This window comes from Heptranchias perlo, chromosome 6 (genome assembly GCF_035084215.1).
Source record: "Heptranchias perlo isolate sHepPer1 chromosome 6, sHepPer1.hap1, whole genome shotgun sequence".
NCBI lineage: Eukaryota > Metazoa > Chordata > Chondrichthyes > Hexanchiformes > Hexanchidae > Heptranchias > Heptranchias perlo.
In genome coordinates, this window is record NC_090330.1 from 84,292,858 (window position 1) to 84,414,625 (window position 121,768).

A 121,768-nucleotide genomic window follows, 5' to 3' on the forward strand; every position below is an offset into this window, starting at 1 on the left:
ACTCACCTCCTGACTCCCCAAAGCCTTTCCACCATCCACAAGGCACAAGTCAGGAGTGTGATGGAAGACTCTCCACTTGCCTGGATGAGTGCAGCTCCAACAACACTCAAGAAGCTCGACACCATCCAAGATAAAGCAGCCCGCTTGATTGGCACCCCATCCACCACCCTAAACATTCACTCCCTTCACCACCGGCGCACTGTGGCTGCAGTGTGCACCATCCACAGGATGCACTGCAGCAACTCGCCAAGGCTTCGTCGATAGCACCTCCCAAACCCGCGACCTCTACCACCAAGAAGGACAAGGGCAGCAGGCGCATGGGAACAACACCACCTGCACGTTCCCCTCCAAGTCACACACCATCCCGACTTGGAAATATATCGCCGTTCCTTCATTGTCGCTGGGTCAAAATCCTGGAACTCCCTTCCTAACAGCACTGTGGGAGAACCGTCACCACACGGACTGCAGCGGTTCAAGAAGGCGGCTCACCACCACCTTCTCGAGGGCAATTAGGGATGAGCAATAAATGCCAGCCTTGCCAGCGACGCCCACATCCCGTGAACGAATAAAAAAAAAATATATTAGCATGGATAGAGGATTGGTTAACGGACAAAAAACAGAGAGTAGGAATAAATGGGTCATTTTCAGGTTGGCAGGCTGAAATTAGTGGGGTGCAGCAAGGATTGGTGCTTGGGCCTCAGCTATTTATAATCTATATTAATGATTTAGATGAAGCGACTGAGTGTAATGTATCCAAGTTTGCTGACAATACAAAGCTGGGTGGGAAAGTAAGCTATGAGGAGGACGCTAGGAGGCTACAAAGGGATATAGACAGATTAAGTGAGTGGACAAGAAGGTGGCAGATGGAGTATAATGTGGAAAATTGCGAGATTATTCACTTTGGTAGGAAAAATAGAAAAGCAGAATATTTTTTAAATGGTGAGAAACTATTAAATGTTGGTGTTCAGAGGGATTTAGGTGTCCTTGTACACGAAACACAGACAGTTAACATGCAAGTACAGTAAGCAATTAGGAAGACAAATGGTATGTTGGCCTTTATTGCAAGGGGGTTGGAGTACAAGAGTAAGGAAGTCTTGCTGCAATTGTACAGGGCTTTGGTGGGATGATACCTGGAGTACTGTGTCCAGTTTTGGTCTCCTTACTTAAGGAAGGATATACTCGCCTTAGAGGCGGTGCAACAAAGGTTCACTAGATTGATTCCTAGGATGAGAGGGTTGTCCTATGAGGAAAGATTGACTAGATTGGGCCTATACTCTCTGGAGTTTAGAAGAATGAGAGGTGACCTCATTGAAACATATGATTCTACAAGGGAATGACAGGGTAGATGCTGAGAGGACATTTCTCCTGGCTGGAGAGTCTAGAACTAGGGGACAAAGCCTCAGGTTAAAGGGTCGGACATTTAGGACTGAGATGGGGAGAAATTTCTTCACTCAGAGGGTCGTGAACATTTCAAATTTTCTAACCTAGATGGCTGTGGATGCTCAGTCGTTGAGTATATTCAAGACTGAGATCGATAGATTTTTGGACTCTGAGGGAATCAAGGGATATGGGGATCGGGCAGGAAAGCGGAGTTGAGGTCGAAGATCATCCATGATCTTATTGAATGGTGGAGCAGGCTCAAGGGGCCACACGGCCTACTCCTGCTCCTATCTCTTACGTTCTTATCTTATGTTAATGTATTGGCTAGATACGGTAGTCAAAAGGCAGTCTGTTTTATAAAAGTGACACAAATGATTCTCGCATTTGATCATTGATTGTTCTCCGCATTCTCTGCAGCCTTCTCCTTTTGCTAATCCCTTTGCTGACTGTGGTGGCCTTCCTCCTTTTGGACTTCCAAGATGAGGCCTCTTTGTAAGGCAACGTAGTGCAGCATGCAGCACACAACCATAATCCTTGCAATCCTAATACAGCAATATTGCGGGACATCCCCAGATCAATCCAGGCACCAGAAGAATACCATTAACATGCTAATTATTACTCTGGTACATGAATGGACCTCTTTATACCGATGCTCAGTTCTTGTCCTGGGAAAAGAGTGCTTTGATCAGACTACACCTTGAGTACTATATCCAGTTCTGGTCATAAAGAAATAAGGGAGATATTCAAATGCTGGAGATAGTGCACTGAAGAGCTACAAGACTCATCCTTAGTGTCAGGGGTCTGAGTAATGAGGAAAGACTGTGGAAACTTGGGCTTTTCAGTCTGGAAAGGAATCATCTGAGAGATGAATATTATAGAGGTGTATAAGAACGTAAATGATATGGAAAAAGTTGATCTGGAATACTACTTTAAAATGAATAGTGAGAGTAGGACAAGGGGATATAGATTCAAACTAGCAAAAGGAAATTTAGGACTGATATCTGGAAGTTCTTCTTCATACGGAGCACGATCAACACCTCGAATGGACTTTCCAGCAGAGTGGTGGAGATGAAACCTTGCAATCATTTAAAAAACAATTAGATGCAGCAGTGGGAGGAGAAAAGCGGCCTGGACACCCAAAGACTGGAATAATCTGGATCAGCCCCTTACACAGGAGGGTGAGAGGGCAATCAATGGGTGTGTTGGGAGTCCCTGATAACGGGGATTTTCTGGATGCATGAAACAGCCGGATACTGGAGATGCACCCATTATGGGTGTGGGTGCATATTGATTCCATGTAAATCAGATGCCCTCCCGCTAACCCTGCAAATTCTGCCAGGGTCATCACTGGAGGCTAGGTATGATCCCAGCATAATTGGCAGGATTGTAGCCTATGGATTATTGGGTCAAAGAAAGATGCTTCTAGAGGGAGAGTCCCTGGAGCGAGGAAAGACATTAGGATGTGGAGAAGAAACAAATGTTAAGGGCTTGTGAGGTTGTCACAGCAGGGAAATACAAAAATTCAGAGACTCAGAAAAGATCAGATGGGAAGCAGAAGAGAGCTGCCAGGGAATGGAACAAGTAGTTGGAACATGAAAAGTTGTCTTGCAAATGTGTAAGACGCTGCGGAATGAAGCTAGAATATAATGCAGTCTTTTTTCTGCACCCTTCAGCTTGAAAAAATGTTGTGCTGTAAATTGTTGGAAGTGCAAGCTGATAATGGCTCAGTCAGGGCAACGGGGCGTCTAGGACCTCAGTGAAAGGCAGGACCAACAGTGTATCTACTTAACCAATGAGATTTAAGGATTGAGAAATAAGCAGAGGAACGGTGCAGGAGGGTGAATTAGAGTGGGTGAATTAGGGTCAAATCAGGTACAGAAAGAGAAATAAAGAGAGGGAAAGACAGAATGGATTAAGAGAGAAAAAAGGGCTAGAAAGAAAAAGTATTAAAAAATGTAAATTTTAAATTTGACATTTTTAAAATCTCTGTCAACAATTGACTACATGCAGGAATGAGAGTGAACACTTTAAATTGTTCCCTATGTGGGACACAGAGGTTGATTGGCATTGCATTAACAATTATCATGTTGTTAAAAGGGTACTTATGTTTTTAATTACCAGATTTAACTTTCTGAGGTGAGTTTAATGGGCAATTTCTTAAAACTAACGAGGAAGCTAAGGGCAAGATGCCATTATCCTTCTCAGCTTGTCTGCAGCCTTTGACACGGTGGACCACACCATCCTCCTCCAACGTCCCTCCTCCAGCTGGGTGGGACTGCACTCGTGTGGTTCCATTCTTAACTATCCAGTCGCAGCCAGAGAATCACCTGCAATGGCTTCTCTTCCTGCTCCCACACTGTTACCTCTGGAGTCCCCCCAAGGATCTATCCTTGGCCCCCTCCTATTTCTCATCTACATGCTGCCCCTCGGTGACATCATCCGAAAACACAACATCAGGTTCCCCAGTAGCGTAATAGCTCCTCTATTGTTCCTTAATTCTAACCAAATAGATTCTGTCTTTGAACCTTCAACTGCATCATCCCTTTCCAGTGCTCTAATAGTTTCTTTGATCAATACTGCCACCCCCCACCTTTCTTTCCTTCCCTGTATTTCCTGAATATCTTGTATCCCGGAATATTAAGTACCCAATCCTCCACTCCTTTGAGCCAAGTCTCTGTTATTGCTATTATATCATCGTCCCATGTGGCGACTTGAGCCTGCAGCTCACCAACTTTATTTACCACGCTACGTGCATTTACGCACATGCACTCTAAACTCATCTTAGATTGCCTTGCATTTTCCCCGTCTGATCCCTCCTATTTCTGAAATATTCTTTATTCTAGTGCTATTTGTCCCTCCCAGTCCTCTGTGCGCCTTATTTCTCCTCTCTAATATTTAATCCTGGTGCCCATCCCCCTGCCAAATATATGACACATTACTAATTCATCAAGGAGGAAAAAAACAGAAATATGAATGTGCTTTGTTTGCAATTATTTGTTCTGGTCTGGTACTAATTTCAAGTACTATTATGTAGCAGCCAAAAAAACCATTTTGATTGCACTTTGAATTTTGATATATTTCTTTTAATTAGGTTTAATATGTGGAATTAAATTTTTTATTAATAACATGTGTGACCAGGATGGGAACTTCTACTATTAATTTTACTTTATAATTGATTAAATATTTAATTGACCTTCATGTAATTAATATTATGTATGCCAGAAGATAGTTAAACAATGCATGATAAATCCATGTCCAAATAGAGTTATCACCGACATCTCTGTACCACAATAGGATAGGATCCAATGTAATCCAATGACTGATCCTCCGCAGCCCTCTGGGGTAGAGAATTCCAGCCAGGGGAAATATCCTCCTATTTCTTATGTTCTTATGTAATATGAAAAGCTAAAGGCAGATCATGTGAACTGGTCAGAGATTCAGTTGAAGTATTTGTGTGACTGTTTGATTGTTCATCACTTCAGACCAAATGGGTTTCTGTCGTCATGTAATGCTTACAGGAAGAGAAAGTGGTATTTAAACTGAGAGTTCATTGGTAATCTGTGACTAAATGGGAGAACAAATGCTAACTGGAGGCAGACGAGAATTCATTGGATAATATCCCCCTGGGAATAAGACCTTGTAAATTATTACATCTTGTGTTGAGTTCTGTGTCTAATGGGAAACACCTGCAAGGTTGCTGTGAACTCTTGTAAAGAAGCTTCAACTTTCACTTCATCCCAATCTGTGGAAAAGTGGTAACACTAAATAATAAATTACAGAGCAATATTCTCTAGTTGATAGTTCTTGTGTACCACATGAATCTTAAAATTTGCTGTTTATAAACTATTAAAATAAGCATTGTGGTTAGAGTGAAATTTAAGTCCAGTAGTGGAATTTTCTTCTCTTTCATAGTCAATAGTGGACGAGACCACTACCCATCAGATTTAAATAAAGGAGTATCTGACTGATCAGCAATGTTTGGAAAAGATTGCCAAATTTTAGTCATTGAACTTCAATTTTTTTGTGCAGGATAATAAATGTACAGGTTAAACTTACTGCACAACAATATAAATAGGCATATAAATAGTAAACAGGTAGTAAGGGGAGGGGTGGGGCTGATTAGGCACCAAAAAGGAGACCTACGCATAGAGGCAGAGGGCATGGCTGAGGTACTAAATGAATACTTTGAATCTGTCTTTACTAAGGAAGAAGATGCTGCCAAAGTCACAGTAAAGGAGGAGGTAGCTGAAATAGTGGATGGGGTAAAAATTGATAAAGAGGTGGTACTAGAAAGGCAGGCTATACTTAAAGTAAATAAGTCATCCGGTCCGGATGGGATGCATCCTAGGTTGCTGAGGGAAATAAGGGTGGAAATTGCGGAGGTACTGGCCATAATCTTCCAATCATCCTTAGATATGGGGGTGGTGCCAGAGGACTGGAGCATTGCAAATGTTACACCTTTGTTCAAAAAAAGGGTGTAAGGATAAACCCAGCAACTACAGGCCAGTCAGTTTAACATTGGTGGTGGGGAAACTTTTAGAAACGATAATCCGGGACAAAATTAACAGTCACTTAGACAAGTGTGGATTAATAAAGGAAAGCCAACACGGATTTGTTAAAGGCAAATCGTATTTAACTAACTTGATTGAGTCTTTTGATGAGGTAACAGAGAGAGTTGATGAGGGCAATGCGGCTGATGTGGTGTATATGGACTTCCAAAAGGCGTTTGATAAAGTGCCACATAATAGGCTTGTCAGCAAAGTTGAAGCCCCTGGAATAAAAGGGGCAGTGGCAGCATGGATATGAAATTGGCTAAGTGACAGGAAACAGAGAGTAGTGGTGAACGGTTGTTTTTCGGACTGGAGGGAGGGTATACAGTGGTGTTCCCCAGGGGTCGATACTAGGACCACCGCTTTTCTTGATATATATTAATGACTTAGACTTGGGTGTACAGGGCACTATTTCAAAATTTGCAGATGACACAAAACTTGGAGGTGTAGTGAACAGTGAGGAGGATAGTAATAGACTTCAAGAGGACATGGACAGGCTGGTGGAATGGGCGGACACGTGGCAGATGAAATTTAATGCAGAGAAGTGCGAAGTGATACATTTTGGTAGGAAGAACGAGGAAAGGCAATATAAACTAAGGGTACAATTCTAAAGGGGGTGTAGGAACAGAGAGACCTGCTGGTATATGTGCACAAATCGCTGAAGGTAGCAGGGCTGGTTGAGAAAGCGTTTAAAAAAGCATACGGGATCCTGGGCTTTATAAATAGAGGCATAGAGTACAAAAACAAAAGAGTTATGATGAACCTTTATAAAACATTGTTTTGGCCACAACTGGAGTATTTTGTCCAATTCTGGGCTCTGCACTTTAGGAAGGATGTGAAGGCCTTAGAGATGGTGCAGAAAAGATTTACTAGAATGGTTCCAGGGATGAGGGACTTCAGTTACATGGACAGACTGGAGAAGCTGGTGTTGTTCTCTTTAGAGCAGAGATGGTTAAGAGGAGATTTGATGTATGTGTTCAAAATCAAGAGAGGTCTAGACTGAGTAGATAGAGAGAAACTCTTCAAATTGGCAGAAGGGTTAAGAGGACACAGATTTAAGGTAATTGGCAAAAGAACCAAAGGCAACATGAGGAAAAGCTTTTTTAAGCAGTCACTGGTTATGAGCTGGAATGCACTGCCTGAAGGGGTGGTGGAGGCAAGTCAATCGTGGCTTTCAAAAGGGAATTGGATAAGTACTTGAAGGAAAAAAATTTGCAGGGCTACGTGGATGGGGCAGGAGAGTGGGACTAGCTAGATTGCTCTTGCAGAGAGCCGACACGGGCTCGAAGGGCCAAAACCTTTCTATGATTCTATGATTCTAACAATGCAAAGGTTTATGAAATGACACAAATAGAATCAGCATTACATAATGCTTAGATTGCTACTATTCAAATGAAAAGGTGCAATACAATTAATATATTGTTAACATGCAGTCAGAATGTGAATAAAACTAATTAGGGCACTATTAAAACTATGGTGATTTAGATCTACTGTATTGTTGGAAAATTGCAGGTAAAATATTGCCAAGTTTATAGAGTTTATTCTTTGATTTATGAACATTATTGATGATAAGCAATCTTTTGCCAGTTACGTATTAGCATATTATTCATGTATAAAATGTATGTATGAAACTTTTAGTTTTACAATAGCTTCAAAGATACCTGTTGTTCTGGCATTCTGTGTTGTCATATTGAAGTACAGTTACACAAGTAAACAAAAGAAGATTGGAAAGGCTCAGAGGTATGATGAAAGACTGGCAGGTAACATAAAGGGAAATGGTTAAAAAGAAATGTAATACTTATATTAAGTTAAAGAAAGGGCAGGGCTGATTAGAGATTTGATTAGAGATGAAAAAGGAAATCCTATGGAAGATGAAGGAATGGATGAGATCCTAAATGATGAGATACTTTGCTTTAGTCTTCACAGAAGAGTGTGGTAGTGTGAATGAAATGTTACAAGAGGAGGAGTTGAGCAATTGGGTAGGATAACTATAGATATGGACACAGTACTGAAAATTTGGTGGAACTCAAAGTAGAAAAGCTCAAAAATCTCAAAGCTCAGATGGGATGGATTCTAGAATACTGAGCAAAGTCGGAGAAGAAATGGCAGAGGCTTTGAGCACAATCTTTCAAACATCCTTCAATATGGAAGTTGTGCCAGAGGAGTGAAGGCTTGCCAATGTTCAGAAAGGGAGAAAGAGAAAGAGATAAACCAGGTGACTACAGACCCGTCTGCCTAACATAGGCAGTAAGTTTCTAGAGGCCATAATATGGAATAAAATTAATACTTAACTAGAAAGACATGGGTTAATTAAGGACAGCCAGCATGGATTTGTAAAAGGCGAGTCATGTCTGACAAAGTTAATAGAGTTCTTTGAGGAAATAATGGAGTGTATTAATAAAGGAAATGGAACAATTCCATTGGTATTAGTGCCAGGGATTGTCTGCTACTGACCTTTGCTTAGATTCCTGTTGAAGTTTCTGGATTCAAGGGGACATCTCCTCGTATAAGCATCATTGCAGGCACCCGGACCACTATGGGTGCTGGAGGGGGCATGCAGGAATGAAGCCCTGACCAGGCGCTAGAGCAGATTCTGGTGCCACCAGCTCAGCCAGTCTTCTTAGCAAGACCAATCCAAATCAAACAGAAATCCTAGCAAAATGATTTGGTGGTCCAGACCACCAGGTTCATCCCAGTGTATTGGGCACTCAGTGAAAAGGAGGCTAGGAAGAAAGAAATTCCTGCTGTCATTCCCCTCTGACATCATGGACCATGTTTGAGGTGGACCAGGATACCCCAGCGTATGTGGGTCCTGGCTAATACATAAACAGGAATAGGCACAGAAACAGGCCATTCATCCCAATAAGTCCATGTCAGTGTTTACCCTTCATTTGAGCAAATAGTCCTAATCACATTTACCGTCTCTGTTCCCATATCCCTTTACTCCCATTTCCTTCAAATACTTATCCAATCTAATCTTTATTATTGATATAGTTTCTGCCTCAACCACTAACCCTGGAAGTGAATTCTACAGCTTCACAACTTTCTGTACAAAGAAGTTTCTCTAGCTCTCTGTTCTAAATCTCTTCGCTCCCGATTTTAAGTCTGGATGGGTTTTGGGTGGATGGGTAAACGGTGTGAGTTATAAACTCATTTGCTCCTCCAGAAATGACCTTGTTTGGGGTGGACAGAGGTTCTGCCCCAACCATGGCATCACAGAGACTGGCAGGGAAGATCAGGAATCAATGTATCTCACCAGCCTTACTGTTAAAGTGTGCTGGATGGGACATGGATTCTTGCCTCCCAGATGTCTATTGGTCATACAGGTTGCCAAGTAGTTATGGGAAAACATCTGTATCGAGACAGGGAAACAAATATTACATGATTGTTAGAATCATAGAATTTTACAGCACAGAAGGAGGCTGTTTGGCCCACTTAAATACCTCCATACTTATTTAATTTTATTTAATGTATATAGCTATGCTCTAGCCCTTTCTTTCTCTATGAATAAACTACTTCAATCCCCATCATCTCACTTTCTTGAAAAAAGACTTGGAAGACTCGCATTTAAATAGCGCCTTTCACGACCTCAAGAACGTCCCGAAGAGCTTTACAACCAATGAAGTACTTTTGAAGTGTAGTCACTGTTGTAATGTAGGAAACGTGGCAGCCAATTTGCGCACAGCAAGGTCCCACAAACAGCAATTAAATAAACCAGATCATCCCTTTTAGCTGTTGGTTCATGGATAAATGTTGGCCAGGAACCAGGAGAACTCCTCTGCTCTTCTTCGAAATAGTGCCATTGAATCTTTTGCGTCCACCTGAAGGACGGCGCCTCCGACAATGCAGCACTCCATCAGTACTGCATTAAAGTGTCATCGTGGATTAAGTGCTCAAGTCTCAGGAGTGGGACTTGAACCCATAACCTTCTGATTCAGAGGTGAGAATGCTACCACTGAGCCTCAGCTGACACTTGTTTGTTTCTGCAGAAGTTCCCTGAAGGAAGTGGCTAAAATATAATTTATCATATTTCTTTTTCAGTATATGCTTTGAAACTACATAATTATATTTGCAACCATTTTATTGAAATAAAAATACCCTATTTTTTTATCACTACCAGAAACTATTATTGTGCAAATTTGTGTAAATTGTGAAAACAACCTGTGGTCAAATAAATTAAAATTGCCTCCTCTTCTATGATAGCTTTTGTGATAGGTTTTATGACTAGTGCTTGCTAGTACGAAAGTAATCTAGGAACAATTCTGCATTTTTTGGGTTCACATCTAGGCTTGAGGTTTGGGGGTTTTATGTTCATTAGGGGTAGCACGTTGATGAAGTATTTATAGTGAAGTTGAAAATAGTAAAACACAGGTTGATTTTAACTGTTTTCCAATGGCGGGAAATGGAAGGGAGTGGATCAGAAGTCAATGGAAAGCAAAGTATGGTGAGATATTTCCCATGCAGCAGGAACAATTAAAATTGACCCCACAGTTTATGTGGAAGAGCTGCCAATGTTCCAACTTACAACTATATAACAGCATGAAATAATACCTGAATTGATGCTCATAGCTCTGTAACTGAGTATTACCCTTCCACCATTTATTGCAAAAGGAAGTACTTTTGAAATGTAGTCACTATTGTAATGTTGGAAAAGTGGGAGCAATGGCTTGATGAAAGATCTTCACCTTTTGGTGCCGAGCCTTGCAAACAACAACAACAACAACAACAACAACAACATGCATTTAAAAAGCACCTTTAATGTAGTAAAAACATCCCAAGGTGCTCCACAGGAGCATTATCAGACAAAATTTGACACTTAACCACATAAAGAGATATTAGGATAGGTGAACAAAAGAGCTTGGTCAAAGAAGTAAGTTTTAAGGAGCAATTTAAAGGAGGAGAAAGGTAGAAAGGCGAAGAAGTTTCCCTAAAATTTAGGGAATTTTAGAGCTTAGGGCCTAGGCAGATGAAGGCACAGCCGCCAATGGTCTTTTGATGGAAATCAGAGGAGAGGCGTTGGAGGAGGATTGTGTGATCAACCGTGTCAAAGGCTGCAGACAGGTTGAGAAGGATGAGGAGGGATAGTTCACCACGGTCACAGTCACATAGGATGTCATTTGTGACTTTGATAAGAGCCATTTCAGTGCTGTGGTAGTGGCGGAAACCTGATTGGAGGGATTCAAACCTGGTTCGCTAATGTCCTTTAGGGAAGGAAACCTGCCGTCCTTACCCATTCTGGCCTAGATGTGATTCCAGACCCACAGCAATGTGGTTGATTCTTAATTGCCCTCTGAAATGGGCTAGCAAGCCACTCAGTTGTAAAATCTCGCTAAAAAAAGTCATAATAAGAATAAAACCGGATGGACCACCCGGCATCGGACCACTAGGCACCGGACATGAAAAAGGCAAACCAAGCCCAGTCGACCCTGCGAAGTACTCCTCACTAACATCTGGGGACTTGTGCCAAAATTGGGAGAGCTGTCCCACAGACCAGGCGAGCAACAGCCTGACATAGCCATACCCACAGAATCATAACTTTCAGTCAATGTCCCAGACTATTCCATCACCATCCCTGGGTATGTCCTGTCCCACCGGCAGGACAGACCAACCAGAGGTGGCAGTACAATGATATACAGTCAGGAGCAAGAGGCCCTGGGAGTCCTCAAAATTGACTCCGAACCCCATGAAATCTCATGCCATCAGGTCAAACTTGGGCAAGGAAACTTCCTGCTGATTACCACCTACCGCCCTCCCTCAGCTGATGAATCAGTCCTCCTCCATGTTGAACACCACTTGGAGGATGCACTGAGGGTAGCAAGGGCAGAGAATTTACTCAGGGTGGGGGACTTCAATGTCCATCAGCAAGAGCGGCTGGGTAGCACCACTACCGACCGAGCTGGCTGAGTCCTGAAGGACATAGCTGCCAGACTGGGCCTGCGGCAGGTGGTGAACGAACCAACATGAGGGAAAAACTTACTTGACCTCGTCCTCACCAATCTACCTGTCGCAGATGCATCCGTCCATGACAGTATTGGTAGGGGTGACCACCGCACAGTCCTCGTGGAGTCGAAGTCCCGTCTTCGCACTAAGGACACCATCCAACGTGTTGTGTGGCACTACCATCGTGCTAAATGGGATAGATTCAGAACAGATCTAGCAGCTCAAAACTGGGCATCCATGAGGCGCTGTGGGCCATCAGCAACAGCAGAATTGTATTCCAGCACAATCTGTAACCTCATAGCCCGGCATATTCCAAACTCTACCATTACCAACAAGCCAGGGGATGAACCCTGGTTCAATGAGGAGTGTAGAAGTGCATGCCAGGAGCAGCACCAGGTGTACCTAAAAATGAGGTGCCAACCTGGTGAAGCGACAACTCAGGACTACATGCATGCTAAACAGCGGAAGCAACATGCTATAGACAGAGCTAAGCGATTCCACAACCAACGGATCAGATCAAAGCTCTGCAGTCCTGCCACATCAAGTCATGAATGGTGGTGGACAATTAAACAACTAACGGGAGGAGGACGGTCTGTAAACATTCCCATCCTCAATGAGGGCAGAGTCCAGCATGTGAGTGCAAAAGACAAGGCTGAAGCGTTTGCAACCATCTTCAGCCAGAAGTGCCGAATGGATGATCCATCTCGGCCTCCTCCCGATATCCCCACCATCACAGAATTCAGTCTTTAGCCAATTCGATTCACTCCACGTGATATCAAGAAACGGCTGAATGCGCTGGATACAGCAAAGGCTATGGGCCACGAAAACATCCCGGTTGTAGTGCTGGAGACTTGTGCTCAAGAACTAGCTGCACCTCGAGCCATGGAAGATGTCGTTGATAGTGCTATCAAGCGGCACTTACTCACCAATAACCTGCTCACCGATGCTCAGTTTGGGTTCCACCAGGACCACTCGGCTCTAGACCTCATTACAGCTTTGGTCCAAACATGGACAAAAGAGCTGAATTCCAGAGGTGAGGTGAGAGTGACTGCCCTTGACATCAAGGCAGCATTTGATCGAGTGTGGCACCAAGGAGCCCTAGTAAAATTGAAGTCAATGGGAATCAGGGGGAAAACTCTCCAGTGGCTAGAGATGGGAGTGGCTTTTGGAAGCCAATCATCTCAGCCCCAGGGCATTGCTGCAGGAGTTCCTCAGGGCAGTGTCCTAGGCCCAACCATCTTCAGCTGCTTCATCAATGACCTTCCCTCCATCATAAGGTCAGAAATGGGGATGTTCGCTGATGATTGCAGTGTTCAGATCCATTCGCAACCCCTCAAATAATGAAGAAGTCTGAGCCCACATGCAGCAAGACCTGGACAACATCCAGGCTTGGGCTCATAGTGGCAAGTAACATTTGTGCCAGACCAGTGCCAGGCAATGACCATCTCCAACAAGAGAGAGTCTAACCACCTCCCCTTGACATTCAACGGCCTTACCATCGCCAAATCCCCCACCATCAACATCTTGCGGGTCACCATTGAGCAGAAATTTAACTGGACCAGCATTATAAATAATGTGGCTACAAGAGCAGCTCAGAGGCTGGGTATTCTGCAGCAAGTGACTCACCTCCTGACTCCCCAAAGCCTTTCCACCATCTACAAGGCACAAGTCAGGAGTGTGATGGAATACTCTCCACTTGCTTGGATGAGTGCAGCTCCAACAACACTCAAGAAGCTCGACACCATCCAGAACAAAGCAGCCCACTTGATTGGCACCCCATCCACCACCCTAAACATTCACTCCCTTTGCCACCGGCGCACTGTGGCTGCAGTGTGTACCATCCATAGGATGCACTGCAGCAATTCACCAAGGCTTCTTCGACAGCAACTCCAAAACCCGCGACCTCTACCACCTAGAAGGACAAGAGCAGCAGGTACATGGGAACAACACCGCCTGCACGTTCCCCTCCAAGTCACACACCATCCCGACTTGGAAATATATCGTCGTTCCTTCATCGTCGCTGGGTCAAAATCCTGGAACTCCCTTCCTAACAGCACTGTGGGAGAACCTTCACCACACGGACTGCAGCAGTTCAAGAAGGCGGCTCACCACCACCTTCTCAAGGGCAATTAGGGATGGGCAATAAATGCTGGCCTTGCCAGCGACGCCCACATCCCATGAACAAATAATTTTTAAAAATTGCGGGAAAGATGGACACGGATTTGGGAGGTGACAACACATTCAATGACTTAGAGATGATAAAGGAGGATATAACGAGAGGTAAGCAGCCAACAGAAACCTTATGGGTTGAATTGAGAAATAGGAAAGGATCTAAGACTATAGTGGGAGTTGTATATAGGACCCCAGGCAGCAGCTCTGAAGTGCTAGATTGTATAAATGCAGAGATTAGACAAGCGTGTAGCAAAGGCATAGTGGTCTTAATGGGGGACTTTAACCATCACATAGATTGGGAAAAGCAGACTCGCAACTGTCAGAAAGGTAGTGAATTTCTTGAGTGTGTCCGGGATAGTTTTCTACAGCAGTATGTCCTTGAGGCAACAAGGAGGCAAGCCATACTAGATTTAGTAATGAGTAATGAACCAGATTTAGTTAACAGCTTAACTGCGTGAACATCTATCCAATAGCGATCATAACATGATCAAGTTCAATGTAATGTTTGAAAGGGAAAAAAGTGAATCAGCTGCTAAGAGTCTAGACTTGGGTAAGGCCGACTTCAATGGGATGAGACAGAGACTGTCCACAGTAAACTGGGCAAATCTGTTAATGGGTAAAACGACTGATGATCAGTGGGAAATGTTTAAAGAAACATTTAACGTGATACAGAACCGGTTTATACCCCTGAGGGGCAAGAACTCTACTTGCCAAAAAAAACAGCCATGGACAACTAAAGAGGTAGGGACAGTATAAGACATAAGGAAAGGGCAAACAAAAAGGCAAAAAATGGCACAGATCCTGGCGACTGGGAAAGATGCAAAGATCAACAAAGGGTCACAAAACAGATAGTATGAGCTACAAAAAGAGATATGAAAAGAAACTTGCAAGGGATATCAAAACCAATACGAAGAACTTTTATAGTTACATTAGGAAAAAGAGGGTGGTCAGGAGCAGTGTTGGCCCTTTAAAAACTGAAAGTGGTGATATTGTCATTGACAATGGGGAAATGGCGGACATGTTGAACAATTACTTTGCGTCAGTATTTACAGTAGAAAAAGAGGATAGCATTCCGGAAATCCCAAGAAAACTAATATTGAATCGGGAACAGGGACTCGATAAAATTAACATAAGTAAAGCAACAGTAATGAAGAATATAATAGCACTAAAGAGTGACAAATCCAGAGGACCAGATGGTTTCCATCCCAGGGTGCCCTAACTATAATCTTTCAAAGTTCTCTCGATTCAGGAACTGTCCCTCTAGATTGGAAAATTGCACATGTCACTCCGCTTTTTAAGAAAGGAGAGAGGGAAACCAGGGAATTATAGAGCAGTTAGCTTAACATCTGTTGTGGGGAAAATGCTGGAGTCTATAATTAAGGATAGGGTGACTGAACACCTCGAGAATTTTCAGTTAATCAGAGAGAGCCAGCATGGATTTGTGAAAGGTAGGTCGTGCCTGACAAACCTGATTGAATTTTTTGAAGAGATGACTAAAGTAGTGGACAGGGGAATGTCAATGGATGTTATTTATATGGACTTCCAGAAGGCATTTGATAAGGTCCCACATAAGAGACTGTTAGCTAAGATAGGAGCCCATGGAATCGAGGGAAAAGTACGGACTTGGTTAGGAAGTTGGCTGAGCGAAAGGCGACAGAGAGTAGGGATAATGGGTAGGTACTCACATTGGCAGGATGTGACTAGTGGAGCCCCGCAGGGATCTGTCTTGGGGCCTCAATTATTCACAATATTTATTAACGACTTAGATGAAGGCATAGAAAGTCTCAAATCTAAGTTTGCCGATGACACAAAGATTGGTGGCATTGTAAGCAGTGTAGATGAAAACATAAAATTACAAAGTGATATTGATAGATTAGGTGAATGGGCAAAACTGTGGCAAATGGAATTCAATGTAGGCAAATGTGAGGTCATCCACTTTGGATGAAAAAAGGATAGAACAGGGTACTTTCTAAATGGTAAAAAGTTAAAAACAGTGGATGTCCAAAGGGACTCATGGGTTCAGGTACATAGATCATTGAAGTGTCATGAACAGGTGCAGAAAATAATCAAGAAGGCTAATGGAATGCTGGCCTTGGAGGGACTGCAGCGTAGGTTTACTAGAATGATACCCGGACTTCAATGGTTAAGTTACGAGGAGACATTACACAAATTGGGGTTGTATTCTCTAGAGTTTCGAAGGTTAAGGGGTGATCTGATCGCAGTTTATAAGATATTAAGGGGAACAGATAGGGTGGATAGAGAGAAACTATTTCCGCTGGTTGGGGATTCCAGGAGTAGGGGGCACAGTCTAAAAATTAGAGCCAGACCTTTCAGGAGCGAGATTAGAAAACATTTCTACACACAAAGGGCAGTAGAAGTTTGGAATTCTCTTCCGCAAACGGCAATTGATACTAGGTCAATTGCTAAATTTAAATCTGAGATATAGTTTTTTGGCAACCAAAGGTATTAAGGAATACGGGCCAAAGGCACGTATGTGGAGTTGGATCACAGAATAGCCATGATCTTATCAAATGGCGGAGCAGGCACGAGGGGCTGAATGGCCTACTCCTGTTCCTATGACTTTGGAGAGGAAAGGGAAGTTGGACATGGGGCGATAGTTTGCAAGGAGAGAGGGGTCAAGTGTAGGTTTTTTGAGGAGGGGGTGATGCGGGCAGATTTGAAAGGGAGGGGGACAGTACCTAAGGAGAGGGAACCGTTAAAAATATCATCTCGCATGGAGGTCTGGAAGGGAGGTTGGGTGATCTGCAGTTTGGTCGGAATGGGGTTGAGGGATCAGGAGGTGGGTCTGTTGGACAAGACGAGCTTGAAGAGGGCATGAGGGGAAAAGTCCAAGAGCTCCTTGCACTTGTTGTTGGAGGTCAGGGTGGACACTGTGGCCCAATCTTTTTTTTAATTCATTTTCGGGATGTGGGCGTCGCTGGCAAGGCCAGCATTTATTGCCCATCCCAGGTTTGATACAACTGAGTGGCTTCCTCGGCCACTTGAGAGGGCAATTAAGAGTCAAGCAGATTGATGTGGGACTGAAATCACATATAGACTAAATAAAATAAGGACGGCAGGTTTCCTTACTTAAAGGACGTTAATGAACCAGTTGGGTTTTTACGACAATCCGACAGCCAATTTTCCTTCAATGTTTATTTCTAAATATTAATTTGTGTTTGTTTAAATAAAAATACAAACTACTTCAGCAAAGATCATTTCGTCTCTTTGATAGTCAGCTACAGAAAATTATCCTTTTCACAAAGTCTGCAGTCAATTTTGGGCCAGGGTCACAACCTGCAGCACCTTCTTTGGAACAGAGCCTGGCTTATTCTGCACTAATGTTGACAAATTAGCTGTTTCAGACAATTTATAACTGAACTTAAACTTGCTGCTTTCTCCACTTCATTAAACCATCAATCAATAAAACTCAATTAGCTGCCTATTATGTGACATTTTTGTTGTGGTGTATGATATTATTATAAAGGCTTCCACTGTCTTATGGAGAGACATGTCTATAAGGACATATGCCAGAAGCACCAAATCTGATCTGCAACCAGAATGTCGGGAAGGAGTTCCGCATCGCAACATCATTATTGCAAGAAACAAATGGTATGTCACAGCATGTGCATGACTTCCTAAAGAAGCAATGGACCAGTAAGCACAAATAGTCCACTCATTCACCAGATCAGAGTCCAATAGATGGGTTGTATGAATGTCTCCCCTCATGCCCTCTCCAACATCTATCATCAATTGCAGGAAGTCATTGAGGGCAAGAGGTGAGGTATCCCATGGCAAGCTATTCTTTGTGCTGGCTGTTTGAATGTGAACTTAGCTTTTATAATAGTACCACTAGTAACCTCAGATGAAGCAGAAAATTTCCAAATGAGAAATATATCTTATGAACCTTAAAGATAAAAGCTGGGGAGATATTTTTACTTTCTTTGAAACTAATGTGTTTGTTATCAATAGACAGCAATTTCCTTCCTCTGATGTATCATTCATGGCCTCTGATATAACAGTGATATGATGTATATGTTTAAGGAATAGTCCATTTAAACACTTTTTCTACATAATGTCCAGGCTATAACATGTTTTGTACGATTCCCAAACAATGCTTTTGAAAAGGTAGTGTGCGTTCTAAGCACCTATTTTGATCCAGTGCAATTTAGATCTTAGTTATTTGGACTTCAACTGTATAATAGATATGCAACTGTGTAACAAACAAATGAAATCTCTTGTATATACTATGAGCAGAACTGTACAGTGACTTCACAAAATCTATGCATGCAACTTTCTGAATGATTTTTTTTACAAAATTGCAAATTCAACTCAGTAATAAATCATTACCTAGAGGGTAATTGGGTCACAGCCTGGCACAATTCAAAGTTCTGGTGAGTCACTTATTTTCTGGTCAAAGGTGGTAGTATGTTACCCATTGTGGACAAGTGTACACAAGGGTTGAAAAATAAAGACGGAATGTAATCAAGTGAGTAATGAACCTTATTTGCAACCCTGGACCTTCATCCATTTGTTTTAAATGAGGAAGGAGAAGGCTGGAGGGAGATGCTATCTGTCACTGTTCTATTTCTTCTCCAATCAGAGGAAGTAGTTGGATTAATTTTCATTTTTTGCCCTAAAAATGCTGATTATCAAAGGTTATGAATAGACTGAAATGACATTACATTCCAGGTAATAGGCATGGTGGAAAATAAGGTAATTTAACTTTCCAGTCACTGCCAGACCGCCTTGCATAATCAGTCACTTAAATTCAAAGTGTTCAAAAGGAGGTTTTGTTATTTGGTAGTAAACTATTTATTGTTCTCTCATTGCCAAGAATACAGCAATCTATTTATATAGGTTGCCAAGTTAACCTCACTGTTCAGTGTAATTTTATGTGAAAATAACAAATGTACAGTACCATCAGTTTTTATATCTTTCAAAAATATCAGTAATAATACTAGGTTCTTACATGAAATTAACTAAATAAGGATAAAGGTTTTCACAAAGGAAAATGAGTTAGCACATTTTACAAAGCCTGCATTTTGCAATTTTTGCAGTGATTGTGAACAGCAAATGTCATTAGGTTATTTTGTGAGTGAAAGGAAATCTTCCTGTGAACTGGAGTTGATTAAACAACCATTACATCTCCATCTTTCTCTTAATGCGGTGCTTTTGTTAAACATATGAGTTTTTATCAAATTGTTTTGGTGCCGTCCCCATGCTTTTGGCTGACCTCATTTCTGTTGCACCACTGTATGCCTTTGTCCGAGAAGAAAGAAATGACATTGCTCCATACCTTGTTCTGAAAGAAACAAAATGTGTTGAAGTTCAAGCACTTGTCCCTTTTTCCAGTAATGAAACTATTGTACAAAAGTTAGACCCTTTTATGCACAGCACTTTTCAAATTCTACAGTTTGAACATAGCCAAAGGATAGGAGCAGATGAGGTAAAGTGAAATTAGAAGAAGAAGCATCTTTGGCATGAACTTCTGAAAATCTGCACAATAACAGAATACTACGAAACTGCAGTGCACATCTGTAGTAAAATATGACTCAACACTAGTTTTAAAAAAAATCCTGTTTTACCAAATGTTCTGATGAAACTTGTTATGAGGCATTGTGAGAACAATTTGGTTGGGGGTAGAATAACTCCTTAGTATGTAAAGTATCAGATAACTGCAAGAGTAAGTGACAGAGGTGTTGACCAATATATCAACCACTAGAAGGAACAGAATGAAAGTGATAAATAAGTTGCATGACTTAAAGATGATCACAAAGATAAGTTGTATTGTGAAATAGCAGCAGTGGACATGATGAAAAGTTGTAGTGGAAAAAAATGCAACAAAAAGCTGAATCAACACAGGGAAATGTTAGCAAGTAAGATATCAAATTTGCAAATAGTAAGGCTAGCAAATTGCATTATATATGTCACGATAGGAGAAAGACTATACGTCAGAAAGTAACTTCCATGGGTCAAGCTAACAAATCTCAATCCTCACTGCTCATATGTTTACAGGCAAAATTGCACAATATCAGAGAGTGCAGGAAGAGTTGATGAAGCCCCCAGACCATGAACCACCAATGCTATATGAACAAGCTATTGCTGATCTATTCAGGTGGAGAGCTTGGAAGACATGGGTTCTGTGGAGACTAGAGGACAACAGAGAACTTGTGGTATGTAACATATGAGCTATTTTAGAATTTACACTATGAAAATATATGCACAAAATGATTGCGCCAAGCATATTTTAGAGCATATAATGAGAATGCAGAACCTATTTGGATAAATTTGATGATTTATTCATAATATACCTTTCTTCAGACCAAGAAAAACACTGAGGTAAAACAATACTACTCACCAACATAGATGCACACATATCAGGAGACATAGATAGTGATTTTCAGTGGGAATCACAAGGTGAGGCACTGAGCAGTGATGAGGAAGGTGTAGCAGTTGATGAGGTGCCAGCTGGTGAAACGTATTGAATGCCTCCACCCCAACCCCGAGTTACATGAGTTATAGTGGACTTCCTTTAAAAATGGATACCAGAAAAGGACAGCTTCCAGTACCAACTTTCATGATTCTGGGAGCTGCAAGACATTAGGGAGTAAGCTATGGAGTTCTGTGTTGGCTGACAATTGAAGGTAAAGTTATTGACGAGGTTAGTTTGAACGTACCTGAAATACAGTAATTCATGGGTGAAGTAGTACAAAATGAAAGACAGTGTGTCAGGAAGATTAGCAGAAACCTGAGCCACACTGACCACACTTGCCAATATGCTACTCATTATATTTGCAGGTCTTGGCACACCTATCTTCCAGTGACCAAGAAAATCTGCCTCCACAGGCTTTGGGTCAGCAGGGAGCCAGTTGCAGAGCTTTGCTATCTGCTGCAAGGACATCTGTAGCCAACCTGCAACAGAGATATTGCCATTGGCAGGCAAGGCCACAACCATGTTCAACTTTTCTATCTGACTCATGCCAATCTAACAATCCTGTATCAGCCAATGTGCTGGCCTCACAGTTATCAACAGATAACTGATGCATTGGTCAGCATGGCCAGCACATTCAACAACAAAAACAATAACAACCTATATTTATATATCATCTTTAAAGAAGAAAATTGTCCCAAGGTACTTCACAGAGGCGCAATCAAAAAAATGGATTGAGCTAAAGAAGGAGGTATTAATGGGGGGCCATAAGCTTGGTCAAAAAGGTGGGTTTTAAGGTGGGTATTGAAGGAGAAGAGGAAGATGGAGAGGCAGAAGGGTTTGCGGAGGGAATTCCAAAACATGGAGCCCAGGCAGCTGAAGGCACAGCGCCAATCATGTGGAGAGCGTAGAGGGGGAATGCACAAGAAGCCAGAGTCAGAGGAACAGAGAGTTCAGGGGGGTTGTAAGGCTGAAGGCGGTCACAGAGATAGGGAGGAGTAAGGCCATGATGGGACTTAAACACAAGGATGTGATTTTTAAATTTGAGGCTTTGGGAAATTGGGAAATCAGGAGCTAATGCAGGTCAATAGGACAGGGATGATGAGTGAACAGAAATTGGTGGGGGATAGAATACAGGCAGTGGAGTTTTGGAGGAGCTGAAGTTTTTGGAGGGTGAAGGATGGGAGGGCAGCCAAGAGAGTATTGGAATGATCAAGTCTGGTGGTGACAAAAGCATGGATGAGAATTTCAACAGCAGACAGGCTGAGGTAGGGGTGGAGGCAGGTGATATTATAGACGTGGAAATAGGCAGTCTTTGTGATGGAGAGGATATGGGGTCAGAAGCTCAGCTCCAGATCAACTGACACCAAGGATAAGTTATGTGGAGAGACTAGAGAAGCTGGGATTGTTCTCTTTAGAGCAGAGAAGATTAAGGGGAGATTTAATAGAGGTGTTCAAAATTATGAGGTATTTTGACAGAGTAAATAGGGAGAAACTACTTCCACTGCCAAGAGTCAGTAACCATACACAGATTTACAATAATTGGCAAAAGAACCAAAGGGGAGATGAGGAGAATTTTTTTATGCAGCGAGTTGTTATGATCTGGAATGTATTGCCTGAAAGAAACTTTCAAAATGGAATTGGATATATACTTGAAAAGAAAAAATTTGCAGGGTTATGGGGAAAAAGCAGGGGAGTGGGGCTGATTGGACAGCTCTTTCAAAGAAGCACGATGGGCCAAAAGGCCTCCTTCGATGATTCTATGGAATAGAATGGCAAGCCTGAGAAAGTGGGTGGGAGCAGAATGAATCGATGGCAAGGGTTTGGAATTGGGCTGAGGTCGATGGCTTCGACGTTCCCAATATTTAGCTGGATGAAAATGCAGCTCATCCAAGACTGGCTGTCGGATAAACAATACAAAAGCAATGGAGGGGTCAAGAGAGGTGATGGAGAAGCAGAGCTGCGTGTAATCAGTGTAAATATGGAAGCCGACTCCATGTCTGCGGATGATGCCACCAAGGGATAGCATATAGATGAGGAAGAGAGGGGAACTCTGGAGCTAACAGTGTGGGGCCAGGCAGTGAAGCCATGGCTGGAGATGCTTTGGCTACGATTGGATACGTAAGAATGGAACCAAGCGAGGGCATTCCCATTGAGCTGAACAATAGAGAAGAGGCATTGGAGGAGGATTGGGTGGTCAACCATAAGAAAACTGCTAATGTAACACCCTTATTTAAAAAGGTTGGTAGGCAGAAGGCTGGAAATTATAGACCAGTTAGCCTAACATCTGTGGTGGGTAAAATTTTGGAGTCTATTATTAAGGAGACAGTAGCGGAACATTTGGATAAACATAATTTAATAGGACAAAGTCAGCATGGCTTTACGAAGGGGAAAGTCATGTCTGACAAATTTGCTTGAGTTCTTTGAGGGCACAACGTACAGGGTGGATAAAGGGGAACCAGTGGACGTAGTGTATTTAGACTTCCAGAAGGCATTCGACAAGGTGCCACATAAATGATTATTGCTCAAGATAAAGAATCACTGGATTGGGGGTAATATTCTGGCATGGGTGGAGGATTGGTTATCTAACAGGAAGCAGAGAGTTGGGATAAATGGTTCATTCTCGGACTGGCAACCAGTAGCCAGTGGTGTTCCGCAGGGGTCGGTGCTGGGTCCCCAACTCTTTACAATCTATATTAACGATTTGGAGGAGGGGACCAAGTGTAACATATCAAAGTTTGCAGATGATACAAAGATGGGAGGGAAAGTAGAGAGTGAGGAGGACATAAAAAACCTACAAGGGGATATGTTTAGGCTGGGTGAGTGGGCGGAGATTTGGCAGATGCAATACAATATTGGAAAATGTGAGGTTATGCACTTTGGCAGGAAAAATCAGAGAGCAAGTTATTATCTTAATGGCGAGAAACTGGAAAGTACTGCAGTAGAAAGGGATCTGGGGGTCCAAGTGCAAGAAAATCAAAAAGTTAGTATGCAGGTGCAGCAGGTGATCAAGAAGGCCAACGGAACGATGGCTTTTATTGCTAGGGGGATAGAATATAAAAACAGGGAGGTATTGCTGCAGTTATATAAGGTATTGGTGAGACCGCACCTGGAATACTGCATACAGTTTTGGTGTCCATACTTAAGAAAAGACATACTTGCTCTCGAGGCAGTACAAAGAAGGTTCACTCGGCTAATCCCGGGGATAAGGGGGTGGACATATGAGGAGAGGTTGAGTAGATTGGGACTCTACTCATTGGAGTTCAGAAGAATGAGAGGCGATCTTATTGAAACATATAAGATTGTGAAGGGGCTTGATCGGGTGGATGCGGTAATGATGTTTCCAAGGATGAGTGAAACTAGAACTAGGGGGCATAATCTTAGAATAAGGGGCTGCTCTTTCAAAACTGAGATGAGGAGAAACTTCTTCACTCAGAGGGTCTGTGGAATTTGCTGCCCCAGGAAGCTGTGGAAGCTACATCATTAAATAAATTTAAAACAGAAATAGCAGTTTCCTAGAAGTAAAGGGAATTGGGGGTTATGGGGAGCGGGCAGGAAATTGGACATGAATTTAGATTTGAGGCTAGGATCAGATCAGCCATGATCTTATTGAACGGCGGAGCAGGCTCGAGGGGCCGATTGGCCTACTCCTGCTCCTATTTCTTATGTTCTTAAGATAGGCTGTAGAGAGGTCGAGGAGAATGAGGGGAGGTAATGCACCACAGTCACAATCACAAAGGATGTCATTTGAGACTTTGGTTAGGGCCATTTTGGTGCTATGGCAGGATGAAACCTGATTGGAAAGATCAACACAAGGAGTTGCAGGAAAGATAGGAATGTATTCGAATGTTCAAGGACTTTAGTAAGGAAGAGGAGAGTGGTAACGAGATGGTAGTTTATAAGGGCACAGGAGTTTGAGCGTGGTTTCTTTGAAGATAATGACAGTGATTTTGAAACGTCGCATCCACTTGCAAAGTTAGCTAACATGCCAAGAGTGGAAGTTGGATGGTCAGCAAGGGAGCAAGAGGTGAATCTCATGGATGAGATGAGATCAGAGAGGGCATAAGGAGAGACAGTAGAGAAACTCGAAAGAGATATGGGTTCAGGACTACAGCAGGAGTGAACCGGGGGGAGATTTGGTTTGGGAAGGGAAAGGGGGAAAGCAGCACAGGTAACTGATTGGATGGTGTCAAACTTAGTGAAAAAGAAGCCCATGAGTTCTTCACACTTGTTGGAAGTGAGGGTGGAGGAGGCTGGGAGAGAGGTTTAAGGAGATAATTGTTAGTGGAGAAAAGAAGCCAGAGATTATCTTTGCTCTCCAAGACGGCCATGGAGTAGTGGATAGTTTTGGCAGAGGAGAGTGAAGCCGAATAGTGTTTGTTGTGGTCCAGCCTGATCTGGTGACAATTGGCCTGTGCATCCCCCCACTCCCTTTGCCCCACAATTAGTGGCTGTGGCTTCAGTCATCTGGGCCCCAGACCCTGTGATTCACTCCCTAAACCCCTTCTGCTTCTCAATCTTCCCCTTCTCCTTTAAGGCCCTTCTATAAAGCCACCTCTTTGACCAAATGTTTAGTCACATTAATATCTATTTCTTTGTCTTAGCGTCGACTTTTGTCTGATTACACCACTGTGAAATGCCTTGGGATGTTTTTCTACATTAAAGGTACTATATAAATGCAAGTTGTTGTTGGTGGTCACCTTCGAATTGTGACTCAGATGATGCTACCTCCTCAAGCTCAATAACTGTGTCCTCAAGGATGTATGTAGCTGCGCTCCAACTTGCAAATGTTGATGATAGGATGTGCGGTGCAATCTTGTCCTGGGCCACTGGCAGTGCTGCCAGACTGCTCTTCCAGACTTAAAATTACAAAAAGAGAACAGGTGTTAAAATGTTGGCTGCAAGAGACACCTTGCAACAAGCTTGATTTACATTATACTGTGTGTGATGTTTGTGTGCATACCTGTACGTCAGTTAGTGTGAAGAGGACAAGGCAGAAGAAGATGGAACTAGCCCCTTCACTTAGAGAGCGAGACTTCCTACAGACCTGCTCACTATTTAAAGCTGAATGCACCTCTTAAAGGGGAGCGGCAGTTAAGTTGCTAAAATTTCTGATGGTTTGGTGCAGAGGTTGGTCAACTGGAATATGAATCATATTAGAGCACCCAGTTTCTCAAACTTATTTTTGGAGGTGCTGGTTGAGAGAGTTAGGGCATGGAGGGAGATACTCTTTCCAGCTGATGGCAGGAAGGTGTCAAAACAAAATCTGTAGCAGGCTTAGAGAAAGGTGGAGGAGATAGTAAAGTCCCAGAGCATCATGCCCAGGACCTGGATTCAGCGCAAGAAATAGTTCAATGACCTGACCAAAGCAGCAAGGTCTTTCTATTTCCATTTCTCTGCATTACATCTGGCCATAGCACTTCCCCCTGTAGCAACTCTCCTTATTCCAATCACACACTAAATTGTTGTTTGCTGCCTTCACAACAGGCAGTAACAACATTCAGTCTTCACCTGGTAGCAATGCTAAACATTGCACTCCTCTGATGAATCTTTCTCAGCTTACAGTCCAGCCACTTTCTTTCCAGTGACCACCTCCCCATCCTGCACACAAATTGCCACTTTTCATTCTCAGGATGCACACTATATGAAGAAGCCTCATACGTATGCCCATCCCTTTTCAACAGCCACTCGCTGATTCTCTCCCTCACTGCAGGTAAAAATGGCTCACAATGCAAGAGAGAGGAGCAAAATGAGGGGGAGGACCAGCAAGCATCCCTCAGATGTAGCTGGCAGCCATGGGTATCATCGAGCCATCCAGAGTGAAGAGCATTGGCAAGAGGCTGGGGGCTGCACTCAGCAAGGTGTCTGCCTATTACTTGTGCCTCGACCTCAAGCAATCACTCATTCAAGCAGCTTGGCAACTTTATGCTGCATAGTGATGCCAATCATCTGCTACAGTGTAGCTATTCGGTGCCATTTTAACTCTTGTCCCTTTCCCCTTTTTCTAAGTTCTTCTCAACACCTGGACTTGATGGAAGAGGGCTTGGAAGAGAACAATCCTCTAGAAGAAGCATCATCACTCGCTCCATCGCTCCCAAGCATCAGCATAGAGACTGGATCCCCAGTTGGGTTAGACAAAGAGCCTGTTGCAAATGGGCACCTTGGATGCCTAAAACAAATGGCAACGAGCAAGAATCAAGCATTCCTGCGATGCGATTATAACTCTACTACCGCCCTAATCCTGCCAGGCAGCGGGGGAGTTAAAATCACCCCTTTGATGTATTTAAAACTAATTTATCAAGTTTTCTTAAATCAAGAACCAGAGACGACATGAGTAAACATTTTTTACGCAGTGAGTTGTAATGATCTGGAATGCATTGCCTGAAAGGATGGTGGAAGCAGGTTCAATAATATCTTTCAAAAGGGAATTAGATAAATACTTGAAGGAAAAAAAATTACAGGGCTATGGGGAAAGAACAGGGGAATGGGACTCTTTCAAAGAGCTGGCATAGGCACGATGGGCTGAATGGCCTCCTCCTGCTCTGTACCATACTATGAACTGACTGTAGCTGCAATTATGCTTCAGTTACATTCAGAAATGTGCATAATCAGGGTGCAATGAAGTGGAAATATGGGTAGAGATCACTTATGCTGGATCTTTGCCCATGGGGCAACATTTTCCAAGATGCCATACACCCTGCAAGGCTTCGCACACAGCAGGTGGCTTATCGGAAAATTGTGGGTGCGTTACTCAATTTTTCCATCCAGATTTTCTGATAAACCACCTGCAGTATGAGAGGCCCCATAGGTGGCGGGGGGGGGGGGGGGGCTTAATATCAATATTAGAATGGGATGGAAGTGATGCCATTTTGATGTTTGTGCTATTATCCAGCTTTTATGCTGGAAATTGACTTTCATAATTTTGTCCATTCAAGTTGGGCATCCAGGATTGCTTGCTTGTGTTTGGACTACATAGTTAGTTAAAGGAACAGACCGTAAGTCCAGTATATCATTTCTTCCAAGTCTTTTTCTACTTTTTTTGGGTCAACTGAGTGGCTGAAAAGGGTAAGATTTCACCACAAGTGAACTGCGCCTACGCACTGTCTCTTTCAAAACCACACATACAAGAAAAGGTATACTTACCTAGACTTATCCGATGGAACAGTGTATGTGTAGACTAAAATTCACCACAGAGACCGCGACAGAGCAGCCTCACATACTGTAATCTGACTTGCAGCCAAACACCACCTATGGCATGCCACTGTCAGTGGCTGTCAAAGTTACTGAACTTGTTTGCCTCATGCTTATTCCAGGCTGCCACTGAGAACTTCAGAAATATCAGCCAATCTGCCAGAAACAGCAAGCAACTTCATTATTTTCCCCATGGGCAATCAGCAACTATTTGAGGGAGGATACAAAATTGGATTGACGACAGAAAACAGAGGGTGGTTGTAGAGGGTTGTTTTTCAAACTGGAGGCCTGTGACCAGCGTTGTGCCTCAGGGATCGGTGCTGGGTCCGCTGTTATTTGTTATTTATATTAATGATTTGGATGAGAATTTAGTAAGCATGGTTAGTAAGTTTGCAGATGACACCAAGATTGGTGGCATTGTGGACAGTGAAGAAGGTTATCTAGGATTGCAACGGGATCTTGATAAATTGGGCCAGATGGAGTTTAATTTAGATAAATGTGAGGTGATGCATTTTGGTAGATCGAATCGGGCCAGGACCTACTCCGTTAATGGTAGGGCGTTGGGGAGAGTTATAGAACAAAGAGATCTAGGAGTACAGGTTCATAGCTCCTTGAAAGTGGAGTCACAGGTGGATAGGGTGGTGAAGAAGGCATTCAGCATGCTTGGTTTCATTGGTCAGAACACTGAATACAGGAGTTGGGATGTCTTGTTGAAGTTGTACAAGACATTAGTAAGGCCACACTGGAATACTGTGTACAGTTCTGGTCACCCTATTATAGAAAGGATATTATTAAACTAGAAAGAGTGCAGAAAAGATTTACTAGGATGCTACCGGGACTTGATGGTTTGACTTATAGGGAGAGGTTGGACAGACTGAGACTTTTTTCCCTGGAGAGTAGGAGGTTCAGGGGTGATCTTATAGAAGTCTATAAAATAATGAGGGGCATAGATAAGGTCGATAGTCAAAATCTTTTCCCAAAGGTAGGGGGCATAGATTTAAGGTGAGAGGGGAGAGATACAAAAGGGTCCAGAGGGGCAATTTTTTCACTCAAAGGGTGGTGAGTGTCTGGAACGAGCTGCCAGAGGCAGTAGTAGAGGCGGGTTTTAAAAAGCATTTGGACAGTTACATGGGTAAGATGGGTATAGAGGGATATGGGCCAAGTGCAGGCAATTGGGACTAGCTTAGTGGCATAAACTGGGCGACATGAACATGTTGGGCCGAAGGGCCTGTTTCCATGTTGTAAACTTCTATGATTCTATGCCTGCATTTTTTTCACATAGCAGGCTTGCCCAAAGTCCAGTACGCCATTGATGGCACCCACGTGATCCTATTTGCTGCTGCACACAATAGCTCTGCATTCTAGAATTGCAGAGGCTGTCACTCCATTTCACAGTTCATTTGTGACCATTGACACAGGATTATGCATGTGAATACCATTTCCCAGGCAGCAGTCATAATGCTTTTATTTTAAGGCCACCATGGCCCTATTATTTGGTCCACAAAGGAAAGTGCAAGGTTGGCTCCTAGGAGACCAAAGGTACCCTCCACACTTTGGCTCATGACAGCACTATTACACTCATTTACACATGCTAAACACAGTTATAATAAAGTGTAAGCATGTTCCAGAGTCATTGTACAACACACCATAGGCACATTAAAGTAGCACTTCAGATGAATAGACAGATTGGAAGCGTATTACAATACAGGCCAGCCAAAGTGTTGCGCATTATTGTAATCTGCATGCCCCACAACTTCACCAACCAATAGGGTATCAGTCATAATGCTTTTATTTTAAGGCAAACCACCATGGCCCCATTATTTGGCCCACAAAGGGAAGTGCAAGGTTGGCTCCTAGGAGACCAAAGGTATCCACCACAGCATCACCATAGAACACCCAGAGGAGAAAAGCAACGATATAGCAGCAAGACAAGCAGGAAGAGGTTGAAGGTGTGGCTGCTGAAACACCTTTTCCATCTGTTAGACCCATCTGCTTGAACTCTCATTGAGGAAACCTTCTGCTAACTTTCCATCAACCCATTGCATCAATAGCCCTTCAACATGTCTTTAACCAATACGTCTTCACCTAAATTGCATTTAGCTCCTATTCAACTGCCAAAGATACTATTCCTGTCAAGACCACTATAACAAGAACACTCTCTGACACAATTCAACTTCATTGCAAATACGTTTTATTCCCCTAAATGCTTATGCCTATCTTCCTGGTGCTTCCCTTTGGTGAGTGTGCATGACTGATGTAGGAATATAGGAACATAGGAACATAGGAACAGGAGTAGGCCATTTAGCCCCTCGTGCCTGCTCCGCCATTTGATAAGATCATGGCTGATCTGTGATCTAGCTCCATATACCTGCCTTTGGCCCATATCCCTTAATATCTTTGGTTGCCAGAAAGCTATCTATCTCACATTTAAATTTAGCAATTGAGCTAGTATCAATTGCCGTTTGCGGAAGAGAGTTCCAAACTTCTACCACCCTTTGTGTGTAGAAATGTTTTCTAATCTCGCTCCTGAAAGGTCTGGCTCTAATTTTTAGACTGTGCCCCCTACTTCTAGATACCCCAACCAGCGGAAATAGTTTCTCTCCATCCTATCCGTTCCCCTTAACATCTTATAAAGTTCGATCAGATCACCCCTTAACCTTCGAAACTCTAGAGAATACAACCCCAATCTGTGTAATCTCTCCTCGTAACTTAACCATTGAAGTCCAGGTATCATTCTAGTAAACCTACGCTGCACTCCCTCCAATATGTCCTTCCGAAGGTGCGGTGCCCAGAACTGCTCACAGTACTCCAGGTGCGGTCTAACCAGGGTTTTGTATAGCTGCAGCATAACTTCTGCCCCCTTGTACTCTAGTCCTCTAGATAGAAAGGCCAGCATTCCATTAGCCTTCTTGATTATTTTCTGCACCTGTTCATGACACTTCAATGATCTATGTACCTGAACCCCTAAGTCCCTTTGGACAGCCACTGTTTTTAACTTTTTACCATTTAGAAAGTACCCTGTTCTATCCTTTTTTGATCCAAAGTGGATGACCTCACATTTGTCTACATTGAATTCCATTTGCCACAGTTTTGCCCATTCACCTAATCTATCAATATCGCTTTGTAATTTTATGTTTTCATCTACACTGCTTACAATACCACCAATCTTTGTGTCATCGGCAAACTTAGATATGAGACTTTCTATGCCTTCATCTAAGTCATTAATAAATAGTGTGAATAATTGAGGGCCCAAGACAGATCCCTGCGGGACTCCACTAGTCACATCCTGCCAATGTGAATACTTATCCATTGTCCTTACTCTCTGTCGCCTTTCGCTCAGCCAATTTCCTAACCAAGTCCGTACTTTTCCCTCGATTCCATGGGCTTAGCTAACAGTCTCTTATGTGGGACCTTATCAAATGCCTTCTGGAAGTCCATATAAATAACATCCATTGACATTCCCCTGTCCACTCTTTTAGTCACTTCTTCAAAAAATTCAATCAGGTTTTATTGTGCTCAATAATGTAACATCGTGCTTCCCCAAAATGCTCCCCCCCCCCCCCCCCATGGTCATATGAATTGGCTGGCTGCTATGTGTCTGTAAGGAGATCTTGGAATTGAGGTGGCCTACTTGCCTCTGTGAATTGGTTCCTGGAATGGACCAGCTTCTCACTCCACCACTTCCGCAGCTTTAGGGTGGTCTGGCCCTGGCTGCTTTCTGAAACATGTACAGTCATCAGAGGGGGTGGCAGATGGGTTCAGTACAGTCTTTGGAGGAGGTAGCAGGAAGTTCCAGATGTGTTGTCATCCTGAGAGACAGTAACATCATCCATGCTCATCCCTTGCATAGCCCTGCCACACTTACTGCTTGCAGCAGAATTCTGCTATGTAACAGCAGAATTGACAGAATCAATGAGACTACTGAAACCTTGGTCACCTGTTGTCTCCATGTGATCCTCAAATCTGTCCAAGCTGGAGGAGAGAGCATTCTGAGCATTCACGAGAGATGCTATAAATGCCCTCAGGACCTCTGCTATAGTGGGAGATGCTCCTGGAGTTACCACTCATTCTATGGTGGATTGCAGTGTTTCCATTCCATCCAAAAACACAAGGCAGGTATGGGGAGTGAATACATCCTTACTAGACATTATCTGTTGAAGGTTGCTTGGCACAATCTGTGATGACTGCAGCAATCTTTGATACAGATCCCCTGAGGTACGGATCCATGGCCTCATCAAATGACAGTGGACTGATAGTAAATTCCTGCTCCTCTGCTGCCATTACTTGCTCCTGGCCATCCAGTGCACCCTCGTCTACATCAGTCTTGAAATTTCATGGTGTGGATAATTATGAGCTGGTGCTTTGGATGGTTAGTGTGAATGATGCTGCATGCTGTGAGGTGCTGCCTTGTTAGTATCATTGGGACAAGACTGTTCTTCCTCTGGCGCAGCTAGAGAAAGATAAATATGTTACAATGCTGTCCCTTATGACAACTTTTCAGATGTAGCTTTCAACAGAATGAGTGACATGTTTTTATGTTTCAGTGTATGTTTTGGTGTTAATGAGTGAGAGAATATGATAAGAAGAGCAAGAGAAGGCTAATACTAACCTTAACTGGGTCCATGGGTCCTACTTCCCCATCATGGCTTCCTCATGACATTTCTTCCCAGGATCTCCAGGCCCACCTCCTCGAACGGAGTGAAGGGACATACACTGGGAGGCCTCTCCTGTGAGTTGTCTCCCTCTTATTATGTTTTGACTTCTTCTGCAAACATAGTAAAGGAGATGGCTAATTCAAATTGTCAGTAGGATGTACAGAGATATCCATGTGTCACTGTGCAGCCTCGTGGGTGTGATTACATGTACACGCATCATATATCTACATTACATGAAAGGATTTGTTTGGGTAAAATGAATTTAAGGATGTGAGGAAAGGAGCACTTGGAGGAGAAGGTTTCTGATGTGAATTGTACCTTACGGCATAACAGGCACTCATGCTAAGCATTTAAAGGACTGTAAGGTACTGTGAGGGGGAGGTAACTCTATGTACTTTGCATACTTTGTACACAGGAATCTCCTGGATTCACTTCACCAGTCTCACTGTTAACACATGAGCGTCCCACATGGTCAGGAGTTTACTTTCGCTACCCATAAAATAGCATAAACTGTAAGAGTATAACAATGAGACCCAATGGATATCATGATCTTCATATGTGCCCTCAGATGTACTTCTTCACTCTTCAGAAAGATGGACTAATTAACACTTTAGTGAGACAAGGCCAGACACAAGTCATTAAGCTGTTTTATTTTACTGTCAGTAAATGAACATACAGTGTAACAGTTATAGCAAATCTCATCTTAATACAATATAACTTGAGTCCCTCCATATAAATCAGAAATATTATTTCAAAAATTCCACACTGTCCCAGTTAGCTGTCTAAGTAATACTTATTTTTGATTAGCCCCGTACCTGAATCAGACCAAGGCTTGATTGCCCCCCTTCTTAAGATAGTTTGACCAAGGTCTTACTTGGCTCTCATGATGTGGAGATGCCGGTGATGGACTGGGGTTGACAATTGTAAACAATTTTACAACACCAAGTTATAGTCCAGCAATTTTATTTTAAATTCACAAGCTTTCGGAGGCTTCCTCCTTCGTCAGGTGAACGATGTGAAAATCGTTCACCTGACGAAGGAGGAAGCCTCCGAAAGCTTGTGAATTTAAAATAAAATTGCTGGACTATAACTTGGTGTTGTAAAATTGTTTACAATTACTTGGCTCTCTCAGCAGACCTTACCAACTGACCTCCAGCATGTGTCTCTTTCTTCATCTTGTGACCACCCCAGTGCCCAGTGGACAGGAAGCTGAAGGTTCAACCTATGATCCTCTTCCCTGTTTATGGATTAGGCAGTAGAGCTGCCAATTAAACCAGCTACCCCCTTGCTAAATGTTGGGTCCTTGAAACTTCTTTTGCAGAGCTCAAAAAGAAAAGTGATTCCAATCCTTAATGTGTGAATGTTTGCTGGGATGTGTTCTAATGAACCTTCCATTGTCTGAGGCTATTGGGACTGACACTTCATCTGATTTCTGATCTGCAAAACTGGCATGTGGCTGTGCTGTGAGTTCGACTCCTTGACAGCAAATTTTTACTTGAACACGCACCTTAACATAAATTGGAACCCCCCCCACCCTCCGCTATGGTAAACTGTTCAATATCCTGAATACAATTGGGGGATCATCCTACCTTGCTAACCTGCTTTAAACTTTTTGCAGCCAGGTCTGTGAAGTTTTGTACACTGTATTCACATTGCTGGCCACCTCCTATGCACCATTGGCAGTTTGTCTGGGAACTCAACGTCCATTTGTCTAAAAGAGCTAAACAGAGATCAGTAACACTCAGAGATGAAGTGGAGTCTAATTGTAGGGGTGAAAGTATGACAGGGATATTAAATGAATATATTTAATCAGACTTTATAACCGATGGTGGAAGAGAGAATGTATGAAGAAGAGGATACGGAACAATGTTAGAGATAACTATAGAAAAGGGATTGGTTCTGGAGAACTAAAGGTGGATATATCACTGGCCAGTGATGTCATGCACCCTAGGCTGTTGAAAGAAGTCAGATAGCAGGCATTCTCCACAATTTTCAATCCTCCTTAAATATGCAAATTGTGCCACAGGATTGGAGAGCATCTAATGTTACAATTTTGTTCAAGAAGAGAGAGAAGATAAACCGCGTACCACTAGACCAGTTCGTCTAATGTCAGTTCTGGGCAAACTCTTATAACCCGTGGGGTGAATTTTCATGTTTCCGATTCCATGGGGTGGGAGGTGGTCATTGTGAGATTACACAAATTGGGGTTGTATTCTCTAGAGTTTCGAAGGTTAAGGGGTGATCTGATTGAAGTTTATAAGATATTAAGGGGAACAGATAGGGTGGATAGAGAGAAACTATTTCTGCTGGTTGGGGATTTTAGGAGTAGGGGGCACAGTCTATAAATTAGAGCCAGACCTTTCAGGAGCGAGATTAGAAAACATTTCTACACACAAAGGGTTGTAGAAGTTTGGAACTCTCTTCCACAAACGGCAATTGATACTAGCTCAATTGCTAAATTTAAATCTGAGATAGATAGCTTTTTGGCAACCAAAGATATTAAGGGATATGGGCCAAAGGCAGGTATATGGAGTTAGATCACAGATCAGCCATGATCTCATCAAATGGCGGAGCAGGCATGAGGGGCTGAATGGCCTACTCCAGTTCCTATGTTCCTATGTTCCTACCTGCCCAACTGAATCGGTGTGAGGCCCTGACCATTTTCATGGTCAGACCTCATTTGAATAACTGCGGTGAACTGCCATTGAATAATTGCGGTGAACTGCCATTGAATAATTGCGGTGAACTGCCATTGAATAATTGTGGTGAACGACAGGGCTGGGAGAGGCAAGAAATACGGAGGCTCCTCTGTGGAGCTGAACCAGAAGTGGAGCCTTAAAGAGGGAAGCGAAGATAATCCAGGGTGGCACGGACGGACCACCAGCAGATGAACTTTTACTTACCATTGCTTGAGAAGCTGCTGGTTAGGCTGCTTTAACTCAAGTACCAATGTGCAAAATATGCTCCACCCATTAGAACCTGAAAATTGTATCAGGGACCTATGTACGTCATGGGATCGCAATTTGCAAATCTCAATGAGGCACCTGCCCGAAACTGGATAGAAATGGCGGTGAGTGGATCGACAGCGGAAACTGGTGGTAAGTAGTGCACTGTGCCATTCTTCATACATTTTCCCTGCGCTATTGCCCCATTCCTGAAAATAGGATGAAAATTAGTCCCCATCATTCAAAATAAAAGGCACAAGTTGATCAAGGAGAGTCGGTATGAATTAGTTAAAGACAAGTGACGTTGACAAATTCAATAGAGTTTTTTGAAGAAGTGACCAATTGGATAGAATCACAGAAGTTTACAACATGGAAACAGGCCCTTCAGCCCAACATGTCCATGTTGCCCAGTTTATACCACTAAGCTAGTCCCAATTGCCTGCACTTGGCTCATATCCCTCTATACCGATCTTACCCATGTAACTGTCCAAATGCTTTTAAAAGACAAAATTGTACCCGCCTCTACTACTGCCTATGGCAGCTCGTTCCAGACACTCACCACCCTTTGAGTGAAAAAATTGCCCCTCTGGACCCTTTTGTATCTCTCCCCTCTCACCTTAAATCTATGCCCCCCTCGTTATAGACTCCCCTACCTTTGGGAAAGGATTTTGACTATCTACCTTATCTATGCCCCTCATTATTTTATAGACTTCAATAAGATCACCCCTAAACCTCCTACTCTCCAGGGAAAAAAGTCTCAGTCTATCCAACCTCTCCCTATAAGTCAAACCATCAAGTCCCGGTAGCATCCTAGTAAATCTTTTCTGCACTCTTTCTAGTTTAATAATATCCTTTCTATAATAGGGTGACCAGAACTGTACACAGTATTCCAGTGTGGCCTTACTAATGTCTTGTACAACTTCAACAAGACATCCCAATTCCTGTATTCAATGTTCTGACCAATGAAACCAAGCATGCTGAATGCCTTCTTCACCACCCTATCCACCTGTGACTCCACTTTCAAGGAGCTATGAACCTGTACTGCTAGATCTCTTTGTTCTATAACTCTCCCCAACGCCCTACCATTAACGGAATAGGTCCTGACCTGATTCGATCTACCAAAATGCATCACCTCACATTTATCTAAATTAAACTCCATCTGCCATTCATCGGCCCACTGGCCCAATTTATCAAGATCCCGTTGCAATCCTAGATAACCTTCTTCACTGTCCACAATGCATGGATCTACATGGATTTTCAGATGGCGCTCACTGAGTTGTCTAACAAAACACTTGTTTGAAAAATTCAGGTGTATGGTATAACAGGTAAGCAAGTTGGTTGTCATAGACAGGTTGGCAGAATGGGGAGACAGGTGGAAGATCCAACTTAATGTGGATAATTGCAAAGAATTGTTGAACCATGGAAAGTGTTGCCACAGGGAATGGTTGAGGCAGAGACCTTTGCATTTTTTCAGGGAGCATAGAATAAATATGTGGAGCAAAGCAGCACACAAGACTATGGAGAGAGAACAGTGGGACATTTTGGATTGCTCTAACAATTAGCAAATACAGACACAATGGTTTGCTACTGTGCTATAAACTTCAATAGTTCCTTAGTTCCTCTACTTCACTTGCTGCAATACAAGTTAAATTGCCCATCTGAAAACTGGGACATCTTGTAGCCAGTACAACCGGAAACAGACATCTCAAAATTTTTCTTTTGCTTCTTCCCACCAATGTGTTGTTAAAATGCCTCTTTAAACTTCTGTCTGCTAATTATGCACCACCAAACCTCTGCCCAATCAGAGGCTTGATCCAAAAATCCATACTTGTGCGTGCTGTGTAAGCAGGTTACAAAATGATAGATATAAACAAAAATACTGACGGAAAATGGATTTCTGGATAAGTAATGAATATACATAAGCAGATAACTGGAAATTAAATCACTCTGTGACCATAGCTATGATATAACTCTCTGTCGTATTGTTGTATATATGTGTAAATGTGAAAGTAGATCATTAATTTGGAATGTTTGATTCAGATTTCAACTGTTCCCTTTGTGCACCTTTTCTTGCAGTTGCTATTAGTTTTTTCTCTTTCATTATTATTCCCTGTGTAAGTGTAAGTAATAATGCAATTTCATGTATAACATGACAAATTTGGAAAATTTGAAAATAAGGAACTCAGGCAGCTGAGCAGCTGATCTGAATTTTGGAGATAAACAAACTGATGAGATCCTCACACCTGGGCCTAGATATTTGATGCTGCCACGCTCATTTTTCAGATGCTAAATGGGTGATTAAGCTTCCAATATGGCAGACAATTTAGCGTGCTCATGACGAGCCTCCCGATCGTCACCTCGACACCCCCCCCCCCAAATCACCACCTCGACCCACTCCCAATCGCCGCCTCGGCCCCTCCCGATCGCCACCTCAGCCCCCTCCCAATCGCCAACTCAGCCCCCTCCCGATCGCCACCTCGACCCCCTCCCAATTGCCACCTCGACCCCCTCCCGTTAGCCACCTCGAACCCCTCCCGATCACCATCTGGATCCCCTCCCAATTACCACCTCAGCCTCCTCCCGATCGCCACGTTGACCCCCTCCCAATTGCTGCCTCGACCCTCCCCCAATCACCGCCTCGGCCCCTCCCGATCGCCACCTCGGCCCCCTCCCAATCGCCAACTCAGCCCCCTCCCGATCGCCACCTCGACCCCCTCCCAATTGTCACCTCGACCCCCTCCTAATCACCACCTCAAACCCCTCCCGATCGCCACCTCAACCCCCTCCCAATCACCACCTCGGCCCCCTCCCAATCGCCACCTCAACCCCCTCCTGATCACCCCCTTCCATTGACTTCAATGGAAATAAAAGTCATGAGAGATGTAAAATGGGCTGTCAATTCACTATCAATCGTTTTCTGACATCAAAATTACCCCTTATGTGTTGCAGATGGATTAGAATATCACACATCACTGGGACTGGAATTGTGACAACACAAGTGTGAAGCAAGTACTTGAACTGTTCCCAGATTGAAATAATAGCTAGGTTTCCCCTTCCTTTTTACTTTCAAGAATGTTTAATCAATGTTTACATAAGAACATAAGAAATAGAAGCAGGAGTAAGGCCCCTCAAGCCTGCTCCACCATTCAATAAGATCATGGCTGATCTTCTACCTCAACTCCACTTTCCCACCCTATCGCAATATCCCTTCATTCCCTTTGTGTCCAAATATCCATCGATCTCAGTCTTGAATATACTCAACAGCTGAGCATCTGCAGCCCTCTGGGTTAGAGAATTCCAAAGATTCACAACCCTCCGAGTGAAGAAATTTTTTCTTATCTCGATGCTAAATGGCCAACCCCTTATCTTGAGACTATGACCCCTAATTCTAGACTCTCCAGCCAGGGGAAACAGCCTCTCAGCAACAACCTTGTCAAGCCCTCTAAGAATTTTATACGTTTCAATGAGATCACCTCTCATTCTTCTAAACCCAGGGAACATAGGCCCATTTTACTCAATTTCTCCTCATAGGACAATCCTCTCATCCCACGAATCAAGCTAGTGAACCATCGTTGCACCCCCTCTAAGGCAAGTATATCCTAGGTTAGGTAAGGAGACCAAAACTGGACACAGTACTTCAGGTGTGGTCTCGCCACAGCCCTATATAATTGCAGCAAGACCTCCTTACTCTTATTCTCCAACCTTGAAATAAAGGTTAACATACCATTTGCCTTCCTAATTGTTTGCTGTACCTGCATGTTAACTTTCTGTGATTCATGTACAAGGACACCCAAATCCCTCTGACTACCAACATTTCTTAGTCTCTCACCTTTTAAAAAATATTCTGCTTTTCTATTCTTCCTTCCAAAGTGGATAATTTCACATTTCCCCACATTGTACTCCATCTACCACCTTCTCACCCACTCACTTAACCTTTGCAGCCTCTTTGCTTCCTCCTCACAACTTACTTTCCCTCCTAGCTTTGTATCATCAGCAAACTTGGATACATTACACGCAGTCCCCTCATCTAAATCATTGATATATATTGTAAACAGCTGAGGCCCAAGCTCTGATCCTTGCGGCACCCCACTAGTTACAGCCTGCCATCCCAAAAATGACCTGTTTATTCCTATTCTCTGTTTTCTATCCGTTAACCAATCTTCAATGCATGCTAATATATTACCCCCAATCCCATGAGCTCTAATCTTGTATAACAACCTCTTGAGTTACACCTTATCGAATGCCTTTTGAAAATCCAAATATATTACATCCACTGGTTCCTCCTTATCTACCCTGCTAGTTACACCCTCAAAAATCTCTAATAAATTTGTCAAACATGATTTCCCTTTCAAAAAACTGTGTTGGTGCTGCCTAATCATATTATGATTTTGTAAGTGCCCTGTAACTATGTCCTTAATAATAGATTCTAACATTTTCCCCGCCACTGATGCCTAACTGGCCTACAGTTTCCTGTTTTCTCTCTCCCTCCTTTCTTGAATAGCGAGGTTACATTTGCTACCTTCCAATCCACGGGGACTGTTCTAGAATCTAGGGAATTCTGGAAGATCAAAACCAATCTCTATCTCTGCAGCCACCTCTTTTAAAACCCTAGGATGTAGGCCATCAAGACCATCAAGGATTTGTTGGTTTTTGGTCCCATTATTTTTTCCAGTACTTTTCTTTACTAATCTTAATTACTTTAAGTTCCTCACTCTCATTAGACCCTTGGTTCCCTATTATTTCCGGTGTGTTTTTTGTGTCTTCTACTGTGAAGACAGATACAAAATATTTGTTTAACATCTCTGCCATTTCCTTATTTCCCATTATGATTTCCCTCGACTCTGCCCACATTTATTTTTGATAATCTCTTCATTTTTATATACTTGTCAAAGCTCTTTTTATATTTCTTGCTAATTTACTCTCATATTCAATTTTCTCCCTCTTTATCAATTTCTTGGTCATTCTTTGCTGATTTCTAAAACTCTCCCAATCCTCAGGCTTACTACTCTTTTTGGCAACATTGTAAGCCTCTTTTAATCTAATACTTCTCTAGTTAGCCACCGTTGAATCACTTTTCCCGTGGAGTTTTTATTCCTCAAGGGAATGTATATTCGTTGAGAATTATGAATTACCTTGGGGAGTGTTTATCTTCAGCTACTGACAAGCAAAAACTCACACCACCCAAGATGCAAAGGACTGCACCAGCCCAGCCGATGAATAAAGCAGTTCCTAATTCATATCTGTAGAGGCAAAATATACATGTCAAGTATTTATCTAAAGAAATTGTTTAATTATCTGTAATTTACATAGTGGTCTTTATTTTAAAGGTTTGTTCTTTCATAAAGGACTCCCAGGCACTAAAAACTATTAGAACAATGTAGAAATAAACCACAAGGTCTCACTTACCTTGGCACATGTTACATTTTTTAAAAAATCATTGTAAAAATGAATAAATTGGACAATGCTGTCATGTTGAGTGTTCTGCTGACACTGTTTTCACTAAAGGTCATGTTTCAGCTATTCCATCATTTGCAGTTCATTTTAGGGAGAGGAAAATACTGACTAATTGTTCATGGGCCCTTAATACACTATAAAAAGATGCGAAGAGTTCAATCATTTTGCCTCACAGGGCATAGTAAATACAAAATATAATGCAGTACTTGATCTGTGCATATTTTAACACAACCAGACAGCTTGGAATGTTCTTTTTATCCTTTAGCATCTAATATTTTTCCCATTGGAAATACATGGGAAACTGAACATGTATGAAAAATCACCAGAACATACTTTTATGTTTTGTTACCACAAATTTGCTGAGAGGATAGTAAATTATACATTTTTTCCAAAGACACTGAAAGGGCTCCATTTCATAATTTTAAAAGTTCCTTTCTGTACATTTCTGTACATTCTGAACACACACAAAATGGCAAATGTCCTTCAAAATATAATTTAATGTAGATTATTCCCATTGATTGCTAAGAGTATATCTAGTTCACAATGTAACACTGAGCATGCGTAACAGAAGGATGCAATGAAATCATTAGTTCTATAGCTAAAAAGAAGGCAAATTTATATATGCTATAAATCATAAATAAATGCATACCTGTAGATTACTTCCTGAGTTTTTTTTAATTATTACTATCATCTTTTAAAATATTTGTATTCACATGTCTTCTCTGTGTGGGTTTGTACACCATCTATTTTTTCAGCAAATATCAAGCAAAGGACCCCCTTAAATTGTGTGCTCTGTTTAAACTTATAAACATAATTATTTAATATAATCTTAATTTGGGAAGAAACTGGGTTTGATAATGTGGTCTGGGCATAATGATACAGTTATTCTTCTTCTGCTGTTCTTCAGATGTTTGGTGTGCCTGCCATGCACTGATCAGACCTGATAATGTGAGATTAGTTCATTAATATAATCTTGCTGCATTCTCAGCACACAGTGCATGACGTGCTAGGAGTGCACCCAGGTCAGGAGGTGCTGCTTGCCCTTAGAATTATCCTGGGGAGGAATGGTGGAAGCAAGTCACCAAAGTCAATTTGCTCCTTTCGATATTGCAGCTTTGGAGGTACTGCTGCAGAAGGTCCTGGGAAAAAAAGGTGGTGCTTTTTGGAGCTGAAGGCAACCCTGCTTTTTGGAGCTGAAGGCAACCCTCCAGTATAGTGTCAAAGCAGCCTGGATGGAGGTGCAGAAAGAGTCAATGCTGTGTCACCTGTGTGCCAAACCTAGCAGGTGCAGTAAGTACTACTCACATTTTTTTAAATTTTACGATGCCTCCTTACAATGTATCTTCAACAACAGAAACAACTTGCATTTATACAGGATCTTTAATGTAAAGAATATCCCAAGCCACCTCACCAATAGAAATAAACAGCAAAATGGATGCCAAGCAATGGAGAGAAAGATTAGGAAGGGTGACTAAAAGCTTGGTCGAATACATGGATTTTGAGAAGGCTTTTAAAGGAGGAGAGAGATTTGGAGGGATGAACAGGTTTAGGGAGGGAGTTCCAGAAAATGGGGCCAAGATGTCTGAAGGCACTGCCACCAATGATGGGATGAAGGGAACAGTGACATACAAAAGGCCAGAACCAAAGGGTGTGATGGGCATGTAAGGCTGCAGGAAGTTTCAAAGGAGGGGTGGTGCAAGTCAATGGAGAGATTTGAAAATGTGGCTGTGGAATTTAAATTGATTGTTTTGGAGGATGATGAACTCGTGTAGGTCAGTGAGGAGAGAGGCGATTGGTGAGTGGGGCAGGATATGGGTTTCTGTGTTCTAGAGAAATTGGAATTTGTGGAGGATGAGAAGCCAGAAAAGCAAATAATCAAGTCTGGAGGTGACAAAAAAAGGTTAAGCGTTTCAGCGGTGGAGGGGCTGAGGTGGGGGGGCACAGGTAGAAACAGATGGTTTGGGTGATGGATAGGATCTGCAGCTTTAATAGGATGTCAAGATTTCCAAATGATTTGGTTCAGCCTGAGCAAGTGGCTGAGATGGAATCAGTAGCAAGGGAGTAGAGTTTATGGTGAGGGTCTAAAATAATGGCTTTGGTCTTACCGATGTTAAGTTGGAGGAAATTGTAAATTGATATGCGACAGGCAGGCTAATAGCATTGAATTTAAAATCTTCCTCCTTATCCTCTCATCTTTCCATGATTTTGCTCAAACTTTAATCTTTTTGTTTTCTAAGGTTCTCGAAAGCTTTGCGTCCATCGTTCTCAAAACTTTTTTGTTTGAATTCTCCCAGTTCTGCTTCTTCCCTGTTCGCAGCACTGAGGGAGCCTTAGTCAATGTCACTAATTGACTATGGCCATGATGCTTTATCCCTCTCTGCTGTATTTGATATGATCTTCGTCCATCTCATCCCCTCTCTTGTTCAGCTCTGTGCAACTGCCCTTGGAAAATGCAGGTAGGAGCAAGGAGCTGATATTGAGATACCAGTGGATGTGTGCCATGAATCTCTGATTCCTTCCTCTCCTCTTGTGAGGTTATGCACTTTGGCAGGAAAAATCAGAGAGCAAGTTATTATCTTAATGGCGAGAAACTGGAAAGTACTGCAGTACAAAGGGATCTGGGGGTTCTAGTGCAAGAAAATCAAAACGTTAGTATGCAGGTGCAGCAGGTGATCAAGAAGGCCAACGGAATGTTGGCTTTTATTGCTAGGGTGCTAGAATATAAAAACAGGGAGGTATTGCTGCAGTTATATAAGGTATTGGTGAGACCGCACCTGGAATACTGCATACAGTTTTGGTCTCCATACTTAAGAAAAGACATACTTGCTCTCGAGGCAGTACAAAGAAGGTTCACTCGTTTAATCCCGGGGATGAGGGGGTGGACATATGAGGAGAGGTTGAGTAGATTGGAACTCTACTCATTGGAGTTCAGAAAAATGAGAGGCGATCTTATTGAAACATATAAGATTGTGAAGGGGCTTGATCGGGTGGATGCGGTAAGGATGTTCCCAAGGATGGGTGAAACTAGAACTAGGGGGGCATAATCTTAGAATAAGGGGCTGCTCTTTCAAAACTGAGATGAGGAGAAACTTCTTCACTCAGAGGGTAGTAGGTCTGTGGAATTTGCTGCCCCAGGAAGCTGTGGAAGCTACATCATTAAATAAATTTAAAACAGAAATAGACAGTTTCCTGGAAGTAAAGGGAATTAGGGGTTACGGGGAGCGGGCAGGAAATTGGACATGAATTTAGATTTGAGGTTAGGATCAGATCAGCCATGATCTTATTGAATGGCGGAGCATGCTCGAGGGGCCGATTGGCCTACTCCTGCTCCTATTTCTTATGTTCTTTTGTTCTTCTTCTTCTTCCAGGAAGCAATGGTAGAAGCAATCCTGAATGTGAAATCTATTGTGTCCTGTTTAAACGGGGATGTGGAAAGACAGGCCCACAACAAATGTTAAGAAGGCCCTGCTCCTTCCCCATAGCCTTGCAAACTTTTCCCCTTCAAGTATTTATTCAATTCCCTTTTGAAAGTTATTATTGAAAAATATTTCCTCATGTTGTCTCTGGTTGTTTTGCCAATCACCTTAAATCTGTGTCCTCTGGTTACCAGCCCATCTGCCATTGGAAACAGTTTCTCCTTATCTACTGTATCAAAACCCTTCATGATTTTGAAAACCTCTATCAAATCTCCCCTTCACCTTCTCTGCTCCAAGGAGAACAACCCCAGTTTCTCCAGTCTCTCCACAAAACTGAAGTCTTTCATTCCTGGTACCATTCTAGTAAATCTCTTCTGTACCCTCTCTAAGGCCTTGACACCCTTCTTAAAGTATAATGCCCAGAATTGGCCACAACATTCCAACTGGGGCCTAACCGATATTTTATAAAGGTTTAGCATGACTTCCTTCCCTTTTGTATCCTATGCCTCTATTTATAAAGCCACGCATCCTATAAGCCTTTTTAACAGCCTTCTCAACTTGTCCTACCACCATCAAAGACTTGTGTATATACACCCCTAGGTCTCTATGCCTTCATTTACCGAGCAATCTACTTTCTTTTCCTAATGTAATCAGTTAATGGCCTCATAAATCTGCAGGCCACAATCTTGGTCATGCCCACTATGAGTGCACCTGCCCCATGTCAATGTATTTATGTGCAATGCCTACCTACTACGGGGAGAGAGTGGTTAGTCTCCCCTTAGCCCTCCGAACTGAGAGCTGATTTGTTTAAAAATACCTTACTCTTCCTTGAGGATCCAGACTGCTTCCCTGGCCTGGATACCAGTGGTCGGGTTCACATCTGCCCTTGTGAAGGCCAATATGCCTCATCTCACTTGACATACCAGCCTTCATAGATATGATGAGTCCCGACTGAGCTACTGGATCAAGAACTCCTAACGTAGGTCCAGTCCCTTACTAGACACTTCAAAAGTTCCCAGAAATGATGGACACCCAACACGAATGTGTCTGTGCCACTTTCCAGGGGGTTCCACCAGTCCCTCGAGAAATTTTGGCCCAATGTTTATTCCCTCATTCCTACTTATAAAGAATATTTATCATTTGTGTCCCATCGAGTTTCTGCTCTTTGTGTTCCCAGAGTGCTATCAGAGCCCAACTTGTACGATAGGATTTCGTCATTTTTTACAACGAAGGAGATGAAATCGTTGTATGCTCCACTGAGCTGAAGTCAAAACCAGATCTCAAGAAATCACATAAGATTTAGCCAGTCAACAATAATAGGTACTGACATTACAATTAAATACTTACTTTGGCATTATGGGGCTGTAATGATCCAAGGTAATTTGATGTGCGTACCACGAGCAAGCAACCAATGGTGACAACCCTGTGAGGTACAGAAATAATGTTAATATTGTATATTTAAAAAAGCAAAACAAAACTTCCAAACATACAAAAAAGACCAGTTGGTCCATCGAGTCTGTCCCATTCAGCCGTGTTGCAACTAGGCAACATATTATTCCCCACTCACCAGCAGCCATCTAATCTCCTGGCAGAGGGATTTAAAAAACCCGAGACCAATTCCAGGAAAAATTAATTCTGGGAAATTCCTCTCCGACCCCCAAAGGCAATCAAAAATGAGTTCCAGGAAATTACGATGATCATGAGGTACGTTACTCAACATCCCACTTAGCTTTTGTAGTCAGTGATATCAGCCTCCTCCAGCAACTTGTCCAGCTTTCTGTTGAACGTTTGCAACAAATCTGCATCCACTGCATGAGCCAACAGCTTTTTCCAAAGTTCAATGACTCTCTGAGAAAAGAAAAACCTCCTAAAATCTAATCTAGTTCGTTGCTTACATAACTTATGCACGTGTCCTTTCATTCTGCCTAACTCTAGTTCAAATAATCTATCTGCATGTACACATTGTAGTCCCTTCATCATTTTGAATACTTCAATCAAGTCTCTCCGAATTCTATGCTCTCCTGGAGTCTATGCAAAAATTGGTTAGCAAAAATGAAAGTGCGTGGAATTGGAGGCAACCTATTGACATGGATAGGGAATTGGTTAGGAGGTAGGCGACAGAGAGTAGGGATAATGGACATGTACTCCGATTGGCAGGATATGATAACTGGTGTCCCGCAGGGATCTCTACTGCGGCCTCAGAATTCCACTATATTTATTTATCAATGACTTAGATGAAGGAACAGTGAGCCGTATATCCAAGTTTGCAAATGACACTAAGTTAGGTAGCACAGTAAGTAGTGTAGATGGGAGCAAAAAGTTGCAAAGGGACATTGATTGATTAAATGAGTGGACAAAACTTTGGCAGAGTTCAATGTGGGAAAGTGTGAGGTCATCCACTTTGGACCTAAGAAAGTTAGATCAGAGTATTTCCTAAATGGTGAGAAGCTAGGAGAGATTTATGGGTCCACGTACAGATCACTAAAAGCTAGTGGACAGGTACAAAAAATAATTTAAAATAATGTTAGCCTTTATCTTAAGGGTGCTGGAATACAATGGGATGGAAATTATGCTACAGTTGTATAAAGCTTTGGTTGGACCACATCTGAAGTACTGCATTCAGCTCTGGACACTGCACCTCAGGAAGGATATATTCCCCTTGGAGGAGGTGCAGCACAGATTCACTAGAATGATACTGGGGCTAAAAGGGTTAAATTATCTGGACAGGTTGCATAGACTAGGTTTGTATTCCCTTGATTATAGATGATTAAGGGGTGATCTAATTGAGGTGTTTAAGATGATTAAGAGGTTTCATAGGGTACATAGAGAGAAATTATTTTCTCTGGTGGGGGAGTCCAGAACAAGGGGGCATAACCTTAAAAATAGAGCTGGGCCATTCAGGGGTGATGTCAGGAAACACTTCTTCACACAAAGGGTAGTGGAAATCTGTAACTCTCTCCCCCCAAAAAGCTGATGTCAATTGAAAATTTCAAAATTGAGATTGATAGATTTTTGTTAAGTATTAAGGGATGTGGAAACAAGGTGGGTAAATGGAGTTGAAATACAGACCAGCCATGGTCTAATTGAATGGTAGAACAGGCTCAAGGGGCTGAATGGCCAATTCCTGTTCCTGTGTTCCTGGAGCAAAAAGACCCAGCTCCCTGAGCCTTAAGTGATAACTGGGGTTCTTTAAACTAGTTATTAATCTAGTGACCCTCCTCTGAACATTTTCCAAGGTATCTATATCTCCCACATGGAACTTAAATGATTATTTGGAATGCTGTATGTTTAACATTTAAGTCGAAATCAGATGAAACCTAGTCTCAGGAAGGGAAGACTTTATTATGAATGGCCCTTACCGGCAAGTGTGAACATGACTCCAGCACAAAGAGCAATTTTCGCTTTACTCCTTTCTGAGCCTCCGATGTTGGTACATGCCATCCCCATCAGTGCAAATATGGAACCAAAAATTCCCAGACAGATAGAAGCAATCATGAGAGCTCTGGAGACCTGGATATAAGCTAAATTTCAAGAGTATCGAACAATATCATATAGAAAGTTTTTTTGAAGATTTACTTGTAAAATTCAGCTCTTTATTAACATTACAGTAAAACATACCCTTCCCCCAATACATAGTATCTTCTGAGTTTCACAGTTCACTTGCTATATGTCATAATTCCTAACGTATATATAACGAATAATGAATCCCTGTGAGTCATAACAAAACTTTAACCTATTTGAAGATTTAAGACCATTTCATAAACCACAGGAACTAAATTCTGATATTATAGCTTCCTATTTTCCTTAAGGACAAGGAGAAATGCTTGGCCTCCGCTTGCTTCACATGTCAACGCAACCGTGATTGAGAACTGAGCAGACTGGGTGATGGGGCCTGAAAGACACCACTGCCTGGCACCAGAAGTTGATGATCCAGCACCATATCCCAACATACCACCTTGAAATTATAGGTGAAATGTGTGATACCGTGCTCACAACAGAGAAGCTGCATTTGCAGGGAGTTCAGGTTAGGGATGGGTCTACAACATGTTAGACCTGAGTCTCGAACCTACGGTCCCTACAATTTAGTTTAAATGGAAGGAAAATCTGACGGGTTGCAAGTGATCCTCTTCATCCAATTTTCCCCTTTGTACTCCATCAATATGATGCTTTATGCCCAAGCGCTTAAGAGGAAACTTTGTGTAATAATATTACAGTTGATTTAATTGCGTAATGTATCACAGTCAGTTAAGTAGTCAGAGGACAATTTTCTTTGTCAGGTGTAAATCAGTTCTAATTTGATTTGCACTACTTTAAGGCCTATCTGAATCTCAAGTGCTCATAGCATAATTATTCACAACTCCAGATGCAAACCCAGCTGGATGTAGGGATCACACTACGGGTAGTTTTGAACTTCGCACCTGAGCGATAACCTGGTGGAGTTGATTGCCTGCTCATTGTAGAACCCAATGGAATGAAAATCGGGCAATCACTATATGGGACACTCATGTGACAGATTACTAAAGAGCACTACAAGATTTGTCCAAGCACTAGAAGCAAGCCTTTAGGATTCCTATTGTGTGCTCAATTATGATCCTTGATGCAGTATGGGCCTAATATATTTTCCTTGGCCTAACTATACAGAATTGCCTCGGAAAGTCATAAGCATGGTTGCAGGAAAGTACCTTTTATCCATCCTGTGACTTGTCGTTTCTCTATAAACAAATTTGGTACTGAAGACTATCTGAAAATGAATGGGTCATGGTAGTTGTCAGGATAATGAGCGTTGATGTGCATAGTAAATGGGCAGAGATCTCTAGCAATGTGCTTCCCGATCCATATCACCAAGCTTGTATTAATGCTATTGACTTCAATAGAAAAGAAAATTGGTCATGGTGTAAAACGGGCTGCCGATTCGCTATGAGCCCATATCACGCTATTGGCGAAGACCTATTTCACCCCCATACAATTTACACCTCATAAAGAGATTATTTGGCTCGTTTTTCCTGTATTGTTTCTAGCTCTTCAAATGATTCTATCTAATCCCTTTTATATTCTTCCTTTGCAAATACTTAGTAATTCCCTTTTTAAGTGGTGTTATAATCTCTGCCTCAATGGCCACTTGTGATAAAGTATTTCATGTTCACTGTGTGAAAAAACATTCTTCTAATTTCTTCCTTCTTCTGGTGACAATCCTGAGTCTATACCCCCTTGTTACCAATTTGCCAACCAGTGGAAACAATCTTTCACTATTTACCCTCAAAACTTTTTATAATTTTGAAAACTTTTATCAAATCCCCTATTACTAACCTTCTGTTATCCAGTGAGAATAGCTTCAATTTTTCAATTACTATGACCTTTCATTCCTGGTATCATTCTAATTCTCATTAAAAAAAATGAAGGGAGGAGGATAGGAAATATGATCCAAGTTTTTAAAGTAAATAAGCTAATTAGTAAAGTGGATACAGGGAGGTACTTTACATTGTATCAGAACAAAACAAGTAGATCTGAAGCTATAGGAACACAAACTGCAACATTTAAGGAGCAACTTTTCCAAGCTTAAAATTATTAACTTATGGGATAGACTGCCATCTAGTGTAGAAAATGTTAACTCAGCTGAGACATTCAAAGAAGGACTGATAATTGCTGAATCAGCAGGAAGTAGAGGGACCAACAGAACTTTGAAGAGACTGAATGGTTGTTTAGTTGTATGATCTTGTGCTTCTTGGCTGGATACACAGAACTATATGGAGCTATAGAGGTCAACTTTTCTCATTTAGGTTTTGATGCTTTCCATTGCGGTGGCACTGGCTGGGTTATTCACTAACTAGAATTGGGGAGCTATGTGGCAAAATGCAGCATTGCAGCTAAACTATGTGACAGAAATGGTTAACTAAAAGCTATGGTTTACATGCAATCTGAAATACAAGGGTTCATTTGCAGCACCTTCAAACAGTGAACAATGGCCCAGAATTTGCTGGAATGGCACAAAGCATGATGTAGGCCATTAACCAGGCAGTTGCACTTTCCGTTCATCTTGCACTATATTTTCTTGCACATTACAATTTCCCGGAAAATCGACATAACTACTGTGCAGCAAGTTCAATGATGAATCAGGGACCTCGTGTGCAGCGCAGTGAATGGCTTACCCTGCAGACTAACCACATGGCACTATAAAAAGTTGAGAACAGATGCCATAACTCAGATTGAGACTTGGCACTGGGAGATAAGTGAGCTGTCTGTTCCGAAATCACCTTAAATCATTTTTAAGATGTTAATTACATCTAAACATTATTGTAAAATGCTTTGAGAAGTAATTTACTATATCTCATTTTTCATAGATATGTCGCAGGAGGACTCAAAAAAAAGGCGCAGAACTTCGGGGATAAAAACCTGTGGGTCCTCCTGGATGAGGTGGAGCTGAAGCAAGACTGGCTACTGGGGACAGGGGTAATTTTAACCCCCGAGAACAGTTGGATTGGGGTGGGTGGGAGATAAAAATTTCCGTTTTTTTCCACTACAATCGCAACCCGGCTCCAACACGCCCACTTCCAGGTTTAACGTGAGCACGTTTGGATGCACACGCGCAGCCAAAACCCAGAATCACATCCCCAATTACTGCCAGCGGGGCAATTTACCTACTTGAAATACTTAAGGAAGGTATTTTTTAATTGGTTTTGAACCAGAAACAAATTTTACTTCACCTCACAGGTTTCCCATGGCTTCTGAATCTTGCCAGTTGCAGATGACACGGAACTCGGAAATGTAATAAACAATGTGGAGGATAGTAACAAACTTCAGAGGATATAGACAGACTGGTGAAATGGGCAGACATATGGTGAAATTTAATGCAGAGAAATGCAAAGTGATACATTTTGGTAGGAAGAATAAGGAGAGGCAATATAAACTAAATGGTACAATTTTAAAGGAGTTGCAGGAACAGAGACCTGAGAGTGCACCCACATAAATCTTTGAAGATGGCAGGACAAGTTGAGAAGGCTGCTAAAAAAGCATATGGGATCCTGAGTTTTATTAATTGAGGTATTGTGTACAAAAGCAAGGAAGCTATACTAAACCTTTATAAAAAAATTGGTTAGGCCTCAGCTGGAGTAATGTGTTCATTTCTGGGCACCACACTTTAGGAAGGATGTCAAGGCCTTAGAGAGGGTGCAGAAGAGATCTACTAGAATGGTACCAGGGATGAGGAACTTCAGTTATGTGGAGAGCCTGGAGAAGCTGGGGTTGTTCTTCTTAGGACAGAAAAGGTTAAGGGGAGATTTGATAGAGGTGGTCGAAATCACGAACAGTTGTGACAGAGTAAATAACGAGAAACTGTTTCCAGTGGCAGAGAAGTCGGTAACCAAAGATTTAAGATGATTGGCAAAAGAGCCAGAGGCGACATGAGGAAACATTTTTTATGCAGAAAGTTGTAATGATCTGGAATGCACTGCCTGAAAGAGTGGTGGAAGCAGATTCAATAGTAATTTTTAGAAATGAATTGGATAAATACATGAAGGGAAAAAAATTACAGGGCTATGGGGAAAGAGCAGGGGAATGGGACTAATTGGATAGCTCTTTCAAAGAGCCAGCAAAGGCAGGATGGACTGAATGGCCTCCTCCTGTGCTGTTCCTACCATGAAGTTGATTTGACCCTTTAAAGCTGTGGTTGACACATCTCATTAGAAGCTCAGGCATTGCAGCTGGTCTCACAGTTCTCTCAGGCAAGAGTTAGGCTGAGAGTTCTTTGCTGAGAGTGAGAGTACTTGTGTTAAGACAGATTTAGGAAAACTTTGGAGCCTCTCAAACCGACAAGGTGAGGATGGGGGGTGCAATGGATGTATTCCAGAAGACATCTGAGGAGGATGAAAATGACCATCCACAGTAGCCACGTCGTGCTATGTTGGGATCTGCAGGTGCACAAGACAGAAGTACAACAAGGACCTGGAGAACAGCGGATAGGGGACCAACAGAGGTGCCAACATCGCAGGAGGCAATACACACGTGAGAGGGTATACAGGCAGAAGCTGAGCTTCCTGGACCTCTCTGAAGAGCAGTGCCTACACAGGCTCAGACTGAGTCGCCAGGTGGTTGCAGACATCTGCAGCCTTCTTGAGGAAAGGCTGCTCTCTGCTGGACCTGGTGGCCACGCATTGCCCATCGCAATAAAATTGCCCTCAATTTTGTAACCCCTGGGTCCTTCCAGGGCACCAACGGTGACATCTCCTAGGTGTGTCAATAATTTGCACATAAATGTATAAGGTAGGTGACTGATGGGCTGTTTGTCATAGCGTCCGATTATGTGAACTTCTCCCACGGTGACATCAGCCAGAGTGAGAGGGCAGTGGGTTTTGCCTCTCTGGATGGCTTCCCATGGGTGCAGGGTGCAATAGATTGCACACACGTGGCAATACAAGGACCACTACATGAGCCTGGAGTCTTCATAAACCAAAAGGGCTATCACTCCATCACTCCACAGCTGGTGTGCTATTACAAGAAGAGATTTCTATAAGTGTTCGCCAGATTCCCTGACAGCTGTCATGATGCGTTCATTCTGCGCCAGTCCAACATTCCAGACCTCTTCCAAACAGGAGACAGACTTAAGGCCTGGCTCATTGAAGACAGGGGATACCCCCTTGAAACTTGACTCACGACACCTGTGAGGAATTCCAAGAGCGATACAGCCAGAGTCACATGACCACCAGGTATGTCATTGAGTAAGCCACAGGCATGTCGAAGATGCGCTTCAGATGCCTGGATAGGTCCGGAGGTGGCCTTATACTTGCCAGCAAGGGTCTCCATAATAATCGTGGCATAGTGCATCCAGCACAACTTAGCGCAGCAGAGACGTTTACAGGTGGAGGAGGATGAAGGCGCTCATCAATAATCCTCTGTTGGTGACAATGTTGAAGAAGAGGAAGATGAAGATGGGGCACCCAATACCAGACCACCCATGCAAATTGCTGCCCGGGATGCCACAGGTTCCACAGGTTCTCATAATAAAAGTGTCAAAATAAAGGCATTGAGATACTCAGGCCACCTGGCACAACCATCAGCAACCCCCCGCTCCCCCCACCAAAACAGTCTTTGCACAAAACAGTCCTTCAACCATGCATACACCCAATGCACATATGCCCAGTGGGTACCATCATGTGTTGCATGATGTATCATCATGAAGCAAATGAAAGGATGACTTAACACTCAGGACGCAATAATGGCCAAGACGTGGAAGTGGTGATAATCAATAAATTTCATTATACCAATATAAAAAAAAGAGACTTCACAACATAGCATTTCTTCAAACACCCTTGTGCATACCCTTGGTGAACTACAATTGCTTAAACTTACGCTTCCCCTGTGGCCTCAGCAGAGGCAGTGGCAGGCTGCCCTGACTGCTAAGATATTTTTGGCCTACGACCTCTGGGTTTTGAAGCCCGCGAGGGCCCCTCCAAAGAATGCTCCACCCGGACCTGTGCAAAGGCAAACTCGGCCATTGGGAGAGGAGGCAGCATTTCGGGTACTGGTTGAGGGGGGGGTCAACGGGTGAGAAGTGTGACCGCTTTGAGTGGAGTTCCCACTTCCATGACCCCTTTCACCTTCATCCCTCTCCTGGGCCAGCGTCATATTGCTCCCACCACTCTGCTGGACAGGAGGTTGGTGAACGTATGTGCCACATTGTAAGGCCACAGAAAAGGTATCTGTCATCCTGTTTAAGGCGGCAGACATCTCCTTTAGGGCCATGGTCACAGCCTGCATAGACTCATTTGTGAGCTGTGCTCAAAGCTCCATAGAGGCGGCCACTCTCTCCATTGCAGACATTCTCGTTATTACCTGTGCCAGTTAAATGTTGCACATTTTCCAGTACCTCAATCATTCTCATTCTCAATGATGGCCCCCGGGCTTCAGCATTTGTGTCCAGCTCAGCAGAGCTTGGAGAAGAGTTCACCCTCCGACATGGACCCTCCACAGGTGCCCCTGCCACCAGTGTCTGCTTGTGCTCACTTGTGAGTTGTGAATCACCAGGTGACAACCCAACTAACTGGCTAACAGGACCCACTGAAGTGCGAGTATCTGCGCTGGTGCCCGGCTGTATGTCCTGTGATGGTGCACCCTTAGAAGGAATGAGGTTCTCTGAGGAATTCATGTCATCCAACTTGCCATATTCTTCTTGTACACGTGAAGGCCCTGGAAGATAAAAGTAAGCGATACGAATTAGTCATTGGCAAAGAAACAATCTTGCCAATCACCATACTGACGCCTCTCATAATTCAGTCATTGATGAAATAAAGTCATCATGTGTGTGAAAGCTCTGTCACCGGGCATCTGCGGGTTCCCAGTCTCTCCATCTCCGATGGATAGGGACGCAGCTGGGTCACCTATCTCCATGGCCTCCTCCTCCACATCTGTAAGCTGGACTATTTGTGGTGGTCCACCTCCAGTTCTTGCCCTCTCCCTTGCGTTTTGCACTCTGTTCTCCTACAAGGGGCGAAAGAACAGATCTGTGAGTGACTGAAGATGACGTATTCACCCGGTGGATGCAGTGCAGTGAGCCTATCATACTGATGCATCAGAGGGTAACTATCAGGCAGATGCATCATGATTGGGGTGAGTGGCAGTGGTGGGTGAGCAAGGATGTAGAAAGTGAAGGATGGTTGCTGGTGACACTTAAATGGGTGTAAGGAGTTTTGTGATGGAGGATGCTTGTCAAGACAGAGTGAGAGGGGGGGTGATGTATAACACAGGATGTGGGTGAATCAGCAAATATACTCACTTTCCTGACCTGGTTAGGTCATTAAACCACTTCATGCACTGCAGCCAAGACCTGGACATCGTGCTCCTGCTGCTCACTTCTTCTGCCACCTCCAGCCATGCCTTCTTGGTGGCAGAACCAGGTTTCTTCCTCCCATCACTTGGGTAAATTAGCTCCCTCCTGCTTCTCACTGCACCCAGCAGTACTTCCACTGAAGCGTCATTAAACCTGGGTGCTGCCTTTGCTCTCCTGGAATCCATTCCCCTGTATTTCCTCCTTTCTCCTCCAAAATCCGTTTTGCATTGGCCCTTTCAGATCGCGTCATGCAGGTGCACAATATGCCCACTGCGCAGCTTTGAGGTGTGAAACCTGGAAGTAAAATAAATTGCCTTCAATTGAATTGGAATCGCAGATTCTGATGTGCTCACTTCACTTCCGGGTTTCCCATGTGGAAATCTACCCACCGGCTCCAAGCAAAATCCAGGCCAAAAGGTTGAGTGCTGCCCGGAAGGCGAGCCAGATGGTATGGAAGGAGATGGCTGGAGCCCTGAGCACCGTGTTAGTCATTCCACACTCGAGCGACCAGTGCTGGTAAAAGCACAATGACCAGGGTGGCGAGGTCTGCAGTCTCTGGGCTTTTCAGTTTTCAGAATTCATCACTTTATTCAAAATAATAAAGAAAAACAAGCAAAAATAGTCTCAGTAACAATTTTTTTAAAGGAAGGTGTTGGCCTTTTAATTGCAGTGATTGAAGAGGGGGATCGACAGGTGCTTTCGGGCTGAGATGTGTTTGTTTACTCTGGACAGAACCCAAAGGCAATTTAAAGTCATAAAAGTCCATTGCCAGGGGGAAACACCCTTTTCAAAATGGTCTGCTGATGAATTAGACAGCTTCATGTTTCTGCTGAAGGACATATTGATCAATCCACGGCATAATTGTTCCAGACATCCTGAATCAGCTCAATTTGACTGGTATATCGTTTTGTGGGGGGGGCGGGGGGGGTGGGGGGGGGAATGACAGAGGCTGTGGAGGGGTTATCATTGTCCGAACACCTGAGCCACCAGCTGCTCGCTGGCCACTGCCACCATGCCTTCCTCTGGGAGGTTACCACCATGGACCCAAGGACATGCGGGTCGGGATCCTTCGTTCCACTGGCATCTCATCTGCCAAGTCCAGGCTGAGCCCTTCCTGAAGGACAAAGCTGTGCAGTGCACTCGAGACCACTACAATCTTCGCCACTTTATCAAGGGCACACTGCAGGACACCCCCGACATGTCCAGGTCCTGAAAGCGTGATTTAAGCACACCAATAGTCCTGCTCACCACCTGCCATATTGGTGTGTGTGCATGGTTGTACCTTTCTTGTGCTGCATTGTTGGTGTCATGGAAAGGCGTCATCTGGCACAGCTTCAAGGGGTCTGCCTTGTCCCCCCAGGATCCATTCACCTCCTCGTCTGAGGTAGAGGGGGGCAAGTAGTGAGATCGGTTCAGACTCATGGTGCCAACAGTAACACACCTCTTCCCTCTGCTGCTCCTCCAGGTCACCATGATCATCAAGAACAGGGGAATGCCCAGTAGAAAGTCCATTACAATGCTTTCACCTTCTTAATATAAACTGGGAAAATAACAGTGTAAAGGGAGGAATTCCTGAAATGTGTATAAGAGAAGTTTCTTGATCAGTATGTATCCAGCTCAACGAGGAAGGAAGCAGTACTGGATCTGCTTCTGGGGAATGAAGTGGTGCAAATGGAGCATGTTTTGATGGGAAACAGTGATTACAATAATATTAGGTTTTGAGTAGTTATGAAAAAGGACAAGGAACAATCAAACATGAAAATACTCAACTGGAGGAGGGTAATTTCAGTGAGTTGAAAGGGGATGTGGCCCAGATGAATTGGAATCAAAGATTGGAAGGTAAAACAGTAAATGAGCAATGGGAGGCCTTCAGATCGAAGATAGTTTGGGTACAGATTAGACACATTCCCACGAGGGGGAAAGGAAGGGCATCCAAAGCTAGAGCTCCCTGGATGCCTAAAGATATAGAGATTAAAATGAAACAGAAAAAGAAGGCTTATGATAAACTTTAGGCTCATTATACAGTGGAGAACCAAGCTGAATACACAAAGTACAGAGGAGAACTGGAAAAAGAAATAAGAGGGGCAAATAGAGTGTAGGAGAATAGATCAGCAGGTAACATGAAAGGGAACCCAAAAGTCTTTTAGAAGCATATAAATAGTAAAAGGGTAGTCAAAGGAAGGGTGAGACTAATTCGGGACCAAAAAGGAGTGGAAGTAAATAGCATGGTTGAGGTACTAAATGAATACTTCGCCTCCATCTTCACTAGAGAAGAGGATGCTGCAATCGTAGCAGTATTGGATAGGATAAAAATAGATAAAGAGGAGGTACTTAAAAGGTTGGCAGCACTCAAAGTAGAAAAGTCATCCAGTCCGGATGGAATGCATCCTAGGTTGCTGAGGGAAGTAAAGGTGGGGGTAGCGGAGGCAATAATCTGAGACAAAATTGATGGTCACTTGGAAAATTCTGAGTTACTAAATGACAGCGAGCACGGATTTGTTAAAAGCAAATCCTCTTTGACTCACTTGATTGTCTTTGATGAATTAATTGAGAGGGCTGATGAGGTAGTGCGGTCGATGTTGTGTATATGGACTTTCAAAAAGAATTTGATAAAGTACCACGTAATAGACTCGTTAGCAAAATTGAAGCCCATTGGATTAAATGAGTAGTGGCAGCATGGATATGAAATTGGCTAAGGCACAGAAAGCAGAGAGTAGTGGTGAACGGTTGTTATACAGTGATGTACAGTATAGAGTGGTGCCCCTCAGGGGTCAGCATTAGGATCACTGCTCTTTTTGATATATATTAATGACCTGGACTTGGATATACGGGGCATAATTTCAAAGTTTGTAGATGACACGAAACTCAGAAATGTAGTAAAAAGTGAGGAGGATAGTAACAGACTTCAAGAGAACATAGACAGACTGGTGAAATGGACAGACACATGGCAGATGAAATTTAACACAGAGTAGTGTGAAGTGATGCATTTTGGTCGGAAGAATGAGGAGAGGCAATATAAACCATTTGGTTCAATTATAAAGATGGTGCAGGAACAGAGAGACCTTGGAGTGTACGTACACAAATCTTTGAAGGTGGCAGGACAAGCTGAAAAAGCTGTTAAAAAACCATACGGATCCTTGGCTTTATAAACAGAAGCATAGGCCCCAATATTTACGGGGAGGCGGGAGGAGGTGGGGGAACGTGGTAGTTGGGGGGTGGGGGGGAGCCCGGAAATCCCAGGGAGGCGGAGGTCCTGCCGAATTTAACAGCAGGACCTCATTATCGTTTTTTAATTCCATTTCCCGCCCAGCAGCTAATTAATCTTTCTAAGTTGACTTTATCATCTAATCTTTGCTTTCCACAAATCATGGTTACACTTCACTTTGTTTGTGAAATTGTTTTAGTTCAGTTTCTTTTTTATTGTAATTTGGCAATCAATCTTTAATTACCACCTATTTTACAAAAATGTGGAAATTATATATATAAAGGGTATTCAGCTGTGGCTCAGTGGTAGCAAGCTCACCTCTGAGTTAGTAGGCCATGGTTCAAGTCCCACTTTAGAGACTTGAACACAAGAAATAGGAACAGGAGTATGCCATACAGCCCCTTGGGCCTGCTCCACCATTCAATAAGACCATGACTGATCTTCTACCTCAACTCCACTTTCCCACCGTATCCCTTGATTCCCTTAGTGTCCAAAAATCTATTGATTTCAGTCTTGAATATACTCAACGACTGAGCATCCTCAGCCCTCTGGGTAGAGAATTCCAAAGATTCACAACCCTCTGAGTGAAGAAATTTTTCCTCATCTCGGTCCTAAATGCTCGACCCTTCATCTTGAGACTATGCCCCCTAGTTCTAGACTCTCCAGCCAAAGGAAACAACCTCTCAGCATCTACCCCGTCAAGCCCTCTAAGAATTTTATATGTTTCAATGAGATCACCTCTCATTCTTCTAAACTCCAGAGAGTATAGGCCCATTCTACTCAATCTCTCCTCACAGGACAACCCTCTCATCACAGGAATCAATCTAGTGAACCTTCATTGCACCCCCTCTAAGGTAAGTATATCCTTCCTTGGGTAAGGAGACCAAAACTGTACACAGTACTCCAGGTGTGGTCTCATCAGATCCCTATATAATTACAGCAAGACCCTCTTACTTTTATACTCCAACTCCCTTGCAATAAAGGCTAACATACCACAAGCAAATAATCTGGAGCCAATGCTCCCAGTGCAGTACTCAGGGAGTGCTGCATTGTCGGTGGTTCCATCTTTCGGATGAGATGTTAAAGCGAGGCCCCGTCTGCCTCTCAGGTGGCTATAAAAGATCCTGAAATTGTGAAAGGCGCTATATAAATGCTAATGCACTCTTTTTTTAAATCTGTACGCACTTACATTCAAATACTGAAACCAGGTTGCAGCTCTCAGTTTCAGTTACTAAGATATACTTAAAATGGCTAAAATTCATCAATGTTGGGCATTTTCTACCTTTCTTAATACTAGATTTTCCTGGACTTTCATCTTCAATCACCTAAGTGAGGCCCAACTTCCTAGGACTTGATAATGTCTTTGTTAACCTTAGTATGTTAAACATTCAGTAATACACTGGAATGGAAAATCCTGGTCTGCCAATTACTTTAAAGCTACTGGAATTATTCTTATGCCTCTACAATATATAACTCCAATCCTTGAAAGGTGAAAAAATATCACATTGAACCTTGTTCCAATTTTAAACATTGAGCAAATTTATTTAAATAAACAATGAATAAGCAAATATGTAATGACTATCTCTTAACCAATCACAAAATCTCTGGTCCTGAAAATCCTTGTACAGGTAGGCGTGCAAGACAGGCTGGAAAATCCTAGAAACCAGATTGCTGCTGTTTTCCAGTGAGTTCCAAAAGCCACCCACCAAAGTTACAGTGAAGACCGACAGAACCTGCACAGATTTTTGGGACCTGTATATATTTGTAATAAACTTCTTCTCAAGGTTATTACCAAGAAAGAAAAGAAAGAACTTGCATTTATATAGCGCTCAGGACATCCCAAAGTGCTTTACAGCCAATGAAGCATTTCTATTGTCATGTGGAAGCTAATTTGCGCACAGCAAGGTCCCACAAACAGAAATGTGATAATAACCAGATAATTTGTTTTAGTGACGTTGAATAATATTGGCTAGGGCACTGGGGAGAACTCCTCTGCTCTGCTTCAAAATAGTGCTATGGGATCTTTTACATCCACTTGAGAGTCTCAACCAAAAGATGCCATTCCCTCAGTGCTACACTGGAGTCTCTGGATTGGGAATTGAATCCAAAACATTCTGATTTAGAAGCAAAAGTGCTATCAACTGAGCTGACACTGAGACTTTAACAATGACCTTCACAACGTATGTATAGAAATAGGTTGAGGTTGCGCAGGTAGCTTTTTTTAAATCACATGTATTGTGGCTGATTTAAAGGTAGAACCACCAGACCAAAACAAGACAGAACCATTTCATATTTGTTACAATCCAGGAAACAAAATGTAATGTTTGATTTTTTTTGTGTTTGGCATTTTATTACAACTATTTCCATTGTCTACTACTTACATTAAACTACTTACGTAGCAATAATAATCTTGTGACATATCTCAATGAATTTTACCTATTGTTAATAACTTCAATTACAGTCCTGCTCACACTGGAAATAGCTGCGCTGATCTCCAGATTCAAACTGGATTTTTTTGAACCAAGGGTTTGTGAATGCAGCTTAATTTGGTGCGTTAAATAGCTACACTGTTTAGGAGGGTGGTGCTAGATCGGTCTCCCTGTGATCTTCTCCTTCAGATGTTGGGTAGATACAAAGCAAGAGAATCTGGCAGCAGTTCATAAGACCCGTATAAAAAAGCATCGTTGCTGCTGCTGCCAGCACAGAATAAACCAGGCAGTTTATATTTTTAACTGCAGCCGACACCAAATGCACAATTCTCTTGTCATCAGGTGAAGTTTTATAATATAAAAGTGCTGATAATAGGCTCTAATCCACCCAGCCCACTTAATATAAAACAATTTATTGTACCTGCCTTCCCTTTATCATTTGGAGCCAGCATTTAGAGGCAAGCTTTTGGTCACCCCCCAATCTCCTATGGCTTGGCATCCATTTTCCTCATACTTTTGGAATGTTTTTCTACTTTAAAGGTACTATATAAATGCAAGTTGTTGTTGAAAGAAATATGTGACTCAGTTGTGGTGCTGATGTCTGAGTAACAGAAATTCCTATGTTCTATTCTAAATGCCTTGTCACAAAACGAAGGTGTAAAACACATTAATTGCCCAACATGTCATAAGTTCAGCTGTGCTTTTGTTTGGCATACATTAAATGAGGAAGCTTACAGTTAATTTCTAGCCAGGCAAAACTGTATTGCTTGGTTCCTGCATAGCGGAACTCTAACCAACCTAGGAGAGAGCTCTGTGCAGGGCTGGGTACTCTCACAACAGTTACAAATATAAACAGTTTGTGGGCCAGGAGGGGAGAATCTGAGTGCCTGAAACATGTAAATTGAGGTCAGGTAGGCTTAAAAACATTGTAAGCTTTGTAAACCAGGTTTGACAGCACACTGGATTTACCTAATCTAACTATGAATCTGTATTCTCTGTGGTCCATTAGTTTTACCTATCTCTTGTCTTGCTTGATTCCTTCTAAATAAAGTTAAGCACTTCCTGTTTTGACCTCAAGTAGACCCCGTCTCTTTCCTCTCAGAACTGTGATAAAGTCCCTTTGGTCCCCACCAGCCTCTGTATTCACCAGATCATCTTCCCACGTGATCCCACCACCAAACACACCTTTCCCTCCCCACTCTGCTTTCTGGAGGACGGTTCTCCCCGTGACATATAGTGCACATTTGCACCAAATCTACATCCAGCTGCCTTTTCCCAGCACCTTCGCATGCAAATAACAACAACAACTTGAAGCACAGGAAATGGGACAGATCGGGTCAAGAATTATTTTCACCACAATAGAAGGGAATCCTCAATTGAGGGAAAAGGAGGCATATGGGATACTTGCCTTTATTAGCCGAGGCATAGAATATAAGAGCAAGGAGGTTATGATGGAGCTGTATAAAACACTGGTTAGGCCACAGCTGGAGTACTGTGTGCAGTTCTGGTCGCCACACTACAGGAAGGATGTGATCGCTTTGGAGAGGGTGCAGAGGAGATTCACCAGGATGTTACCAGGGCTGGAGCGCTTCAGCTATGAAGAGAGACTGGGAAGATTGGGTTTGTTTTCCTTGGAGCAAAGGAGGCTGAGGGGGGACATGATTGAGGTGTACAAAATTATGAGGGGCACAGATAGGATGGATACTAAGGAGCTTTTTCCCTTCGTTGAGGGTTCTATAACAAGGGGACATAGATTCAAGGTAAAAGGCGGGAGGTTTAGAGGGGATTTGAGAAAGAACTTTTTCACCCAGAGGGTGGTTGGAGTCTGGAACTCACTGCCTGAAAGGGTTGTGGAGGCAGGAACCCTCACAACATTCAAGAAGCATTTGGATGAGCACTTGAAATGCCATAGCATACAAGGCTACGGACCAAATGCTGGAATATGGGATTAGAGTAGACAGGGCTGATGGCCGGCGCGGACACGATGGGCCGAAGGGCCTCTATCCGTGCTGTATAACTCTATGACTCTATGAGGACATTTCAGAAACTGCGGTGCAAGGATGTAAGTGAAAGAACACTTTCAGGTGAAGACTGAGGGTGTAAAGGGCAATATTGGCTTCTGGCCATTGATGATAAGCAATTCAAGCACTTTAACATAATGTGAGGGAGGTAACTGTAACTGGTTGATATGCTTGGTACAGTGCATTCTTGGAAGGTGCTGATTCCTATTACCTTGCCTACCCTGATTGTTGTTGCTTTTGTATCTTCACACACTTTCCTTGGAGAATAGTGTGGAGTAGTGGAAAGATTTGCAGGATGATTAACAGTCTGATAGGCTGCAACGTGAACTCCCCTTCCATGGCCTTAACCATTTTTATACCAGGGTGGTTAGTCCTATACGGCAGAAGTGTTCTATGGGCTCCCACAACCCCTATACGATGAAGGGGAGCTACCCACACACTCGAGTATCCCACTGGCCAACCCAGAGCCAGAGCTCCACTCACCAGGACTGTTTGGAATGGGGTTTAAACGTTGACCCTTTTGACTCACAGGCGGGGATGCTACCACTACCCAAAGGCTCACTCCACCTACCCGAGCAAAGTCATTAAACCTTTTCTGGCACTGGGTTGCCTTGCATGGAGTGGTTCTATTAGCATATATTGCTCTGGAATTTTATGATTGAAGTACATTTTATGAAAATATATATATATTGCTCTGGCCTCCTCCTGTCACTGGTTGGGTCCTGTGTCAGCAGAGTCATTCTGATATAAACAGTGCCTCCCTTCTCATGCCTAACTTCATGTAGAAGCACTCTTCTGAGAATCTTCCCTACAAACCTAACAGATATTTGTTAAGAGAAAACTTTAAGTTCTGCTTACGAAACAATTTTTGATGTGATGTTCCCTTTGAAGTCTTTAAATCCTGCATGTTAGTTCTTCCCTCCCAATGGTGAGCTCCCAATTATCTTTGTTTATAATGCTCTATCATACTGTCGTTATCGAAATTAGGCCGACTTCAAAAATTAGTTTGGGGGGGGGGGTCTCCACTCGCCGTGTGATCAGAAACTGTGCTCTGCCACACTTCCATTCAGGATTTTGTCAGAAAACAATGCCATGTCCTGGATGGAGACCTGCAACCATGGAGTAACATCAGCACTAATAAAAGCCTATTTCAACATGCTGGGTAAATACATTACATCAACTCCAGGATTCGACAGTACCAGGAGAGGCTGGCAGCATTTTAGGAAATATATAGCCTTTCAAGAGCACATGGTGTCATCAGCTGCATCCTTACAGCCACTTAACTACCTGTGCAACATGATCTGTATTCATCAACAAAAAAACCATGCCAGTCACCATCAAAGAATTATGCACCTGAATTCCTCATCTCCATTATGCTGCATATGTCCCTGTCTGTCCCAAACCCCTTGACTGTCACTTTCCATCCTGGAAAAAAATACCCTACAACTCACTCTCAAGTGCCCTCTTAAACTCCAAATTCCCTCTCCTCTGGCCTGCTACCCGCGATGATATAGAAATTTAAATCAATCTCTACAACTGTCTTGCATCCACATTTGACCCTTCCTCGGATTCCCAATGTTCTCCCACATCCACTGCTCCTCTAATACAACAGTCGTCTTTGCAGTCTCTAATCCTGTAAGCTCGAACACACTTGGCAAATAACTAGCCTGGCATGTCCACCAGACCTGGTTGGACAACATAAAGATGTAATGTTACTCCCTCGCCGTAGTCAAGACAGCTCACTACTCCAGCAAAGCAGTAACAACTTGAAACTCCTCTTATCCACTACAATCCGTATTCTCCTATTTCTCTCCTCAGCACCCTCCATCCTCAGCTGAGACTCAAAAGGGGTATTTACCCTAATTACCTTAATTTTAGGGTAATTCTGTGATCCAGTGCTTCCAGTGGGGAGTGATGCTCGTAGTGAGTGTATCTCAGGAAATCACAGGAATGCAGCATGCAATTTCCCAACATGTGTTCCTTGTTGGCAGTGCTGGATGACAGAATATTCCTTATAATTAGGGGTCCACGTGGTGTTTTTTTGTGTCCAAAATCAAGGCCATGCATATAGCTGCTGCTTCCCCCCCCCCAGGTTATCCTTCAACTCACTGCCCCCCCCCAACTCTTAGCCCTCCCTCCTGTCCCTCGCTCAACTGAAGCCTGATCCATTACAATCGTAACAGCTTTTTTCCCTGTCCCCATCAAAACACTCATCTCATCCATAAAGACTACCACTTGCGCACTCAATCTTGTCCTGTCCCAGCCCCTGGCCACCTAACTTCACCTTCTCAGACCCATTTTTTCTGACACATTATTAATCTGTCTCTATCCTCTGACACTTTCCCTATATCTTTAAAATCTATTGTTATCACCCTCTCCTCACAATCTACCCTTATCTCCTCCATTATTTCCAACGCCCACACACTTCCAGCCTTCCTTTTCTTACCAAAGTCCTGGAATGTGTTGTTGCTGTGCAACTATGTTTCCAAATCTCCCACGACTCCTAGTTTGAGAATCTTCAATCTGGCTTTTGCCTTGCCACAGTACCAAGACTGTACTGGTCAAAATCAAAAGTAAGATCCAGTGTGACTGTGGATCTCAGTCTCTCCTCATTCTCATCGTCCTCAACTTCTTTGCATTTTCAACAGTCGACCATGCTATCCTCTTCAAATGACTTTTCTCTGAAGGCCACCTCTACAGTATTAAATCACCTCAGATGGCCTCTTATTCTCTGGCCAGACAGTCACCTTCACTGTACCCCAGGACTCCATCCATGGTGCTTCTGAATGTAATTTACATACCATCCTTTGGTGATATCATCTGAAAGCATGGGATCAGTTTCCAAGTATGGAGAAGGCAGACAGCTCTAACTGTCTTCCTTCTCCATTGAATCAAAGATTGCTGCTACACTCTCATCTTACATTACGACCTGAAGATCCAAAATTTCTCCAGCTTAATGTTAGCAAAAGTGAAGCAATCCCCTTTGGCTCCCATTTCTTATGTTCTTATGTTCTTATAAGCACTTAAATGTCTCAGGCTTTAACATCATCAACCTCCCCAAGTGCCACATTAAGCCATGTTAGTTAGGGGCTGCAGAACCTTGGTGTACTGCTGGACCATGAGTAGAGTTTCTTCCTCTTCATTTGTTCCTTTACCAAAACTGCTTTTTTCCACTTCTACAACATTTGCACCTCTGTCCTTACTTCTACCCTTTTCCCATTGAATCCCTGGTTCATGTTTTCATCACCTCGAGGCTTGGCTTCTGTAATGTCTAGACAGCCTCCCAGCCTTAACCTTCTACAAGCTACAACTGGATGAAAATACTGCAGGCTGCATCCTCACCTGCACAAAACCCCATATTCCCATCCTCTGAAAGCTTCACTGGCTCCCCATGCACCAGTGAGTTGAATTCAAAATTCTTATCCTTGCTTTCAAATGCCTCCATGGTCTTGCCCCACCCTTCCTAGGCAGTCTCTTGCAGTCCCATGCCCACACGACACCTCTGTTCCTCTGATACTGATTATTTCTTGTTCCCAACTCCCTCTGCTCCACCGTCAGAGGTATCTCATTCAGCCATTATATTTTCCTTGTTCCCTCCAACTTGCCACCTGCGTTTAAAAATCTCCTCAAAGCCCTACTCTTTGACTGTCTTTACCACCATCCTAATCCTCTCCATTTCTCCTCCTCATTGCTGTCCACTGCTTTTCCTTCTTCATGTAAAGTGCATCCATCTTCATGTACATGAAGAACTATAGAAAAGCAAATTGTTCCTTTCACTGTTTTCAGGGAGTTTACAGTCATATCTTCAATGAAACATGGGCTTTTATATTTATTCCATGGTATTTAACCCTTGGAGTTATGTGTCAACCACTCAAAATATGGCTGATGACACTGCTACACAGCTTCCATATCCCCAGCAAAAGTCCTAAAACAAAGTGTATTCAATTGGCAGAATCATCATCAAGCAAACATTGAGTGTGCTTGAGCAATAGTTCAGATGTACCAGGGGTTGTCTGCAATATGCCCCAGAGCAGATTGGCGGAATGGTAGAGTTGTGCTGTACATTGTAACCTAGCAGCACTGTGGGAGAACCTTCACCACACGGACTGCAGCGGTTCAAGAAGGCGGCTCACCACCACCGTCTCAAGGGCAATTAGGGATGGGCAATAAATGCCGGCCTGGCCAGCGACACCCACATCCCATGAATGAACAGAGGATGGGAATATGGGGTTTTGTGCAGGTGAGGATGCAGCCTGCAGTATTTTCATCGAGCTGTAGCTTGTAGAAGGTTAAGGCCGGGAGGCTGTCTAGACATTACAGAAGCCAAGCCGCGAGGTGATGAAAACATGAACCAGGGATTCAATGGGAAAAGGGCAGAAGTAAGGACAGAGGTGGAAATGTTGTAGAGGTGGAAGAAAGCAGCTATGGCATAGAAGGATGATAAGGAATAGAAGACAGAGGAGGATAACAACAGCCTATCAGAAACAGAACAGCCACTTGGCTCAGTAGTCGTACTCCTGTACTTCTGTCATGAAGGTTGTGGGTTCAAGTCCTTTTCTAGCACTTGAACTCATAATAAACTAGACTGACACTTCTGAGCAATAATGAGAGAGTGCTGCATTGTCAGAGGTGCTGACTTTTGGGTGAGACATTAAATTGAGGCCCCGTCTGCAGGTGTTCCTCCCTCAACCAACACCATCACATTAGGTTGACTGGTTACTTATCTCATTTGCTGTTTGTGGGACCTTGCTGTGCACAAATTGGCTGCCACATTTGCCTACATAACAACAGTAACTACATGTCAAAAGTAGCTTATTGGTTGTGGGGTGTAACTGTCATGACCACTGTCTGGAATGTGACTGGACTTTTTTTGAGAAATTAAATTAGCTCTGCATCATTTTTGGTGGAATGTTAATGCTGCATGGTGATGGTGAAATAGGGCTGAAAATAACTAATTTGAAAGCTGAAAAACAAAAAGACAATAAATTCTTAACCAATTAGAAATAATAGAATTTAGTAATGGTCCATACACAAAAAACGTTCTTCTGAAAACAGATGGGGGTTGATTTTGAGTGCCCTCGCTTTGCCTTAATGGGGTGGTAATGACTTTAAAATGTGGTCGGTAGCCTTACCACCTCATTAACACCGGTGATTCAACCGGCTCCATTTTAAAAGGGGCTTACTGCCTGGTGTCAAACCATTCTGCCCCACCTGTCTCTCGTAGAAAAGTTTGTGTGGGAAAACATCTTTGACCACAAGTCGAACAGGCAGTGGTCTGCACATAACGTCCTGGAGACCCTGCGGGTAAAGGAGATGGTGGATCCTGTCGGATGGTTCCCCAAGCAGACGTCAAAGTCATTTAATAGATCGCCTCATCATCAGAACTTTCAAACAAGCATCAAGACGTAGCTTGGCTGGTGGTGAGAAGGGCCCTTCCCGTCAAATCCTTCATGCACACCGTGTGTCTCAGCGCTACCGCACGCTGTCCTCGAGGCGGCTGCAGTGGGGACGAGACTGTCACCCATCTTCTGGAATGTACCTTTGCAAAGAAGGTATGGAGAAAGGTGCAGTGGTTTTTGTCGAGGTTCATCCCGAGCAGCTCGGTAACAGAACTCTGTGCTCTACGGTCTGTTCCCAGGGACACACAATGAAACAGACATCAACTGCTGCTGGAAGACCATCAACTTGGTGAAAGACGCCCTTTGGTCTGCCCGAAACATGCTGATCCTCCAGTGCAAGGAGCTGTCCACGACCGAGTGTTGCAGACTGGCACATTCCAAAGTCCACGACCACATGCTGAGGGACACACTGAAGTTGGGTGCAGCCACTACAAAGGCCCAATGGAGAAAGGCCACAGTTTAGGGCCCTCCTACCATTGTATACTGAGGGGCTAGAATCCAAGTAAAACGCCCCTGGGATGAATGTGTAAGGACAGTAATTAATGTACTGTAATGTAACTGTAATCAGTATTGATTGTAAGTGCAATTTGGGACCCTAAAGTGTCATGGAATGTATTCATCATGTATGATCTGAATTATATTGTTTGAATTGTGATATTTGGATTGTACTATGTACCTTGCAGATTTTATGAATAAAGTATATTTTTGAAATAATAAAAAGCACATACCTGATTCAGGCGATAGGCACCTTTTAATATGGAAATTGTGGTTTTATGGCATAAATAGGACCCCAATTGCCATTTTAGGTAGGAACTATCTACACAGCACAGGTCAGGAGTGTGATGGAATACTCTCCACTTGCCTGGATGAGTGCAGCTCCAACAACACTCAAGAAGCTCGACACCATCCAGGACAAAGCAGCCCGCTTGATTGGCACCCAATCCACCACCCTAAACATTCACTCCCTCCACCACTGGCGCACTGTGGCTGCAGTGTGTATCATCCACAGGATGCACCGCAGCAACTCGCCAAGGCTTCTTCAGCAGCACCTCCCAAACTCGCGACCACTTAGAAGGACAAGGGCAGCAGGCACATGGGAACAACACCACCTGCACGTTCCCCTCCAAGTCAAACACCACCCTGACTTGGAAATATATCGCCGTTCCTTCATTGTCACTGGGTCAAAATCCTGGAACTCCCTACCTAACAGCACTGTGGGAGAACCTTCACCACACGGACTGCAGCGGTTCAAGAAGGCGGCTCACCATCACATTCTCAAGGGCATTTAGGGATGGGCAATAAATGCTGGCCCTGCCAGCGACGCCCACATCCCCTGAATTAACAGAAAAAAACTGGTTAGAGCCTGCGCAGTGCAGGCTCCGACCACTTCCATGGGTGATAGAAGAGAACAGGCCCGCAAATATTCAATTATTTTTGTGGGGCCCTGAGAAGCAACTTACTTTGCTGGTCGGCTGGCCATTGTGTGCAATTTTCATGCTGAATAACAGGGCAGTAAGCAGACAAAAGTTTTTATAAAATGCTACTGCCCACTGGCTGCCCAAGGTGCACCAGACTCTATTTCTAAGTGATGCTCAAAATGAGCAGCCAGCGCTCCCACTTGAAACTGGCGCGAGCCTTATTAAAATACTTAAATTAGGGTCCTATGCCATTTGTAGGACCCCGATGCAATAATCAGGTGCCAGTGGACACATTCCACCCATCGGTGCCGAATGTAGAGCAGTTTATCCACCCATCGGTGCTGAATGTAGAGCAGTTTATCCACCCATCGGTGCCGAATGTAGAGCAGTTTATCCACCCATCGGTGCCGAATGTAGAGCAGTTTATCCACCCATCGGTGCCGAATGTAGAGCAGTTTATCCACCCATCGGTGCCGAATGTAGAGCAGTTTATCCACCCATCGGTGCCGAATGTAGAGCAGTTTATCCACCCATCGGTGCCGAATGTAGAGCAGTTTATCCACCCATCGGTGCCGAATGTAGAGCAGTTTATCCACCCATCGGTGCCGAATGTAGAGCAGTTTATCCACCCATCGGTGCCGAATGTAGAGCAGTTTATCCACCCATCGGTGCCGAATGTAGAGCAGTTTATCCACCCATCGGTGCCGAATGTAGAGCAGTTTATCCACCCATCGGTGCCGAATGTAGAGCAGTTTATCCACCCATCGGTGCCGAATGTAGAGCAGTTTATCCACCCATCGGTGCCGAATGTAGAGCAGTTTATCCACCCATCGGTGCCGAATGTAGAGCAGTTTATCCACCCATCGGTGCCGAATGTAGAGCAGTTTATCCACCCATCGGTGCCGAATGTAGAGCAGTTTATCCACCCATCGGTGCTGAATGTAGAGCAGTTTATCCACCCATCGGTGCTGAATGTAGAGCAATTTATCCACCAGTTCTTAAAGGGGCTACAGGAGGCCACTCTGGAAACATTGCAGGTAAGTTTTTTAAATTATTTTTGTGCGGTCAGGAGGAACAAGAATATACGACCTGGTGCCACAAAAATCTTCCCACTTGCTGCCGGCTGCTCAGTGCCTCTCCCAGGGCTGCCGTCCCTCCCCACCCTTTAAATTTTGACTTCCAGCTCAGTTCTGTGGGGGAGTAGTCAGATTTCCCACTGCCCCCCTCCCCGATCATGTTGAACTCTGCCAACTGGCTAAAACTACGCAGATGAGATCTGACCACTAAAATGGTTTGGGCCTCTCACTGGTGCCATCGATGGGCAATGTGATCATTCTGCCTGCCTGGTGTACACCCAGTTTGAAAATCAGCCACATTCCGAATAGCACAGGTTTTATTTTTTTCCCAAGTCTCTTGATTCAATGAACGATGCCCACCCTCAAGTACCTCACGCAAGTGGATGTTCTTCATGTATAAGCCTAAACAGTGAAGTGTTAATAGGCTATTTGACTGTGGAGGGCATCACTGCTGAACTCAATCTTCTCCCATTGTCTGCCCATTTTCCAATGAAAGTTGCAGTGGTCAGTTGCATGAACTCTGAGTGATTTTTGTTTTACTCCTCGATAGACCAGGTGCACTGAGGCCAATTATAGCCAGGATGACATCAACTAACAGAACAACTTGCGGATTAAACATCAACCTCTCACTGCATTTACTAATTAAGCCGTTGGGGAGCTCACATATCCCAGCTATATAATAACATTGAGTACAAATTAAAACAATCTTTTTCATATGACTAAAATACCAATTATTATAAATTATAATCTGAAAACACCTACAAAATCTGCACATGAAAAGCTTGTATCTCGCGCGTGTCTGTGTGCAAAACACCCGGGAAAACCAGCCAGTCCCCTCCCTATTTCGCTTTCTTCCCTTCCCCCACCCCACATTGTGGATATGAAATCTGTAAGTTGTATCGGAAAAGTTGTAAACTTAGAAATTACTGTTGTCAATGTTAGCCAAACACATTCTTAGTCACTCTGTCCATTATTTTAATAGATACATTATTGGGACTAGCTTAGTGGTATAAACTGGGCGACATGGACATGTTGGGCCGAAGGGCCTGTTTCCATGTTGTAAACTTCTATGATTCTATGATTCTAACCCAATTAAATTAAACAGGTTAACAGTTGGAAGCAAAGCTCATTTCACTGGTTATTTTTGTGGTTCATATCAATGGAGAACTAACCCTAATAAATATTCCTAGTGTTACCTGATAACAACAGCTCTAGAACCATTGATTCTTAACTTAGAGCCCCAAGCTCAAATCACAATATTAACTAGCCTTCAGATTCACATTTTTCTTAAAGGAAAAATTCACCAGTTTCTGGGAGAAGGAAAAGAAACTGATAATAGTAATGTTATTTCTGCTTCCTTTTTGTCTACCAGGAGGTGTCACTGACACCTTGCCTGGTGTCCAGGAGCTAAAGTCTCCTTTCCCTGGAATGAGGATGATATTGTGGATACAATGGGCCAATGTGGAGGGGAATAAGTGAAAGTAGGGAGAATGTTCCTTTGTGCCTTTATTCCACGCCGACCTCATAAATAAAACATTTCAAGGGATGATTTGTAGAAAGTAGCAATGCCGAATTCTAGATTTGCTGCTGACTCTTCCTTGGCATGTTTCTACAGTAACTTATTAAATATTCAGATTCCCGGATGCCTTACTCAAGTCTTTCGTCCTCATGAAAAATATTTAAACTTAATAAATGTTTTAGGAAACCAATATATTTATTAGGAAACATACGGATTCACATTTTTATGCTGTACAAATTATGTTCTAACATTATTAACTTCTTTTTTGTCTTTTTAGATATTGTTAAAATAGATAATGAACCATGATTAAAATCTGACAACGAAAACCAACGAAGCTGAAAACAAGGCTTACCCTCCAACTTGAACAAAGTGAGGTGTTCCCGGCAGTGAACAGATCCAAGAGCATTTCCAGCACAGTTTGTCCAAAGGCCTTGGAAGACCCAAGTAGCTGTGATCACTGAAGATGCTCTGCTTGTTATTTTCCATTCTTTAGACAGCGTAGCAGCAAGCACTGACCCAAGACCAACTACACCAAACATGAAGCCTAGAATCTGTAATCGGGCATGAACCATGTTAAATATATACTGAATTTCTGTATTGCTAAGTGCCTGTTTAAAAAGAAATCTCGACAGTAAGTTGTTCCCTTCTCTCACACACAGGATGGTTGCCTACTAAACTAAGTAGAAGAAGATTACAAGTGTTCCTGTGTTGGACTCCACTAATTTGGATGTACTGCAGGTACTTGGTTATGCTTGGCTAGTGATATTTTCTGAATAAATCACCATTTAAAAAAAATTTAAAATACATTAGAAAAGATATTTTAAGAAATAAGAGAAAAAGGAAGAAAATGTGCAGTTACATTTTTATTGGATAATTTCAGGAGTGTTTTACTTGCTTCTTTGATGAAACTTTTGATTCTTGTTTGGATTAACAATTTGTTAGTTCCATTGTAAGATGCAGTGAACTGTATAATATTAAAGAAAAGGTCAAAGTCTAACCAACTATCACTTGAGTTAAGAATGTTCCTGAGGTTCTGTTTAGTATTAAATGGAAATGAAGACATTCCAAACTCAGTTTTCCCACAAGTGCAAGTCATTTTTTTCATTTGCAGACTCATTTTTGAACTTATTTTTGGATCCAAATTGTGCATACATTTAATTGAGTTCTAAGGTTGTCAATCTCAGCCTTGGTGGTGCCTTGATCTCAGTGTCCCTGGGTTCCATGAGATGAGGGATTAGTGCTGGTTCCTGCTCCTGATTGCTCTTCATTGGTTTCTATCCATGTAAGGACAAACGTGTTTGTGATAATTAAACCGTCCACTAACATTCATTCTCCAGGCTCACAGTAAGGTACAGAAGGGCTGCCACCATCTGTCCAACCATACCCCAGTATGATTCACTGCCTTCAGGAAAGACAAGGAGAGAGATTAACTTTGTGAGATTTCTGAGAATGCAATTTTTTTAGCTGGTCATTAATTATGGAGAAAAGCATTCTACTGATTGTTAAAAGAAGAATTTCATCCCTTATAGGAAAGGAAAGTAAAGGACTTATATTTAATATAGCACCTTTCACAACCTCAGGATGTCCAAACCCAATGAAGTACTTTTGAAGTGCACTCACTGTTGTAATGTAGGGAAATGTGGTAGCCAATTTGCGCTCAGCAAGGTCCCACGAACAGCAATGAGATAGATGGCTAGGTAATCTGTTTTATTGATGTTGCTTGAGGGACAAATATTGCCAGGACACTGGGAGAACTCCCCTGCTCTTCTTTGAATAGTGCTATGGTATCTTTCACATCCACCTGAGAAGGCAGACAGTTTAACGTCTCATCCAAAAGACAGCATCTCCGACAGTGCATCACTCCCTCAGGACTGCACTGAAGTGTCAGCCTGGATTATTTGCTCAAGGAATGGTACTATTTAGAATATAGAGGTAATTTTGAAAAGTCCCACTCCCACATTGGAGTATCACTAGACAGGAGGATGAGTCAGAGATTAGGCTTCGACACTATTCTGCAACCCCTCTAACGAGACTCCGTGCTGGGAGTAGAGTCTCACAAAATTACCAAGATAGGTGCCCTGTGGCTTCAACTGAGGCTCATGTTAACTCCCCTGATCCCTTGATATTATCTCTGCATTGTCTACAACCAAGTCAAGTAGTCAATATTTAAAACTAAGTTGCAGATTTACATTAACAAAACTCAGCCATGAAGCTGAAGCTTTTCTTTGGCAACTTAGCTGGCTGTGAACACAGGCTTTTGATGAGACAGAATGGACTATATCTTCGAATGATCAGCAAAGCTATTCATTCTACTTTAGTTTATGACATTGGGACAAGTTCTAGGACAGGAGGGATCTCTTCAAGACGGACGGGTTGCATCTCAACAGAGCTGGGATCACTGTCCTCGCGGGGAGGTTAACTAGTGCTGTGGGGGAGGGTTTAAACTAATTTGGCAGGGGGGTGGGCACCAGGATGAAACATTAGAGAGGAGAAACAAGGTGCACATAGGACTGGGTGGGACAAATAGCATTAGAATAAGGAATAGTTCCAAAATAGGAGGGATCGGACAGTGCAAATGTGAGACAGTCTAAGATGAGTTTGGAGTGCGTGTGCATAAATGCATGTAGCGTAGTAAATAAGATTGGTAAGCTGCAGGCTCAAGTCGCCACATGGGACTATGACATAGTGGCAATAACAGGGACCTAGCTCAAATAAAGGGAGGATTGTGTACTTAATATTTCTGGCTGCAAGGTATTCAGGAAAAATAGGGAAGGAAAGGAAGTTGGGGGGGGTGGGGGCAGTATTGATCAAAGAGACTATTATGGCATTGGAAAGGGATGATGTAGCTGAGGGGTCAAAGACAGAATCTATTTGATTCGAATTAAGATACAATAGAGGAGCTATTATGCTTCTGGGTGTATACTATAGGCTACCAAATAAAGGGAAGAAAATAGAGGAGCAAATTTGCAAGCAAATTTCAGAAAGATGCAAGAACTATAGAGTAGTGATAATGGGGGACTTCAATTAACCCAATATAGACTGCGACCGTAATGGTGTAAAAGGCAAAAAGAGGGAGGAATTCCTGAAATGTGTACAAGACAACTTTTTTGAACAGTGTGTTTCCAGCCCAACGAGGAAGGAAGCAGTGCTGGATCTAGTTCTGGGGAATGAAATGGGGCAAGTGGAGCATGTTTCAGTGGGGGAGCATTTGGGGCACAGTGATCAAAAGGACAAGGAACATCCAATGTGATAATACTTAACTGGAGTTAGGCTAATTTCAGTGAGTTAAATGGGATCATGCCCAAGTGGATTGGAATCAAAAATTGGTAGGCAAAATAGCAAGTGAACCATGGGAGGCTTTCATGGAAGAGATGGTCTGGGTACAGATTAGACACGAGGGAGAAAGGAAGGGCATCCAAAGCTAGAGCTCCCTGGATGACTAACGATATAGAGAACCAGGCTGAATACAGAAAGTACAGAGGAGGTCTAAAAAAGGGAATAAGAGGTTCCTGAGGAAAGTAAGGGTGGAAATCGCTAAGGCTCTGGCTACAATCTTCCAGTTCTCCAGTACCAGAGGATTGCAAATGTTACATCCCTGTTCAAAAAGGGGGAGAGAGATAAACCCGGCAATTACAGGCCAGTCAGCCTAACATCATTGGTGGGGAAACTTTTAGAGACAATAATCTGGGACAAAATGAATTGGCACTTGGAAAATTATGGGCTAATAAATGAAAATCAGCACGGATTTGTTAAAGGAAAATTGTGTTTGAGTTCTAACTTGATTGAGTAATTTGATGAAGTAACAGGGAGGATTGATGAGAGTGGTGCGGATGATGTTATATAAATGGACTTTCAAAAGATATTTGATAAAGTACCACATAATAGACTTGTTAGCAAAATTAAAGCCCATGGGATTAAAGGGACAGTGGCAGTGTGGATACAAAATAGGCTAAGGGACAGAAAGCAGAGAGTAGTGGTGAACGGTTGTTTTTCAGCCTGGAAGAAAGTATATAGTGGTGCTCCCTGGGGGTCAGTATTCGGACCATTGCTCTTTTTGATATACATTAATGACCTGGACTTGGGTGTAGCGGGTATAATTTAAAAGTTTGCGGATGACATGAAATTCGGAAACATAGTAAACAATTTGGAGGATAGTAACTGACTTCAGGAGGACACAGATAGACTGATGAAATGGGCAGACACATGGCAGATGAAATTTAATGCAGAGAAGTGTGAAGTGATACATTTTGGTAGGAAGAAAGAGGAGAGGCAATATAAATTAAATGGTACAATTTTAAAGGGAGTGCAGGAACAGAGAGACCTGGGGGTGTCTGTACACAAACCTTTGACGATGGCAGGACAAATTGAGAAGGGTGTTAAAAAAAAGTACATGGGATCCTGGGTTTTATTAGTAGAGGCATAAAGTACAAAAGCAAGATGGCTGTGCTAAACCATTATAAAACACTGGTTAGGCCTCAGCTGGAGTATTGTGTTCAATTCTGGTCACCACACTTTATGAAGGATGCCAAGGCATAAGAGAGGGTGCAGAAGAGATTTACTAGAGTGGTACCAGGGATGAGGGACTTCAGTTATATGGAGACACTGGAGAAGCTTAGATTGTTCTCCTAGGAGCAGAGAAGGTTCATGGGAGATTTAATAGAGGTAATTGGCCAGAAATTGCTGGAAAAATAATGTTGCATCAACGTGCTCACCATTATTAGTTCGTAAAAAATCCAGCAATTTGTGGTGAAGAAGCGATATGCCATGAGTTCCAATTCTCCACAAATATCCTGGACAATTTGCACCACTCTGTCATTACCATCTTGCCATGAGGCTCCCCATAGAAATTAATTGCTGGATTTACAACATTATTGCAATTTAATCTCACTGCAGCCATTTAGGGCTGGTAATTCATGTCGTAAGGACCCCGTTAATGTTGTGATTTGTAGTCCCGACATGAAACTCAATATTGAAGGCTCAGAAAGGGATCAATGCAGCTGTGGATTCTCACTCCAGCAGGACTGAATTGCTCTTGAAGGTTTTTTAAACTTTTCATCTGACTTGGCAGTATTTTTGTGTCAGTCGTGCCAGCCACACTCCTGTTAGTGTCAGAATGCAATAATTTTCAGGATACAAAGCTGTTTTGACAGTCAGAAATGCAAATTAGTTGGATTTCTTTCAGAAAATAACATTTTGGGATACTGTACATGAGCAATTTGAGACTTGTATGGTGAGTGTAACATGCTTGGGAGGAAAAAGGTGACTTTGGACTTATGGTTCCCAAATATCTTCACCACTGGGATTTTCCTCGTGTCATTTCTGGTTTTGTTGTAGACTAATTGATAGGAATTGATTGCCATGATTAGTCAACAACCCCATTATCATTGTATCATGTGACTACCAAGATGGTAGATGGTGAACTAGATGGACCTTGGTCTTTCTTCATCTAGCAATTCCTATGTTCCTATGAAGGCAGTGCCACTGTTCCTGATCATGCTGTATGGGGACGTTAGTTCTATACTTCATGGGTCAAGAGTGTTTACATATTTCACACATCTACCCTGCCGTTCACTCATTAATTTCTCAAGGACCAAAACAACAATTCCCAAATGCAATCGGGTTACAATATCCTCTTCTTCTGCTTGTTCTTTTTAATTTTTTTCTTACTTTTCTGTTCTGTCTCTTTTTCTCTCTCTTTGTCCATTCTGTCCTTCCCTCTCTTTATTTCTCTTTCTGGTTCTAATTTGACTCTAATTCACCCTATTTCCTTTTCCGTCATTTGCTCTGTTTCTTTCTCTATCTTTTTCTTTCATTGGTCAAGGAGATAAGCCATTGGGCACGATGTTCACGAGGACTCAGATGCAACATTGATATCGCTGCACTGTTTTCCTAATGACGTTCCAGCAATTTGCGGCGCAAATATAGTGAGCTGTGAACAGTGAGGTAAAATGTCCAATTAACGTCATTCGCCTCGAGATCAGCCGTTGCAACAATTTCTGGCTCTATAGAGTAAATGAGGAGAAACTGTTTCCACTGGCAGGAGGGTCGGTATCCAGAGAACACAGATTTAAGATAATTGGCAAAAGAACTAGAGGGGAGATGAAGATAATTTGTTTTAAGCGGCGAATTGTTATGATCTGGAATGCATTGCCTGAAAGGATGGTGGAAGCAGATTCAATAGTAACTTTCAAAAGGGAATTAGATATACACTCGAAAGGGAAAAATTTGCAGGGCTATGGGAAAAGAGTAGGGGAGTCATTGGTTCGCTCTTTCAAAGAGCCAATACAGATATGATGGACTGAATTGCTTCCTTGTGTGCTGTAAGATTATATGATATAACCGCTCTCATCCATGTATTGAGATAAACCTGCTCTCAGCATCACAGCAGCATAATACCCTTAATTCATACCAACAATTTTCATGAAAGCAGAAAACAATGAATTATTCCTAAAACCTCCTAAAAATTATAACAAACAACTCAAATATATTTGTCTACATTATTAACGTACACTGTTCAATACACATGTGGACCATATATTACTAAATACATGGCAGTGAACCAAATTTGCAGGAAAACTTATTTCTTTTGTCATTTTAAATATTTTATCCTTCTCTAGGTCTCCCATGCTGGATGGCATTCTGTTGTTACGAGATAAACAAACAAGTTGTTCCTATGACTTCATTATGCCTCTGTCCAACCAGCTGCTAGGAGATGGGTCGAAACAGCCAAGAGGTGACTCATGTTTTGATCTTTTTTCCTCCACCCTTCTCTCCCTGACAATATCAGCAAAGTTTCAAGAGCTTTTCAGACATTAAGCGTGCACCTAAGCTTCCAATATGGCGGACAGGAAGCTTGTGCTCAATATGAGCTGGAAATGCGCCGCCCATCATGTTGGTACAGACAAAAAAAGGCGTCCAAGGTCCACGCCCGAAAAAGGCATTAGGCCCTTTGTATATGCAGATAAGGGACCTAACGACTGTTTGGGGCCCCCTGTGCAAAATTGGGTTACCCTGAATGCAGTTGACGCCAAGCCTGCTGCATTCAGGAAAACCAGGTCGACATGTGGCCTAGCCAGTGGTCCTTAAAGGGACTGCTGCAGGCCGTCACCAAAAAGGTGTTTTTTAAAAATACCAACCTGAATGTGCTCTTCCTCCTGGCTGTACGTTAAAACCATGGGCCGCTGCCGACCACCGCTCAAGCCCACTCTTGATTGACACCCCCTCTTGATCAACACCCCATCGCGATTGACACCGTTCCCCATCTAAGCCCCCCACCCCCCCATCGGTCGTCTGATCAACCTCTCCCGGTCGCCCCCCTCCCTCCCGATCACTCCCCCTCCCTCCCGATCACTCCCCCCCCCCCTTCCAAGACTATCTGTCGCTCCCGGCCTAATGTTAATGAGACCTGAGGCTTACTATCGGCTCGGCCTCAGGCCTACCCATTCCGGCACAGATATTGCACCATGCTGAATTTGTGCCGGCAGGCTGGCCCGAATTAATTTCTAGGCCAATGTTCCTTAAAGTATTTATTCATCAGTTGAGTACCAAATGACAATTTCCTTATTATAAATTATCTTGTCAGCAAGGGCTAGCAGCAAGAGCACTTAAAGAGCAGCAGCTGACAAACAGCTGACCGAACTGCATCACTAAATAGATAACAGTGAACATCTAAAGTGATGCATATAACTGTTTTTAGGTAACATATTTAGTTTTACACATGAATCAGAGCTATTGTCACCACCCAGAGCTCATTAGTGATAAAACTAGGACTCGCAATGTGATTTTCCTGTAATTTAATTTTTCTGCTATTCAGGCGCTTTCTTTAATGAGCTAATAAATTAGCCTAGTTGTGCTTACATCAGAAACTGTCTCTAACATTACACCATATAGTGTCACAGTCTTTATCAAGATGTCTGTGCAGTTTTTCACTGACTCTGATCACAATTTATGGTGTGTCAAGCCTGTTACTGGTATGATAAATGGTCATGCTGATTTCAGCTTCATGAGTGTAAAGTACAAAGTCCATGCCTTGAGACTAAGCTTTTTATCCGTTTCCCTTTGATGTCACTGATTGAAGATTAATGAGTTCTCCAGTGAGCAGGCAAGGAATAGTGGAAACAATTTTATGTCGTATCATTAATCTATACGTTGTCAAATTAGCATGTCATTCATGTGTTCCCTTTAAAAATCCTATGTAAACATACTCCTATGGATAGTCTCATGTTAGAACTCTGCAGGTGACATTCTAATAGGATTTTCAGTGTTATTCTGAGCTCTGAGGTCACAGAAACCACTGAAATGGTTTGAATCTTCAGCCTGCAGTCGCAGGCTGCAGGAATACCATTGTGCCCAGGTCTGCAGGCCACTTGTCCCGATGTCGAATGCTTTCAAACATTTGACACCCTAATAGGAACATAGGAACAGGAGTAGACCATTCGTAGGAAGGTAAGAACGTAGAAACAGGAGTAGACCATGTAGGACACTGCTGCAGGAGTTCCTCAGGGCAGTGTGGTTCTTTCTGCAGAAATACAGAGCGCAGCTTCTCTCAAACAGCTGAAGGTGTTTCTTAATGTTTTATTTGATTTTTTTAAAAATCAGACATAGAATTTTCCCATTATGAGTAGACTTGGACCTCCTGGCTATTACCGCTGTCCCGCTACGTAGCAGACAGTCTGTCCCGGGTCACCGAGGACCCTTTGCTCGAATTACATTGATTCCAACTCAGTCTTTTTTCGGGTTCCCACCGCTGTTTGCATTTAACTGTATATAATTCAGATTGTACGGAAACCCCCCCGGCCCCCTAACACCCCCCTTCCCCCCTCCCTTCCTTCCAGCTGGGACTCCTCGGGACTGCACATAGAATAAAACAATATCACGTCCCTCCGAACGTTAGAGGACTTTGTGTTTATAAAAAAAAAGTAAAAAGAAAAGCCGCTCAAATAGATTGGAGAGGCTTCAGGTAAACCGTGCGTTAGGTCCAGAGCTTTAAAATGTCTGCGAAAGTCAGAAAAGATGTGTTGAGACCAATAACAGAACACACAGGTGCCGGGACAGCGCGGATGGAATGATGAAGTGCGTGGCACACAACAGACTGCTGCGCAGCTGCACACGCATGCAGCTTAGAGAGAACAGTGGTCTAACAAAGGCATGGATGAGGGTTTCAGCAGCCGATGAGCTGAGGCAGGGGCAGAGTCGGGCGATGTTACGGAGGTGGAAGGAGGCGGTCTTGTTGTTGGAGTGGATATATAGTCGGAAGCTCATCTCAGGGTCAACTAGGACACCAAGGTTGTGAACGGTCTGGTTCAGCCTCAGACAGTGGCCAGGGAGAGGGATGGAGTCAGCGGCTAGGGAATGCGGTGGGGACCAAAGACAATGGCTTCGGTCTTCCCAATATTTAGTTGGAAGAAATTTTTGCTCATGTAAGACAAGCAGACTGACAAATGAGAGTCAGTGGAGGGTCGAGGGAGGTGGTTGTGAGGTAGAGCTGGGTGTCATCAGCGTACATCAGCGCAGAGCGAGAGCTCACCAGAGCGGCGGGAAACAGCGAGAGCAGAGCGGGGATAAAAACAGCGCAGAGCGAGAGCTCACCAGAGCGGCGGGAAACAGCGAGAGCAGAGCGGGGATAAAAACAGCGCAGAGCGAGAGCTCACCAGAGCGGCGGGAAACAGCGAGAGCGGAGCGGGGATAAAAACAGCGCAGAGCGAGAGCTCACCAGAGCGGCGGGAAACAGCGAGAGCGGAGCGGGGATAAAAACAGCGCAGAGCGAGAGCTCACCAGAGCGGCGGGAAACAGCGAGAGTGGAGCGGGGATAAAAACAGCGCAGAGCGAGAGCTCACCAGAGCGGCGGGAAACAGCGAGAGCGGAGCGGGGATAAAAACAGCGCAGAGCGAGAGCTCACCAGAGCGGCGGGAAACAGCGAGAGCGGAGCGGGGATAAAAACAGCACAGAGCGAGAGCGGACCAGAGCGGCGGGAAACAGCGAGAGCAGAGCGGGGATAAAAACAGCGCAGAGCGAGAGCTCACCAGAGCGGCGGGAAACAGCGAGAGCGGAGCGGGGATAAAAACAGCGCAGAGCGAGAGCTCACCAGAGCGGCGGGAAACAGCGAGAGCAGAGCGGGGATAAAAACAGTGCAGAGCGAGAGCTCACCAGAGCGGCGGGAAACAGCGAGAGTGGAGCGGGGATAAAAACAGCGCAGAGCGAGAGCTCACCAGAGCGGCGGGAAACAGCGAGAGCGGAGCGGGGATAAAAACAGCGCAGAGCGAGAGCGGACCAGAGCGGCGGGAAACAGCGAGAGCGGAGCGGGGATAAAAACAGCGCAGAGCGAGAGCGGACCAGAGCGGCGGGAAACAGCGAGAGCGGAGCGGGGATAAAAACAGCGCAGAGCGAGAGCGGACCAGAGCGGCGGGAAACAGCGAGAGTGGAGCGGGGATAAAAACAGCGCAGAGCGAGAGCTCACCAGAGCGGCGGGAAACAGCGAGAGTGGAGCGGGGATAAAAACAGCGCAGAAACAAAAGGCAGTAAGGGAGAGTGTACAAAACATGACCGGACAGATGGTCTGAGAAAGCAGGGCAAAGACCAAGGGAAGTCTAGATTAAACTGCATCGATTTCAATGCAAGAAGTCTGATGGGCAAGGCAGATGAACTCAGGGCATGGATGGGTACATGGGACTGGGATGTTATAGCTATTACTGAAACATGGCTAAGGGAGGGGCAGGACTGGCAGATCAATGTTCCAGGGTACAGATGCTATAGGAAAGATAGAGCAGGAGGTAAGAGAGGAGGGGGAGTTGCGTTCTTGATTAGGGAGAACATCACGGCAGTAGTGAGAGGGGATATATCCGAGGGTTCGCCCACGGAGTCGATATGGGTAGAACTGAAAAATAAGAAGGGAGAGATCACTTTGATAGGATTGTACTACAGACCCCCAAATAGTCAACGGGAAATTGAGGAGCAAATATGTAAGGAGATTACAGACAGCTGCAAGAAAAATAGGGTGGTAATAGTAGGGGACTTTAACTTTCCCAACATTGACTGGGACAGCCATAGCTTGGATGGAGAGAAATTTGTTGAGTGTATTCAGGAGGAATTTCTCATTCAGTATGTGGATGGCCCGACCAGAGAGGGGGCAAAACTTGACCTCCTCTTGGGAAATAAGGAAGGGCAGGTGACAGAAGTGTTAGTGAGGGATCACTTTGGGACCAGTGATCATAATTCCATTAGTTTTAAGATAGCTATGGAGAATGATTGGTCTGGCCCAAAAGTTAAAATTCTAAATTGGGGAAAGGCCAATTTTGATGGTATTAGACAGGAACTTTCAGAAGTTGATTGGGAGAGTCTGTTGGCAGGCAAAGGGACGTCTGGTAAGTGGGAGGCTTTCAAAAGTGTGTTAACCAGGGTTCAGGGTAAGCACATTCCTTATAAAGTGAAGGGCAAGGCTGGTAGAAGTAGGGAACCTTGGATGACTCGGGAGATTGTGGCCCTAGTCAAAAAGAAGGAGGCATATGACATGCATAGGCAGCTGGGATCAAGTGGATCCCTTGAAGAGTATAGAGATTGCCGGAGTAGAGTTAAGAGAGAAATCAGGAGGGCAAAAAGGGGACATGAGATTGCTTTGGCAGATAAGGCAAAGGAGAATCCAAAGAGCGTCTACAAGTACATAAAGGGCAAAAGAGTAACTAGGGAGAGAGTAGGGCCTCTTAAGGATCAACAAGGTCATCTATGTGCGGAACTACAAGAGATGGGTGAGATCCTAAATGAATATTTCACATCGGTATTTACGGTTGAGAAAGGCATGGATGTGAGGGAACTTGGGGAAATAAACAGTGATGTCTTGAGGAGTGTACATATTACAGAGAGGGAGGTGCTGGAAGTCTTAACGCGCATCAAGGTAGATAAATCTCTGGGACCTGATGAAATGTATCCCAGGACGTTATGGGAGGTTAGGGAGGAAATTGCGGGTCCCCAAGCAGAGATATTTGAATCATCGACAGCTACAGGTGAGGTGCCTGAAGATTGGAGGGTAGCAAATGTTGTGCCTTTGTTTAAGAAGGGCGGCAGGGAAAAGCCTGGGAACTACAGACCGGTGAGCCTGACATCTGTAGTGGGTAAGTTGTTAGAGGGTATTCTGAGAGACAGGATCTACAGGCATTTGGAGAGACAGGGACTGATTAGGAACAGTCAGCATGGTTTTGTGAGTGGAAAATCATGTCTCACGAATTTGATTGAGTTTTTTGAAGGGGTAACCAAGAAGATAGATGAGGGCTGTGCAGTAGACGTGGTCTACATGGACTTTAGCAAGGCCTTTGACAAGGTACCGCATGGTAGGTTGTTACATAAGGTTAAATCTCATGGGATCCAAGGTGAGGTAGCCAATTGGATACAAAATTGGATTGACGACAGAAGACAGAGGGTGGTTGTAGAGGGTTGTTTTTCAAACTGGGGGCCTGTGACCAGCGGTGTGCCTCAGGGATCGGTGCTGGGTCCGCTGTTATTTGTTATTTATATTAATGATTTGGATGAGAATTTAGGAGGCATGGTTAGTAAGTTTGCAGATGACACCAAGATTGGTGGCATTGTGGACAGTGAAGAAGGTTATCTAGGATTGCAACGGGATCTTGATAAATTGGGCCAGTGGGCCGGTGAATGGCAGATGGAGTTTAATTTAGATAAATGTGAGGTGATGCATTTTGGTAGATCGAATCGGGCCAGGACCTACTCCGTTAATGGTAGGGCGTTGGGGAGAGTTATAGAACAAAGAGATCTAGGAGTACAGGTTCATAGCTCCTTGAAAGTGGAGTCACAGGTGGATAGGGTGGTGAAGAAGGCATTCAGCATGCTTGGTTTCATTGGTCAGAACATTGAATACAGGAGTTGGGATGTCTTGTTGAAGTTGTACAAGACATTAGTAAGGTCACACTTGGAATACTGTGTTCAGTTCTGGTCACCCTATTATAGAAAGGATAGTATTAAACTAGAAAGAGTGCAGAAAAGATTTACTAGGATGCTGCCGGGACTTGATGGTTTGACTTATAGGGAGAGGTTGGATAGACTGAGACTTTTTTCCCTGGAGAGTAGGAGGTTTAGGGGTGATCTTATAGAAGTCTATAAAATAATGAAGGGCATGGATAAGGTAGATAGTCAAAATCTTTTCCCAAAGGTAGGGGAGTCTATAACGAGGGGGCATAGATTTAAGGTGAGAGGGGAGAGATACAAAAGGGTCCAGAGGGGCAATTTTTTCACTCAAATGGTGGTGAGTGTCTGGAACGAGCTGCCAGAGGCAGTAGTAGAGGCGGGTACAATTTTGTCTTTTAAAAAGCATTTGGACAGTTACATGGGTAAGATGGGTATAGAGGGATATGGGCCAAGTGCAGGCAATTGGGACTAGCTTAGTGGTATAAACTGGGCGACATGGACATGTTGGGCCGAAGGGCCTGTTTCCATGTTGTAAACTTCTATGATTCTATGATTCTATGATTCTATACATGTGGAATCTGATGTGTTTTCGGATGAAGTCACCGAGGGGCAGCATGTAGACGAGGAATAGAAGGGGGTCAAGGATAGATCCTTGGAGGATTCCAGAGGTAACAGTGCGGGACCAGGAAGAGAAGTCAATGCAGGAGATTCTCTGGCTACGAGTGGAAAGGTAAGAATGGAACCAGGCGAAGGCAGTCCCACCGGCTGGACAATGAAAGAGAGACATTGGAGGCGATGGTGTGGTTAACCGTGTCAAAGGCTGCAGACAGGTTGAGGAGGATGAATTCCTTTATCATTTTAAACACTTCGATTAGATCACTCCTCAACCTTCTATACGCAAGGGAATAAAGACCAAGTTTATGCAACTTTGCATTAAATTTAACCCTCTAAGTCCTAGTATCATTCTGGTGAATCTGTGCTATGCCTCTTCCGAGGCTAATATATCCCTCTTGAGGCTCGGTGCCCAAAACTGAACACAGTATTCCAGATGGGATCTGACCAAAGCTCTGTACAACTGAAACGTAACTTCCTCTACCTATACATATATATGATGTGGAGATGCTGGTGATGAACTGGGGTTGACAAATGTCAAGAATTTTACAACACCAGTTTATAGTCCAACAATTTTATTTGAAAATCACAAGCTTTCGGAGGCTTCCTCCTTCGTCAGGTGAATGTCTGACGAAGGAGGAAGCCTCCGAAAGCTTGTGATTTTCAAATAAAATTGTTGGACTATAACCTGGTGTTGTAAGATTCTTGACATTTATACATATATATAGCAGGGCTATGTGGAAAGGGCAGGGGAGTGGGACTAATTGGATAGCTCTTTCAGAGAGCCAGCACAGGCATGATGGGCCAAATGGGCTCCTTCTGGGCTGATATGATTCTATTCTATATTCCTGCCCTCTTGAGATAAAAGCCAACATTTCATTAGCCGTTTTGATTACTATTTCTACCTGTGCACTAGCTTTTAGTGATTTGTTTACATGGACACTCAACTCCCTTTGCTCCTCTACAGTTCCTGGTTTCTCACCATTAAGAAAATATTCCGATTTATCTCTGTTGGATCAAAGATGGATGATGTCACACTTCCCCACCCTGAACTCCATATGCCACAGTTTTGCACACTCACTTAATCTGTCCGTGTCTCTTTGTAACTTTCTGCTTCCATCTGCACACCTTACTGTGCCTCTTAACGTGGTGTCATCTACAAACTTGGATATACAACTCACTATTCCTTCATCCAAGTCATTGATATATATGGTGAAAAGCTAAGGCCCCGGTACTGATCCCTTGTTACATCCCGCAATCAGAGTCTCCTACCTCTCAACCAATTACCAACCCATGTCATAAGGTTACCTCCAATTCTGTGTGCTTCCATTTTTACCAATAATCGCTTGTGCAGAACCTTATCAAATGCATTCTGGAAGCCCATGTAGACAACATCCATAGATACTCCTGACCCACCTGTCCCACCCTGTATGCACTGATAATGTTTTTCTCACACTCTTTGATCCTGATGCTCTGTAAATCGCTGTGTAGGCAATTTAATATGTTCTTATTTTTAATCACTGCTGCTTTATTGTTACTTCCTATAACTTATTCCATTCTCATTGTTACCTTTAAGCGAAATGTTTATTGTTGTATTATGTATTTAGTGTAGATAAAAAGTTCCTTTCCAGCTGCTTCAGAATATACCTTACTTGGTTAGCATTCTGGCCATCCTCCCTGCAGCCTCCCTCCTTGTCTCCACAAGTAGCAAGCGCGCCGTACCTGTTGGAAAGTATGGGGGAAAAATTGGATAAGGATCCGTTCTGGGCCGATGGTAGTACGATGTGCTAACAGCCCTCGCCCGACGGACCCTGGGCAGGCAAGACGCAAGTTTGGTCCCAAGGGAGCACTGACCTGCAATCAGCGTTCCATTCCAGGCCTTGCATGTGGAATCAATGCAATTCGCATTTTCCACCACCAGAGGGAACGCAATCTCTTAAAGGGAGGATGTTTCTTAGAAATCTCTTAAAGGTAGCTTGTACCTGTTATTTCCTGAAAATAACAGTCTACTGTCTGTACGGAGTCTGAACAGAGATCAGACATCGCACACATAAAACACAGATGCAGATCCCATCCCTATGTTTACACACTGATGAGTTATGTTAAAACATTGAATAAAGGTTGCGCACTACTAAATCCCACATCCTCCATTCTGCACACCAGACCTCACCAATCTGCAGATTTGAGTTGGTACCAGGCCTGTGAGAGTGCATGCACCAAGGTTCACTGCTCATGCACTACAGACCTTGGGTGCAAAAGGTGGACAGAAGGAGGGACACCCTATATCCGCAGGGGCAGAGGGGGGTGGGGGGTGGCGCAAGAGGCCCTCCAGACATATAGTCAAAAGACAGTGGGAGGCAGCAGGGGACAAAGTTAATGCCAGGCGCACAGCATCATGAACATGGATGCAGTGCAGGAAGAAGTTCAATGCTTTGACATGAGTGGTCAAGGTGAGTGAGGTCAACTGTCAAATGGTGTCTCCTACCAACTGCACCATGCGCTACACCCCCATCCCCCACATACCAATAAACTCTTTCCATCAGTACGCAACTCTTCCAATCAGATGCTTCCTCTCCCCCTTACACATTACCACTGTTCCACCCACAACTCACAGGCCACACACACTGGCAACTATTCAACCATGACAGGCACATCGCCCAGGCACATGTCCTGTTTTCTTGCAGGAGAAGGTGGTGCATATCAAGAGGCAGCAAGTAATAGTAGCTTTTAGCCCCTCGAGCCTGTTCCACCATTCAGTGAGATCATGGTGGACCTGTGACCTAACTCCATATACCCATCTTAGCCCCATATCCCTTAATACCCTTGGTTCACAGCAATCTATCAATCTCAGATTTAACATTCACAAGTGAGCTAGCATCAACTGCTGTCTGCAGAAGAGCATTCCAAACGTCTCCCACCCTTTGCGTGTAGAAGCATTTCCTAACTTCACTCCTGCACGTCCTGGCTCTAAATGTTAGGTTATGTCCCCGCATCCTAGTATTGAAGTCTAGGACACCTCTAAAAACAGTTACAAATGTCTCAGCAGCCAGAGGCAATAATCGAGCCACTAACCTGTAAACCCTGCATGGTCCCTTTAAATAGCACCAGTGAGGGGTCCTCCAGGCTCTCTAAGACACGTTCAGATGATCGGGGTTAAGACTGTAGCATTAAGTCCCAAAATGGTGTCTATCACTTTAAATCAGCGTGGCACACTGATTGAAGCAATTTTTTCCCTACTTTACATGATTCCAGCGTTCGTTATCTGTACCTGCGCAAACTCCTATACCAAGATGGCATCTGGCGCACGTCATGCAGGAAACGTGTGTGGGCATCCAAGACGCCATCTTGGATGTCGGAGAGGCCGTGTAGCGCCGAAACAACGGGTGCTACACGGCCCAATTTAGCACCCTGTCACTTTTGGTGGTATCTCCTTCTCTGCCTCCACTAGGTTCCACCTACCCTACTGATGTAGTCACACTCCTCTTCCTGTACCTCTATCTGTCTATGGTCTGTGTTCTGGAGTAAACTATTAAGATAGTCTACCCCCTCCCATATGTGACAGGGTATCTCTAATTCCCACTCCAGCTCAATGACTCTGAGCTGAAGTGGCTCAAGACATAGATATCCACAGGTGTGGTCAACATGAACAGTCTCAATGTCCCATTCTACAGTCCCAACACACTGCCTATGCTGCCATTATCTATATATTTATTTATCTAATGCTAATGTATCTGATTACTATCTCATTTATGCTAAATTATGATTATCAGATGGATTTAACCTGATTTCTATTAGTTACTCCTATTGCTCAGTTTAGTGTATTTAGCTTATTATGTCTATTTACTTATTTAAAGCTAATTAGGTTTTTGCCCTTGCCTCATTTTTAAAAATTTAGTAGCCCCTTAACCTACTATATAGTTAAATATCAATGCGTGAATAAATAATAGAACACATAGGAACATAGGAATTGCTAAACAAAAAAGACCAAGATGCATTTAGTTCTGCTTCTACCATCCTGGTAGTCACATGTTACAAGAATAATGGAGTTGTTGACAAATCATAGCAAGGAATCTCTATCAATTAGACTACAACAGACCCAGACATGAGGCGAGGAAAACCCTCAGTGACAGAAAGCTTTGGGAACCGTGGAGTGAAAATTCATTTCGGCCCATTTTCGGGCCCGAACTAGGCACACATCAGAAGCCAGAAGCCTGAGCTTACCTGAAATTGGGCCTCGGGTCTCGTCAGCATTTTGCCAGCATGCTGCGGGTGCCAATTGGACATCCAGATGCTGCTCTACGGTTTCATGAGGACAAAGTTGGGCTGCCTGCCTCCCCTGCAGCAGCCCTCAGGTAGGTCCTAAGAGAGGGGATAGGTGACTGGGAGGGAGGGAGAGGCAATCGGGAGGGAGGGAGGGGGGCAATGGAAAGGAAGGGCTAAGGGCGATCATGAGGTAGGGAGGGGGGAGAGGTGGTCGACAGGGGATCGAGTGGGGCCAGCAATGGTTTTCAGGACTGCTGTGGAGCTCCCCATTTAGGTAAGTATTTTTTAACAACACTTACCTTTTTGGTGGCAGCCTCCAGTGGTCCCGGTAAGAACTGCTCGTTAGGCCACATGTATACATGGTTATCATGAACGCAGCAGGCCCAGCACCAGCTGTGTTCAAGATAGCCCAGTTTCAGGAAGGGAGCCTCATACAGATGTTAGGCCACCAATTTGTATATGCAAAGGGCTAACACTGTTTCAGGTACGGACCCTGGATGCCCATACTGGTGCCTTAACAATATGGCAGGCGACACACTTCTGGCATATTGAACGCTTAGGTGCCCATATTATGCTTATAAAACGAGTGTGTTGTCAATGAATCTCTAGGCCTATAAGTCACCTGTTTCTTCCAAGCATGCTACACTTGTTATATGTCATGTTTCAAATATACACTGCATCCCAAAATATTAGCTTTTATTCCTCGGGCTCTACCTTTCCTTCTTCTGCGTTAGCTATAATGTCACTTTTTCAAATTCTTCTCTCCTTTTGTTCCAGTGCTGTCCTAACTAAATCATTCTGGCTTCTCACTCTTTTTTATGTCTCTCTCCCTTGTTGTTCCCCTAGTAGTTTCGTTCTTGGCCCTGTTCCTTATGACTCCCTCTGATTCATCCTTTATTTTTCCCGTCTAATTGAGCTTTGATGGCTCCCTCTTGCCCAAAAGCCAGTTCCTATTCTGCCATTTCTCCTGAAGCCACTCCCACCTTGGCTGGGCTCCCTGCTGATTTCTGTGAAAGACCTCTGCCCTGGTCTATCTCGGTCCCAATCTATATACCTGGTAGATATATAAATGTCCAAGGGCTTCCAGTTCCATTCTGGCCTCCAATATGCTGGGAACCCTACTGCTTGTGTAATGCATGTCCAGGGGCCTCAAGCCTCATTCTACCTCTGATGCCTCCGGCCACCAAGGTTCCCATCTGCAAACCTCTGGTTCACTAGCCCTCCTGGCTCAGTTTGCACTCCCTGTTTGACCCTCTTCCACTGACACAGCCGCCCCCCCACCGACCTCAATTCTTCTCTCTCTCTCTCTATATATATATACATCCTGCTTGAATTATGCTTTCTCCTGGCTAATCAAAGTGGCATTGGTAGCTGCAAGAAACTTGCAGCAAGATTTTCCTATCCTTCCAGTTTAGGATCAATATTAACAAGTAGTATTATTAGCAAGTTTTGAGTATCTGTCATAACCACAGCTACTGTTCTTACAGTATTTATTATTTTTTCAGTGCATTCTTAATTTGTACATTTTTGTAGTTTTCTCCTGCATCACAACTGCCACCCACAGGGATTTTGTAAATAGTCTTTCTCTTGTGTCTATTGGGACCTGCTGATTAGTGTCATAACTGAATATATGTGGTAAATAGCCATCTATAAAGCAAAATGGGATACTGGAATAAAAACAGAAAATGCTGGAAATACTCAGCAAGTCAGGCAGCATCTGTAGAGAAAGAAACAGAGTTAATGTTTCAGGTTAAATGGCCCTTCGTCAGAACTAGAAGAAGTTGAAGATTAATCAGTTTTTAAGCAAGTACAGAGCCAGGGAAAGGGGAGGAGGAAGGGGAGGGGAGGAAAGAACAAAAGGGAAGGTCTCTGATGGGGGGGAGGGCAGGAGTGATTAAATGACAAAAGGGATGATGGTGCAAGGCAAAGAGGGTGGTAATGGGACAAGTAAAGAAACAAAAGATGGGTCTGGAGGAGCTGTAAATGGCAACATCAGAACCATTACCTACACCTGCTGTCTGAAAAAATGGGAGCAGTGGCTGTGATCTGAAGTTACTGAAATCAATCCAGAAGGTTGTAAAGTACCTAATCGAAAGATGAGGTGCTGTTCCTCGAGCTTCCGTTGAGCTTCATTAGAACAGTGTAGGAGGCCAAAGACAGAGAGGTCAGAATGGGAGTGGGACTGGGAATTAAAATGGCAAGTGACCGGCGGGTCAGGGTCATGCTTATGGACTGAGCGGAAGTGTTCAGCAAAGCGATCACCCAATCTGCGTTTGGTCTCCCCATTTTAGAGGAGACCGCATTGTGAGCAGCAAATACAGTAGATTAAATTAAAAGAAGTGCAAGTAAATCGCTGTTTCACCTGGAAGGAATGTTTCGGGCCTTAGTTGGTGGGAAGGGAGGAGGTGAAATGACAGGTGTTGCATCTCCTGCACTCACATGGGAAGGTGCCACGGGGGAGAGAGCGGGTGTTGGGGTTAATGGAAGAGTGGACTAGGGTGTTGTGAAGGGAGCGGTCCTTCCATAATAATTGTTTGTCACTGCAGCTATTAATTATTTGCCATTCAGCTTCTAATCACGTTTGTTTATGCAATCGCTGTAATATTTATTTAAAATATTTTAATCAGGAGAAGTATTAAAATAGCAAAGAATCTGGACCCTGGGGATGTACTTACTGTGTCTGCGTATTTATATGTCAGACTTAAATTGTGTAAATTCTTAAGACAATTCTCAGTGAAGCACAACCCTGTTTTAAATAAGACTTCAAAACAATGCTAACTTCGACAATATAAACTAAATGGTACAATTTTAAAGGGAGTACAGGAACAGAGAGACCTGGGGGTGTACGTACACAAATCTTTGAAGGTGGCATAACAAGTTGAGATGGATGTTAAAAAAAATATGGGATCCTGGGCTTTATTAACAGAGGCATAGAGTACAAAAGCAAGGAAGTTATGCTAAATGTCAGCTGGAGTATTGTGTTCAATTCTGGTCACCACACTTTAGAAAGGATATCAAGTGCCAGGGATGAGGGACTTCAGCTGTGTGCAGAGACTGGAGAAGCTGGGGTTGTTCTCCATAGAGCAGAGAAGGAGATTTGATAGAGGTGGTCAAGAACACGAATGGTTTTCATAGAATCATAAGAATCATGGAAAATCTACGGCACAGAAGGAGGCCATTCGGCCCATCGTGTCCACGGCAGCCGAAAATGAGCGACCCAGCCTAATCCCACTTTCCAGCACTTGGTCCATAGCCTTGTAGGTTATAGCATTTCAGGTGCATATCCAGGTACTTTTAAAATGTGATGAGGGTTTCTGCCTCTACCACCCTTTCAGGCAGTGAGATCCAGATCCTCACCATTCTCTGGGTGAAAAAAGTTTCCTCAGCTCCCCTCTACTCCTTCTACCAATCACTTTAAATCTATGCTCCCTGGTTATTGACCTCTCTGCTAAGGGAAATAGGTCCTTCCTATCCACTCTATTTAGGCCCCTCATAATTTTGTACACCTCAATTAAATCACCCCTCAGCCTCCTCTGATCCAAAGAAAACAACCCCAGCCGATCCAATCTTTCTTCGTAGCTAAAATTCTCCAGGTTTTGATAGAGTAAATAAGGAGAAACCGTTTCCAGGGGCAGAAGGGTCAATAACCGGAGGACACAGATTTACAGAAATTGGCAAAAGAACCAGAGGCAACATGAGGAAGCATTTTTTTAACACAGAGTTGCTATTATCTGGAATGCACTGTCTGAAAAGGCAATGGAAGCAGATTCAATAATAACTTTCAAAAGGGAATTGGATAAATATTGAAGGAGAATAAAATCACAGGGCTATGGGGAAAGAGCAGGGGAGTGGGACTAATGGATAGCTCTTTCAAAGTGCTGGCACAGGCACGATGGGCCGAATGACCGCCTTCTGTGTTGTAACATACTATGATACTATGATATGTAATTATATTCTCCAGTGCACCTGTTTTACAATCAAACTGTAAAAATTATTGCTTTCATTTTCTGTATCTCTGTTCTTAATATAGCCGGAATAAATATTGATAGATGGAGAGGACCAAGAGAAGATAGTTATGCAGTTTTGTCTTGAGGAAAATTTCCTTTGTGTAACAATGATTTTCAGGACAATACAGGTAAACATTTCTGGGATTTTTAATCATATGATCTATACATTTTAAAATCTTTCCACATAGCATAGTACCTGTAAGTGTCACACGTATATCCTGTAACAATTTACCCATCGCACTTCGTTGATAATACATCATTGTTATAAAATAGCGTATCCTCCAATTCACTGTGAACAGCGCATGGGCAGTCTGCTAATAATAGTAAACTTTTCAACATTTCCACATATAAATTATACATCTCTATTGTAATTTCTAAACCTCAAGCCATCATTCTGTTCATTAGGCATTTTGCTATTTCTGAAAGCCTACAGTGTTGCCATGTATTTTCCCTGTCGCTTCACTTTTACATAAGAACATAAGAACATAAGAAATTGGAGCAGGAGTAGGCCAATCGGCCCCTCGAGCCTGCTCCGCCATTCAATAAGATCATGGCTGATCTGATCCCAACCACAAATCTAAAGAACACAAGAAGTCGGAGCAGGACCCGGCCACATAGCCCCTGGGCCCTCTCCGCCACCCACAGGGCATTGACCGATCCGAACTCAGCTTCATGTCCAATTTCCTGCCCGCTCCCCATAACCCCTAATTCCCTTTACTTCTAGGAAACTGTCTATTTCTGTTTTAAATTTATCTAATGATGTAGCTTCCACAGCTTCCTGGGGCAGCAAATTCCACAGACCTACCACCCTCTGAGTGAAGAAGTTTCTCCTCATCTCAGTTTTGAAAGAGCAGCCCCTTATTCTAAGATTATGCCCCCTAGTTCTAGTTTCACCCATCTTTGGGAACATCCTTACTGCATCCACCCGATCAAGACCCTTCACAATCTTATATGTTTCAATAAGATCGCCTCTCATTCTTCTGAACTCCAATGAGTAGAGTCCCAATCTACTCAACCTCTCCTCATATGTCCGCCCCCTCATCCCCGGGATTAACCGAGTGAACCTTCTTTGTACTGCCTCGAGAGCAAGTATGTCTTTTCTTAAGTATGGAGACCAAAACTGTATGCAGTATTCCAGGTGCGGTCTCACCAATACCTTATATAACTGCAGCAATACCTCCTTGTTTTTATATTCTATCCCCCTAGCAATAAAAGCCAACATTCCGTTGGCTTTCTTGATCACCTGCTGCACCTGCATACCAACTTTTTGATTTTCTTGCACTAGGACCCCCAGATCCCTTTGTACTGCAGTACTTTCCAGTCTCTCGCCATTAAGAAAATAACTTGCTCTCTGATTTTTCCTGCCAAAGTGCATAACCTCACATTTTCCAATATTATATTGCATCTGCCAAATCTCCGCCCACTCACCCAGCCTGTCTATATCCCCTTGCAGGTTTTTTATGTCCTCCTCACTCTCTACTTTCCCTCCCATCTTTGTATCATCTGCAAATTTTGATATGTTGCACTTGGTCCCCTCCTCCAAATCGTTAATATAGATTGTAAAGAGTTGGGGACCCAGCACCGACCCCTGTGGAACACCACTGGTTACTGGTTGCCAGTCCGAAAATGAACCATTTATCCCAACTCTCTGCTTCCTGTTCGATAACCAATCCTCCACCCATGCCAGAATATTACCCCCAATCCCGTGATTTTTTATCTTAAGTAATAATCTTTTATGTGGCACCTTGTCGAATGCCTTCTGGAAGTCTAAATACACTACGTCCACTGGTTCCCCTTTATCCACCCTATACGTTATATCCTCGAAGAACTCAAGCAAATTTGTCAGACATGACTTCCCCTTCATAAAGCCATGCTGACTTTGTCCTATTAAATTATGCTTATCTAAATGTTCCGTTACTGTCTCCTTAATAATAGACTCCAAAATTTTACCCACCACAGATGTTAAGCTAACTGGCCTATAATTTCCAGCCTTCTGCCTACTACCCTTTTTAAATAACGGTGTTACATTAGCAGTTTTCCAATCTGCCGGGACCTCTCCTGAGTCCATGGAATTTTGGAAAACTATCACCAAAGCATCCACAATCCCTACTGCCACTTCCCTCAAGACCCTAGGATGGAAGCCATCAGGTCCAGGGGATTTATCCGCCTTGAGTCCCATTATTTTACTGAGTACCATCTCTTGAGTGATTTTAATCGTATTTAGCTCCTCCCCCCCGAGAGTCCCCTGTTTGTCCAGTGTTGGGATATTCTTAGTGTCCTCTAATGTAAAGACTGAAACAAAATATTTGTTCAGCATTTTTGCCATCTCCATGTTTCCCACCATTAATTTCCCGGTCTCATCCTCTAAGGGACCTATGTTTGCCTTAGCCACCCTTTTTCTTTTTATATAACTATAGAAACTCTTGCTATCTGTTTTTATATTTTTTGCTAATTTCTTTTCATAATCTAACTTCCCTTTCTTAATCAATCCTTTAGTTACTTTTTGCTGTCTTTTGAAGAATTCCCAATCTTCTATCCTCCCACTAAGTTTGGCTACCTTATATGTCCTTGTTTTTAGTCGGATACTATCCTTGATTTCTTTACTTAGCCACGGGTGGCTGTCATTTCTTTTACACCCTTTTTTCCTCAGTGGAATATATTTATTTTGAAAGTTGTAAAATAACTCCCTAAATGAACACCACTGCTCATGTACCGTCTTACCCTTTAATCTATTTTCCCAGTCCACTTTAATCAATTCCGCTCTCATACCATCATAGTCTCCTTTATTCAAGCTCAGTACGCTTGTTTGAGAATCAACCTTCTCACCCTCTAATTGGATATGGAATTCAACCATGTTGTGGTCGCTCGTTCCAAGGGGATCCTTAACTAGGACATTATTAATTAATCCTGACTCATTACACAGGACCAGGTCCAAGGTTGCCTGCCCCCTTGTAGGATCAGTTACATACTGCTCAAGAAATCCATCCCTGATGCACTCAATGAACTCGTCCTCAAGGCTGCTCTGCCCAATTTGATTTGTCCAGTTAATATGATAATTAAAATCCCCCATAATTATGGCTGTTCCCTTATTACATGCCCCGACTATCTCCTGATTAATACTTCTTCCAGCAGAGTTGCAACTATTAGGAGGCCTATATACTACGCCCACTAATGTTTTTTTTCCCTTATTATTCCTTATCTCCACCCAAACTGTTTCATTATCTTGATGCTTTGTCCCAGTATCATTTCTCTGTATTACAGTGATTCCTTCCTTTATTAACATAGCCACCCCACCTCCCCTTCCTTCCTGCCTGTCCTTCCTGATTGTTAAATACCCTGGCATATTTAATTCCCAGTCGTTGTCACCCTGCAGCCATGTTTCTGTAATGGCCACAAGATCATACCCATACGTAGTTATTTGTGTCGTTAACTCGTCCATTTTATTACGAATGCTACGTGCATTCAGATAAAGAACTTTCAAATCTGTTTTGTGACGCTTAGTTCCTGCTTTTTCCTTTTTTAACACTTTACCTATTACTCCATACCTTCTGTCCCTTCCTGTTACGCTTTCCTCTCTCTCCCTGCTCAGGTTCCCAACCCCCTGCCACTTTAGTTTAAACCCTCCCCAACAGCACTAGCAAACACTCCTCCTAGGACAGCGGTCCCGGCCCTGCCCAGGTGCAGACCGTCCGGTTTGTACTGGTCCCACCTCCCCCAGAACCGTTTCCAGTGTCCCAGGAATTTGAATCCCTCCCCCTTGCACCATTCCTCTAGCCACGTATTCATTTGAAATATCCTCCTATTTCTACTCTGACTAGCACGTGGCACTGGCAGCAATCCTGAGATTACTACCTTTGAGGTCCTATTTTTTAATTTACCTCCTAACTCCCTATATTCTGCTTTTAGGACCTCATCCCCTTTTTTACCTATATCGTTGGTGCCTATGTGCACCACGACAGCTGGCTGTTCGCCCTCCCCCTCCAAAATGTTCTGTAGCCGCTCCGAGACATCCTTGATCCTTGCACCAGGGAGGCAACACACCATCCTGGAGTCTCGGTTGCGGCCGCAGAAACGCCTGTCTATTCCCCTTACAATTGAGTCCCCTATCACTATAGCTCTGCCACTCTTTTTCCTCCCAGCCTGTGCAGCAGAGCTACCCGTGGTGCCAGGAAGTTGGCTGCTGCTGCCTTCCCCTGATAAGTCATCCCCCCCAACAGCATCCAAAGTGGCATATCTGTTTGAGAGGGGGATGGACACAGGGGACCCCTGCACTACCTGCCTGCATCTCTTACTCGTCCTGGTGGTCACCCATTCACTTCCTGCCTGAATACCCTTTACCTGCGGTGTGACCAACTCGCTAAACGTGCTATCCACGAGTTTCTCTGCATCGCGGATGCTCCACAGTGAGTCCACCAGCAGCTCCAGCTCCGAGATACGATCGGTCAGTAGCTGCAGGTGGACACACTTCCCGCACACATGGTCGGCAGGGACACTGGTAGTGTCCATGACTTCCCACATCTTGCAGGAGGAGCATATCACTGGTGCGAGGTCTGCTGCCATGACTTGCCTTAGCTTAGTTACCCCTTTTAAATTACGTTGAAATTAGAAAATGTTAACTATACTAGGGACCTAGGTTCACTAAAAAAAAACACTATCTGCTATAAAACCTGCAGATCTTCTCTTTCTTATTACTTTACTTACAGTAAAATGGTAGAAATACTCACCTGAACCTACTCACCAATCAGCTGCCTCCCCTGTGCCGCGTCACTTTCTGACTGGTGACGTCACCCCGAACTGCCGCTGGTCTCAGAGTCTCGCTCTCAGAGTAAGCTCTGGTCTCGCTCTCTCCGCGCTGTTTATATCTCCGCTCTGGTCTCGCTCTCTCCGCGCTGTTTTTATCCCCGCTCTGGTCTCGCTCTCTCCCGCCTCTCACCGCTCTCAGGTCCACTACCGCTCTGCAGGAAAAGCAAGGCAAAGCAGCACCTCCTTCCCCCACTTCACCTAACTCCCACACGTACCGAACTCTCAGCACACTGTGTTGTCCTCACAACCGTGCTGTCCGCACTGACAGGCCCCTGTATTTCTACAGTTGAGACTCAGATGAGTCAGGCCTGCCCCACCTTCAGGGACCAATTGAATCTAGCTAACCAATTAACTTGCTACAGCAGCTCTCTGCTGAAGCCTGACAGAAACTTAGAAACTTTTGACTATGTGTTCCATACCAATCTCCATTGTTACCTCTCCATGGCACACTTCAGCAGCCAAGAGAGCTTGAATTACACTGTGGCACATATAACCCAGCTCTTATTGATTGGCATTTTATTACTGTTGCAGTGTATCATCACCAGAAGAGAACTTGGGATAGATTTTCCTCTTTCGGCCTCCGCTGGGCATCTGATGGACACAGTATAACTGAGGTAAGAGGAAGAGAGCACTTATATTTCCCATCCTAGGCCATTTGCATGACCTGGGTGCACTCCTGACATAAGCCCATGCCTTGGGATGAGATGGGGTGGTGGGGGGTGGTTGTAGAAACAAGAGCCTACATGGCCTTTAGCTACACTCCTGGCCATCAGTATTGGGGCCTTCCATCTGCTACTGCAAAGCATAAACCAGAAGGGCGTGAGGCTCAAAGATTGTCCTTGGGGGAGCAGGGAAATCATTAAAAAATGGAAGGATCTGTCTGCCTTTTATTTCCAGACTACCCTCTACTGGGGCACCCAATAGTCGGACAAGCAGGAAAGTAAGGCAGGAGCCAGAATGCCTCCCCCCCCCCCACCACCCCGCCACCCTCCAACTACCTCATTTGTGCCTCATGTATTATACTCCAGTGTTTTCCTTTGGTGACCGTGTATGATGTGTCTCACATTTTCCTTTTGCTTCTTTAATGTTTTTTAATGCTTTAATACTTCTATTACTTGGATAAAATGATTTGTTACATATTCCATAATACTTTCTCTCTGTTTGTTCACCAGTTTGCTTTCCATATTTTTCCCTCCCTTCCCTCCCCCTCTTTTCTGATCCTACTAATATGATTGTCCATCTCTTACTTTTCGGGTCCAAACCCAAAACAGCAAGGGGATAATTTTAACCCTCAAAAATGGGAGGGCTGGGGGCAGGTGGGTAGTAAAAATAGTTGAATTCTTCAGCGGGACTGCATCCACTTCTGGGTTTAACCCAGGCGCATTAGGATGCGTGCGCACAACAGAAACCCAGAAATCCCATCACCACTTAAAGCCGGTGGGCTAATGGTTAAAGGGGCAATGTACCTCATTGTAGTAGTTGAGGCACTTCATTTTTTGTGTATTAGAAACGTAAAATGAATTTAACTTTACCTGTTTGGGTTTCCCATCGCTTCTGATTCACATTAGGTGAAAGCAAGTGGGAAGGGCCGGATCCATGAGGTGAGTGCTTTTATTGCACTGCTTGTGCACCCAGAGGAGCAGGAGTGTTTCATCCAGGTTCAACAAGCTCACCTGGCTTGATTGGACCCCCGCGATTGGCAGACAGCCCCCTCCCCCATGGTGGACCCCCCGATGGTGAGCTCCCACCGAGGGTAGCTCTCCACGATGGTGGACCTCCCCCCCCCACCATGTCCGAACCCCCCGATGGCCGAGACCGCTCCATACCTCTAACACCCCCGACCTCCTGTCTTCTCTCAACGTCCTCTGATCGTCTCTCGATGTCCTCCAATCTTCTCGTGATGTCCTCCGATCTTCTGGTGACCTGATCACTTTCCGGTCCACGATGTCCACATTCATTCAACTATCATTTCTCACTTGCACAACTGTTCAAATAAACTTTTAGTGACAACTAATATCAGTTATTCTTTGTCTTGGCTGATAGCTGTGAAGAATAGGGAGTTCCATTACATTTCATATCACAGGAAAGCCTTTTCTGCCACTCTCAACATTTATCTCATGATGCACTGGTAGCAGCAGAAGGGGTGGGGCCTTAATTCTGCATGCCAGCAGCCAGTGTAGGACTATTGGCTGCCCATGGAGTGCCAGCAGCTTTTCCTGAGAGGGAGCTGTTGGTGTAGGCTGCAGGTCAGCAATTTTAAAAATATTTAATAGGTCTCCCCCTTCGGCACCCATTCCAAATGGGTGCTGTATGACTGGATGGATGGATGCTCAGGCATTCAAATAAATGTAGCGCCTTAACAAGCCCAACTCAGTGGAGTTCAGTACTGAATACTGGTGAGGGTGACGACACCTCAGGGGAGTACAATCTAGAGCACATCCACGGCACCGGGGGGAAAATGACTGCACAGGGGGGCACAGCGTAGTGTAGAAATGCAGTGGTCAAAGGGGATTCGATCTTCAGGGGGATAGACAGGTGTTTCTGCAACCACCGATGTGAGTCCAGAAATGTGTGTTGCCTCCCTGGTGCTAGGATAGAGGACATCACTGAACGGGTGCAGAACATTTTGCAGGGGGATGGAGAACATCCAGAAGTTGTGGTCCAAGTTGGAACCAATGACATAGGAAGGAAAAGGGGTGAAGGCCCTACAGAGTTTCAGGAGCAAGGGAGGAAGTTAAAGAAAAGGACCTCAAAGGTGGTAATCTCTGGATTACTCCCAATGCCAAGTGCTAGTGACTATAGGAACAGTAAGACAGGTTAATGCATGGCTGGAAAGATGATGCAGGAGGGAGGGCTTCAGATTCCTAGGGTATTGGGACCAGTTCTGGGGCAGGAGGGACCTGTACAAGATGGACGTGTTGCACCTCAACAGGACTGGGACCAATGACCTCGCGGGGAGGTTAACTAGTGCAGTGGGGAGGGTTTAAACTAATTTGGCTAGGGGGTGGGCACCAAGATAAAGCATTAGAGAGGAGAGACAAGGTGCACAGAGGACTGGAAGAGACAAACCAGCATTAGAATAAACAATAGTTCAGAAGGAGAAAGGCAATGCAGACTAATGCGGGGTTTGGAGTGCATGAACGTAAATGCACGGAGCATGGTAAAAAAGGTTGGTGAGTTGCACAGGTAGCCATATGGGATTATGATATAGTGGCAATAAAAGAGACCTGACTCAAAGAAGGGGAGGATTGGGAAGTTAATATTCTCAGCTACAAGTTATTCAGGAAAGATAGGGGAGGACAAAAGGAGGGGTGCGGCAGTGTTGATCAAAGAGACTGTTACAGCACTGGAAAGAAATGATGTACTTGAGGGTTCAAAGACAGAATCTATTTGGTTAGAATTAAGGAACTATGGATGAGCTATTATGCTGATGGGTATATATTATAGGCCACCAAATAGAGGGAAGGAGATAGAGGAGCAAATTTGCAGACAAATTGCAGAAAGATACAAGAATTTTAGAGTAATAATAATGGGGACTTCAATTATCCTAATATAGACTGGGAAAATAATTGTGTAAAGAGCAAGGAGGGAGAGGAATTCCTGAAATGTGCACAAAGGAACTTTCTTGATTAGTATGTTTCCAGCCCAAAGAGGAAGGAAGCAGTGCTGGATTTAGTTCTGGGGAGTGAAGTGAGGCAAGTGGAGCATGTTTCAGTGAGGGAGTATTTGGGAAACAGTGATCACAATATCATTAGGTTTAGAACTGTTATGGAAAAGGACAAGGAAAAATCAAATGAGAAAATACTCAACTGGAGGAGAGCTAATTTCAGTGAGACGAAAAGTCTCAGGTGGATTGCAATCACAGATGGGAAGGTAAAACAGTAACTGAGCAAAGGGAGGCCTTCAAGGAGGAGATAGTTCAGGTGCAGACTAAGCACGTTCCCACAAGAGGGAAAGGAAGGGCATCCAAAGCTAGAGCTCCCTGGATGACCAAAGATATAGAGATTAAAATTAAACAGAAAAAGGAGGCTATTATAAATGTCATGCTCATAATGTAGTTCAGAACCAAGCTGAATACAGAAAGTACAGAGGAGAACTGTAAAGGGAAATAATAGGTGGATGTGAATAGATTTGCAGGTAACATAAAAGAGAACCATAAACATATAAATAGTAAAAGGGTAGTCAAAGGAAGGGTGAGACCAATTAGGGAACAAAAATTAGATCTTTTGGTGGAGGCAGAGGGCATGGCTGAGGTACAAAATGAATACTTTGCATTGATCTTCATTAAAGTCACCAATGTCATAGTAAAGAAGGAGGTAGTAGAGAAATTGGATAGGATAAAAATAGATAAAGAGGACTTGGGTACACAGGGTATAATTTCAAAGTTTGCAGAGGACACAAAACTCGGAAATGTAGTAAACAATGTGGAGGATAGTAACAAACTTCAGGCGGACACAGACAGACTGGTGAATAGGGCAGACACATGGCAGATGAAATTTAACACAGAGAAGTGTGAAGTGATACATTTTGGTAGGAAGAATGAGGAGAGGCAATATAAACTAAATGGCACAATTTTAAAGGGACTGCAGGAACAGAGAGCGCTGGGGTGTATGTACACAAATCTTTGAAGGTGACAGGACAAGTTGAGAAGGCTGTTAGAAAGTTATACAAGATCCTTGGCTTTAGAGTACAAAACCAAGGAAGTTATGCAAACCTTTATAATAAACACTGGTTAGGCCCCAGCTGGACAATTGCGGCTAATTCATGGCACAACACTTTAGGAAACCATGGAGTGTAGAGGAGATTTACTAGATTGGTACCAGGGATGTGGGACTTCAGTTATGGGGAGAGATTAAGGAAGCTGGAATTTTTCTCCTTAGAGCATAGAAGGTTATGGGGAGATTTGATAGAGGTGTTCAAAATCATGAAGGGTTCTGATAGAGTAAATAAGGAGAAACTTCTTCCAGTGGCAGAAGGATTGGTAACCAGAGAACACAGATTTAAGGTAATTGGCAAAAGAAGCAGAGGCGACATGAGAAAAAAAAATTTACACAGCAAGCTGTTATGATGTTGAATGCACTGCCTAAAAGGGTGATGGAAGCAGATTTAGTAATAACTTTCAAAAGGGAATTGGATAAATACTTGAAGGGGAAATATTTACAGGGTTATGACAAAGAACAGAGGAGTGGGACTAATTAGATAGCTCTTTCAATCAGCTGGCACATTGATGGGCCGAATGGCCTCCTTCTGTACTGTATCATTCTATGATTCTATGAACTCAGCTCATGGACAGGCTTGCAGCATTCCAGTCACTGGTTGACCACATTGGAGCACACTACATTCGCGGGGGGCAGGGTAGGCCTCAGGCTTCTGCACCAGATAATATAGGGAATGTGTCCCTGCCCTTTCATTATTGGCCTCTATAGGTGATCGGTGCATGTGCCTCGTCTATTTTATTCCAGTGACTTCCTTTTGATGACAGTGTATAATGTGTGTCTCCTAGAAGCTATCCTCAAGCTACTTCTAGATATCTGCCCAATGGAAGGAGTAATTAAAGTGGCTGGCTGCTGGTTGTCAGTGGGAGCCTCTTGAGATTGATCTAGCCAGATGCCTCCTCGTGCTCATTCACAAGAAGGCCCTGCAACTGGTTCTGCCATGTCCAATGCCGAAATTGCTGTTGATTCCTATCTGCATTCTGGCACACTATTTGTAATTTGAGGAAGGGGACTAGATGGATTAGATGTGGCATCACCTTGAGAGACAGTAGCATCATGTGTGCTTACTCCAGCCACGTCATTGCTGCTGGCCTTTTTTCCAACACGCGGACTGATTTGCAATGGGTGCAGATCTCTGGGCAGCAGTGAGGTTTGTGAAATCCCTTTCAATGGTTCTCTCAATCCTATCTCCAGTATGTTGAAGATGACAACTGAGCCTGCGGTACATTTGAGGCCAAGGTCTCTATTTCAGCAGTCTGAGTATTCATGAGATACTCTAGTCAGGCTTAGGTCTTCTGTCACTGCCGGCTCAGCTCTAGATGCCTGTGAAGTTGCCATGTGCGCTATGGTTCCAATAAGTGTTGTGAATGACTACATATCACCTAGTGAGCTCCTCCACAATTGTCACCAGACCTTGTAGGCTGTTGTATCAAATTATTTCAGATGACAATCATGCGCAGATAGCAACCTTTTTTTATATTCAGGCCCTCTGAAGTCTGAAGCCCTGGTCTCTAGAGGGATGTGAACTTGGCCTCGAGCGAGCAGATTCCTGTTCCAACACTGCCACTATTACATGCTCCTCCTCACTCGTGCACTGTGGTTCACATGACATGACCTCATCTGTGTTTCCTGGGGTTGATGTGCCTCTCTTGGTCCTTCCAACAGGTGGAATGACTGGTGCAGGGTGTTGTTCTTCTGCAATCCTGTGAGCTGCAGCCAGTTCTAATAGAAAGAGAAAAGCAATTTATGTTAAAATTCTGGCTCTATGATGGTGCTTGGCCTCAGATTGGAGAGGTCTCACAGTGGGCGAGGCCTCCATCTTCATCCACCTCCACTCTCTCTGCTGTTACTGGCAACAATTTCAACAGTCACCTTCTCAAGGACACTCAAGGACTTCGAATTGAGGGATCCTCTTCCTGTGTGCATCTGCTGTCTCCTGTTATTTGCTGACTTGTCCTGTAAGCAGAGGAGTAGTACTGAGATGTTGGAAATCTCAAGAGTACATACAGTGACACCCAAGTGCACATCCTGCATAATAAGTATAGTCTTCAATAAGAGTTGAACTTCTTGATGCATAGTATTTTCTTCCAGCAGATACACCCAAACAAAACTTTGGACTACCATACTTGAGCTTTCCAATAATCACATATACCTGGAATTTCCGCAGGAGTTTTCATGAGCGAATGTAACCCTTGGAGAAACAGCATAAATTGCTTAAAAACAACCATTTACACTATTTCTCTGGGTATTCCATTGATCTTCGGTCAAAGTTCTGCAGTAGATCCGGAGAACCCCTGTGGAAATTCAGGGACATATTATCTACCTTTGTATTCTCTTCACAGAATGCAATTGGGATCATGCATACTCCAGAACACTGTACAAGGCACCAGCATAGAGACCGAGCTATCTGCATCTCCACAACCTAGTGAGCCAATAGCATGGGGCAATCACAGAGCATGATAGAATCTCCATGACTGGAAAGCAGTTTGGAGAGGCCAATGACAGATTGCAGAGGTCCTGAATCCAAGCCGTGTACAGAAGGACAGAGATTAAATTGTAGACAGTGGAGCAGCAGGGTAAATCTTCCCATTTAGCAATTCTAACGCAGAGCTTTGAGTGATTTGAGACAATATTGGGAAGTCAGGTGTAGAATCATGTGTATAATTCGTAGCCCACAAAATTTTCCCTCCATTAAAATTAATGGAGTGAAAATCATGCAAACCATGAATCAGATGCACTGACCTCCATGATCAAATTCTTTTTAAGCACTCCTGTTGCGTGAAGCTCTAATCAGGAACACTAAGTCATGTAGGGTATTCCTTATTTCCTGTGATTCTTGAAACTGGATGAATAGCGAAGCAAAGAAAGTCACCCTTACTAATGGTAGTTTCATTAATCAAAAGTAAATATTTAATGATACAATTCATACAAGCACTCATGAAGAAAAGTCAAACCATACATATGACTTTCCTCTATAAAATCCCATTATACACAACGTTATTATGTAGTGACTTAACAATTCATACACACATCAGGCAAATAATGTAATATATACAACCTTTAAACCAAGGGTTTTACTCATCAAGGCATCCCAGAAGTGATTCGCTTCTTGTGTCTTGAGGTCCTCTTCTTCTTGCGTGATGTTCGACTGCAGTTTGCGTTCCTTGTGGCTGCCGTGTGGTGAAAAGACTGTACTTCTCTCAGAGTCTTCTTTTATATTGTTTTTACCAACAGGACATAGAATTGAGGAGGGTCATTCTTTTTGTCCAATCGCTCCCTGTGGCTATGTCTCAATCATTAACATACCTCAATGATTGACACTTTAGACTTTAACCATGTGACTGGGGATCTTTGATGTAGAAGAGACCATGTTCTCGAACCATGGAATGTAAAAGGCCCCCTTACTATCTCTGTTTACGGCCTTTCATGTAGAGATAGCCCCTTTCATTTCTACATACAGACATCCTTAATGGTCCTGATGTTTCCGGTCCTTATGCCATTTGACCATATGCTGGATGCAATATTATTTGATGTTTTACAAATCCCAGTTCTTTGAACAGATTACCAGATTGGAATGAGAGGCCCATACCTTTTTACACCTATCGTTGCTTTCCTGATCCGAAGCCTTTGATGTATGCCCTTATTGCCATCTCTTATATTACCCCCTGCTGTGTTGTAAAGCTTGTGCTTTCTAATGCCTATGGGCTCGATTTTTAAATGGCGGCGGGATGGCAGCGAGGTGGGGGGGGTCAATGGGCGCGCGGGTAACCCGACTAATAAAATCCTACCGCTTCCCACGCGATCGCAAGTTAATTGGTGGCCCTTAACGCAGCCTCCGGGTTTGACATCTGAAAGCTGCGCAGTGGGCGGACTGTGCACCTGCATGACAGGCTGTCAGCTGGAGCGGCTCTATTTAAAGGGACATTGCTCCAAAGGCTTTTGCTGCAGCAAACACTAAAAATGCACAATGGAGCAGCACAGGGCAAGGCTGCTCCAAGATTCAGTGATGCCTCACTGCAGTAGCTACTGGCCGAGGTGAGGAGGAGGAGGGAAGTGTTTTACCCCACGGACGGGAGGAAGTGCCATGCCTCTGCCACCAAGGCCTAGCTCGAGGTGGCAGAGGAGGTCATCAGCAGCAGCATCTCCCACACCTGGATCCAGTGCAGGAAACGCTTCAATGACCTAACTAGGTCAGCAAAAGTGAGTACACTTACTGATTCTCCTGCATTCCGTGTTCCACATCACCCCCTCACCCGCCCAAGTCATTTTGCACTGCCAAGACTACAGCACACATCACTCCTCACACCCCTTCACTTCCTCAGCACTTCCTCACCTCCCCATTTGTCACCCCACCACTACCACTCACCCCAATCCTCATCCAATGTGATGGCTCTGTCTCATATTCACCCTTTCATGCATCTCTTTCACGGTCAGCTTCACCCAAAGCAATGCATTCATCGGCTGGCCACTTCACCATCACTCATTCACATGTCTTTTCTTTCTCCCCTTCTAGGAGAAGAGAGCGCAAAATGCACGCGAGAGGGCGAGGATTGGAGGGGGGCCACAATTAACAGTGGTCCTCACAGATGCGGAGCAGGATGCCCTGGAGACCAGCCACACCCTCGAGTGCCTGTCCTTCAGGGACGCCGAGACTGGCACCCCACAAACTTCTGGTGACACAACATTAACATTCATCACACACAACATGAATTGATGTTAACAATGCTCATCGCAAACTGACACATCTGTAATGATGCTTGAAATTGCCTTGTGTTCTCTTACAGGCACTTCAACGACTGCAGTGGCAGCAGAAGGCGATTCCTCAGATGACCTGCCGTCATCTGAGGGTGCACTGTCACATCTTAGCGAGCCATCCACCAGCGCAGATACTCACATCTCGGTGGGTCCTAGTAGTGAGTTACTTGGGTTGGCACCTGGTGAGTCACTACACATGTGAGCACGAGCAGACACTGGTGGTAGGGGCAGCTGTGGAGAGACCATGTCGGCGGGTGCACTCCTTTCCAGGATCTGCTCAGCTGGACATCGATGCTGAACCCTGGGGGCCATCCTTTAAAAGGAGAATGAGCGAGGGACAGCAGCACATTTGCGAGGTGCCACGTGCACTCTCCATAATAGCACAGAGGATGGAGGAGTCCAACTCCTGCATGAGTGGAATGGTGGCACAGGTATGGGAGGGAATCTCTGAGATAGTGTCGCAGGGACGTGAGCAACTGTCTGAGATAATGTCACACGTAACTACTGAAATGTCTGAGACAGTGTCGCAGATAACTGCGGGAATGTCTGCGTTGAGCTTCAAGCACGGCTCACAAATGAGTCCATTCAGGCCTTAACAACGGTTGTTTGGACTCAGGGTGAACAACATTCTGCCACCTTAAACAGGCAGACAGATACAGCCACAGGGGATGACCCACGTCGAAGCGGTAGGAAGAGAAAGGCTAAGGATTTGTGATCACGAAGGGTATGCACAGGGGTGTCTGACAGACTGTCATGTTTTCCATTTATATTTGGTTTTTGTTATGTTCACATTAAATGTTATCATTCTCACCACTACTGCCATGCCTTGCCCATTCTTGACTGGCTTTTGTTATAGCGCCCTTTCATGAGCTTCACTATGAACAGCAACACTTGATGCCACCCATTGGGTCATTTTACAGCAGGTATGTGTAGTTGCAGGACTGCTTTGTGTAGGGAGGGATGGGGGGCTGGTGTTGGCGCTGCTCTTTCCAGGTGGTGCGTGGAGTTATATAGTGATTGCAGCACAGATACAGGCCATTTGGCCCAACTGGTCTATGCCGGTGTTTATGCTCCACACGAGCCTCCTCCCACCCCTCTTCATCTAATCCTAGGAGAGGAACTTGGAAGTGATGATGTTCCCAAACGCCTGCTATCCTTGTCCTAATATTGTGCTCGGTAAATTGTGACTGTGGGGTTCAAAACCCCTTTAACAAAAGACATTTGAAGGAAAAGGGCCCTTTTAAACAAAGATATTTGAAAATCTGCAAACACAGAAATGTTTTAAACTGTGTTCTCGCAAATCCTGTTTCACCCTCAATGAAGCTGATGGCATTGGAGAAGTTTGCAGATTTTCAAATGTCTTTGTTTAAAAGGGCCCTTTTCCTTCACATGCTGATAGGATGGATAGGGAGATGCCGGTGATGGACTGGGGTTGACAATTGTAAACAATTTTACAACACCAAGTTATAGTCCAGCAATTTTATTTTAAATTCACAAGCTTTCGGAGGCTTCCTCCTTCCTCAGGTGAACGATGTGAAAATTTCCAACAACGTTCACCTGAGGAAGGAGGAAGCCTCCGAAAGCTTGTGAATTTAAAATAAAATTGCTGGACTATAACTTGGTGTTGTAAAATTGTTTACAATTGATCAGGATGGAGACATCCATTTCAGTGCCACCCCCACCCCCACCCCCAAATACCAATGCTCCACAGTCCTCTGATCGCTGCTATGTCTAACTTTTCTTATATTCATTCTTCGGATTTGGACGTCGCTAGCAAAGCCAGCATTTACTGCCCATCCCTAGTTGCCCTTGAGAAGTTGATGGAAAGCCACCTTTCTGAACCGCTGCAGTCTGTGTGATGAAGGTTCTCCCACAGTGCTGTTCGGCAGGGAGTTCAAGTATTTTGACTCAGCGACGATGAAGGAGCGGCGATATATGTCCAAGTCAGGACAATGTGCGACTTGGAGAGGAACTTGGAAGTGATGATGTTCCCAAACGCCTGCTATCCTTGTCCTATGAGATGGTAAAGGTTTAGGAGGTGCTGTCGAAAAACCCTTGGCGAGTTGCTGCAGTGCATCCTGTGGATAGTGCAAACTGTAGCCACCGTGTGCCGGTGGTGGAGGGAGTGGATGTTTAAGGTGGTGGATGGGCTACCGATCAAGTGGACTGCTTTGTCCTGGATGGTGTTGAGCTTCTTGAGTGTTGTTGCAGCTTCACCATCCAGGCAAGTGGAGAGCATTCCATCACACTCCTGACTTGTGCATACTCCTTGATGGTAGACAGACTTTGGGGAATCAGGAAGTGAGCTACCAGCTGTAGAATACCCTGTTCTAGTAGCCACGGCATTTATGTGGCTGATCCAGTTGAGTTTCTGATCAATGGTGACACACAGGATGTTGACGGTGGGGGGATTCGACGATGGTAATGCCATTGAATGTCAACGGGAGGTGGTTAGACTCTCTCTTGTTGGAGATGGTCATTGCCTGGCATTTGTGTGGCATGTATGCTACTTGCCATTTATCAGCTCAACCCTGGATTTGGCCAGGTCTTGCTGCATACATTCATGAATTGCTTCATTATCTGAGGAATTGCAAATGGAACTGAACACTGAGCAATCATCAGCAAACAGCCCCACTCCTGACTTTATGATGGAGGGACGATCATTAGAGTCATAGAGTCATAGAGTTATACAGCACGGATAGAGGCCCTTCGGCCCATCGTGTCCGCGCCGGCCATCAGCCCTGTCTACTCTAATCCCATATTCCAGCATTTGGTCCGTAGCCTTGTATGCTATGGCATTTCAAGTGCTCATCCAAATGCTTCTTGAATGTTGTGAGGGTTCCTGCCTCCACAACCCTTTCAGACAGTGAGTTCCAGACTCCAACCACCCTCTGGGTGAAAAAGTTCTTTCTCAAATCCCCTCTAAACCTCCCGCCTTTTACCTTGAATCTATGTCCCCTTGTTATAGAACCCTCAACGAAGGGAAAAAGCTCCTTAGTATCCATCCTATCTGTGCCCCTCATAATTTTGTACACCTCAATCATGTCCCCCCTCAGCCTCCTCTCCTCCAAGGAAAACAAACCCAATCTTCCCAGTCTCTCTTCATAGCTGAAGCGCTCCAGCCCTGGTAACATCCTGGTGAATCTCCTCTGCACCCTCTCCAAAGCGATCACATCCTTCCTGTAGTGTGGCGACCAGAACTGCACACATTGATGATGCTGCCGTGATTAACTCCTGTAGGGGTGTCCTGGGACTGCGATGATTGGCCTTTAACAACCACAACCATCTTCCTTTGTGCTAGGTATGACTCCAGCCACTGGAGAGTTTTCCCCCTGATCCCCATTGACTTCAATTTTACTAGGGCTCCTTGGTGTCACACTCGGTCAAACGCTTCCTTTATATCAAGGGCAGTCACTCTCATCTCACCTCTGGAATTCAGTTCTTTTGTCCATGTATGGACCAAGGCTGTAATGAGATCTGGAGCTGAGTGATCCTGACTGAATCCAAACTGAGCATCAGTGAGCCAGTTATTGGTGAGTAAGTACTGTTTGATAGCACTGTTCACGACTCCTTCCATCACTTTGTTGATGATTGAGAGTAGGCCTGATAGGACGGTAATTAGCCGGGTTGGATTTGTCCTGCTTTTTGTGGATACGACATACCTAGACAATTTTCCACATTGTGGGGTAGATGCCAGTGTTGTAACTGTACTGGAACAGCTTGCCTAGAGGTGCAACTAGTTCTGGAACACAGGTCTTCAGAACTACAGTCAGGATGTTGTTGGGACCAGTAGCCTTTGCTGTGTCCAGTCCACTCTGCTATTTCTAGATATTACGTGGGGTGAATTGAATTGGCTGGAGACAGCCACCTGTGATAGTGAGGACCTCAGGAGGAGGCCAAGAAGGATCATCCACTCAGCACTTCTGGCACAAGATGATTCGAACGTTTCAGCCTTGTCGTTTGCACTCACTTGTTGGGCTCTGCCATCATTCAGGATGAGGATGTTCATGGAGTGTTCTGCTCCTGTTAGTTGCTTAATTGTCAACCACCATTGAAGACTAGATGTGGCAGGACTGCAGAGCTTTGATCTGATCCATTGGTTGTAGGATCGCTTACCTGTGTCTATAGCATGCTGCTTCCGCTGTTTAGCATGCATGTAGTCCTGTGTTGTAGCATCACCAGGTTGACACCTGTAAGGCAAGGGGTTAAAACCTCTTGAGCATTGTGAATTTAAAACCTACTGGACCTTTGGACAATATACTTGGATTAAGAAAAGGATTAACGTTGCCCATTTGGAACATTTGAACAGAACCAATTTAAAACAACATGCAAAAGTTTCTTTGGTTTGCAAGACACAATTGATGAGAAAGAAAGGGAGTACCATGAGAAACTAGGGAGTTACAGTCTGCAGAACTGATATCAGATAAAATAACTAAAAACTTACTGAAGCAGCTATTGTAAAGCCAGGCAAAGCCATGAGAAAGAGACAGGTCATCATGGCAACACTGATAATGGAGGGCCTGCCACATTCCATAGTGACTGGAAAACATATGCGGCCATTGCACCTGGTCCCAAGCAAGATAACTGTCAATCATTAAGACCTAGTCATGGTTGAAGCCTGATAACAGTGGGTGATGGGCCAAAATGACATTATCCCTAATTCATTGACACCCAAAGGGCAAAAACAATATACAAAGAAGTCATCAGGGTGGAATTGATCCTGCAGTCAGGTGGAAGCCTAACATAGCTGGCCTCCAACAACAAGACTTCAAAAGCTCCGAAAGACTTGATCAATCTTAACGGGCCTTGAAGCAGAAATCCTTGGTTTTAAGACGATACGTATTTCTTGATTTGCTTGCTGCTTGTTTAAGTGTAGAGAATGGTTGCATGCTTTGCTTGATTTTGCTTCATGTTTGTGTGAATTATAACATCATTAAATAATCATTTTTGATTAACAAAACTATCGTGAGTAGGGACTTTCTTTGTCTGACTATTTCTCCAGGTTTAAGAACCACTGGAAAAGTAGGCAAATTTCCTAAACACCTCATTTCTAGGTAAGCCTGGTGCTGCTCTTGGCATGCTCTTCTAAACTCCTCACTGAACCAGGATTGGTCATCGGCCTTGATGGTGATGGAAGAGTAAGGGATATGCCGGGTCATGAGGTTATAGATTGTGGTGGAATACAATTCTGCAGCTGCTGTTGGCCAACAGCACCTCATGGATGCCCAGTTTTGAGCTGCTAGATCTGTTCTTAATCTAGCCCACTTAGCATGGTGGTAGTGCTACATAACATGATGGAGGGTGTCCTCAGTGTGAAGGCGGGCCTTGGTCTTGATGCGAATGAATGCAATCCCAGTTGCCTCTTTCCAAATGCTTTTTTGTTGACTGTCCATCGAAACAGTCAGTTTAAGAGCTAACAACCAGAATCTAATGGAGTAGAACTGTCCTACTTCACTGGACACTCAATTGATAGGGAGTTAGCTTGCTCTATAAATAATTCTGTGGAATATCAAATAAGGGCTTACTTTTCCACTAGTAGATACTATATATGTGGTTGCTTACACTAGGTATAAGTGTATAAACGTGGACATGTCACTCAAGATCACAAGATAGATTTGTATCTTGATGAGGGCACCAGGTCTCTTCTTCCAGAATACTGTCCCTACTATTGCAGAAGAATGGGGCTTAATTTGGCCATTTCCTCTTGAAAAGGAACAACTATTCTAAGCACAATGGGGGCTGCACTTAGAGTGAGCCAGGTGCTATGGAAGCGGTAAAAAAAGGGCAGCTCACTTCGAAAAGAAGGGGAAAATTTAATAAGGAGGAGGCATTGCAGGATGAGAGGACTAGGCTGTGAATTAAAAGGGAGATGAACCCTTAGAAGACTCAGAATAAAGGGTAGGCCATTTAGGACTGAGATGAGGAGAAATTTCTTCACTCAGAGGGTGGTGAATCTTTGGAATTCTCTAACCCAGAGGGCTGTGGAGACTTAGTCATTGAGTACATTCAAAAAAGATATCAATAGATTTCTAGATATTAAAGGTATCAAGGGTATGGGATAGTGCAGGAAAATGGCGTTGAGGTAGAAGATCAGCCATGATCTTGTTGAATGGTGGAGCACGTTCAAGAGGCCGGATGGCCTACTCCTGCTCCTATTTCTTATGTTCTTATGTTCTTAAGACAATGAACCCTCAGCAGCAGATGAAACCTTAGCAGGTGAACCTTAGCTGCCGATGATCTGCAGCTGCCTGCTTGGCAGACAATAGATTGATATCGGGTGAGCTTATATATTTTTTGGCTATGCTGCTGTATACGTAAACTGCCCTGTGATATGCTTGCCATTTGCTGAACTAAGCCACCTGAAGTGAGATTTATGTATGTAGAGAAATCTGATGCTAAATAAACAATTAATTGTTTAAACAAATCTATTCATTGGTATGGTCAACCAGGCTCAAGCCTAAGGCAGGAATCCACTCTCTCTGGCGAGTGAACTGCAGTCTGATTTACCAGAGATAGTGGTCAGTAGGGAAGTACTTGAGATAGAAGTTCTCAGGTCCCAACCCTATCCATTGTGACATTCTCCAAAAGGACTGTGCAGTGGTCACTCCTATCAACACTGTCAAGGACAGATACATTTGCGAAAGGTAGACTGATGAGGACAAAGTAGGTTATTCCCTCGTTCTCTCACCACCTGCCCCAAGCTCAGTCTGGCAGCTATGTCCTTCATGATTCTGCCAGCTCGGTCAGTGGTGGTACTACCGAGCCACACTAGGTGACAGACATTGAAGTCCCCCTGCAGAGTACATTCTGTGCCTTTACTACCCTCAGTGCTTCCCCCAAGTTGTGTTCAATATGGAGGAGTACTGATTCATCAGCTGAGGGAGGGCAGTAGCTGGTGATCAGCAGGAGGTTTCCTTGACCTGAAAAATGAGACTTCATGGAGGCCGGAGTCAACGTTAAGGTTTCCAGGGCCATTCTCATCCAATTGTATACCACTGTGTCCCCACCTCTGGTAGGTCTGTCCTGCCGGTGGGACAGGATGTACCCAGGGATGGTAATGGAGGAGTCTGGGATGTTGGCTGATAGGCATGATTCTGTAAGTATGACTATATCAAGCTGTTGCTTGACTAGTTTGTGGGGCAGCTTTTCCAACTTTGGCACCAGTCCCCAGATGTTAGTGAGGAGGACTTTGCAGGGTCAATTGGGCTGGGTGTACCTTCATCGTGTCCGAATCCAATGCTTAGGTCAAAGCCGAGTAGTCCATCCGGTTTTATTCTTCTTATCCTTTTGTGTAGCGGTTTGATACAACCGAGTAGCTTGCTAGGCCACTTCAGATGGCAGTTAAGAGTCAACCACATTGCTGTGGGACTGAAGGCACATATAGACCAGATCAGGTAAGGATGGTAGGTTTGCTTGGGGTCGACTATCAAGAAGGTCTACGAATAGAACTAAATCATCTTGGAGAAAGAGTACATTCAGTGTTAAGGGAGAATCTTGTTCACCTTACAGATGCCCATTGTTTTTACTTCAAACAGATTAGTGATATTCATGACGAGATTCTACTGGTGACCTATGTAGAGCACTGAAGAAGCAGGACATGGAGTTAGAGTCATAGAGTCATAGAGTCATACAGCACGGATAGAGGCCCTTCGGCCCATCGTGTCCGCGCCGGCCATCAGCCCTGTCTACTCTAATCCCATATTCCAGCATTTGGTCCGTAGCCTTGTATGCTATGGCATTTCAAGTGCTCATCCAAATGCTTCTTGAATGTTGTGAGGGTTCCTGCCTCCACAACCCTTTCAGGCAGTGAGTTCCAGACTCCAACCACCCTCTGGGTGAAAAAGTTCTTTCTCAAATCCCCTCTAAACCTCCTGCCTTTTACCTTGAATCTATGTCCCCTTGTTATGGAACCCTCAACGAAGGGAAAAAGCTCCTTAGTATCCATCCTATCTGTGCCCCTCATAATTTTGTACACCTCAATCATGTCCCCCCTCAGCCTCCTCTGCTCCAAGGAAAACAAACCCAATCTTCCCAGTCTCTCTTCATAGCTGAAGCGCTCCAGCCCTGGTAACATCCTGGTGAATCTCCTCTGCACCCTCTCCAAAGCGATCACATCCTTCCTGTAGTGTGGCGACCAGAACTGCACACAGTACTCCAGCTGTGGCCTAACCAGTGTTTTATACAGCTCCATCATAACCTCCTTGCTCTTATATTCTATGCCTCGGCTAATAAAGGCAAGTATCCCATATGCCTTCTTTACCACCTTATCTACCTGTTCCGCCGCCTTCAGGGATCTGTGAACTTGCACACCAAGATCCCTCTGACCCTCTGTCTTGCCTAGGGTCCTCCCATTCATTGTGTATTCCCTTGCATTGTTAGTCCCTCCAAAGTGCATCACCTCGCACTTTTCCGGGTTAAATTCCATTTGCCACTGTTCCGCCCATCTGACCAACCCATCTATATCGTCCTGCAGACTGAGGCTATCCTCCTCACTATTTACCACCCTACCAATCTTTGTATCATCAGCGAACTTACTGATCATACCTTTTACATTCATATCCAAGTCATTAATGTAGACCACAAACAGCAAGGGACCCAGCACCGATCCCTGTGGTACCCCACTGGCCACAGGCTTCCAGTCACAAAAACAACCTTCGACCATCACCCTCTGCCTTCTGCCACTAAGCCAGTTTTGTATCCAAAGTGCCAAGGCACCCTGGATTCCATGGGCTCGTACCTTCTTGACCAGTCTCCTGTGGGGGACTTTATCGAAGGCCTTACTGAAATCCATGTATACCACATCCACTGCGTTACCCTCATCCACACGCCTAGTCACCCCCTCAAAAAATTTAATCAAATTAGTCAGACATGATCTTCCCTTGACAAAGCCATGTTGACTATCCCTGATTAATCCTTGCTTCTCCAAGTGGAGACTAATTTTGTCCTTCAGAATTTTTTCCAATAATTTTCCTACCACTGATGTTAGGCTCACTGGCCTGTAGTTCCCCGGTTTTTCCCTACTCCCCTTCTTGAATAATGGTATTACATTAGCGGTTCTCCAGTCCTCTGGCACATCCCCTGTGGCCAGAGAGGTTCTGAATATATGTGTCAGAGCCCCCGCAATCTCCTCCTTTGCCTCACACAGTAGCCTGGGATACATTTCGTCCGGGCCTGGGGATTTATCCATTTTTAGGCCTGCTAAAACCGCCAATACCTCCTCCCGCTCGATGTTAATATGTTCGAGTATATCACAGTCCCCCTGCCGTATTTCTATGTCTACGTCGTCCTTCTCCATAGTGAAAACAGATGCAAAAAATTCATTTAGAACCCCTCCTACATCTGCCGGCTCCACACACAGATTGCCATTTTTGTCCCTAATGGGCCCTATTTTTTCCCTAGTCATCCTCTTACCCTTAATATACTTATAAAACATCTTAGGATTTTCCTTTATTTTGCTCGCCAGTGTTATTTCATGGCCCCTCCTTGATCTCCTAATTTCTTTTTTAAGTATCCCCCTGCACTTTTTGTACTCCTCTCGGGCTTCCTCCGTCTTTAGCCTTTTGTATCTGCCAAAAGCCCTCCTTTTTTTCCTAATCCATTCTCGTATATCCCCTGACATCCAAGGTTCCCTGGAGTTCTTGGAACCACCCTTGACCTTTACGGGAACATGTTGCCATTGTATGGTCTCAATCTCCCTTCTGAAAGACTCCCATTGCTCCGATGCGGATTTTCCTACAAGCAGCTGATCCCAGTCCATTTTGGCCAGATCCTGCCTTATCCTATTAAAATCGGCCTTCCCCCAATTTAGAACCTTTATTTCCGGCCCCTCCCTGTCCTTTTCCATGACCACCTTAAATCTCACCGAATTATGGTCACTCTCACCAAAGTGCTCACCTACTAGCACTTCTTCCACTTGGCCAGCCACATTCCCTAGAATTAGGTCCAGTACCGCCCCCTCTCTTGTAGGACTTTCTACATGCTGGCTCAAAAAGCTCTCCTGGATGCACGTTAAGAATTTTGTACCCTCTAAGCCTTTTACACTCTGAGTATCCCAGTTAATATTGGGGAAGTTGAAATCCCCCACGATTATTACCCTATTATTTGCACAATTTTCTGAGATTTGCCTACATATCTGTTCCTCGATCTCCCCCTGACTGTTTGGGGGCCTATAGTACACTCCCATCAAAGTGCTTGCCCCCTTTTTGTTTTTAAGCTCCACCCATATGGCCTCATTAGAGGAACCTGCTAATATATCATCCCTCCTTATGGCAGTAATTGATTCTTTAATTAATATTGCGACCCCCCCCTCCTCTTATACCTCCCCCTCTGTCTCGCCTGAAGATTCTGTACCCCGGAATATTGAGCTGCCAGTCTTGCCCCTCCCTCAACCATGTCTCTGTGACAGCAACAATATCATACTCCCATGTGTTTATCAACACCTTCAGTTCATCCACCTTATTCGCAAGACTCCTTGCATTAAAATAGATGCCATCCAGCCTTGCCCTTACATATTTGCCCTGTTTTCCAAGCTGACTTGTTTTTTTCTCTATATTTGGCTGCACATCACCCCCTATTGTAGCTCCACTCTGTATCCCATCCCCCTGCCAAGTTAGTTTAAACCCCCCCCAACAGTGCTAGCAAACCTCCCCGCAAGGATATTTGTCCCGCTCTGGTTCAGGTGCAACCCGTCCGACTTGTACAAGTCCCACCTTCCCCAGAAGCAGGCCCAGTGATCCAGGAAACTGAAACCCTCCCTCCTGCACCAACTCTTTAGCCACGCATTCATCTGTTCTATCCTCCTATTTCTATACTCACTAGCCCGTGGCACCGGGAGTAATCCAGAGATTACAACCTTTGAGGTCCTGCCCTTTAATCTGCTACCTAGCTCCCTAAATTCTTGATGCAGGACCTCATCTCCCTTCCTACCTATGTCGTTGGTCCCAATGTGGACCACGACCTCTGCCTGCTCACCCTCCCCCTTGAGAATGCCCTGTAGCCGCTCAGTGACATCCATGACCCTGGCACCAGGGAGGCAACAAACCATCCTGGAGTCACGTTTACGGCCACAGAAACGCCTGTCTGTTCCCCTTACGATAGAATCCCCTACCACTATAGCTCTTCCACTCTTTTTCCTCCCAGCCTGTGCAGCAGAGCTCCCCCTGGTGCCAGGAAGTTGGCTGCTGCTGCCTTCCCCTGATAAGTCATCCCCCTCAACAATATCCAAAGCGGTATATTTGTTTGAGAGGGGGACGGCCACAGGGGACCCCTGCACTGCCTGCCTGCTCTTCTTACTCTGCCTGGTGGTCACCCACTTACTTCCTGCCTGTACAACCTTTACCTGCGGTGTGACCATCTCACTAAACGTGCTATCCACGACGTTCTCAGCATCGTGAATGCTCCTTAATGAATCCATCCGCAGCTCCAGTGCCGCAATGCGGTTTGTCAGTAGCTGCAGCTGGATACATTTCCCGCACACATGGTCGTCAGGGACACCGGAAGGGTCCCTGATTTCCCACATGGAGCAGGAAGAGCATAACACGGGGCTGGGCTGTCCTGACATGACTTACCCTTTAACTAATTAATTCAAAATAAATGAATCCCACCAATTTCACTTCAATTAAAAAGGTATACTCAAGGGCCCTTGCTGAACAGCAGTCCCCCACTACACAACAGAGACCAGAGAATCCACAAACTCTAACCTTAGACAAATTCAGCAGGAAAATACTCACCAGCCAATCACTTACCTCTTCCTTGGTGACGTCCCACTTGGATTACTTTTTGCTTCTTATTTATCTTAGGTCCAGGAGTTAAGTCCCTGTGATGTCGCACAGTAGTGGTCTCTTGGTGCAGGTCTGCTGCTGCTTTTATTCCACAATCTCAGTCTTCTACTCTCAGGTCCACTACCGCTCTGCAGGAAAAGCAAGGCAAAGCAGCACCTCCTTCCCCCACTTCACCAAACTCCCACACTTACCGAACTCTCAGCACACTGTGTTGTCCTCACACCGTGCTGTCCGCACTGACAGGCCCCTGTATTTCTCCAGCTGAGACTCAGATGAGTCAGGCCTGCCCCACCTTCAGGTACCAAATTGAATCTAGCTAACCAATTAACTTGCTACAGCAGCTCTCTGCTGAAGCCTGACAGAAACTTAGAAATTTAAACTTTTAAATTGACCTTAAACAGTTGAAGCAATATGCACTAGATTTAAAGAGATTAACCCTTCAACTCCCACACTTACCGAACTCTCAGCACACTGTGTTGTCCTCACACCGTGTGAGTTATATAGAGATTACAGCACAAATACAGGCCATTTGGCCCAACTGGTCTATGCCGGTGTTTGTGCTCCACACGAGCCTCCTCCCACCCCTCTTCATCTAATCCTATCAGCATATCCTTCTATTTCTTTCTCCCTCATTTGCTTATCTAGCTTCCCTGTAAATGTATCTATGCTTTCCGTCTCAACTACTCCTTGTGGAATGCAATCCATCTGGACCAGGGATCTTATCCTCTCTAAATTTGATTAGTTTGTCAACTATCTCCCCCTTTCTATCTTAAATGTCTTTATATCTTTTTTGATCTCTTCTTCTAATGTCATGCCCACCCGTTAGTCTCCCTGATAAATATGGAGGCAAAGTAACCATTCAATATTTCTGCTATTTCACCATCATTACCCATGAGATAATCTTATATGTTCCTTAGTGGCCCTATCCCTATTCTTATTTTTTAAATTTAGTTTTATGTGTCTGTAGAATACTTTACTATTTTTTTTATATGTTCCTTGATAATTTAATTTTATCGTTCCTCTTTGCTCTCATAATTTTTTTTTGACTTCTTTCCTAACCTCTTTATATTCCCTTTTGTCATCCTCTCCTTTATTGTCTACATACTTAGTGTACACCTTTATCTTTAGTTTCAAGTTTACCCATGTCTATTTATTCAACCTTGGTGTTTCATTATTGGCTAGTTTGTTCTTGTTTTTTAGCGGAATATATTTCTCCTGAATTCTATTGATCATCTTTTTAAATATTTCCCATTGCTGTTCTATCTCTTTGTCAAAATTTTTTCCAGCTTGCCTTCACTAGTTCCATTCTCATCCCCTCAAAATTAGCTTTTTTCCAATCTATTACGTTGGTCTTTGTCTTACATATGTCTTTCTCAATCATTATTTTAAACCTTATTATGTGATTTCTATTGCCTAGATGTTTCCCTATGCTTATTTTTCTTATCTGCTCTGTTTCATTTCCCATTACTTGATCCAGCAGTGATTGTTCTCTTGTTGGGTTTCTTACATACTGGGTAAGAAAAGAGACCTGAACACACAGTAAAAACTCCATTGCCTTCTACCCTTTACCTACCCCTTCTTGCTAGATTATTTGGGGGCAGTTGAAAACTCCCATTATTATTTTATGTCATCTACTCATTTCATAGATTTGCTTACGTAGTCCTTCCTCCACTTACCTTTCACTATTAGGAAGTCAGTAGAATACCCATATTGGCACAATCAATTCTACTTATCTTTCATCTCAATCCATATCATAGTATCATAGTGCCATAATATGGTACAGCACAGAAGGAGACCATACGGCCCATCGTGCCTGTGCCAGCTCTTTGAAAGAGCTATCCAATTAGTCCCACTCTCCTGCTCTTTCCCCATAGCCTTGTAATTTTTTTCTCTTCAAGT

At 43.8% G+C, this 121,768-nt stretch overlaps 1 protein-coding gene across 3 annotated transcripts; it reads right to left on the minus strand.

Moving 5' to 3' along the window:
- Positions 1–17,194: 17,194 nt before the first annotated feature.
- On the minus strand, positions 17,195–72,754 carry LOC137323080 (claudin-10-like). 3 transcript variants are annotated; one of them, XM_067986479.1, is made up of 6 exons: positions 72,375–72,754; positions 47,496–47,657; positions 45,484–45,559; positions 40,399–40,506; positions 32,276–32,431; positions 19,261–19,347 (listed from the first exon to the last, which is right to left on the minus strand). In XM_067986479.1, exons 1-5 carry the CDS (start codon positions 72,592–72,594, stop codon positions 32,296–32,298), a joined length of 702 nt encoding a protein of 233 aa, XP_067842580.1. In that variant the 5' UTR covers positions 72,595–72,754; the 3' UTR covers positions 19,261–19,347; positions 32,276–32,295. The 3 variants fall into 3 exon arrangements, with proteins under 3 accessions (XP_067842581.1, XP_067842582.1, XP_067842580.1); XM_067986480.1 differs by lacking the exon at positions 32,276–32,431 and having other exon boundaries at positions 17,195–19,347; XM_067986481.1 differs by lacking the exons at positions 32,276–32,431; positions 40,399–40,506 and having other exon boundaries at positions 17,195–19,347.
- Between the last annotated feature and the right edge of the window lie 49,014 nt (positions 72,755–121,768).

Bases quoted from the DNA above. Each gene is read 5' to 3' on its own strand.
- LOC137323080 (XM_067986479.1), bottom strand. From the start codon at position 72,594: ATGGTTCATGCCCGATTACAGATTCTAGGCTTCATGTTTGGTGTAGTT. The intron at 45,560-47,495 runs GTAAGGGCCATT...TGTACCTCACAG, and splicing joins AGTCATGTTCACACTTGCCG to GGTTGTCACCATTGGTTGCT. The intron at 32,432-40,398 runs GTAATTCATAAT...CTATGTTTGCAG, and splicing joins GAAGATAAACACTCCCCAAG to AAGAAGTCAAAACATAATAA.